The following is a 121,896-nucleotide window of genomic DNA, read 5'->3' as shown; positions in this document are numbered from 1 at the left end:
TTTGCTCAGGAATGGCAGCAGGCAGGTGAGTGCATCTGCACGCACAGTGAGGCAAACACTTTTGGAGGATGGCCTGGTGTCAATAAGGGCAGCAAAGAAGCCACTTCTCTCCAGGAAAAACATCAGGGACAGACTGATATTCTGCAAAAGGTACAGGGATTGGACTGCTGATGACTGGGGTAAAGTAATTTTCTCTGATGAATCCCCTTTCCGATTGTTTGGGGCATCCGGAAAAACTTGTCCGGGGAAGACGAGGTGAGCGCTACCATCAGTCCTGTGCCATGCCAACAGTAAAGCATCCTGAGACCATTCATGTGTGGGGTTGCTTCTCAGCCAAGGGAGTGGGCTCACTCACAATTTTGCCTAAGAACACAGCCATGAATAAAGAATGGTACATACACATCCTCCGAGAGCAACTTCTCCCAACCATCCAGGAACAGTTTGGCGAAGAACAATGCCTTTTCCAGTATGATGGAGCACCTTGCCATAAGGCAAAAGTGACAACTAAGTGGCTTGGGGAACAAAACATTGATATTTTGGGTCCATGGCCAGGAAACTCCCCAGACCTTAATCCCATTGAGAACTTGTGGTCCTCAAGAGGTGGGTAGACAAACAAAAACCCACAAATTCTGACAAACTCCAAGCATTGATTATGCAAGAAAGGGCTGCCATCAGTCAGGATGTGGCCCAGAAGTTAATTGACAGCATGCCAGGGCGGATTGCAGAGGTCTTGAAAAAGAAAGGTCAACACTGCAAATATTGACTCTTTGCATCAACTTCATGTAAAATTGTCAATAAAAGCCTTTGACACTTATGAAATGCTTGTAATTATACTTCAGTATTCCATAGTAACATCTGCCAAAAATATCTAAAGACACTGAAGCAGCAAACTTTGTGGAAATTAATATTTGTGTTATTCTCAAAACCTTTGGCCATGACTGTATAGCTTCAAACCGGTCAGTCCTTGCATCTGGAGCGCTGTCTATGTGGTGTAATATTTTCCCATCCCTCAGCTGTATGTTCAAATAAGTGGCAGAATGGACATTTTTTGTATTTATTTTTATTTGCAGACTGTAGTTTTAAAGGTTTGTATGATATCTTTATGTTGATATATTTACGTTTGATTTATGTACCTTTGTTTTGAGTCATTTTGAATTAAATCCATCATTTTCTAATACGTTTAAGAACCTTTGTTTAGCATTAATGAAGCATAACATGGCTGCATGGGCTTTATACTAATGCGACTCTATGCAGCCAATAACAATATACGTGACAGGTACAATGCCAGGAACCTTTTGTGGATTTGACAGCTCTAACCCAGTTCCACCCCCAACACCGTCAAAACAACAGCTATGTGGGAGTCGGCTAGTTCAATCTGAATTAATCTAGCCCAAAGTCTAGTTAAAGGCCATAATACAGTGCCTTCGGAAAGTATTCAGATCCCTTCACTTTTCCAGATTTTGTTACGTTAAAGCCTTATTCTAAAATTGAATAAATAGTTTATTCCCCTCATCAATCTATACACAATACTGCATAATGACAAAGCAAAAACTGTTTTTTTTTAATGTTTGCAAATTTATTTGCTCTGACACAAATGTATTTACTCTTGACACATTCTCTGTTTCTTCATATTATTTCCAATAAAAATTACACTGAGCCCTACAGTGAAGGCACAATTTACGAGGACTTCAGTGCATTCACACCGGAAGTCATGTGCCTGGTGTAAAATGGTTGGAGATGACAGGAAAAACAAGCTGTGAGGTTGTTTCTAGAATTTAACTAGAGCCATTAAGCAATTAACCCTTAGGCAGAAAGTTATCCAATGCTGGCAATGTCTTCAAGGTACTTTTCAAACCAATTACTGACAGAAAACAGACTGATTTCACATAATTTGGATCTAGTGCAAATAAAAATGAATGGTTTAAATTTCTTATTTCTGGTTCATAGGTTGGAAAGTTTACACCAAAATCTTTCACACGAATTAGCAGCAGTGGCAGTGGGTAAGTTAGTTTTGAGTGGGTGGAGACTTCAGTAGGAGCAATGGAATGGTCTAAAATAAGAAGAACCGGCTTGGTATACTGATGGTTTCTCGGAACTGATGGCTTCTACGGTAAGATGGAGTACATTTTATCTCAGCCTAACCCTTTTCCTAACCTTAACCCAATTATCCTAACATGCTACATGAATTATCCTAACCTGCTACTTTAATTCTCCTAACCTGCTACTTTAATTATTCTTATCTGCCATGTTAATTATCCTAACCTGCTACATTAATTCTCCATCAAGCCACAACCGTGAAAGCCATTAGTTCCAAAAAACTATCAGTGTCACCACACTTGGGCCATGCAAAACGAACTTGGCTATTGTTAATGGACATAAGCCACCTACCTAGCTTACATTTCTAACAGATAGATGAACCCAGAACATATATAATGCTACTAAAAGATAAAATACATAAAAAAAGATTATGTTAAAAAATAAAACATTGCTGTTTACATCTACTGATAATGACACAATGATGGAATGGAATGCAATGCTGATAGTTGATGTCTGACAATTGAAACGTAATTTTCCCAAAATGTTCCCTATTTGCATGACATTTCGTACAAAAAAACATTTAGCATATTCTCTGATTCTAAAGCCACGTTTATACCTGGCACTAACATGTGTCCAGTGTCCACATACAGTGGATGGATGAGACACACATTTTTGTGTCGACGGAACAGACCTTGATCAGATAGTGATTTGATAATCTTGATCAGATGACAACCACATGTTAATGCAAGGTGTAAACAGGACTTAAGAGGTCTTGCATGTCCATTGAGTCCAACTGCCAAAGACAAGTATTCATTAAGAGATGCCTAAAGGAAGCTATGTCAACAGCAGCTGTTTTCACCATTGTTTCGAGTTAAGAAATCACTATTTCAAAGAAAATAAAAAAGCATATTATGCTAATCAATATGGCAGAAAAACCTGGCTAAAAGTTAATTAAATATACCATGAGGATGACTTATTTATTCAAACATTAAATTTGTCATCCCTTTTCAACTGCAGTTGTTGTAGAAAGTGCCATCAGTGTTTGTGGTGAGATGGCGATATTGAAATGGGTGAGGGTAGAAATATATGCCTAAGATGGCTGATGTTCACATATTGAACATCAACACACACATGCTCTCATTCAAAGATGCTCTGACAAACACACACACATTCATAGATGCAGTGAAAAAACACATACATTCTTTTTCACATTCATAGATTCACAGACATGTACACTACATCGCACACGCACACATACTGTACATGCACACAGACACACACACCTGTACAAAGCGATGGAGTGTAGGCTATTCTGGAGTTTTACTGTTCCTGTTCCTTAGCCTGGGCCTGAGCAAGGGCTTTCTCTGCACTGGATGAGCCCTCGAAGCGTTGTGAGGCGATGACCGCTTGGTGGGACATGCTCTTTTTCACTATGTCCCCCTTCCTCCACAGAGTGATCTCCTAGAACAAGGCAATAAAACAGAATGAAACAGGGAGAGACTACGGCCTTGTCTCAGGATGGTAAGTTGGTGGTTGAAGATATCCCTCTAGTGGTGTGGGGGCTGTGCTTTGGCAAAGTGGGTGGGGTTATATCCTGCCTGTTTGGCCCTGTCCGGGGGAATCATCGGATGGGGCCACAGTGTCTCCTGACCCCTCCTGTCTCAGCCTCCAGTATTTATGCTGCAGTAGTTTGTGTCGGGGGGCTAGGGTCTGTTATATCTGGAGAATTTATCCTGTCTTATCCGGTGTCCTGTGTGAATTTTAGGATGCTCTCTCTAATTCTTTCTTTTTCTCTCTCTCTCTCTCTCTTGGAGGACCTGAGCCCTAGGAGGCAGAACAGGCAGAACAGTTGAAACTGGAGCAGCAGCACAGCCAGGTGGACTGGGGACAACTAGGAGTCATCATGCCAGGTAGTCCTGAGGCATGATGGCTCCTAGTTGTCCCCAGTCCACCTGGCCGTGCTGCTGCTCCAGTTTCAACTGTTCTGCCTGTGGCTATGGAACCCTGACCTGTTCACTGTGATTACTTTTATTTGACCATGCTGGTCATTTATGAACATTTGAACATCTTGGCCATGTTGTTATAATCTCCACCCGGTACAGCCAGAAGAGGACTGGCCACCCCTCATAGCCTGGTTCCTCTCTAGGTTCTAGGTCTCCCTAGAAAGGCCAAAACCTTTCTAGGGAGTTTTTCCTAGCCACCGTGCCACCTTCTACACCTGCATTGCTTGTTGTTTGGGGATTTGGGCTGGGTTTCTGTACAGCACTTTGATATATCAGCTGATGTAAGAAGGGCTATTTAAATACATTTGATTTGATGTACACCTCATGTTACAATTTGCTATTGTGTGATACAGGTATGATAGGATCTATATTTGATGTCCTTTACATCCAAATACAAATAAATGTTTTGTTACAGCCTACTGTTACACAGCACCCATACACAGAGTTGAAATGAACAATGTGCTGACCTTGACCCTTGACATGAACCACCAATTAGTCACCAATCAGATCAAATAGAACAACAGCAGCTACCTGCCTGCCATTCAATCTCTATTGTGTGTTTACTGTTTCTACTGTGTATCTGCATGTACCTGCTGTTTGAAGTAACGCCTCTCTTCCTCGTCTATGAGCACCAGGTTGAGGTAGTACCGCACAGAGTACTTCTTGTTGATGTCCCTCATTGTAGGAGTCATCTCATAGCCAGCCAGAAATAGTCGGATAGGGATGGACTCCCCTGAAAGACAAAGCCATACTATTAAAGTGATAGTTCACTGTAAAATATATGTTTTTTGTCAGACGTTTTCAATCCAAGTCCCATGCCCAACTTTTGTGTAAATCCAGCATGGAGGCTGGTAAAAGGAGAATCCGCAGGATGTGCTCATTGTAATGGATCTAAAGTTAACGGAAAACTATCAAACATACAGTTCCATTCCAGCCATTAGAATGAGCCCTTCCTCTGGTTTCTCCTTCCACCAGCCTCCACTGGTTGTCAGTGCCACTTACCTCTCACTGGTGCTCCGTCCATAATCTCATACTTGGCTAAGGTATCATTCTCATGGTACACATTTGGGCCCGTGCCTGTCGTTTCTCGCTTGATGATGTCAATCTCCATGTGTCTGATCTTGAGCCGTACCAAGAGGAAGTAAATCTTTCCCACGATTACATCTTTTAGGTGGTATCTGCATTAAAGGGACAGTTTTAATGGCATATTTAGGTTATGGTTTCCTTACCTTGAAAGCAGTCTATGGACAAGGAGAGACTGAAATCCACACTTTGGTTTTGATTAACTATCCACTTCCATCCAATGCTAATAAATAGTAATGACAGAAGTTGTCATAACAAGTAATTGACAATGTTTCACTCGCCTCAAACTGATCAGTGTTTAATTTGCGACATAAGCTACGTCAAATGTCCTATTACATTCAGATGTTTTTTCCTCAAAAATCATACGATACAGCACTATAGCACTATCAACAAGGCAGATCCTACAGGCCATAATTTTGTGCCACAAAAAGGGACTCAGTAAAATTGAAATTGGTTCAGAACAGGGAAGCATGGCTGGCCCTTGGATGTACACAGAGAGCTAACATAAATATATATTTTTTTATATATATATTTTATTTAACCTTTATTTAACTAGGCAAGTCAGTTAAGAACAAATTCTTATTTACAATGACAGCCTACCCGGCCAAACCAGGACGACGCTGGGCCAATTGTGTGCCGCCCTATGGGACTCCCAATCACGCCCAGATGTGATACAGCCTGGATTCGAACCAGGGACTGTAGTGACGCTTCTTGCACTGAGATGCAGTGCCTTAGACCACTTGCGAGCCCCCAAAAATATTTATGTTGAATGCACCGAGCTGTCTGTTTGAACTACTTGCGACAGCTCAAACACCCAAGACATGCCACAAGAGGTCTCTTCACAGTCCCCAAGTCCAGAACAGACTATGGGAGGCACACAATACTACATAGAGCCATGACTACATGGAACTCTACTCCACATCAAGTAACTGACATAAAAAACATAAAAATACACCTTATGGAACAGCCGGGACTGTGAAGCAACACAAACATAGGCACAGACACATGCATACACACACACGTTAACATACGCACTATTCACACACGTACACTGGGATTTGGTATTGTAGATATCTGTGTTGTAGACAACTGTGTTGTGAAATCTTTGAATGTATAGTAATGTCGGGGCGGCAGGGTAGCCTAGTGGTTAGAGCGTTGGATTAGTAACTGGAAGGTTGCAAGTTCAAACCCCCGAGCTGACAAGGTACAAATCTGTCATTCTGCCCCTGAACAGGCAGTTAACCTACTGTTCCTAGGCCGTCATTGAAAATAAGAATTTGTTCTTAACTGACTTGCCTAGTAAAATAAAGATAAAATAAAAAAGTGTTTGTAAAATTGTATAACTGCCTTCATTTTGCTGGACCCCAGGAAGAGTAGCTGCTGCCTTGGTAGCAGCTAATGGGGATCCATAATAAATACAAATATAAACATGCTATTAGCATAGGAGTTTAGGGAAGTTGAACCAGGGAGACATAAGTTTGACTTCACTAATGCTCTGCTATCTCATCATTCAAAAACATGATTTACTCCCCAAATATGATAAACCATGGTAACAGAGTCATACTTGGACTTGTTGTACTCAAACTCGATGTGTAGACAGTCTTCGATTCCCACCTCCATCTTGATCGACGAGTTGAGTTCTGGGTATGTGCTGAGCGTGTGCACGACAATGTCCATCTCTTTACTGATGTCGTTCAGTCTCCGGCTTACCGTGGCCCTCAGAAAGTAGCTGAAATATAAAAGAGAAGAGGCAGAAAATCAACTCATCTACTTAATGGGTATAAATGCATGATGCACAAAGAACAATTCAGAAAGTCTCCAATAGGAGTCACATTCTACCCATAAAAACCACAAATAGTTGGTGAGACACAGTAGAAATCAGGTGAAGTCTGTGCTTTGGAATAACTGTATTTGCATTTCACTCTACAGACAAATGATACTCTCACGTTAACATATTTGACATATGTACAGAAGTTAAGCTACTGTAGATATACACTGTACTGGAGACATCGGAAATGGCAATTCTCTATTTTCAGATTCTATTATTTCTGTTTCTATTTCCTTGTTTTGCCAAGGCAACAATTCTGTTTTGTTGACTGCAGAACTCTTTAAATGGCACCCTAGAGGTCCATTATTTTGGACAAAGGCATTTTTATCACAGACAATCAGCTTTACAATGCTTAAAATTATTACATTTAACTAAATGGCCTAGAATCACATACAATCCATTGACAATTCCCCATTACCAAAGACAACAACTAGAATGCACTATTATTAGGCGAATGAAATAACAGTGAAATCGCATTTAGTGATGGAACTCAAATTGTGTGTGAGGGTAATTGATTTTGACCAATAATGTTGTACAAATGGTTCATGCATGGATTGTTGCCAGATACTTGCTTACCGTAATTTGACATTCTGGCCTGTGTAGGACTCGTATGGTTTCTCCACGTGTGTAAACTCAAAGTCAAAGGTCTGGGACTGCGTTAGCTCTCCCGGTCTGGCCAAGTCTTTAACCAGAGACACAAACTCATGGTGGTTCCCCCTATCGTAGTACAGCTCTGACAAGAGAGAAATAGTTGTTAGAGTCACCAGTTTTCAATGGTGAAAAATAATCTAGAAGAGTTTACAGATTACTTTCTATCCCTTTAAAAGGCATTACATGTAGTGTAAATAGATTAAAGGTAATGCTACAAATGACAACTGGTTACTGCATCTTACAACTGTGTAATAATGTTTATTACAATGTAACTATACAGGACCTATGCTATAGGCCACATTTATGTTCAAGTGTAACTGACAGGTGAAATTAGTATCATGATTCTCACACATCTCTGAACTTCTGACAAGGCAGGTAACTAATCTACTGTAGGAGAGTTTCTGTGGCACAATAGTGCTTCTGTTTATCACTTATATCACAGCCAACCACAGGGCACTACGTTTTAACCCGTGCCCATGCAGCGTGCAGTGAATAGACTCATGAGCATGGCATGGCTTAATACGACTAAAACGTTGCACATCAATTGTAACATACTCAAAGCAAACTAAAGTCCAGCTGGTGATAACATATATTTCTCTCTCAACGGGCAACACACGTGGCACATACATGTATGTCATATGACTTGGGTCATCGAGCTACAGTTGCAACATTGATCAATCAATCAACACAGATAGTTAATTTAATCAGCTTGACAATTCATTAGGATGACAACATCACGAATAGAGACTTCTTAATTGAAGAAAATTCATGTTTTTCGCCATTGATAACTGTGTAGCTTATTAAGTTATTTTGGCAGTGACAACCCTGCTGTGTCACAGACTTACCAATCTGCCCAATAAACTCCATTTTGATGCCTTGATGCTCGAGTCTTTTCCCTGGATTCTTAAGTGTTACGTTGACGTTTCCAGATACTGTCTCACCATCATATAACAGAAAATATTTGTCCTTTTTCCCATCCTCAGTCTTATGTTCAACTTTCTTTCTTGTCTCAGCGTCTTTCAAAACTATATCGATTTCTGCACTTTGACCAAAACTAAAGAAACTCATCACTGGACCTTGTTTCGGAGCCTATTCCTTTTTCAACAAGCCTTTGTAGATTTTGCATGTACAACAAAACTCTTACGTTACTGTATTCCAAATGCTTCTTACGAGTGATTTCCTCCGGAATTTAGATTGTACTGTCTGTCCTATGATACGAAACTAATTGGAGCGATTGTTGAATGTTTCCAATTATAGCAGTATTGCAATGCCCACTGTTGCGTTTCCTTGTTAAATGCGCATGCGTGTAACTGCAGGCTCGGGATCAGTGTAATGTGCATTGAATGCAGATATTCTACAGATAGAAATGGCCAAATCATTTTGGATAGCTATAGGCAACTTCACACTGACACCATATCAGATCACAGAGAAATATTGCAATTTTGAAGTGTTCATTTTTCATTTAAATTATTGTAATTTTCCTGACCCCCTTGCTCAATGAATGTATTTCTTATCCAGTATAGCTAGAAGAAAGGAACCACCTACGTCAAGAAAATGAAAAATGAAACAATATAAACAAAATGAAACAATATATAAGCAACAAGGAGTGCATGTATACAGCCCTTAGCTGTGGTATATTGCCCATATACCACTAACCCCAGAGGTGCCATATTGCTATTATGAACTGGTTACCAACATAATTAGAGAATAAAAATATATTGTTTTGTTATATCCGTACCACGGCTGTCAGCCAATCAGTATTCAGGGCTCCCAACCACCCGATTTCTTTAAAAAAAAATTGTCAACCAAAGCTGTTGGCGTCAGATTCTGCGCAATTTCGACGCAACATTTCTGGCGTAAATATAACCGACGATTACGTAAATCAAGCGCGCCTGTAGAGGAGTTGGCGGGTTTATTCAAAGAAAGATGGAGCTAATACATGCGCTAGATTTTCTAAATTTGAAAGACGTCTCCGGAGGTAAGTCCTAATTTGAAATATGTGTATTTAAGTAGTACGGAAATAACAATTGGCCTGCTTATAATATTGATATTTTAACGAATTAGTCGTGCCAAGTTGCAAGAGAACCGATGCTATCTAGCTAGCGTGAACGCCTGACGTGGCGTGTTATGCCTGTTTTGATTTGCTAGTTTTTTTGCTAGCCAGCTAGCTACTGTTAGGTACTAATATGTTGTGTCACCAACTTCAGTGATGTGAACTTATCTAAAACTTTACCAATACTATTGTGGCAGGTTATCGACTTAGCTAAGCTAACGTCACATTTTATTGTTACAAAATGTAACTGGTCATGCAGTTCCATTTGTCACTTGTTAAATGTAAGTTGCCAACTTCACCTGAACATTCTAGAACGTAGGAACAAATGGTAAATTTCGCTGTACTTAACAAAGAAATAGTCAGGGTTTAGCTAATAATTCTCACATTTACCTACAACAATAATGACTTGACAAAGTATCATCATGACGTAGGCGTAAGAATCGATGTTTGGAATACAGTAACGTTACAGGCTGACTACACCGCTCGCGTGCGTTGCAAAATAAATGTGGAAATCTATGTTAGTCGATTATTGCGAGCGTCAGAGTTGCTGACTCAGATCGTGCTGCAACGTCTCTCTCACCTCCTCATTGGTTTATAGAAGCAGGTACTCCCGTGCCATCCCCTAATTGGTTATACCCACGTGGGTGACAAAGACAAACAAGGTCAGGTAATGCACCTAATTTTGAGAGTTGCCAATTGTAATATAATGTCGATAAGAAAAAGCCTGGAAGGAAGAGTGATGACTAGAAACGATTCGTTGAACGTTTTATGTGTGGATTAATTGGCAGCGTAGAGGACCTTGTGCATTTCCTGTAAAATAACAACTCAATATTTTTATCACAGGACAAATTAGTTAGCAACTGCAAGCTAGCTAAATATAAGTAGAGGTCGACAGATTTAATTGGAATGGCCGATTTTTTTTAATTGGGGGCGATTTCAAGTTTTCATAACAATTGGTAATCAGCATGTCTGGACACCAATTATGGCTGATTACATGGCAGTCTGACTACCTGTTACGTGAGTACAGGAAGGAGCCATGGAAAGTTGCTAGTTATGATTAAACTTATCTTATAAAACACAATCAAACTTATCTTATAAAACACAATCAGTCTTCACATAATCACTAGTCAACTACACATGGTTGATGATATTACTAGTTTATTTAGCTTGTCCTGCGTAGCATATAATTGATGCGGTGCCTGTTAATTTATCATTGAATCACAGCCTACTTCGCCAAACAGGTAATGATTTAACAAGCGCATTCGTGAAAAAAAACACTGCACCGATGTGTACCTAACCATAAACATCAATGCCATTCTTAAAATCAATACACAAGTATATATTTTTAAACCTGCATATTTAGTTAATATTGCCTGGTAATATTAATTTATTTTAACTAGGGAAGTTGTCACTTCTCTTGCATTCTGTGCAAGCAGAGTCGGGTATATGCAGCAGTTTGGGCTGCCTGGCTCGTTGCGAACTGAAGACAATTTTTTCCTAACAAAGACCAATTAATTTACCAGGATTTTACATAATTATGACATAACATTGAAGGTTGTGCAATGTAACTGTGATATTTAGACTTAGGGATGCCACCCGTTAGATAAAATACGGAACTGTTCCGTATTTCACTGAGAGAATAAACGTTTTGTTTTCAAAATGAGTGTCCTGATTTGACCATATTAATGATTTAAGGCTTGTCTTTGTGTGTTATTATATTATAATTAAGTCTATGATTTGATAGAGCAGTCTGACTGAGCGATGTTAGGCAGCATCAGGCTTGTAAGCATTCATTCAAACAGCACTTTCCTGCATTTGCCAGCAGCTCTTTGCTGTGCTTCAAGCCTTGCGCTGTTTATGACTTCAAGCCTATCAACTCCCGAAATTAGGCTTGCAATACTATAGTGCCTTTAAGAACATCAAATAGTCAAAGGTATGTGAAATACAAATGGTATAGAGAAATATTCCTATAATAACTAGAACTTCTTACCTGGGAATATTGAAGACTCATGTTGAATGGAATCACCAACTTTCACATGTTCTCATGTTCTGAGCAAGGAACGTAAACATTAGCTTTTTAACATGGCAAATATTGCACTTTTACTTTTTTCTCCAACACTTTGTTTTTGCATAATTTAAACCAAATTGAACATGTTTATTTATTTGATTCTAAATTGATTTTATTGATGTATTATATTAAGGTAAAATAAGTTAATTCAGTATTGTTGTAATGTTATTTTAGTGTTCCCTTTATTTTTTTTGCGCAGTGTGTATATATACAATAGATAGATAGTAAATAAAAATTGGCCGATTAATCGTTAGACTTTTTCTGGTCCTCCTATAATTGGTATTGGTGTTGAAAAATCATAATCGGTCGACCGACCTCTACTAGCAAGCTAACTAGCTAAATTGCCATAAATGTTTCATGCTTTTCGGCCCATCACCAAATTATTTGAAACAATTATGAGTTTGTTTTGATATTTTAACCTGTGTGTCGTAATCGCGTTTGGAGTGGGGGGGACAAAATTTAAGTTATGCACGATTGTGCATGTGCGCAGCTGGTTTGGGTTCTGTGTTTGGCTTTCTCAAATTTAATTGGTCACATACACGTGTTCGCAGATGTTGTGCTTGTGATTCTAGCTCCGACAGTGCAGTAATATCTAACATAACATAACAATATCTAACATAACATGTACCCAATACAGACATCTAAGTAGGAATTAAGACTATACATATTTGCGAGTGATTTCAGGATGGAATTGACTAAGGTACAGTAGAATAGTATAGAAAACAGTATATACATATGAGATGATCGAAGGCTAACATTTTCCTAATTTCTCATCCAAATCGATGTTTTATAGTTAATGTTACTAATGTGTTATACTTCTGAATGTAATACTAGTTGTTAGATGATTCCAAGTACCTATTTCACTTGGTAATAGTATAGGGAGATAATCCAATAAAAAAAATCCATCCCAGGTGTCTATCTCAGATTCTTGTTCTGGCAATTCTCACATATAAACTTAATTGGGAGGAACTATGTTTAAAATGCTTTTTGCATGTGTATTTAAAAAAAATGGAATTATGAGTGACTAATTGAGGCCCTTTTTAGACATGGTACATGCCTCCTGTAAGATCCTATCAGTGGTGTAAAAATACTAAAGTAGTTTTTTGGTATCTTTACTATTTATATTTTTGACTACTTTTACTTCTACATTCCTAAAGAAAATGTTGTTTTTACTCCATACATTTTCCATGACACCCAAAGGTACTCGTTACATTTTGAATGCTTAGCAGGAGAGGGAAATGGTGTAAATCACACACTTATCAAGAGAACATCCCTAGTCAACCCTACTGCCTTTGATCTGGCGTACTCTCTAAACACCATGCTTCATTTGTAAATGTTGTCTGAGTGTTGGAGCGTGCCCCTTGAAATATACACTGCTCAAAAAAATAAAGGGAACACTAAAATAACACATCCTAGATCTGAATGAATTAAATATTCTTATTAAATACTTTTTTCTTTACATAGTTGAATGTGCTGACCACAAAATCACACAAATGATCAATGGAAATCAAATTTATCAACCCATTGAGGTCTGGATTTGGAGTCACACTCAAAATTAAAGTGGAAAACCACACTACAGGGTGATCCAACTTTGATGTAATGTCCTTAAAACAAGTCAAAATGAGGCTCAGTAGTGTGTGTGTGGCCTCCACGTGCCTGTATGACCTCCCTACAACGCCTGGGCATGCTCCTGATGAGGTGGCGGATGGTCTCCTGAGGGATCTCCTCCCAGACCTGGACTAAAGCATCTGCCAACTCCTGGACAGTCTGTGGCGTTGGTGGATGTCCCATATGTGCTCAATTGGATTCAGGTCTGGGGAACGGGCGGGCCAGTCTATGGCATCAATGCCTTCCTCTTGCAGGAACTGCTGACACACTCCAGCCACATGAGGTCTTGCATTAGGAGGAACCACCAGCATATGGTCTCACAAAGGGTCTGAGGATCTCATCTCGGTACCTAATGGCAGTCAGGCTACCTCTGGCACGCAAATGGAGGGCTGTGCGGCCCCCCCAAAGAAATGCCACCCCACACCATGACTGACCCACCGCCAAACCGGTCAGGCTGGAGGATGTTGCAGGCAGCAGAACGTTCTCCATGGCGTCTCCAGACTCTGTCACATGTGCTCAGTGTGAACCTGCTTTCATCTGTGAAGAGCACAGGGCGCCAGTGACGAATTTGCCAATCTTTGTGTTCTCTGGCAAATGCCAAACATCCTGCACGGTGTTGGGCTGTAAGCACAACCCCCCACCTGTGGATGTCGGGCCCTCATTCCACCCTCATGGAGTCTGTTTCTGACCGTTTGAGCAGACACATGCACATTTGTGGCCTGCAGGAGGTCATTTTGCAGGGCTCTGGCAGTGCTCCTCCTTGCAGAAAGGCTGAGGTAACGGTCCTGCTGCTGGGTTGTTGCCCTCTTACGGCCTCCTCCACGTCTCCTGATGTACTGGCCTGTCTCCTGGTAGCGCCTCCATGCTCTGGACACTACGCTGACAGACACCGCAAACCTTCTTGCCACAGCTCGCATTGATGTGCCATCCTGGATGAGCTGCACTACCTGAGCCACTTGTGTGGGTTGTAGACTCCGTCTCATGCTACCACTAGAGTGAAAGCACCGCCAGCATTCAAAAGTGACCAAAACATCAGCCAGGAAGCATAGGAACTGAGAAGTGGTCTGTGGTCACCACCTGCAGAACCACTCCTTTATTGGGGGTGTCTTGCAAATTGCCTATAATTTCCACCTGTTGTCTATTCCATTTGCACAACAGCATGTTAAATTTGTCAGTGTTGCTTCCTAAGTGGACAGTTGATTTCACAGAAGTGTGATTGACTTGGAGTTACATTGTGTTGTTTAAGTGTTCCCTTTATTTTTTTGAGCAGTGTATATAACATTTTTTTTAGGGTTTGGGTAATATAATGCATTTGAAATTATTTACACTTTTTATACTTAAAATATTTGGTTTTAAATATACTTATGACTTGCTCAAGTAGTATTTTACTGTCTGACTTTTACATTTTCTATTAAGGTATCTTTACTGTTACTCAAGTATGACAATTTAGGTACTTTTTCCACCACTGCATCCTATGATCTGCGGACTGTACATGATAGACATCTTGGTGTCATCATTATACTCCTTAGAGGTCGACCGATTATGATTTTTCGATACCAATTATTGGAGGACCAAAAAAGCCAATAACGATTAATTGGCCAATTTATTTATTTTTAATTTTTAGAAATGTATTTGTAATAATGACAATTACAACAATACTGAAGTTCCTATGTGAGTATTCCTACAATACTGAATACCATTGTTCTGGCAATTCTCACATAGAAACTTCAATCTGAGATGCCAAAAATATTTTCTGCTCCAGCTGGCAAGGAATTGACCTATGATAGCTAGCTGATTTATTATCATGTCAAGTCAGTCTTTCATTCATTGTTCAGAGTTTGGGATCAAGTAAGGAGTTGAAACTAATATTCATTGGTGTTTTTTGTGCAGGTTGGGTTGATGCTGTGTGGGATTTGGAATTCACTGAAACTGAACCACTGGATGCTGCCATTGTCATAAAAAATGGATCCAAGGAATTCAAAACGTTGTACAGTCACCTGCTACCCTATATGACTGACACTGAGGTGTCCCCTTTAGGAACTGATGGCGCATCACAAGTAAGAACTGTTTTAGTAAAGAGTTTAGTTTGAAAATTGATGGTCTTTTCTGTTTGGCTGTCCTTAACCTCAAGTACTTGTAGCATACCCTTTTTAAAGCTGGAATTGTAATGTTGAAACTGCCAGGTCCGTTTAGGATATTACAATAACAAAGAAGTTAATGCAACCAACACTGACACATCATTGCACATGTGAAAGAACATCAGAATATGTACCACATTTGCGCCACTGCTACATGCATATAGGGGAAACACTGAATAATTTACAGATGGGTTTGACTAGAAAGTTGGGAACCTTTCTGTTACAGAGAAGCAATCCATAGAATGTACTCTGATTTTATCATTCCCTTGATTCGTGATTGTATTTTTAGAGTGTCTGGACAGTGTTCGGTGACAATGGGGTCTCTGTCAAGTCACTTGTGGCGGTGCTGTCGTACTTTGTCTTGGGAGGGAAGTCCAAAACAGCCAGCGTTCAGCAAAGGATAAGCGCTCTACAGGCATCCTCCCTCTACTTACTGCTACTGGGAATCCCAGGTATTTTCTGTACTGTACTAAGTAAAATTCTGAAGCATGTTTGATTAGGACTTCTAATGTGGACGGGTGAAAATAATTTCCTTTGGGCTGGAGGTTACCCTGTGAATGTGTGTTTACTCTGGTCTGTCTCTTGGTCTTGCCTTTCTGTCTGTCTTCCACAGGTAGTGTGGTCAACAAAATGTTCCACCAAATCCTCTTCGACACTTGCTTGAACACCGTGAGTAACTGTTGGCCCCAGAGCTTGGTCAAGAAGCGCAAGAAAGACACTTTGAAGAGCTCTCAGGCTGACGGCAAACGGTCCAAACCACACAGGAAAGACAATGACGAGGTTTGTCACAGATATACTGGAAATACTACATTGCCTTTATGTCCAGGCATGTTCCTGTTTTCATACTTGGGGCTGTCTTACTTTACACACTATTGTATAATGACACTGATCAAATCTCAATGATCTTTTAATTTTGCCACGGTTACTCACCTTGTTCATTCTAATAGTGTCTTTGTCTTGTCTCTCACTCAACAGATGGACGTAGATGAGGATGAGGAACAGGACGAGGAGGTCCATTTGTCTCCACAGGACCTCCTAAAAATCAGAGAGGGAGTCGTCCTCCTGGTGAAAAGCCTCCTCCGGCTCCTCCTCAAATTTCCGTTGAAGGATGAGCCACAGAGTGCAGACAACTGTGTACAGGTGATTCTGGATAGTGCCAGTATCTATAGGCTAGGTGGTTTTGACTTCGTCCATTAAAATGTTGAGCAGTTACACCATTAAAAGCTGGATCTTCTTTGTCAACTTTAGATGTTTGCCAAGCTGACTAACTTTGAGCCTGTTATTGGAGAATTGAACTTTGGTGCTGGACAGTAAGTACACAGACATGCATACACTTCATTATCCTTTGAACTTAAATATTTTCAACAATTATTTATTTTGTAAAAATTGAATTGATCTGTGCCCAGGGATATCGATGACATGAGGACAATGCCTGAGTTGGCCTATTACGGATTGTGGTTGCTCTGCTCTTCAAATCATGGGGATGAGAAAGTGGTATTGAGGAAAATACATATACAACACATCTTCCTTGGTCAAAACATTACTAGAGACTTACTACCGTAATGAGTTTAAGCTCTGGTTCTTTGTTGTTGAATTGACTTGTCTCTCCAGTCTCTGCGCCGGGTTTTCCACAGAGTCCTGTATGTGATCCTCATGATGAGCAAAGGGGAAAGTGGCAAGCCCTCCCTCATGATGGCCACCCAAGCTGTCCTCGCTGCCCGGGATCAGGCCATTGGCTTTGTCAGGTAAGGAATGGCAGTTCACAACGTGATCAATAAACATGCTTCCTCTCCTTCACTCCATGTCCATCTGCAATGATCAGGAAACAGGAGGATATGTCCAAAAAAACAATTTGTCACATGCTTTTTAATTTTTTTATTTATTTATCTGTTATTTTACCAGGTAAGTTGACTGAGACTAGTGTTTGGATTTTGATACCAAGTTTAGTATCACAAAATTCGGAACCATCACAATACCAAAATGATATCTGGGGGCATATTAGCCGTAGTCACAGAATGGCACTTGATCCAGACAGATCTTTTGAGTACAATATCATTACATTTGATATTTTATTATGTATGCATTATAAAATCATACAATCAATTAGACTTTGGGGATGAAAAAAAATGAGAAATGTACTACATAACATAATGGTAATCATCAGGACAGGCTAGAGCTAGCAATGAGTAAGTGGAGCAGATTGTGAGGAGGCTCAGTTTTCTCGCGCTATAATTATTGGGACATCTGCTGCACTGAGACTATCCTCTCAAGCAGTAGACGATGACGTAAGACACATTTGACAGAAGTACAGAACGTTTTTTTTAAATGTAGTACAGACTCATTTTCCCATTTGGCCTTGCGAATGTTAACCTGTTTAAAGGCCTTATTCACATCGGTTAATAAGGCTGATGGAACAGATTGTTCGGAACAGCTGGTGCTATCATGCATGGTTCAGTTTTTTTTAAATTTATTTTTTACAACTTTTTTATAAAATAGAACATTCAATTTATTTTGTCTTTCAAAGCATTTCATGGCTATCGATGTGAGTGCTACCATGGAGTAGTCATTTATATATACACGTGTGTCTGTGTATATACATACTAGAGGTCGACCGATTAATCGGAATGACCCATTTTAATTAGGGCCGATTTTCAAGTGTTCATAACAATTGGAAATCTAATTTTGGACACCGATTTTGGACAATTTAAAAATATATATATATACTTTAATTTTTTTACACACCTCTATATTTAATCTTTATTTAACTAGGCAAGTCACATTCTTATTTTCAATGAAAGCCTAGGAACGGTGGGTTAACTGCCTCGTTCAGGGGCAGAACAACAGATTTTCACCGTGTCAGCTCGGGGGATGCAATTTTGCAACCTTACAGTTAACTAGTCCAACGCTCTAACCACCTGATTACATTGCACTGCACGAGGAGCCTGCCTGTTACACAAATGCAGTAAAATGCCACGATAAGTTGCTAGCTAGCATTAAACTTATCTTATTTAAAAAAAACAATCAATCATAAGCACTAGTTAACTACACATGGTTGATATTACTAGTTTAACTAGCGTGTTCAATGTTGCTTAGTCGTTGCTCCAATGTGTACCTAACCATGAACACCAATGCCTTTCTTAAAATCAATACACAGAAGTATACAGTGGGGCAAAAAAAGTATTTAGTCAGCCACCAATTGTGCAAGTTCCCCCACTTAAAAAGATGAGAAGCCTGTAATTTTCATCATACGTACACTTCAACTATGACAGACAAAATGAGGAGAAAAATCCAGAAAATCACATTGTAGGATTTTTAATGAATTTATTTGCAAATTATGGTGGAAAATAAGTATTTGGTCAATAACAAAAGTTTATCTCAATACTTTGTTATATACCCTTTGTTGGCAATGACAGAGGTCAAACATTTTCTGTAAGTCTTCACAAGGTTTCCACACACTGTTGCTGGTGTTTTGGCCCATTCCTCCATGCAAATCAAATCAAATTTATTTATATAGCCCTTTGTACATCAGCTGATATTTCAAAGTGCTGTACAGAAACCCAGCCTAAATCCCCAAACGGCAAGCAATGCAAGGTGTAGAAGCACGGTGGCTAGGAAAAACTCCCTAGAAAGGCCAAAACCTAGGAAGAAACCTAGAGAGGAACCAGGCTATGTGGGGTGGCCAGTCCTCTTCTGGCTGTGCCAGGTGGAGATTATAACAGAACATGGCCAAGATGTTCAAATGTTCATAAATGACCAGCATGGTCGTATAATAATAATAATAATGCAGAAGTTGAAACTGGAGCAGCAGCACGGTCAGGTGGACTGGGGACAGCAAGGAGTCATGTCAGGTCGTCCTGGGGCATGGTCCCAGGGCTCAGGTCCTCCGAGAGAGAAAGAAAGAGAAGGAGAGAATTAGAGAAAGCACACTTAGATTCACACAGGACACCGAATAGGACAGGAGAAGTACTCCAGATATAACAAACTGACCCTAGTCCCCCGACACAAACTACTGCAGCATAAATACTGGAGGCTGAGACAGGAGGGGTCAGGAGACACTGTGGCCCCATCCGAGGACACCCCCGGACAGGGCCAAACAGGACGGATATAACCCCACCCACTTTGCCAAAGCACAGCCCCCACACCACTAGAGGGATAACTTCAACCACCAACTACCATCCTGAGACCAGGCTGAGTATAGCCCACAAAGATCTCTGCCATGGCACAACCCAAGGGGGGGGCGCCAACCCAGACAGGATGACCACATCAGTGAATCAACCCACTCAGGTGACGCACCCCTTCCAGGGACGGCATGAGAGCCCCAGTAAGCCAGTGACTCAGCCCCTGTAATAGGGTTAGAGGCAGAGAATCCCAGTGGAAAGAGGGGAACCGGCCAGGCAGAGACAGCAAGGGCGGTTCGTTGCTCCAGAGCCTTTCCGTTCACCTTCCCACTCCTGGGCCAGACTACACTCAATCATATGACCCACTGAAGAGATGAGTCTTCAGGAAATACTTAAAGGTTGAGACCGAGTTTGCGTCTCTGACATGGGTAGGCAGACCGTTCCATAAAAATGGACCTCTATAGGAGAAAGCCTGTTTGCTTAGAAATTCTAGGGACAATTAGGAGGCCTGTATCTTGTGACCGTAGCGTACGTGTAGGTATGTACGGCAGGACCAAATCAGAGAGATGGGTAGAAGCACGCCCATGTAATGCTTTGTAGGTTAGCAGTAAAACCTTGAAATCAGCCCTTGCTTTGACAGGAAGCCAGTGTAGAGAGGCTAGCACTGGAGTAATATGATCAAATTTTTTGGTTCTAGTCAGGATTCTAGCAGCTGTATTTGGCACCAACTGAAGTTTATTTGGTGCTTTATCCGGGTAGCCGGAAATTGGAGCATTGCAGTAGTCTAACCTAGAAGTGACAAAAGCATGGATTAATTTTTCTGCATTTTTGGACAGAAAGTTTCTGATTTTTGCAATGTTACGTAGATGGAAGAAAGCTGTCCTTGAAATGGTCTTGATATGTTCTTCAAAAGAGAGATCAGGGTCCAGAGTAACGCCGAGGTCCTTCACAGTTTTATTTGAGATGACTGTACAACCATTAAGATTAATTGTCAGATTCAACAGAAGATCTCTTTGTTTCAGATAGAGCAGTGATGTTTTGGGGCTGTTGCTGGGCAGCAGGAGGTGTACCTGTTAATGTTCATCCTTGGGAGCAGGTACCACGTTCATCTGTACAAACAATGGTATGCAAGTATAAACACCATGGGACCACGCAGCCGTCATACCGCTTAGGAAGTAGATGTGTTCTGTCTCCTAGAGACGAACGTACTTTGGTGCGAAAAGTTCAAATCAATCCCAGAACAACAACAAAGGACCGTGTGAAGATTCTGGAGGAAACCGGTACAAAAAGTATCTACCGTAATTGCAGGACTAAACGCACCTGAATATAAACCGCACCCACTGAATTATTTAAAAAATATGTATTTTGTACATAAATACGCCGCACATGTCTATAAGCCGCAGGTGCCTACCGGTCCATAGAAACAAATGAACTTGGTCACTATCTTCCTCCTCCTGTGCACTGAAACCACTGAAGTCATCTCCTTCGGTGTCGGAGATGAATAGCCTCAGAATTGCTTCATCCGATGTTGGATCGTTTTCATTGTCGCTCTCGTCACTTTCATCCGGAGGCAAATACCCCGCTGAGCTCATGCTGCCCCTTCAACACGCAGCAGTCCAGCCTTTCGAAACCCGTTGATGATAGTGGATTTTTTGACAATGCTCCACGCTGTCAGGACCCACTGGCAGACTTGACCATAAGTTGCTCATCGCATGCAGCCCGTTTTAGTCAAGGATTTCTCCCCACTTGTCATCCAAGACTCCCACTGAACAAGGAGCGCCACCTTAAATGCACGATTTACACTGATGTCGAGTGGCTGTAAATACTTTGGGCCATCTGCTTTTCTTCCCTCTGAAAGCCTTTGTCTTTTTGCACTGAGTCAGTTCCTCACGCTGCTGTTTCCAACGTCTTATCATCGACTCATTAAGGCCAAGCTCCCGTGCAGCAGCTCTCTTTCCTTTTCCAACAGCCAGATTGATCGCCTTCAACTTGAAAGCTGCATCATATGCATTTCTCTGTGTCTTTGCCATGATGAGGGTGACAATTACTACCGTAATCAGAATGATGGGAAATTTGAGTGCGCTCGATTTTACGTCACATGTGACTGTGCTCAGTTTTTTGGCGGCATGAATCTTGTGAAAGCGGGAAAAATCCATAAATTAGCCGCGTCATTGTATAAACTGCGAGGTTCAAAGCGTGGGAATAAAGTAGCGGCTTATAGTCCAGCAATTACGGTATATCCACAGTATTACAAGTCTTATATTGATATATCCTGAAAGGCCGCTCAGCAAGGAAGAAACCACTGCTCCAAACTGCCATAAAAAAGCCAGACTACGGTTTGCAACTGCAATTGGGGACAAAGATCTTACTTTTTGGAGAAATGTCTGGCGTGATGAAACAAAAAAAATAGAACTGTTTGGCAATAATGACCATTATGTTTGGAGGAAGAAGGGGGAGGCTTGCAAGCCGAAGAACACCATCCCAAACGTGAAGCACGGGGGTGGCAGTATCATGTTGTGGGGGTGCTTTGCAGCAGGAGGGACTGGTGCATTTCACAAAATAGATGGCATCATGAGGGAAGAAAATGATGTGGATATATTGAAGCAACATCTCAAGACATCAGTCAGGAAGTTCATGCTTGGTCGCAAATGGGTCTTCCAAATGGACAATGACCCCAAGCATACTTCCCAAGTTGTGGAGAAATGGCTTAACGACAACAAAGTCAAGGTATTGAGTGGCCATCACAAATCCCTGACCTCAATCCTATGGAAAATTTGTGGGCAGAACTGAAAAAGCATGTGCGAGCACAGAGGCTTACAAACCTGACTCGGTTACACCAGCTCTGTCAGGAGGAATGGGCCAAAATTCACCCAACTTGTTGTGGAAGGCTACCCAAAACATTTGACCCAAGTTAAACAATTTAAAGGCAATGCTACGAAATACTAATTGAGTGCATGTCAACTTTTGACCCACTAGGAATGTAATGAAAGAAATAAACGCTGAAATAAATAATTCTCTATACACTATTATTCTGATATTTCACATTCTTAAAATAATGTGGTGATCCTAACTGACTTAAGACAGGGAATTATTACTAGGATTAAATGTCAGAAATTGTGAAACAGTTTTTAAATTAATTTGGATAAGGTGTATGTAAACTTCCGACTTCAACTGTGTATGTTATATATAGAATTTCATCTGATGCAGTAAGGCAGGGCTTCTTAAACTTTTTCACTCGTAGCCCCCCTTCCAGCATAAAACCTATTTCCTGTAATTCTACACTTCATTATTTACATTTTTTATGCAAGTCTATTAATAACAAATTCTTATTTACAATGATGGCCTACTGGGGAACAGTGGGTTAACTACCTTGTTCAGGGGCAGAATGAGAGATTTTTACCTTGTTGCTTGATCGAATCCCCGAGCTGACCTTTCGGTTACTGGCCCAACGCTCTGACCGCTAGCAGTTTTAAAATCTAGCAGTTTTAAAGTTCAAATTCTTGGAATTATATACATTTTGTATTCATGTGATATTTGAGTCACTCAAACATTACAACAATATATGGGATAAAAAAACTTCAGCTGACATGGGCTAGTTGATCTAGAAATGGCCCTCTAAGGTATGCAATGACTGACATGCCAAGGAAAACTTATGATGCACTTGTGCATTCTACTTTTACAACTTTTTCAAGAATTAGTTGAAAGCCGGAAAGAGCCCCTCCCAAAAGATGTATAGAATATTTTACTTTTACTTTTTTGAGGGGGGACGATCCCGTAACCCGCTGTTTGGGAACACCTGCGGTAGGGGATAGTTTGTTTTACCCTTTACCTGTTTGTATGTCGAATCTTCTTTAAAAAGCCCCCTCAGTGTTTTAAAAAAACTAACTGTATGGACTTGTAAGAACCCTTGAATTATTTTGTTTGCAGTTTGAAATTAATGTCACCCTGTGTGTCTCATCATAGTCACGTTGTTGATGAACTGAAAGAGCCTGCACTGCCCTTTCTACGGATCCTCCTGCAGCACATATCCTTCCGGGTAAAACTACATTTACTTTAAAATGCAATCCATAATTTTTTTTGTAAATTCTGAACTAATCCAACTCTGTCTAAAAGAGAATTTACTCCTAGAAAAGATGTTGGGTGCTTCCTGAGTGGAGCAGTAGTCTAAGGCACTGCATTGCAGTTTTGCGTCGTCACTACAGCCTGGGGTTTAATCCCAGACTGTCACAACCAGCCGTGACCAGGAGTCCCGTAGGGCGTCGCACAATTGGCCCAGCGTCATCCGGGTTGGGGAGAGTTTGTCCGGGGGGGCTTTACTTTGCTCATCGCTCTCTAGCGACTCCTTGTGGTGGGTTGGGCGCCTGCAGGTTGACTTCAGTTGTCAGTTGAACAGTGTTTCCTCCGACACATTGGTGCAGCTGGCTTCCGGGTTAAGCAAGCAGGTGTTAAGAAGCGCGGATTGGCGGTTCATGTTTCACAGGATGCATGACTCTACCTTCGCCTCTCCCTAGCCCATCGGGGAGTTGCAGCAATGAGACCAGATCGGAATCCTAAAAAGGGAGAGAAATGTTAGAACAGAAAATAAAAATAAAGACGTTGGATCACATTAGATAATAGCTTTGTCCTGGCATGATTTTTTTCAGATGGTGGACAAGACAGACTACCGTACGCATGGAGCCCAGGCCGTTGCCAAGCTGCTGGCCAAAATGCCCTGTGGAGACTACGCGTCATTCATAAAGTGGCTGTTTGATTACTCCAGACAATCAAAGGTAAGCGCTGTCACATTTGAATTAGTTGGGATTTGAGCTGTTGGCTTTGAACTGAATCTGAACTGAACTTTCTGCCCCTAGGTGGCATACCGGATGTTTGCGCTGGACGTGACCATGGCTCTGCTGGAACAGCCAGAGAGGGAAGCAAATGAAAATTTGGATGCAGAACTAGTCTCCTTCCTGTCTCACAGGTTCCTGGTCCACAACATGGTGTTTGGCCGTCGCTCAGACGCTTCGCCTACAGTCAGAGGCCACGCCCTTACCTGCCTGGCCCAGTGCCTGGAGCTGCCCTCCATGAATGCCACACGCAGCATCAAAGAGCTCTTCTCCACCAGTGCGTCTCACACACACACATTTACATATGCATGTACACATGCGCAAAGCACCAAATACTAGTTGCATACTAAACTAATTTGTCATTTCTATCAATTTTAGCATCTGCGCAGACTGTCTTGGATGGTCACAGTTCTGAGGGTAAGCTCTACAGCAGCTTTAAATCCAGTAATATATTTGGATATTTTTGTTTGTTTACTCAATGTGCCCTGCTCCTTTTTTAGGCACTTTAAATTCACAGACAACCCCAAAAACTTTCAAGACTTTACCTTTCAAGACTATTGAGATCACAAACAGTGACCATGCAAGTTTTGAGTGTAAGTATATATTTTTTTTTGCAGGCTTTTTAGGTCTTTATTTAAAACTTTGTTTGGGACTTGATTTCAGTATTTGATGGTAATGTGATGCTTGTGTTTTTTTTAGCAAAGGACACGATGGCTTTACTGAAGCGCCGTGTGAGTGACCCAAAGACCAACGTGAGGAAGTGTGCACTGCAGGTACGTACTTCTGTCTTTGTTTAATGTGTGTACTGTACAGTGTGTCAGTAGTTGACATGACTTAAAGAGTTGTAGGCTTCTCTTGCATGGTTGTATGCCATTAACCATCTTGAGTCAATTAGCATAATGTAAAAATCAGCCAGTTTGGCCTGCCCACTTTTTCAGACCCTTTTATGGAAAGGTGAGACTCACGAACACACTCTAGGACGCTCACAAGACTCGTCTGTAGGGACTCTGGTACCAGGTTTTTAAAATATTTTTGGGCTGAAAGGAAGTATACAGTACTGTGCAAAACTTTTAGGCAGGTGTGAAAAAATGCTGTAAAGTAAGAGATTATATTTATCAATTAACAAAATGCAAAGTGAGTGAGCTGAAAAAAAATCTACATCAAATCAATATTTGATGTGACCACCCTTTGCCTTCAAAAGAGCATCAATTCTTATAGGTACACTTGCACATGTTTCTTGAAGGAACTCTGCTTGTTAGCTGAGTTTGGCTGTTCCTCACCCAGTTTTATTCCTCCTACACAGCTGTTTCAGTTAATGATTGTGTTTCAACCTACATATTGAATTTGAATTTATACCTGTTTGGTGTAATTGTTTAATCATACACCTGACTATATGCCTACAAAATCCCTGACTTTGCAAGTGTACCTACAATATTTGATACTGTTTTGAAGGCAAAGGGTGGTCAAACCAAATATGGATTTGAATGAGATTTTTCTTCTGTTCACTCACTTTGCATTTAGTTAATTGATAAATATAATCATTCTTACTTTACAGCATATTTTCACACCTGCCTAAAACTTTTGCACAGTACTGTAAATGGAAGTAGTTTAGTACCTAAAATGAAAAGTGGTTAAATATGTCAAAAATAAATGCATTTCCTGACCTTTCTTATCTCAGATATAGGACAGGCACCTCAAAACAAACTTCCTTCTAGATTTTTGGGGAGACAGTTTTTCCATGTATGACCTTGTTATTCAATGTGTTTCTATGGGCAACTGGCAGTAAGACCAAATGCAATGTTTAATCAAATAATAAATGCCTAAAGGGGTCCTAGCATTCAAAATGAAGTATCTAATTGATTCTTTGTATGACCATCCTTAAATAATTCCATATGTTAGCTTATTAGGAACCCCGCCCCCCAAAAATGGTTCAAACACAGATTGTGCAATGCACATTTCTGGCTTGTTACTCATTCTACCTGCTGGGGCAATATAAGGTGTGTGAATATGACCAACCCACTCTTTAAAATCTCACTAACCCTCATTGTGTCCAGGCGATGATGGGCCTGCTGAAGCACAACGTGATCATGCTCAGTGAGGGGAATTTGACTGTGCTGTCGGAACGCACCCGTGACCCTGCCCTGTCTGTCAAGAAGAAGGCCCTGCAGTGTCTCATTGATCTCCTCGCTGTGAGTAGCTAGCTCGGTCTGTCTGGGTGGCACTGCTCACTGTCTCTCCTTCTACTACCCTCTAGTCCAGGGTACTGTTGGGGGTACTTGAGGACTGGAGTTGGGAAACACTGCCTTAGTCTAGTTGAGCTTCTGCCATATTGTTCATGAGCAGATCAACACTTCCATCCTATTCACCTATGGAGTTTCCATGGTCCAGGAAACCGGCTCATAAGGTCTAGGAGCCTTGTAGATCTCTGGCCTGTATAGTCAACTTCAGTCATTCACAAGCACACTCTTTTCTTTCCTCCATATGTTTCCTATATCTCTGGGGCTAACCCTCTATTCAGGCCCACCCAGAGAACAGCCTGGTACAGAAGGCGTGGCTGCGGGGCGTGGTGCCGGCAGTGGTGGACGCAGAGAGCTCGGTCCAGGAGAAAGCCCTGGAGTGCCTACAGCAGACCATCCTCAGCCAGGTGAAGAGCCACGGCTCCTACAGCTACAGGGATGCCCAGCAGACACTGACCTGGGACCTGCTGGGCCTGCTGTGTGACCACTGCCAAGACCTTGAGTAGGTGCACATTCATGCTGCTTTCAGAGACTTCATGTTAATTAAGGGGGGTGCTATTCAGCCAAAAGTGGTCCGCTAAATGTCCAGAAATAATTTAATTGGACAGAAGTGAGGAACACCTCCCAACAGACAATATTCTACTAAATATGTATGAATCGTATTCAAACAAAAATTTGACCTAAACAATTAACTTCCATAGTGTAAGTGGGGACCAAACATTTTTTTTTTACCTTTACGTTCCTCCTCTACAGCCGGTACTTCAGCAGGGCCTTCACGGTGTGGTCCAAGCAGAACAAATTCACTGCAGCCTTCATCAACAACCTCATCTCTCACACGGAGGCAGAGCACGCGGCCGGGGCGTGGCTGCTGCTCTCCAAGGTGGCCAGCTCCTGCCCCCGACTCGACTACGGAAAGATCTTGGACGCCTGGGACGACCTGGTCAGGTCAGTGTACATTAGACTATTGATAAATATCTTACAGTTATTTACAAAAAAGAAATACTGTATCCGGCTCGCTCTCTGGCCTTGTCTTAATACTAAGGCAATGCATCCTTTCTTCCTCCGTTCCTTTAAGTGTTTCCTGACCTTAGACAACGTGATTGGTGAAAGCAGAGGTTTCACATGGCTTTCACCAGTCCAGTCACTATACAGACTGGTCATTACGTCAAGAAAGGGACGCTGCGTATTTTCAAACAGCCAATCTCCTGTGCTTGTCAAATATTTTACTGAATGTTTTATTTTCTAGGTCAAAGAACGTCACAGTGACAACATCCTGCCATATCCTGTGCGTGATCGGGGACATTGGCGAGCATCTGAACGAAGACACCAAGAGCAGGATTGTCGGTGGGTGTCCAAGTTGCTTTGAATTGGATGACACAGGATGAGTTGTCAAGATGGCTCCTTCCAAGGCATAAAATTAACACCTACCAAATGTTTCTAGAGTTAGCTATAGCAAAGAATGTGTATATCACCAGCCACGTGGTTTCGTATCTGCTAATTGTACAAAGAAATATGCATCCTATATCTTGCCTCAAGCAGCAGAGGAGAGGAGCCGTGCATACTGAGTGAAGTGCGGAATGATTTAGTATGAGGTGCTGCGCACAAGCATAAAAGTGTCTAATTTACTCAAGTTTACAAATTGAGACTTTGTCCTTGTGTTTCTTGGCTATTTACATTGTTTTGTTCACAAGCTCGGTTGTTTTTCAATGTTAGTTTGAGTTTGCTGCTTCAGTGAAGAGGTGCCCTAGTCAGAACCCAAATCTCTCATATGACTGGAGTGGCCATGTTACTATGGTAACAACCTGTTCTTAAAGGGGCAGCTGAATATTGTCTCTGTTATTTTGGTTAAACTGGAATGAAATTTAGCAATATACCACATTAATTCTTACTATTACATTTTGGCTGGTAAAGAAATCAGAGTGGCTGGTAGATTTATTTTATATAAAATAAAATAAATGTAGGCCCTGGTTCCCTCCCCTCTATTGTAGGAGTTTTTCTTGATTGGCAGAAATTCTGTGCCCTTGACTATAACTAGGGTCCAGATTTATTCCTGGTTGCATCATGTGGTCTGGAAATAGCCCTGACCCTAGCTATCCTTCTTGTTTGTGAATCTAACTTATTTTATATTTTTTAATGGCAGAGGACATTATTACCTGGCTGAAGAGCTTTGAAATGCCTCTGGAGGTGATCAGTGCCAGTGTGGAGACTCTGTGTCGACTGGGCAAGGCAGAGGCAGTCAGTGACACACAGGTAGTTTTTGTGTGCGAGCCTCAAATATTAGAATAAATCCCAATAACTCACTCACTTAATGTGGACTGTGTTCGCTAACCAGAAGTTAAATTATGCTTTGCAGACATTCCTTAACCAACACTGTGGAGAACTAGTCTCGGTCTGTGAGGCGTATCTTTCCGGCGTCATCCTGAATGAAAACGGAGCACAGAATTTGAATGAGGATTTGGTGGTGAGAGAAATTAACATATTAACAGAATCACTCATTGACAGGTCCTTTGAATACTATTGCAAAGCAAGTGTAAACTGGATCTTTTGTGTATTAATTGGGCTTCATTGAGGTCATCTTGCCCATCAATCTACCTACTCAATTTTTTCCCCCCGGCCAGGTAAAGCACCTGTACACACTAGGTGTGGCGTCGCTGCATTGTCCCTCCAAAGTGGGCAAGCGCATTGTGCTCCTGGTCCAGTCTGTCCTCACCTCCAGTGTGGAACAACAGTCAGGTATTTTAATACATTATTCAGAGAATATTAGAATGTTATGGAGCTCTTAAGTGCTACAGGGGGAAAACCTTTTTGTAAAATCAGCTGTTCAGTATCTTTGGTCACGTTAAATTTATCAGTCTTATGCATTGTTCTTCTGGTCCATTCACAGCTATGTCGAATGTTTTTTTTCCTACTATACATGTTTTGTGTGTTTCGTGTTCTAACAGAGGGGTCAGAGGAACTGGCCTGCTCCCAGCCTCTGTCTCAGTTTAAGGCTTCCTCCATGCCCAGCAGCGTCCGGGCTCATGCTGTCATCACTCTAGGTATGACCTCACCTCAGACCACCTTCCTGGAAATGAATGTATTTTTGGCTGAGACACTGTCCAGAAACAACCCCTAGCCCCTACACCATTGTGCTATAGCTATATGGTAGTGGAGTTGGGCCCTGAGTGCACACACACAATGTTTTTAGAATTGTATAACTGCCTTAATTTTGCTGGACCCCAGGAAGAGTAGCATACCATAAGCACTCTGCTCCAAAAATTAATGGATCGCGAACTCTCCACCCCTCCCGTCTCCCTCCAGGTAAGCTGTGCCTGCAGCACGAGGAGCTGACCCGCAAATACCTGCCGGCGTTCGCCCGCGAACTGGAACTGTGCAGTGAGTTGGCGGTGCGCAGCAACGTGGTTGTGGTCATGTGTGACCTGTGCGTGCGCTACACCAACATGGTTGACCGCTACGTTCCCAACGTGTCGGCCTGTCTCCGCGATAAGGAGCCGCTCATCCGCAAGCAGACCCTCACCATGCTCACTAACCTGCTGCAGGTAGGATTCAAACGATAGACAGCGCCCTCTGCTGTACCGGTTATGGTTAGAGGACAATAAACTGACAGAAAATTAAGTGTTACTATGGCTTGATTGATTTAAAATGTAAATCAATCTTCATAAACGACTATGCCCTCTTAAGTGTTATTCTCAGTCGCTGTAATCCTGGAATTATATATACTTGTTATTCCTGAATTCAGCTTGCTAAAGCCACAATGTAAATGTTTTTTCCAATAAACCTGTCACTGTCAGGAAGAGGGTAAAGAATTGTTGCTGTTTGTAGGAAGAGTTTGTCAAATGGAAGGGCTCGCTGTTCTTCCGTTTCATTGCAGTGCTGGTGGATTCTGACCCTACCATTGCTAGGTAAGTGGTCATCATTATGTACGCTGTCACCAGTTCCAATGCACTCAGTACAAAAGGCAAAAAATGAACATAACTGAGGGAACTAGTAAATTAATCACAGTTATTTCCATTCCAGTCTGTGTGAGTACTACCTGGTTCACCTCCTGCTCAAGAAGAACCCAGTGATGTTCTCACAGCACTTCATTGAGTGCATCTTCCACTTCAACTCCTATGAGAAACACAAGACCTACAACAAATTCCCTCAAGCGGCCAGGTACAATTATGCTCCTATTTTTGGCTAAAAGTAGTTTTATATTAGCTATCAATTGCTTTCTGAAACGTCCTCTCAATTAACTGTTTATTTTCAGCGAACTTAACGTGTAAATATTTTTAGGAACATAACAGGCTTCAACAACTGAGACAAACTGAACAAGTTCCACAGAAGTGACTAACAGAAATGGAATAATGTGTCCCTCAACAAAGTTGGTCAAAATCAAAAGTAACAGTCAGTATCTGGTGTGGCCATCAGCTGCTTTAAGTACTGCAGTGCATTTCCTCTTCGTGGACTGCACCAGATTTGCCAGTTATTGCTGTGAGATGTTACCCAACTCTTCCACCAAGGCACCTGCAAGTTCCCAGACATTTTGGGGGAATGGCCCTAGCCCTCACCCTCTGATCCAACAGGTCCCAGACGTGTTAATGGGATTGAGATCCGTGCTCTTCGCTGGCCATGGCAGAACACTGACATTCCTGTCTTGCAGGAAATCACATATAGAATGAGCAGTATGGCTGGTGGCATTGTCACGCTGGAGGGTCATGTAAGGATGACCCGGCAGGAAGGATACCACATGAGGGAGGAGGATGTCTTCCCTGTAAAGCACAGCGTTGAGATTGCCTGCAATGACATCAAGCTCAGTCCGATGATTCTGTGACATACCGCCCCAGACCATGATGGACCCTCCACCTCCACACTGTTCCAGAGAACAGGCCTCGGTGTAACGCTCATTCCTTCGGCGATAAATGCCGAATCCGACCATCTCCCCTGGTGAGACAAAACCACGACTCATCAGTGAAGAGCACTTTTTGCCAGTCCTGTCTGGTCTAGCGGAGGTGGGTTTGTGCCCATAGGCGACGTTGTTGCCAGTGATGTCTGCTGAGGACCTGCCTTACAACAGGCCTACAAGCCCTTAGTCCAGCCTCTGTCCACAATAGGCTGAGAATCTGAGCACTGATGGAGGGATTGTGTGTTCCTGGTGTAACTTGGGCAGTTGTTGCCATCCTTTTCCTGTCCCGCAGGTGTGATGTTAGGATGTACCGATCCTGTGCCAGTGTTACACGTGGTCTGCCACGGCGAGGACGACGATCAGCTGTCAGTCCTGTCTCTCTGTAGCGCTGTCTTAGGCATCTTTGTACGGACATTGCAATAAAGGCCTCTTTAGTGTCCTTGCCTACTGTCTGTAAGCTGTTAGTGTCTTAACGACCGTTCCACAGGTGCATGTTCATTTAATTGTTTATGGTTCACTGAACAGGCATGGGAAACTGTTTAAACCCTTTACAATGAAGATCCTTTTTTTGCTGAGTTTACAAGGATGATGAGGACTATTCTAATTTGGTGATTCTGAACTTGCACTCTTGAGATATTGCTGGTCTCACCATCGGAGTGGCTGATGGTCACAAAAAATATATTTTCACAGTAAAAAAAATCATTTCTAATCAGTGGATGAGTAGTATGGCATTTTTTCTTTGCTGTTGTAGTGTAATTGTGAACTAGCTAGACTTTTGAACTGGCAATTCTATTTGAGCAATTGTGCAAAATGGAAATGTGTTACAATGGACTTACGGGTGTCATTCTATTCGATAGCAATTATGTAGTTTGCCAGTCCCTATTCAATGACAGGTTGGGAAACATGTCTGTTTGTCCCCCAGTGAGAAGGCTAAGTTCTCCCTTAAAGGAGCCCAGAACAAAGAGAGGAGGTTCACGATCTATAGGTTCCTGCTGGTGCACTTCACAGACGCCCAGCGCTTTAACATCACCATCAAGATCAGCCAGAACATCCTCGGTAAGCGCTCCAAGAAAACGGCTACATTTTAAATTATATGTACTCTTCAAATATGTATTGGTGAGCGCTTATCGAATGTATGCACCTTTGTCTCTCTCACTCATATGCTTTCTTTGCCTCTCCCGCTCTTTCGCTGTGTCTCTGCCTCCACCCCATTCCCTTCAGCGTGCTTCGTGGACGGGGAGCTGCCTCTGGATGGTGACGGGGCGGCAGTGCTGGCTGAGACATTTGGTATCCTCAGCCTCAAGGAGATCAAGCTGTCAGCACTGAGCGGAGCGGAGGGGGCTGGTGGTGACGAGCCGCATGAGGACGAGCAGATGGCCATGGCTAAGGCCGTCATGCAGGTGGCTCAGAAGAAGGTGGTCTCACAGGTATGTTGAGCTTTGAATAATGGCGGCGGTAGTTGTAATAATTAATTATGACAATTTTAGTATAATGAAAAGTGGGGCCAGGACTCAGATTTGGTTGCAATTTAAGCTTTCTTTAATTATTTTATATGCAACACGTCTTAATAGGACACACAATTTTGTATTCTAAAACAAGTAGTAGTAATGATTAATATTACTATTTAGCAGTCATTTATATCCAAAGTGACTTACATGTTTATTGTATTTGTCCAGCACTACTTAAACCAAAGAATGTTGTGTTCCAAGCCACTAGAGGGGGCCAACGGCTAACTAACAAACCTCTGTTCATCCATCCACCCACAGGTCCAGAAGAAAGTGTTCATCGAGAGCATGATTCCTATCATCATTAATCTGAAGAGCATGCTGGAACAGAAGCGCTCGCCAGTCCTGAAGGACCTCATGGGCTACCTCCAGGTAAGGCAGAGCGGGAACATGGCCATCATCATGACATCGTCATGCATTGTCAAGTATAATGTATGATAGCGAAATTAGAAAAAATAAAATATATTGAAAATACATTAAAAGAAAGAACTTAGGACTGAGCATGGTTTGCAGTTAAAAATGTATCCCATAACAATGTTTCTATCCACCAGGATAGTGAATACAGTGGAGTAGGGCTCTTCTGATTCCAACGCTACATTGGAGTCATTCAATGTTCCTTTTGATTAGCTGAGGTGATTTGGTCAAGTTTGAAACACTCTTATTTGGAAACATTTTCTTTGTTTTTCGAAACAGTTTTGGAAACCTTGAACACTCAACTTAACTGAGCCAATGTTTTGTGTTCTCGATGGAGTTTCCATTAGCTCAGGAAGTGTCATAGTTCAGGTAAATGTGCAACTAGGGATGTTAATCGGTAAGCTACTGAAAAGACACATGACTGGTCATGCTTATTCGTCTATAGGTTAATTAGCATAATTTAGTGGAATTAAATCAGTGAGTGTATTTTGGGTAGTCGTCATGCATCTTATTTATCACGCATACAGAGCCTAGTTTGAGGAGCGGAATAGCTTATTGCCGCTGGTCACAGGGCAAGAGCAGCTCCTCAAAAAGCTGGTACTGGAGCGACATGTTCTTTTTATAAGCACAGTCATTACGCAACAAATAACGTAGAATTGCATTTAGAATTGTTAACGGTTTTGATGTCCATGATTTTAAAGAGCTATAATTTTCTTCTTTCAACTCAAAGTTAAAGCACGCCTCCCATTGGAGTGCATAGGCGATAGTGAATGGTAGGCATGCTATCAGTGCGTCACCCGTCACTTTGCAATGTGGATTTGAGGCAGTATCATTGTTTGAAACCTGAACATTTTACTTCACTTCAAACAATCAGGATAGGAAAAACATGCCCAACTACTATTGCCTCTGAATGCGACGCTTACCCCAAAAGTTTGCAGCAAACATTGAAAGGTGCTGACACAGGAGTCTGCCTGTGCTAGCAGTTAGCAAGCATGCAAACACAGGCCACCGAGGAGAGTACCATCTGTAGCTCTTCAACTTCAGAGAGGGACTCTGGTGCAGAACCTAACAATTTGCTCCCGCCTACCATAAAGCCATTGTGAAGCAGAGGCTGGTCACAGGGCTGAGGTAAACTAGAGAAGACGGACATTTGCTTTCATAACAAGTTTCTTTCATTGTCCAGAAGCTAAAGGCACAGTCGTAGTTATATTAGCAACCCATCCTAGTTGTTTCTAACGGATTTTCGTCACATATGGAACCGCTCGCATTAAGTGCGCTGTTTAGACCAGTGTTTTTCCACTAATTGCAGTTGCGTGTTCAATAATAGCTTTTCGACTTTAAGATGATAGGCTTTCTATTGTTGCATCTTGATGAAAAACATCCCACCCGTGTATGCATGCCATGCATAGTATTTCCTATTGGTCACGTCATTTTACTGTTTGGAAGCAGTTTTGTTGACTGGTTAATGAGGGTCTGTTAGTCCTCAGCCAAATTTACTAAAATGTGCATCCTTATGTGCAACGCAAAACACCTCGTGGAAATCTGTGTTAACCTCTAGCGACGAGCAATCCCATATCCGGGAGCGTAATCACAGCCTCAAAAGCACATTACCATAACGCAATGTTTCCTATTCATGAAAATCGCAAATGAAATGAATATATTCAAACACAATCTTAGCCTTTTGTTAACAACACTGTCATCTCAGATTTTCAAAATATGCGTTACAGCCAACACTAGACAAGCATTTGCATAAGTTTAGCATGGCATAATGCTATGCTAGGCTGTGCTGGCAGCAGGCAACATTTTCACAAAAATAAAAGCAACCAAATTAAATAATTTACCTTTGAAGAACTTCAGATGCTTTCACTCAGGAGACTCCCAGTTAGATGGCAAATGTTCCTTTTTTCCAAAAATAATATTTCTGTAGGCGAAAAACGTCATGTTTGTTCATCCTGCTTGGCTGAGAAATCGACAGAAAAATACTTCAACTATAATGCATTAGCATAACGCAACTTTTTCTATTCATGAAAATCGCAATTGAAATGAAATAAATATTGAAACACAAGCTTAGCCTTTTGTTAACAACACTGGCATCTCAGATTTTCAAAATATGCTTTTCAACAAAAGCTACACAAGCATTTGTGTAAGAGTATTGATAGCCTAGCATAGCATTAAGCCTAGCATTCAGCGGGCAACATTTTCACAAAAACAAAAGCATTCAAATAAAAATAATTTACCTTTGAAGAACTAAGGATATTTTCAATGAGGAGACTCGGTTAGATAGCAAATGTTCATTTTTTTTCCCAAAATATTATTTGTGTAGGAGAAATCGCTCTGGCTAAGAAAAAAAAACGAAAATTCATTCACTACAATGCTAAACTTTTTTCAAAATTAACTCTATAATATCGACAGAAACATGGCAAACGTTGTTTAGAATCATCCTCCAGGTGTTTTTCACATATCTATTCGATGATAAATCCTTCGTGGTAGTTTGGTTACTCCTCAGTAGCAAACGGAAAAGTACTTGCAGCTGGAGATTACGCAATAATTGCAACGGAGGACACCAAGCGACCACCTGGTAAATGTAGTCTTAGGGTCAATCTTCCAATGATATGCCTACAAATACGTCACAATGCTGCAGACACCTTGGGGAAAACGTGGAAAGGGTAAGCTGACTCCTAGCTCCTCCACAGCCATATAAGAAGTCATTGCCATGAGATGGTTTCAAAAAATGCGGCCCTTCCTGATTGTATTTTTATCTGGGGTTTTTCTGTAACATCAGTTCTGTGGCACTCACAGACAATATCTTTGCAGTTTTGGAAACGTCAGTGTTTTCTTTCCAAAGCTGTCAATTATATGCATAGTCGAGCATCTTTTCGTGACAAAATATCTTGTTTAAAACGGGAACGTTTTTCATCCTAAAATTAAAAGAGCGCCCCCTATATCGAAGAAGTTAAAGAAGCCCACAGTAAGTGGATCTTCTGTATTTGTTCAAATAAAAATAAAAATGGGGTGTGGATATGAAGTTTCCAAAAGCATATTGCACACTGATTATCAAGGGTTAGACAGGGTGTCGGGGCTGTTGGCACATTGGCTGCGCTGGAGTCAATGGTTCGAATGAAACCAAATGGCTGTATGGCCCTTGGGTTGTCAAGCTAGTCTGATCCTAGATCTGTTCCTAAGGCCAACTCCTAAGGGGATATAACTCTTCTCCCTGCTGTCTAGCTGACCATGCAGGACTACCGCAGTGAGGTGAAGGAGTTCTTTGCAGCGGACGAGCAGCTGGCGGTAGAAATGGAGTACAACCTGAAGATGTATGAGAAGGAGATGGAAGCCCAGATGGCCCACTGCTCCCTGGGAGGCGATGCTGCCTCTGGGGGCACACCGGTGAGCACTAGGCCTAGTAATGGAGGGAAGTCTTGTCTTTTTTAGATAGGTGTACTTTCTTACAGCCATTACTCTTTGCTGCGAACAGCCTGAATAGCAATCCATCAGGAGCCCTGCTGGCAATGAAGTAATTGCCCCTTGATGCCTAACTTCCACTTAAGTGGAAATCTCTCTTGCATTGATGTCAGTAGGTGAAAATTCTATTTAAGTGGAAATTAATTTTAAAAGTTACTATATCTGGCTGTAAAGTAGAGAATATGAAGAAATGTCTGACTCAATGTCAATTGTCTAAATGTCTACAGGCTACATCCCATACATACTCTCATAATTGTCCCCCTCCCTGTCTCTCAGATCCTGGGCTCCCCTGCTTCTGCCCACAGGCTCCTCCAAACGGGCTTTGCCACACCCCAGCCCTTCGGCCCCAGCCACCTGCTCACCCAAAGACTTGTCCAGTCAGACAGGTACATCTTTTAGCTGCATATAAGCACAATGTTTTCATACCTACCTACTAGGATTTCTGTTAGGAAAATTGTTATTTATCGAGGATCGAACCCCAGGCTGTAGTGATGACGCAACACTGCGATGCAGTGCCTTAGACCGCTGCCCCACTCGGGAGGCGCATTTGATTATGTTTTTGATGGAATGTTGGGAGTGCTGCAGAGATGCGTCTCTCCAACAGCACCCTTGAGAGGCGCGCTGAGAATAGACGAGCTAAATATTTTGCCATATGGATGACATCTCTCTTTACTATAGGCATACTACAGGGTTTCCATTAGGAAAATGTGGAGCTGGACATTTATGTACCTGATCCATATGCATTGGGTGCGTAACCTGATTAGGGTGTCCACGCACGGTGCAAATCACATTTAGAATATGTTCATTGATATTACTAGAACATGCAAGTTGTGGATGCAACGATGTGCGGTCCTTTCCGAATTCTGTTGTGTGCTTTGAACATGTTATAACTGTCCACATTTACTTTTCCTCAGCCAACAAGACCAGTAACAAACAGCAAAATCACTAGCCTATGTCAATCTACTATAGTTTAAAAGTTTAAGTTTATGAGAAAGACATGGCCTATTCCAAACAGACTCTGGGACAGTTGTGAGACGACGGATCCCAAATTCATACAGCGAGTAGGCCTAGGCTACATGAGTCTGATCCAACAGCTCAAAACGTTTAGTTGATTAACTATTTCTTCACATTATAAGCGCAGCAGGCTACGCGTGAATGTTCATTTCATAATGCAAAAGGGCACTGCACATGCTAGTGGTTTCATGTGACCAATGAAATGATCTGTTAAAAATTTAGAAAGGGACGATCTAATGGTCTACCTTGAAGCAAGGTAAGACATGCGTCATGTGTACTAAAACGTTCAGGTTTCAAACCATTAAGTATATGTTTTCAAAATGCATACTGACTTCTGCTCATTGCAAAGTGGTGTGTGACGCGCTGATAAAGCCTGCCTTCCGTTGCCTTTTGATGCCGTGTTCAAAACAACTGGGAACTCAGTTGGGAACTGACTTCCAACTTCAGTGCTTCAAGACAACTGGCGGGGGAAAACAAGCAAAAAACATCCAACTCGGGCTTCTTTCTAAATCTGCAACCTGAAGATCACTGAAGTCATTATTTGACCTCGATTTTTCAGAGTTCATAGTTGTCTTGAAAGCACCACAAGATGCTGCTGCAACAGCAACTCTTGCACTGTCAGACAGATTTTACACTCAGTCTCCATCTGTGAAAGACTGCTGTTACTGCCTAACGCAAACCCTGGCATACTCTAACATTCATTTGACTTAAATGAAAAAGGCCTCCATCTTTGTAATCAACAGTAGCCCAAAGCGCCTCTCTCGTACACTCTCTCCTCACCAGTAGGGGCAGGCACGTAAGGCAGCACACAACAGTCGGGGTGTGCATGATTTATTTTGTTGGCCAAAAGCCAGCAATTACCGGCTAATGGAAACCCTGCTACCTACCTATACTGTGCATTTGGAAAGTATTCAGACCTTGACTTGTTCCATGTTTTGCAACAGTAGCCTTATTCTACATTGTATTAAATTCAAATTTTCCCTCATCAATCTACATAATACCCCATAATGACTAAACAAAAACAGGTTTTAAGAATGTTTTTGCAAATGTGTTAAATTATTTACATAAGTATTCAGACCCTTTTCTATGAGACTCAAAATTGAGCTCAGGTGCATCATGTTTCCATTGATCATCCTTGATGTTTCTACAACTTGATTGGAGTAAATTCAATAGATTGGACATGATTTGGAAAGGTGCACACCTGTCTATATAAGGTCCAACAGTTGACAGTGCATGTCAGCGCAAAACCAAGCCATGAGGTCGAAGGAATTGTCCGTAGAGCTCCAAGACAGGATTGTGGCGAAGCACAGATCTGGGGAATGGTAGCGAAAAGTGGTCTGGAACCACCAAGACGCTTTCCAGAGCTGGCCGCCCTGCCGAACTGAGCAATCAAGGGATAAGGGCCTTGGTCAAGAAGGTGACCAGGAACCTGTTGGTCTCTTTGACAGAGCTCCAGAGTTCCTTTGTGGAGATGGTCGTTTTTCTGGAAGATTCTCCCATCTCTGAAGCACTCTCCCAATCAGGCCTTTATGGTAGTGGCCAGACGAAAGCCAGTCTTCATGACAGCCCAGTTGGAGTTTGCCAAAAGGCACCCAAAGGAATCTCAGATCATGAGAAACAAGATTTTCTGGTCTGATGAAACCAAGATTGAACACTCTGGCCTGAATGCCAAGCATCACTTCTGGAGGAAACCTGGCACCATCCCCATGGTAAAGCATGGTGGCAGCATCATGCTGTGGGTATGTTTTTCAGTGTCTGGGACTGGGAGACTAGTCAGGATCAAGGAAAAGATGAGTGGAGCAAAGTACAGAGAGATCCTTGATGAAAACCTGTTCCAGAGCTCTCACGACCTCAGACTTGGGCAAAGGTTCACCTTCCAACAAGATAATGACACTAAGCACACAGTCAGGAATGGAGGAGTGGCTTTGGAACAAGTCTCTGAATGTCCTTCAGTGGCCCAGCCAGAGCCCGGACTTGAACCCAATCGAACGTCTCTAGAGAGACTTTGAAATAGCTGTGCAGCGACGCTCCCTATCCAACCTGACAGCGCGTGAGAGGATCTACGGATGCACCGTACCTACCTACCGCCTTAAGTCTACTTATACTTGGTGTGAAAATATTACACCCATTTTACGTCACCTTGAATCCTCTGTACTACAAGGTGGGGTGGATATGTCTAGACACATTCCAGTCCCAGATTGAGCAATCTCAAATGGTCCTATTAAATGCCTAAATCTTAGGTCCAATGCAGGTTTTTATTTTATTTATCTATCCTTTCTTTTTTTTCTGGGTAACAATTTATCTAAGTACATTACTGTGATTGTTTTCAATTAAAATGGTTGAAAAACAAATAGATTTTTAGCAAAGAGCAATTTCTTAAGCAAGAGTTTAGCTAGGAAGGGTCTAAGTGGGGAGGGGAAACATGAACTAGCTGTTATTGGCAGAGGTTTGGAACTCTTTTATTTGTTAATTAACTAATTTACTACCTGATGATGTCACTAGGCAGGCCAAAACTCCATCCCACCAAAACAGGCAGAAACTTCAGGCGGTTTCAAAATCATAATTTTCATAGTATTATGCCAGACTCCTAGTCTGGAAATGTATATAAAACACAGGAAATCATGTTTTTGACTGCACTGCGCCTTTTGATCTGGCACTAGAGGCATTACTCCCATTGTCACTTCAGCTACACCTACAACAACATTCTATTACAACCACCACTATGGGCACACCTGGCTGCTATGTGGAATGGGAGAGCGTAATTAAGATTTGTATCTCTGACTGGGTGTTGTGCTCCAACACCAGGCGTCAGCCAGCGAAGCAGAGGAGCGGGCCACACAGGAGCTGGGTCATGGTGACCGGCGACAGAAACTTCACACCTCTGGATGGATCAGGTATGGCCGCCTTTCATGACCACACCGCTGACTAGACAGATCTAGATGGAAATAGCCAACTCCGACTTGATGTGATTCCATTTTTGATTTCTTTCCTTTTTCTTGTTCCACTATTACAGTGAAGCCGAAAGGAGGCGTCTGTGATCGAGCTATAAGCACCCCGCAGGGTAAGTTGGACAAACCCGGATTTGAATCCTCCTCCTTCAGGAGTCAGACACCCTCCTGCATGCCAAGTGTATGGGCTGTGTGCATGTCCCAAGAGCAGCTAACATTGAATGAGGAGTATCATGTGGAACTGCATGGATCACACTGCTCTAGACATTCAATCTCTATATGCAGTGGTTACCATCCATTGTGCCCAATAATGCTGATGCTGCTAGAGTTCCCTCATTGGAGAGCTTTGTATTTGGGGTCTTAAGAAACCTTGTGGTTGGGGAAGGAGCCTTCTGAATATCACTGTGGGTAGTGTTTTCTGGTACTGTCAACAATTTACTGACTCAATGAAAGCTTCATGTAGAGCAAAAAGAGCTGCTTTTGGGCCACAAGTCGATGGCTGGCAGCCCCATGATTAACCCCAACAAAATAAAAGTTGTCCCGAGGTGGTCATTTCGCACTCACTGACGTCATTCATCAATTGGCACTAACTGGCAAAGCTGGATGTTCTACCATCTTCTTAAATATCAGCACTTACAGTTGACTGGGGCAGCTCTAGCAGGGCAGAAATATGACAAACTGACTTGTTGGAAAGGTGGCATCCAATGACTGTGCCACGTTGAAAGTCATTGAGCTCTTCAGTAAGGCCATTCCACTGCCAATGTTTGTCTATGTAGATTGCATGACTGTGTTCTATTTTATACACCTGATAGCAACGGCTGTGGCTGAAATAGCCAAATCCACATACTTTTGTATATGTAGTGTATGTAGACACTGGTTTGGTGCTGAAGATGTGGTTGAAAAGTGGTTGAATTGCCCTTTAACCAAACTACTAACCTTATGCTTTACATTAAATATAAAAAATCTAATTGCCCAACATAATATACCTATTACATGTTACTCAGGTAATATACATGAAGTTACATTCGGGGATGGAGTTAGCGCCATCTTCAGTGACCGGAGAACAGGTATGCAACATTTTGACCTTTTAGACAGATGCCATTTCACCACAAGATGACACTGATGATGTGTTTGGTCTGACTAGTTCTTTCTTCTTCATAGGGTCAAATACTGGAGAAGGACGTGTCCTTCAATTGATCTCACCTGATCAGCAGTAAGTACTTATTGTTTTGATCAAAGTAAGCTTTAAACCATACAATGGTCGGAATGTTTTACCTAATTAATTTCTTGTGTTTTCAGAACTCCAGTGCCAAGGCAGTGGAACGTGCAGTCCCCACTCAATCAAAAAAGAACGAGACAAATACATCAGTAGCTATTTCTTCATCTTCTCTTCTGTCTATACTGAACACACTTGATGTCCCATGTAAAATTGTATTGATATTTTCTTTATTTTTGTAAATGAAAATCCAGCACCCATGTCAGAAATATTAGAAGTGAGTTTTATTAATCATTAACAAGAATTCTCAGAGGATTTGTACCAGGCCCGAGATGGGCGTTACATTAGTTTGAGAACATGATTTTTCTGAACCAATCAAATAAACGTGTGAACGCTTGAACCTTCACATGATTTCAACGCCAACCTCAAGTATTGGAGAAATTAGAGGCAGATTATCAATACTGGATAGCTGGAACCTCATCAACCTTGGATTGGAGGAAAGGCGTGATTGGCAGTCAGTATTTGGCTTAGCTAGCCTCAACCATAGAACATGTATTGTAATTTCTTTTACTGTGTATTTAAAACTACATATTGCCGGTTTTGAAGAGGGCTGTTTAATTATAAAAATATCTTATTTTCAATGCCTTGGAAGTTGCCAGTGTTTTCTGGCCTTTATGGTAAATGTAGGCGGCATGCTTTAGTGTTTCTCCATCTATTTAATCCGCTAACAAACTTTGTATATTTTCTTATTTGTCTTTACTCTACCAAAAATAATTCCTACTATTTAGGCACGATTGCATAATAAATCTCTATTTCTACTCCAATGGAGAAAAAAAAGTGTAATCCTTTAAAACATTGCTAAAAGAAAATAATCTATTTACAGAACAAAGCAGATATGTAAAAATGATTTGGGTGGGAAAATGTTCCAATCTTGTTAATGTCATTCCTCTCAAACGCCGTTCGTAGAGTATTAAACATGCAATTCAGGTTTTTGTGCATTTTGTAGTATTGTGATTGAGAAATACCCTTTTAAAATAAAATGTGTTCGATGGCATAAAGCTGATCTACTGTTGTAATGGCAGAAGGCACTTAAGAGGAATGAGCTTTATCAAAGTACAAATGAACCTTAAGTACCTGTTTTGTAAAAAATGTTTTGCATCTGCATTAATTGGTTTCACCTAGCAATTACTCTATCTTGTAATGTTTTGTAACTCTTGGATATAAATTCATTTGGGAAAATGTCAAATACAACATCTTAGGTCATTTACTTGAATTTGAAATTCAATGTTTTTTTGCCTGGTGTAGAGAAGATTGTTCAGTGTAAAATGTCCTATGTGCAAACATTAGGCAGATCGTCTCTACCATGACAATGTATTTTTCAAACCATGGGAAGAGTTTCATATTGCCTCCTTGGACACACACACACACACACACAAACAGTTATCTATATACAATTTTTAGCCAACATAAACCCTGTATTACAAATACTCAATGTATTCCTGACATACAGCAACAACAAAAAAACTGGACAATATATTCAATATATACAAGATAAACTAAAGCATAGAAGGACACTTAAAATCAAGGATATGCAGCACTGATTGTATACAGTATTTCCCAGCTTTTGGCTGGTACTCATTGAAGCCTTTTACTGTCCAAGACACTATCTACAAACTTTTAATATTAACATTGAAATCCCAACAGTAAATCAAATATGTAAGACTATTCTAGAACCAAACCTTTATGGTAAAACAAGTCATTTTGTGATTTGGTGGGGGAGGAGGGTAGGAAAGGTGAAATTTTACAGCTGAATTCTGAGTGGTTGAAATGTATTTTTCCCACAACCAAATAAAAAAAGTATGCTAGTATTTTACAAATATTTAAAAAAGTAAACCTTTATAGGCATTTCAAAATATATTCCATCAAAAATAGTCTGACAAATTTTGCTGATAGAAAAAAAAAAGTTATATAAATGACAAAGGTTTGAAGCACATGTTTAAGGTAGAAATATGTCATGATAGATTTTCTTCAGAACTTAGCTAGATGTTTTTCCCCTCCTGGCAGAACATCTTACATAAATGCTTTTCCCCAGCAGATAGTGTTAACCTTATTGAAACATGCTATAACTTTAACGTAAAAATCTCCATAATTTAGCAAAAATAAGTTGTTTGGTGATAAAAAGGTCAACAAGTGGGTTTCAATACTTATCGGTGTCTGTAACGATGGTTAATAGTTCTATATAGATTTGTGAAAACTTGTCACCTTTGGCAAACTTGAATTGTTTCAGACGTGCAGAGAGCTCAAGGCACATACTGTGGCAGCTCACTGGTCATCTCACACACTTAGTGAGTTCAGTCCAAAGTATCACACCTTTCCCTTCCATGCCCTTCGTCTTCAGATGACAAATGAAGATTTGTGTCGGAAGTCGCCCTAGAATAAAAAGGGAAGAGCAAGTAAGAAAAAGTTGGACTGCCTTGTTTAAAATATTTTATTTTTTTCTTTTCGCACCTCGTCCTCTGTCCTGACGTAGTCCACTCCGTCTCCTTTCGCTGGGGCTTTGTAACTGTCAGACACAATGGAGACATGATCAGAAGACTTATGTTTTTGCAAAAACAAAACATTTCTAGTAAGAATTGTTCCATGCATGTTATAAAACCATATGCTGTGAGTTGACCAGGTCAAGTTGTGAAGTCAAGGCTGTTCATAAGGTCTAAACCGGCAAATGTTAAACCTCAATGAGCCATGACCCATTGCCGCACCGCTCAAGAGGAAATCTCACTCACTTGTTTCCTGTCTGTTTCTGGCTGACGAAGTAGCCTCGCTTGTACGCACAGCAGATGCCCACTGTTATACACAATAGCACCACCACCACCACCAGCACTCCCAGGATGATCCCGGCAATATTGATGTTATCTGGGGAGAAACAACAGGAAGAATGAAGAATTTATGTTGAGGTATCTTCAACTGGCTCTTTATGAAGGAAATACTGGACTACTGGAATAACATGCTTCAACATGTAGGTTTGGGCGATATACTGTATACTGGGGTATTTAGAAATACCGACAGTGATTTTCAATACTGTTTTTAACCCATTGCTTATAACTAAGTTAAGTATAACTATATGAAATCTAAGATGTGTCAAATAAATTGTATCCAGCTCAGGTCTCCAGCTATGCATTTGGTTTGCTAGTGGCTAGATGTCAAGATCAAGCTTCTTGGTTACAGCAGAGACATTCAATCCCCTCCTGGATCAAGATCTCTGTTGACTAAATTGTTTTGTGCTTGTTTTTATTTATGTCAACCCCTGTGTGTGCAAATTCATTAATACCGTATGCCCCAGTATGGTACAGAAACGGTATGAAAATCTATATACCGCCCAACCCTAGTGTGTTGTGTAACTTGTATACAACTGTGTCAGCTGTCAAACAGACTTACAGACTTCCATCGTCTGCGGTCCACATTCTGAGTGACCCGCGTCGTTCTTTGCTCGGCAGAAGTATTCTCCTGAGTCGTCCTTTCTGACAGCACTGAATTTCTGAAGAGGAAAACCCAACAACAGTATAACCGGTGTCCTTTTGTTCTGGTGTATGTACAGATGCTATAAATATATTGGCACCCGTGGCACATTACAATGGAGTGCAGTGTTCAGAATGTTCAGTTTTTTTCTTTTAAAAACTGGTTGACTGGCTATGTTCAACCTGTAGGCACCTGCAAACTCACCACAGTTGAGAAATTACACAGTAAATGCAAATCATTGCCTCCAACCAAATTAATTAGAATTTAGAAAAATGTTGTCCATGCTATTTTTGGACTTTGTAGTGAAACATTTTAGTTTAAATTATTAGTTGTTTTGGTCCTATGCAGTTGTAAATCAAACAAATGCACATGTAAAAACATACAGTTTTTCAAATGTCAACTTATTTTCGAAGAAATAGTAAATCCTGCAAGTGTGCCAATATAATTTACTGCATGTGGTAAAGTGCCAGTTTATAACGAGGTCCAATTGGGATTAAGTGGAACTGTCACCAAAATGAGTTGTGATGAGCTTTGATGTTCAACAGATATTCCTTCAGTTTTCGTATGCTGTCTCCCATCACATTTGAACCCAGGCTAATGATGTCTTGTCCTCTAATTCTAGTCCTGTTGATAGTTAGTTGGCTTTTGGTTTGTTGGATACGAAATGCAGATTTGGCTGCGTAAACTGGTGGTCTTCAAGTAAAAGGGGCCGGTGTAGCATGTAATAGGGTGTGACTCCCTGGAAGTATGTCAGTGACAGCCAGGCCAACCTTTAGAGGCTAGTGTGAAGGTTGAGTGGAGAGCCTGGGGGCGAGCCATTGACTGTGTCTGGCTGAGCAGGGGAGAGGGAGTTCAGGAATGTGCCAACGAGGACTGCAAATTCCCCTCATGCCTCAATCCCCTGTGCACCATCAACTGTTTCCCCAAAATATCCACACCTAACCCAACAGCCTCGCCCTGCCCTAGAGTCCCCTTCCCTCCCAGTCCTCACACAAAAACACACACTTACCAGGGTTCCAGTTTCGGCGTTGAGCATGTAGGAGGAGTTGAAGAACTTGGGGCTGGTCTTGGGGTCATCGGGGATCTCTTCCTTGTTGCGGAACCACTGGTATTGAGACTTGGGGAAACCTTCATCCTCCACACAGCGGAGCTCCGCCGCCTTCCCCACAGGCACCGATTTGGGGACAGCACATTTCGGCACCACTGGCTTCACTGTGGACACAAACACATATTCAGCAATGGCAACATTCAGCATCTGAACGTGTCAAATTAGCACAACCCATGATACACATTCGGTTATAGTTACTAGGCCAATGAATGACCTCTGAGAATGGGTACGCGTCTTTTGCCCCGTGCCAAACCCTGTCAACTAAACACACGGCACTTTCCATCTTTAGCGATGCTATTTAGCGGGGATGCAGTTTCAGAGGTTTCCCTATATAGCCCAGAACACGCCTTTGCGGCAGGGACAGGCCAGTCACAACGCATCCTCATACGTGTGCCAAAGAGTTGGCCTGACCTACAAAAAAGTTTCAGCTTACAGCATTGAAAGTAGTAACCTCTGAGGCTGTTTGTCGGGACAATGAGTGTTCATTGTGTTTTGTATGTTATGAAGCATAACTTCCAAAAGCAACAAGGTTTAAGACTTAAGAGCAAATATTTTGGCAGTGAAATTATGAGATGCATTAAAGAACTGCATCGCAAATGACTTGGCAAACATGCAATTTCAGCTAGGTAGTGGCAAATCTTCCTTCCCCAAACATGCAATTTCAGTCATAGCCACAGGGTGATGTATCTTTGTGTTGGTGTAAAGTCTTAAATTTGTTCTGGCTTCAATATTATACCAGTTTACTTTGGTAATACAACTAATACTGTGATTATGGTGCAAAAAGCTAGTGGTGTGTTGAGTAGATGTGAGTTGAAGCGGCTGATATACCTACCTCTTATGACAAGGTTGATCAAAATCTCATCAAAGGTTTTCTGGTCAATTGGGGCGGTGACTTCGCAACGATAACTGGCTGAATCTGATCTTGTAGCATTGGTTATCACTAATGTTGCAGGCTCTCTGATCCTTGCTCTGCCCTCCAAATCTCCTGCAGGAGAAAAAAAACACTAAGTTCCCGCTGATTTAATACAGACATAATTGATGAGTATAGAACAGAATGTAATTCCCTTATTAGTCAGAGCTGCTGTTTGTAAAGCAGGAATTATTTGTTTCTGTAAGATGATCAGATATTTTTTTTGTCACTTTGATATTGATATTAGTGAAGATGACATTGACAAAGCACTCAGTTGAGTCTGTTACCTGAGATCTTCTTCTCAAAGTAGACATAACTGGGCTCCCCATCCTTAATTTTCTTCCATTCGATTCTGGGGTCGTTTGTGGAGATGGACTCTATCAAACAGGACAATTCGATAGCTACCAGACGAGAAGAGAGGAAATTAGATGCAAGGCTTTCAAAATGAAGAACCAAAGGATTGATGTTGTTTGGTGGTTCTGGTTCTTTAGTGTCAAGTCAAAGTCAAGCACATCGTTGTATTCATTAAGACATCTCGATTGGCTCTTACATTCAAACTCGTTGGCCCATGGCGCATCATTCGTTGTTTTCAGAATCACTGCCAACACGTTGAAGTAACCTGCAAAACAGGAAAGAGGAGGAAGAAACATAAGTCTCACAGTCACACGAACTTTGCCATCACACTGATGATCTCACAAACTACGTGCGAGCTGTGCCTGTTTGCCGGGCTATGGTTGGTGAGCTCGCTGTTACGCCCCCATTAAGGTTGTTTCTAACCAGTTAGCTCATCCAAAATTCCAGAAACTAAATGAACATCAATCCCCTTGCTCCCAGTCTACCACCCCACCCAGACGCATTCTTCATTCTTCCCTGTGTACCATGGCCTGGATCTGTTACCTTCCATTTTTAGTCTGGCGGGGCGAACCGACGTGGACTTAAGGGGGGGCACAGTTTCTACGCACTGTGAGTAATTGTGCAGGGAGGCGCATGCCCTTCTCGGCGCGAGCTCTCCCATGCCAGTGGCAGCCTAGCAGCCTGCCCGGCCCATCTCTCTCCCTCTCTGGGCCTGACGCGAGTGCCCATGTGGCAGTAATGGGCCATGGGAGTGGGTACTGCTGAATCATCCCGACAGGCCATTCCTCCACACATGCATACCAACCCAGTCACACAACCATGAATAGTCTCCCTGAGACTCAGATGATGCTTAGGCTCAAGTAGCTGCTGGTCAGGGTCACAGAGGCTTGGTCAGTTAGCTCGAGTGAACTGCATGTCAGTGTGAATGAATGTCCTACTAGGGATAGTTAACCCAAATTACAAATGGACATATTGGTTTCCTTAACCTGTAGGGCCGGGACGATACCAGTATTGCTATATTTTTTCCATGGAAAAAAATGCAAACATGAAGCAGACCGTACTCTTTGGTCTGTTAAAAACCTCCTATATGAATAATATTGTGTGCTATAGCTTGGAAAATAAATACATGTGACTCTGGATGACAACATAATGCTTGTTTTCAACATTGAACTTTTTTTTGAAAAACAGCCCTAATCTGCTTCGTGTTTTATTTCCTTGCCACGATACTAACGAGTATCGCGATACTGGTATTGTCCCGGCCCTAGTAAGCAGTCTATGGACAAGGTATGCCAGCAATCCATGCTTTGGTTTAGTTTCCCTGGCACTGTTTCCAAATTCCATTCAGGACATGGTACCGATATTAGTATTTTTCACGCATCGTATTCAAAAAAATTGTGGAGCTTACTATCAATTTTAGATGCTTTCGGATGATTTGGACATGATGCACCAAATATGCTAATATCGGTACCATGACTTGAATGGGAAAAACAGTGCTAGAGAAACTAAACCTAATAATGGATTTCTGTCATACCCTGTCCATAGACTGCTTACAGGGTAAGGAAACCAATGTGTAATCTGTGTGAACTATCCCTTTTTATTTCCTGCATTGTGTGCCACTCCCCACTGCCAACCCCTAACTTTACTGTTCCACTCTATTAGATTGTTTCTCCTGGTGACGCACTTTGACTGAGGCCAGTGGCTACTTCACCTGACTGAAACCAATAACCAACTCCAACTCTGTGGGCGTTTTCATTAAGTGGTTACCTCCAGGAACCTTACTGATCCAGTAACCCGGCTTGGCGCCCCATTGCGTCCCAGCTCCCCATCCCTGTCTAAAGAAAGAGGCCTAAGTGCCCCTGTCCATTAAAAAGACAGGAGCACATTTAGAGCCTTTTACCGGCTGAGTTCACCGGGCCTCTGCTGACACAATGAATTAGCAAGACACCACACAGTTCTTTCACACAATAAGGCGAGTCTGCGACCTGAACAGACAAGTCTGTCTGAAAGCATAAGGTTACAGATCCTTTGGTAGACCTTTCCCCAGGAAACTCTCCTCACACCCAGGCATTAGTAGGTGTATTTCCTGTCCCCCTCACCCTGGTCCTGATAAGTCAATATCAGTCTCATCCCAGTTCCCTGCTAACTATCCAAAGCACGCATGGGTGTGGGAGCTGTTTGGGGTCGCCCTCTAAAGCAGACTGGGTAAGCTGCTTACCCTAAGGTCTCTGAGATCATTACTAGACCACAGCTTGTTTACCTTATGTCGTCAGTTTAAACAACAGGCTATACATTGTCCCATGGGCTGAAAAAGGTGAATATTCACCCGCTTAACTTAATTATAAGATGAAACATTTAATGAAATGTAAAGTTCAGGAGTGGGAGTGATGGAAAGGAAGGACTATAAGTAACTCTTTAGTGTAGGCCTTCAAAGCTTTAATGTTCCCCCATTGCTAATGTTAATTGCTATGAATCTTTAATAGCAATATTTTGGGTTTTGTCTCTCGAGATGTGATCCATTTCATACAGTTCTAGTTAAACAAAGACAACACAAGTTAGGTTCCTGAGAGTAAAAAGTTCTACATTTATATATGTATATACAGTGGCAAGAAAAACTATGTGAACCCTTTGGAATTACCTGGATTTCTGCATAAATTGGTCATCAAATTTGATCTGATCTTCATCTAAGTCACAACAATAGACACACATAGTGTGCTTAAACTTAATAACATACAAATTATTTTATTTTTCTTGTCTATATTGAATACATCATTTAAACATTCACACTAGGTTGGAAAAAGCATGTGAACCCCTAGGCTAATGACATCTCCAAAAGCTAATTGGAGTCAGAAGTCAGCTAACCTGGAGTCCAATCAATGAGACGAGGCTGGAGATGTTGGTTAGAGCTGCCTTGCCCTATAAAAAACACAAATTTGAATTTGCTATTCACAAGAAGCATTTCCTGATGTGAACCATGCCTCGATCAAAAGATATCTCCGAAGATTAAGAATTGTTGACTTGCATAAAGCTGGAAAGGGTTACAAAAGTATCTCTAAATGCCTTGATGTTCATCAGTCCACTGTAAGACAAATTGTCTATAAATGTAGAAAGTTCAGCACTGTTGCTACTCTCCCTAGGAGTGGCCGTCCAACAAAGATGACTGCAAGAGCACGGTTCAGAATGCTCAATGAGGTTAATAAGAATCCTAGTGTCAGCTAAAGAATTATAGAAATCTCTGGAACATGCTAACATCTCTGTTGACGAGTCTACGATACGTAAAACACTAAACAGGAATGGTGTTCATGAGAGGACACCATGGAAGAAGCCACTGCTGTCCAAAAGAAAACTGCTGCATGTCTGAAGTTCGCAAAAGTGCACCTGGATGTTCCACAGCGCTACTGGCAAAATATTCTGTGGGAAGATGAAACTACAGTTTAGTTGTTTGGAAGGAACACACAACATTGTGTGGAGAAAAAAGGCACAGCACACCAACATCAAAACCTCATCTCAACTGTAAAGTATGGTGGAGGGAGCATCATGGTTTGGGGCTGCTTTGCTGCCTCAGGGCCTGAACAGCTTGCTATCATCTACGGAAAAATTAATTCCCAAGTTTATCAATAATTTTTGCGGGAGAATGTTAGGCTACCTGACCGCCAATTTAAGCTCAACAGAAGTTGGGTGACGCAACAGGAGAACGACCCAAAACACAGAAGAAACACAGATTGGCTTCAACAGAAGAAAATACGCCTTCTGGAGTGGCCCAGTCAGAGTCCTGACCTCAACCAGATTGAGATGCTGTGGCATGACCTCAAGAGAGAACATCCCAAGAATATTGCTGAGCTGAAACAGTTTTGTAAAGAGGAATGGTCCAAAATTCCTCCTGACATTTGTGCAGGTCTGAGCCACAACTACAGAAAACGCTTGGTTGAGGTTATTGCTGCCAAATGAGGGTCAACCAGTTATTAAATCCAAGGGTTCACATACTTTCTCCACCCTGCATTGTGAACTTAAAATTGTTTGTGTGTTATTAGTTTAAGCAGACTGTGTTTGTCTGTTGTTGTGACCTAGATGAAGATCAAATCACATTTTTGACCAATTTATGCAGAAATCCAAGTATTTCCAAATGGTTCACATACTTTTTCTTGACACTATACAAACTCAGGAAAAAAAATAAATGTCCCTTTTTCAGGACCCTGTCTTTCCAGAATAATTAGTAAAAATCCAAATAACTTCACAGATCTTCATTGTAAAGGGTTTAAACACTGTTTCCCATTCTTGTTCAATGAACATGCACCTGTGGAATGGTCATTAAGACACTAACAGCTTACAGACGGTAGGCAATTAAGGTCACAGTTATGAAAACTTAGGACACTAAAGAGGCATTTCTACTGACTCTGAAAATCACCAAAAGAAAGATGCCCAGGGTCCCTGCTCATCTGCGTGAACATACCTTACGCATGCTGCAAGGAGGCATGAGGACTGCAGATGTGGCCAGGGCAATAAATTGCAATGTCCATACTGTGAGATGCCTAAGACAGTGTTACAGGGAGACAGGATGGACAGTTGATCGTCCTTGCAGTGGCAGACCACGTGTAACAACACCTGCACATGATCGGTACATCCGACCATCACACCTGCGGGACAGGTACAGGATGGCAACAACAACTGCCCGAGTTACACCAGGAATGCACAATCCCTCAATCAGTGCTCAGACTGTCCACAATAGGCTGAGAGGCTGGACTGAGGGCTTGTAGGCCTGTTGTAAGGCAGGTCCTCACCAGACATCACCAGTAACAACATCGCCTATGGGCACAAACCCACCACCGTCGCTGGACCAAACAGGACTGGCAAAAAGTGCTCTTCACTGACGAGTCGTGGTTTTGTCTCACCAGGGGTGATGGTCGGATTTGCGTTTATCATCGAAGGAATGAGTGTTACACCGAGGCCTGTTCTCTGGAGCGAGATCAATTTGCAGGTGGATGGTCGGTCATGGCCTGGGGCGGTGTGTCACAGTATCATCAGAATGAGCTTGTTGTCATTGCAGGCAATCTCAACGCTGTGCGTTACAGGGAAGACATCCTCCTACCTCATGTGGTACCCTTCCTGTCAGCTCATCCTGACATGACCCTCCAGCATGACTATGCCACCAGCCATACTGCTCGTTCTGTGCGTGATTTCCTGCAAGACAGGAATGTCAGTGTTCTGCCATGGCCAGCGACGAGCCCGGATCTCAATTCCATTGAGCACGTATGGGACCTGTTGGATCAGAGGGTGAGGGCTAGGGCCATTCCCCCCAGAAATGTCCAGGAACTTGCAGGTGCCTTGGTGGAAGAGTGGGGTAACATCTCACAGCAAGAACCGGCAAATCTGGTGCCGTCCATGAGGAGGAAATGCACTGCAGTACATAATGCAGCTGTTGGCCGCACCAGATACTGACTGTTACTTTTGATTTTGACTCCCCCTTTGTTCAGGGACACATTATTTCATTTCTGTTAGTCACATGTCTGTGGAACTTGTTCAGTTTATGTCTCAGTTGTTGAATCTTGTTATGTTCATACAAATATTTACACGTTAAGTTTGCTGAAAATAAACGCAGTTGACAGTGAGAGGACGTTTCTATAGTTTATATATATATATATAAAGCATTAAAAGTGACATGGCATAAATGCAGTATGAAACAGTATTCTCTAACAATACTTCACTGATTAAATTCACTGATTAAAAGACAGAAATATACAAATTGTAGGCACCAGCATTGCACAATTAGCTGTCAAATTAGCTACTGTATTTGTAAACTGAAACATCAAATAGTTTTGTCAAAGCCTGCATGTCATTCACATATTCCACAATATTGAGGGAAAAGTTGAAAGTGTTTTGGCGGAAATAACAGAATAGCTCCACATAGAAAAAACGCATTTGCTTGTTTGGTAACTCGCTAATTCCTCTGACAAGCCTTTGCAGCCATGGTTATGTGGCAAAATGTATTTTTGAAATGTCAACTCCTTGATTGGAATAGTCACAGAGGGAGAGATTCTCAACTGAGAAAATCAATTCTATAGTAGAATTGGTGCAGAATAAAGATGAATATCAATCACCACTTTCCTATATATTTCTAGCTATATGCAATCTTATTTGCACAGCTGCAGACATTTCTTCCCCCCTCAGAGTTCAATTATGCATGTATGTAGGAGTGTATGTTAATGAGAGAATTATATAGGCCAAGTATCTCATGGTACAGCATGATAAAATAAAACAAACCTGTTGATTGTGTGCTCATTCAAACAAAGCCACAAAAGCTTACCTAAATATATCACTTTGCACAATAGTATTTTGTCTTTGATTTCACCAAACAGCTTTCTTTTTGTTTTGACCAGCTAATGGACTAGCTTAGGCAAGCCCCTGTTCCATCTTCCTTGATAACTCAAGACAGTATTAGGTGCAGGTTTGGTGCTTAAGTGAGCTTGATACTCCGATAAAAGTTTGTGAGGTTTGCCTTAGAAGCAGCTGTCCAGGAAAAAGGGTGAAAAAACCCTAGTCAAAATGAATAACTTTAAAGTCCCTACATCCAGACCACAATATTAAAGTCCAAACTCTCTTGGTGAGTGCAGAAGGCAGCTTTTTAAACAACACACTAAATAATACTGTGAAAATATACTGTCCCTGACAAGTCCCGATGGTTGGTAATTTACACACAGTCTTGTATGCAAGCAGGATGGCTGAATTCTTAATCATTTCCCAGGGTTGGCAGGTGAGGCTAGATGAACAAAACAAGAAATGGAGCAGATCCAGCAGGCCGGGACCTTGGTTGAACATACATCCTCTTAACAATTACATCCTCCTGAGCATCTGCACGGCAACAGATGGAGCTTTCCTGATGGGGGCATTAGCAGAGAGGCGGCAGTGGCCAGGAAAGTGTTCGAGGACTAAGCGGCAATAAGGAAGTGATGACTGTGCACTGTGGGACAGGTGTCTCCTGTCTCTCTTCCCTTCCCTGTCTGCCTCATTATGACCTATGACCCCTCCTGTCTGTTCTCTCTCTCTCTCTGCCCTCCCTGAGAAAGATTCTAAGGTCTTGACCGCTTCCCAGTGCCATGATGCATCCCCTAACACCTGCGTCTGAGAGGCTGCTGTAGTGTTTCCCACTGTCTTCATATACAGTAGATGGCCAGGTATTTGCGGTGTGTGTGTGCCTGTGTGTGTAGTTTAAGCCCTCAAACCATGCAGGTGCTCCTTGACCTACATTACCCTTTCCTTCTCTCTTTCTCGTCTTCCTGGCAGGGCACAGCTGTGTGCGATCTGGCAATCTGCATGGAAGTATTTTAATCTCCCTCGCCCTTCTCAAGAGGGACGGCTGGTTCTTCTTGGTAATCTTAGTGTAATGCCCTGATAAAACCCCAGGCTTTGCGATGCTGAATAAAACAATAGATGAGGGACTGGAGACAAAAGCTATCCCTTGGCTTCGTTTAGAATTATACACAGATGACATGGAACGATGGTAATTGAAGGACGAGAGAATGGATGCCTGCATGTGAATTGGCTCCTAGCTTTCTGTGGTGTTACTATTGGAAAAATCAACAAGATTTCCCCTTCTGCTAGTAAAATAAAGTTATAGAGGAGTGTGATGTCATACATGGAGGGGTTCATTAAGCTTCCCAGTGAAATCCCCAAAGTAACAATTCTGCCTAGCACCTCCGCGAGATACACCCACGTCCCTTTAAAAACCCAGACATCAAAGTACCTTGTTTTGCAAATGATCTGCTAGTTGCTGTTTTTCGAAGCTTTGTTCATGTGAGGCTACACCCCTTTGGAACACACACGTGATTAGCGATCACATGGGACTTGGAAAATGGGCAGAATCTGCTTTGACACGTCTCGTCAGTGAACATTGAGCACATCCCGTTCATTCAGCAGCGCATGAAGCAGATAATATTCATTGTTATTTTTTAACTGCTGCATTGATTTAATACCCTCAAGAGAAGGGCTGTTTGTCCGCTGAGCAAGTGGTGCCCACGGAACAATGCATTATCCTCCTCAGTCAGCGACGGCAATTGGATGGGATGTGTTTTTGTGCTCTGTAACTTCCACTCCGTATGTGGATTATGTTAAACTAGGCTCTATCCCAGTGCTAAGACATATATAGTCCAGTATAACACTCCGCAAGACTTAAGAACTCTTCTTCCTCCACTGCCCTAAAAGGCTCTGCAATGCTGCATGTCGGCCATGGTGTGTAGTGGGTCACACATTCTCCAATTCAACCACCCGGGTAACTGCCCTCCTGTACCTCCACAGTATCTTGGCCTGGAGAGTGTTTTACTTGTAGCTGAGGGAGTCTATGTGAACACTTGGAATTCCTTCAAAGAGAGTAAATATTTATCTTTGCAAGCAAAACTAGGTTACAGTTATTGTCACCACATACTTGAACACACAGTTTTCTTTGGTCGGTGCTACAAGAAATTAACTGGCAGGCCCCTCATGAAATGTGCATGCTAAACCAGATTGTGGTTTGAGTTACGTTTATCCCAGAAAATCCAAATGCTTTCACAAGACTGTCAGACAGGATAGTTTTCAAAAAAAATTTTTTTTTACATTTTACCCCTGGGCGATGCCAATTGTCAATTAGCTTAGTTGCTAATCTCTATCTGGATGCAAAGCCAGACTAATGAATTAATAAATTGACATTTACATTCCATACAGCACAAGCTCCTTGCTAAGAAAATATTTTGCACCGATTCCAAACAAATCATGCTCCATTTTCCACAGTTTCTGTACCTAAACATCCAAATTCCTAGACTTTCTTCCCTTACCCCACCAGTAAACAGAAGCTCTGGTGGTGACCCACCTGTTTGTGTGAGCTGGGGAGAAAGTGGCTGAACTGACCTCAAGTCCTCTGTGAAAATAACAACCTCTAACAACAACAATAGGAGGGACTGGTTTTAGGGCTAAGCTCGCAGACCAAGTGACCGCAGGTTGTGTGGTCACAGCTGTGGTCATCCGGCAGTGGCGGTCACTCTCGCCAGCTGACTTGTCTGGTCAACTTTCTTGTCCCCCCTCACCCCTATTTTTACCCTTCCACCCACAGTTTAACATTATGGGATGGGGGGATACATAGTGGCGAGGGCACACTGAAGCCTCTTTACATAAGCACTGAAGATTACCACTGTGGGCCCACTATTACCATACCAGAAGTCTTACGTTGAATTTTCATCTCTTTTCTTTGGCCTATCGAAAAGTGCCACTTCTGTTCTTATTGAATGACACTAATAACCTCTGGTTTCAATAAAACACTGAATCCATCTGTTCATCCACCAAGCTGGAGCTCTGACCAGATATTCTGAAATGAAAGGTTTGTCTGCTGTCACAGATATGAAACCCAAGGAGCAGTAACAGCATCTGAGTAGGCGGCAATCAAATAAGTAACCCTAGGCAACTAAAACAATTTGACTATTGCAGTGATATGCTGTGATATCACAATATGCTGTGATAGTGCCCTAAGATTCTCATATCTTTGTGCCTTATTATCCCGAATCACAGTTTGATGCTAGACTTGCCTTGCCGTTGCTGTTTTTCTCTCTCTTATCATAATTGCATAATAGCTGAACAGGCTACAGATGGCACCGGCAGAAAGTCATTTTGTATCCAGAAGGCTGGTGTTGCTAGTGGATACCAGAGCTTGGAATTCCGTCACATTGGCTCCATCTATATGATGATTGAAACAGTCTGGATGATTGTCAACTGTTGTGAAAGGATGACACATCTGCTGAAAATGCGTACAGGCAATCAAATTCAAGTTTTGAAATGTACAGGAGGAGCTTTGTAGTCTTCCCCCATTCCAGTGTGACTAAATATAGTGCAGTTCAAGCAAAGATAACACAAGCCTCAAAGAAAATGCCTCAGATACTCCTTCAGCTGCCGAGCAAATGTCACCAGGCTTGATCTTAGAGAGGAGGGCTGAGTGTAGTGACAGTGCAAGAGAGCAGCAAACTTCAATTGTATGTCAAATATCATGCGAAATCAAACGATATCAAATCAAATGTATTTGTCACATACACATGGTTAGCAGATGTTAATGCGAGTGTAGTGAAATGCTTGTGTAAGAGACCTACTGCTGAGAAACTGCACTGTGTATGTGTCTAATGGTACCTGATTAGAAGTTGTGGCTGTGTATCTGGAGAGAGCTCATTTGCATTCCATCTTTTCCACGTCGACTCTGACACAGTTCAGTGTTACCGGGAAGGGCTCTTTGTGTATTCATTTATTCTTCATTTGTGTGGCTGCAATAGGCCCCACTCTGTGATGCCTGCTATTCCAGGGCAGCCCCCTGTCCCTTTATGGCAGGGATGGAGCCCTCTTGATCTACACAGGTCAAAGACTAGGCCTGACTAGAACCACTGAGAGAGTGAAGGGGGTAGTGGGGGTGAAGGTGTCACTGAATGCCTTGGAAGCTGTCACTTTGTTTCAGCATTAACGTCTGCATCTGGTCCACTCTCACTTTGTCCTCCAGCGGAGTATTTACTAACTCACAAGACTGGTCCACGGAATGGTGGATGGAACTTTCGCTCTGCCAGCTTTGGACGGGATCTAATCTTGCTTAACTTTAGAATAAGATGTGTCAAGTGCTCTAAAATGTGCTATTCAATTGAGTGCAAACATTTTCTGAATGGTCTTTGAGGAGAATATTGCCACCCACATTCGAGTCATGCGCCCTTTCCTGTTTCAGTATGACAATGCCCCCTTTGCACAAAGCAATGTCCATACAGAAATGGTTTGTCGAGATTGGTGTGGAAGAACTTGACTGGCCTGTACAGACCCCCTAACCTCAATACCATTGAACATCTTTGGGATGAATTGGAACGCCTAATCGTGCAACATCAGTGCCCAACTTCACTAATGCTTGTGGCTGAATGGAAGCAATTCCCGGCAGCAATGTTCCAACATCTAGTGGAAAGCCTTCCCAGAAGAGTGGAGGCTGTTATAGCATCAAAGGTGGGACCAACTCCATATTAATACCCATGATTTTGGAATTAAATGTTCGACGAGCAGGTGTCCACATACTTTTGGTAGTGTATCTTCACTCAACAGACCCTCTGTATACATAGACTTGACAGTTAGACATCTCTCCTCACAATTTCAAGCATTTATTGTTACTTTTCTCCATAAACTATTCTGCTGAGCTAAACTCAAAAACACAGGCCTACATTTGCAGTATGTAGGCTATTGCCTGTCTTGTATTAAATGGCAAGCATACTGTTTATATAACTGCCTCTTAGGTAATCTCTCCGTATTCGGTCTAAGTAAGCACCTACCTAATCATTGCCAAGGGCAACGTGAAATTCAGGGAATCCTGATAACATCAAATTAAAATCAAATCAAACTTTATTTGTCACATACGCTGAATACAACATTTGTAGACCTTACCGTGAAATGATTACTTACAAGCCCTTAACCAACAGTGCAGTTCAAGAAAGAGTTAAGAAAATATTTACCAAATAAACTCAAGTAAAAAAATAGAAAAAGTAACACAATAAAATAACAGTAACGAGGCTATATACTTGGGGTACCGGTACCAAATCAATATGCGGGGGTACAGGTTAGTCGAGGTAATTTGTACATCAATAAAACTATGAGAGGGTGATCTGATGACAGGTAAAATAACCTAAGCTTGGAGCTGCTAATACAAATATTTATATCCAGGCACAATATTTACACAGGAAGCATTATACGGGGGTATGAAAGTGAGAGTGGAGATGAGTGGTGCGCCAGTTCAACATGCTGCTGTGCATAAAGTGAAGCTGCCCTGCTATGGGTTGTGTTTAGCCAGTTTTTGAGTCAATTCTGTAATATGAGCCAGTGTCAGTGCATGTTAGTGATGATGTAGTAGATAATCGGAGGCAGCAGGTCTGTGAGTTATTTCTCAGTAAGTAAGAATAGGTTAGCTTTTGAGAAGCCTTGCGGCTATTTATAGTGGCTGTCAACGCCAGGCTGGGCCCCCACAGTTTTCTAATTGGTTGCAGGTAAGTGTAGCAGCACTGCATCTCCTACCATTTCACAGGCAGCTGGGGAAGCCTTGGCCATCATCCCTTAATAACATCAATTGGTGGCTCATTTTTCAACCCCAGACTGGCCCCAGTGAGATGCTGTAAACGCCTCCTGTCAAGGCAAATCGAGGCATAAAGCAGAGGGGATGGTGCCCCTGACATGGCACTCCAGTGCAAACATGCCACACATTTCGGACGACAAAATAAATTGGGGAGCTCTCCGAGACCGTGGTGGGGGCTTAAGCGATCCAGGGGCCTAATTCAGCCAAACACAGCGTTTTTGGGGCAGGGGACAGAGTCAATCCTATGCTCGTAGCGAAGCTCCTACCACGAAAATCTACCAGGAAAAATGGGTGCCAGAATTAGCTGCTCTCTGCACAGATGGCATTGGCTCTTCTCGCTGCAAATACCTCGCATTCTAGTCCAGGCAGACTGACCTCTTCCTTAATCCTAATTAGGAATGTAATTTCCACCCCAGCCTTACCAAGTGCAATTAAAATAAATGTCTTTGTGTCGAGAAAGGGAAAATATCCTTTTGTGGGTTGTAATTGGTTTCTGTGTGAAATATTATGGTCAAGAGATGGGCAAGAAATTCTGATTGTGATGACATTTTGAAATATAAACTCAAGCAATGGGGTTTAAACATGGGCATTGCTTGTGCACTCCATAACTCTTGCCAGTGTGTTCATAATAGTACACAGATACAGTTGAAGTCAGAAGTTTACATACACTTAGGTTGGAGTCATTGAAACTTGTTTTTCAACCACTCCACAAATTTCTTGTTGACAAACTATAGTTTTGGCAAGTTGGTTAGGACATCTACTTTGTGCATGACACAAGTCATTTTTCCAACAATTGTTTACAGACAGATCATTTCACTTATAATTCAATGTATCACAATTCCAGTGGGTCAGAAGTTTACATACACTAAGATGACTGTGCCTTGAACAGCTTGGAAAATTCCAGAAAATAATTTCATGGCTTTAAAAGATTCTGATAGGCTAATTGACATAATTTGAGTCAATTGGAGGTGTACCTGTGGATGTATTTCAAGGCCTACCTTCAAACTCAGTGCCTCTTTGCTTGACATCATGGGAAAATCAAAAGTAATCATTAAAGACCTCAGAAAAAAATGGTAGACCTTCACAAGTCTGGTTCATCCTTGGGAGCAATTTCCAAACACCTGAAGGTACCACGTTCATCTGTACAAACAATAGTACGCAAGTGTAAACACCATGGGACCACGCTGCCGTCACACCGCTCTGGGAGGAGACACATTCTGTCTCCTAGAGATGAACGTACTTTGGTGCGAAAAGTGCAAATCAATCCCAGAACAGCAGCAAAGGACCTTGTGAAGATGCTGGAGGGAACAGGTACAAAATTATCTATATCCACAGTAAAACAAGTCCTATAGCACCCGTAGCACTCACTTCCGTCATCATGAAGTGCTTTGAGAGACTAGTCAAGGACCATATCACCTCCACCCTACCTGACACCCTAGACCCACTCCAATTTGCTTACCGCCCAAATAGGTCCACAGACGATGCAATCTCAACCACACTGCACACTGCCCTAACCCACCTGGACAAGAGGAATACCTATGTGAGAATGCTGTTCATCGACTACAGCTCGGCATTCAACACCATAGTACCCTCCAAGCTCGTCATCAAGCTCGAGACCCTGGGTCTCGACCCCGCCCTGTGCAACTGGGTACTGGACTTCCTGACGGGCCGCCCCCAGGTGGTGAGGGTAGGCAACAACATCTCCTCCCCGCTGATCCTCAACACGGGGGCCCCACAAGGGTGCGTTCTGAGCCCTCTCCTGTACTCCCTGTTCACCCACGACTGCGTGGCCACGCACGCCTCCAACTCAATCATCAAGTTTGCGGACGACACAACAGTGGTAGGCTTGATTACCAACAACGACGAGACGGCCTACAGGGAGGAGGTGAGGGCCCTTGGAGTGTGGTGTCAGGAAAATAACCTCACACTCAACGTCAACAAAACTAAGGAGATGATTGTGGACTTCAGGAAACAGCAGAGGGAACACCCCTATCCACATCGATGGAACAGTAGTGGAGAGGGTAGCTAGTTTTAAGTTCCTCGGCATACACATCACAGACAAACTGAATTGGTCCACTCACACTGACAGCGTCGTGAAGAAGGCGCAGCAGCGCCTATTCAACCTCAGGAGGCTGAAGAAATTCGGCTTGTCACCAAAAGCACTCACAAACTTCTACAGATGCACAATCGAGAGCATCCTGGCGGGCTGTATCACCGCCTGGTATGGCAACTGCTCCGCCCTCAACCGTAAGGCTCTCCAGAGGGTAGTGAGGACTGCACAATGCATCACCGGGGGCAAACTACCTGCCCTCCAGGACACCTACACCACCCGTTGTTACAGGAAGGCCATAAAGATCATCAAGGACATCAACCACCCGAACCACTGCCTGTTCACCCCGCTATCATCCAGAAGGCGAGGTCAGTACAGGTGCATCAAAGCTGGGACCGAGAGACTGAAAAACAGCTTCTATCTCAAGGCCATCAGACTGATAAATAGCCACCACTAACATTGAGTGGCTGCTGCCAACACACTGTCATTGACACTGACCCAACTCCAGCCATTTTAATAATGGGAATTGATGGGAAATGATGTAAATATATCACTAGCCACTTTAAACAATGCTACCTTATATAATGTTACTTACCCTACATTATTCATCTCATATGCATATGTATATACTGTACTCTACAACATCGACTGCATCCTTATGTAACACATGTATCACTAGCCACTTTAACTATGCCACTTTGTTTACTTTGTCTACACACTCATCTCATATGTATATACTGTACTCGATACCATCTACTGTATGCTGCTCTGTACCATCACTCATTCATATATCCTTATGTACATGTTCCTTATCCCCTTACACTGTGTATAAGACAGTAGTTTTGGAATTGTTAGTTAGATTACTTGTTGGTTATCACTGCATTGTCGGAACTAGAAGCACAAGCATTTCGCTACACTCGCATTAACATCTGCTAACCATGTGTATGTGACAAATAAAATTTGATTTGATTTGATTTATATCGACATTGTGGGTGTGCTTTGCTGCAGGAGAGACTGGTGCACATCACAAAATAGATGGCATCATGAGGGAAGAAAATTATGTGGATATATTGAAGCAACATCTCAAGACATCAGTCAGGAAGTTAAAGCTTGGTCGCAAATGGGTCTTCCAAATGGACAATGACCCCAAGCATACTTCCAAAGTTGTGTCAAAATGGCTTAAGGAAAACAAATTTAAGGTATTGGAGTGGTCATTACAAAACCCTGACCTCATTCCTATAGAAACTCTGTGGGCAGAACTGAAAAAGCATGTGCAAGCAAGGTCGTCTACAAACCTGACTGTAATGCCTTATCTTGGCCCGATACACTAGGCTTGGCCACGTTGGCCAAAAACACTAGACTAGACTCAGCCACATTGGCCCAATACACTAGGCTAGAAGTCATAGAATGACGCCGGAGTGGATGGCTGCCATTTTATGGGCTCCTATGTATTGTTTGTAACTTATTTTGAACATAATTTTGCTCCTACCATCTCTTATGACCGATAAGAGCTTCTGGATATCAGAACAGCAATTACTCACCTCGAACTGGACAAAGATTTCTTCTTTAATGAGTCCGACGTGAAGGATATACTGCTTCCCCGAGATCAGGCCCAAATCCCCGTCATTCGCATTAAGAAAAAGATCAGGTTTCCTTGTGAGAATTTGTCGGCGAGTTGGTAACCCGCTTCTACCAACCGTTGTATTGGCCAACGTGCAATCACTGGAAAATAAACTGGATGATCTCTGCTCAAGACTATCCTGCCAATGGGACATTAATAACTGTAATAGCGTATGTTTCACCGAGTCGTGGCTGAATGACGACAACGATAATATACAGTTTTCTGGGTTTTCCCATGCATCGGCAGGACAGAACAGCTACGTCTGGTAAGACTAGGGGTGGTGGTGTGTGTCTATTTGTCAATAACAGCTTGTGCGCGATGTCTAATATTAAAGAGGTCTCGCGATATTGCTTGCCTGAGGTAGAGTACCTCATGATAAACTGTAGACCACACTATCTACCAAGTGTGGTAGATATAGCCGTCTATTTATCACCACAAACCGATGCTGACACTAAAACCGCACTCAATGAGCTGTATAAGGCCATAAGCAAACAAGTAAATGCTCATCCAGAAATGGCACTCCTAGTGGCCGGAGCCTTTAATGCAAGCAAACTTAAATCTGTTTTACCTTATTTCTACCAGCATGTCATATGTGCAACCAGAGGAAAACATAACTCTAGACCACATTTATCCACACACAGAGACACATACAAAGCTCTCCCTCACCCTCCATTTAGCAAATCTGACCATACTTCTATCCTCTAAATTCCTGCTTACAAGTAAAAACTAAAGCAGGAAGTACTAGTGACTCGCTCAATACAGAAGTGGTCAGATGATTTGGATGCTACCCTACAGAACTGTTTTGTTTCATCCAATGACATTGAGGAGTATACCACCTCAGTCACTGGCTTCATCAATAAGTGCATTGATGACGTCGTTCCCACAGTGACCGTACGTATATATCACAACCAGTAGCCATAGATTACATGCAACATCCGCACCGAGCTAAAGGCTAGAGCTGACACTTTCAAGGAGCGGGACACTAATCCAGACGGTTATAACAAATCCCGCAATGCCCTCAGACAAAACATCAAACAGGCAAGGACTAAAATTTAATCCTAATACACCAGCTCTGACGCTCGTCGTGTGTGGCAGGGCTTGCAAACTATTACAAAGGGACTACAAAGGGAAACCCAAACGTGAGCTGCCCAGTGACACAACCCTACCAGACGAGCTAAATGCCTTTTATGCTTGCTTTGAGGCAAGCAACACTGAAGCATGCATGACTGTGTGATCACGCTCGCCATAGCCGATGTGACCAAGACCTTTAAACAGGTCAAAATTCACAAGGCCGCAGGGCCAGGCGGATTACCAGTACGTGTACTCAGTGCTTCTCGGACAAACTGGCAATTGTCTTCACTGACATTTTCAACCTCTCCCTGACCGAGTCTGTAATAACTGCATGTTTCAAGCAGGAAATCGAAGGTAACCTTCCTAAATCACAACCACCACGTAGCACTCACTACGTGAAGTGCTTTGAAAGGCTGGTCATGGCTCACATCAACACCATCATCCCGGAAACCCAAGACCCAATCCAATTCGCATACCGCTCCAACAAATCCACAGATGATGCAATCTCATTCGCACTCCACACTACCCTTTCACACCTGGACAAAAGGAACACTTATGTGAGAATGCTGTTCATTGACCACAGCTCAGCGTTCAACACCATAGTGCCAACAAAGCTCATCACTGAGCTAAGGACACTGGGACTAAACACCTCTGTCGGCACCTGGATCATGGACTTCCTGACGGGCCGCCCCCAGGTGGTAAGGATAGGCAACAACACATCTGCCACGCTGATCCTCAACACGGGGGCCCTTCAGGGGTGGTTGTTTAGTCCCCTCCTGTACTCCCTGTTCACCCACGACTGAGTGGCCAAGCACAACTCCAACACCATCGTTAAGTTTGCTGATGACACAACAGTGGTAGACCTGATCACCGACAACGATGAGACAGCCTGTAGGGAGGAGGTCAGTATGGTGACAGGACAACAACCTCTTCCTCAATGTGAGCAAGACAAAGGAGATGAACATGGACTACAGTCCAAAGGAGGGCAGAACATGGCCCCGTTCACATCAACGGAGCGGTAGTGGAGTGGGTAGAGAGTTTCAAGTTCCTTGGTGTCCACAGCACCAACCATTATGGTTCAAATACACCAAGACCGTCGTGAAGAGGGCACGACTATACCTTTTCCTCCTCAGGAGACTGAAAAGATTTGGCATTGGTCCCTAGATCCTCAAAAAGTTCTAAGGCTGCACCATCGAGAGCATCCAACCGGTTGCATCACCGCCTGGTATGGCAACTGCTCGGCATCCGACCTTAACATGCTGACCAGGCCAAAGCCGTATGTACGTGTGCACCATCGTGCACATGTTGATTTTGTACACCTACACTAGAACAATCAGAAAACGCAGGTTGAAATATCAAAATGAACTCTGAACAAACAATATTAATTTGGTGACAGGTCGAAAGCATTAAACATTTATGGCAATTTAGCTAGCTAGCTAGCTTGCTGTTGCTAGCTAAAAAACATTGGGTTGTTATTTTACCTGAAATGCAAAAGGTAAACTCCAACAATTCATCCACAGGTAAAAGGGTAAACCGAGTTTGTTTCTAGTAATCTCTCCTCCTTCAGGCTTCTTCTTCTTAAGACTTTATATGGCAGTTGGCAACCAACATTAATTTGCATTACCACTATCAACTGGACTGGATTGTGTTCCTCAGTTTATCTTTCAAACACCCACATGGGTATATGCTCCTAAAAACCAATGAGGAGATGGCACGTGGGTATATGCTACTAAAAATCAATGAGGAGATGGGAGAGGTGGGAACCAAGTTCTAGGTGCTCTTTGACGCGCGCGAGCAGTGTGGGCGCAATGATTGAATAACATGTATGTGTACATTTATTTTGGTCAGCATGTAAGGCGCTACAGAGGGTACTGCATACGGCACAGTACATCACTGGGGTCAGGTTTCCTGCCATCCAGGACCTATATAGATGTCAGCAGAAGGCCCAAAACATTGTCAAGGACTCCAGTCACCCAAGTCATAGACTGTTTTCTCTGCTATCACACAGCAAGTGGTACCGGAGCGTCAAGTCTAGGTCCAAAAGGCTCCTTAACACCTTCTATCCCCAAGCCATAAGACTGCTGAACAATTAATCAAATGGCCACACTATTTACATTGAAACCCCCCCCCCCCCCTTTGTTTTTACACTGCTGCTATTTGCTGTTTATTATCTATGCATAGTCACTTTACCCCTACCTACATGTACAAATTACCTTGACTAACCTGTACCCCGTCCATTGACTCGGTACCAGTAACCCCTGTGTATAACCTCTGTACTTTTTATCGTATTCTTTACTTTAGTTTATTTAGTAAATATTTTCTTAATTCTTTTTCTTGAACTGCATTGTTGGTTAAAGGATTGTAAGTACCGGTAAGCATTTCACCTGTTGTACTCTGCGCATGTGACAAATACAACTCTATTTGAAATTTGATTCGATTAGACTCAGCCACGTTGAACCGATACACTAGGCTCAGCCAAGTTGGCCTGGCCTACATTGATAAGCAGCCATTGTTGTTAGTGCCAGCCAATGTGTGTAGCAGATACCGGTGAGCTAAGGCTTGCCTGACAGCTGAATAATAATGTCACACTGATAGCAGAGACGTGTTGACTTAGTGAGGCCAAAAGCCTTAATCCGCCTCACTTCCTGGTCCAAAGGATGCTCGCTGTGCGCTGAAAAGAGCTGAGTTGAAAGGGAGTCCCCTGTGACACTGCCCCTGGAGACGAGGCCATTGGCCAGACTTCATTGGCTCACTTGAGCTTTCCCTCACTAGTGTTTCACAAAACTGAGCCTTTTCACAACCTATATATCTAAATCTTAACAAAGTGATTTGGCTTTATCTTTTCACGTCTGTGTTTCCCAATGGGAGTCATCTACTACATAGCCTTAGATCCTGTTGGAACTGATTGGAACATGCCAATTTTCTATTGGATGTGTGATGTGATAATGGCTGAAACACATTGTAGCACAGCCAGAGATGGTCACTTACTCTTTAGCAACACAATTGTGGTGTTCACAGGGCAGAGTGTGTGAGAAGGCAGCCGGGAGCTCATAAAGTCTCCATCATGGGCCTCCCAGTAGCATTCAGACCACTCATTGAGATCCTATCGGCCATAGAACAGCAGGCCAAGCACAAATCCCAGTGCTCCCATTGTTTTCCTCTCCAGCAGTGGCCCCCCATAGCCGATCTCATTAATTGCCTTTTGTTTGCACTCCTGAACAAAGGCATCTTGTGCAGTGGGGCAGCAACTCCGAATGCCTGGACAGTTAGCCCAGTTGAATGCATAAATAGCCTATACATCCCCATATTCATCTCTCTATTCTGGACACTTAAGCTCTGTGAAGCTGGTTATTTTTACATAAAATACTCTGGTTTCATACTGTGGTTTCATGACGTCCTGGTTGTTAACAGGCATATGATTTGTTGCATTTTTTTATCACCCATGATTCTGTTGCAAGGTATTCCTTTAATAATGTAATTCTTACTGGCATTAACAGAAACTGTAGGCAGAATTAACTAGCATCTTTGCTGACTCAAAGATGAAGGTTCACACCTCTAGACATATATATATATTGGTAGGTAAAATTAACCTCAGTTATGTCTTTCTTTCCATAAAAGTCATTATTTTGCATATACTGGCCATGCAGGAAGTGCACTATGGCAACCCAATGAAAAATGTGTCCTCTCCACTTTTTTTCACTGTGATTCGGTAGCAATGATAAATGTCAACGGGGTAGGGCCTTTAAATCAAGGCCGCCATTACTCCATGAATAGACTCTTGAAAATGATAGGCAGTTACGCAAGACTGGATTCAGAAAACAAATAACATGGGGTGAGGTTTGAACATGTAGACTAACTAAACATGGTGTGCGGCATTCATACAGACTATTCAAACTAGACTTGTTTTATTTTGTACTTATTTACTGACAAAATAGTAGTATCTACATTTTATTCCGGTGTAGAGCTGTCCAAAATCATTACTATCGAATGAGGGAGTCTGGGTTCAGACCATATCCTGCTCCACCTAAAAGATCCATACTTGAACAAAATATTTATTTTGACCAGATTTGAAGTAAATATGGCTCTATATTTTGTTAAATGCTGTGGGCAGCAGTTCTGGCCTGTTTAATTGTTAGTTAGTAAGCAGTTAGTGCGGGGAAGTGTAGAATGTGAGGTCACCCAAAGGTTTTGACATAGTGGGGACAACCAACCGGTAGTGCTGATCGATTAGTGCTTTTTGAGGTTGGTTCAGTTTCTGTTAATAATCAGAATAAAACAATTGATAAAAGTCCCATGATAGTAGTGACTGCCCATTACTTCACTTATTTAACCAACAGTTATTCACATTATTTTAATAAAATATTTCAGTTGTTGTGTATATTACATTAGTTTTATTTGATTCCTTTATTTTCATTCCAAGTCATCATCTCATCTCTATAGAGCTGCTGCCTATGCTTTGACAATTATTTTAGTAGAGCTTCTAAGTAAATAAGACATACTTTTATGACTGCTGAATACCAACTATCAATCACTTAGATCATGTATTTTCAGGTAGAGAGATACCACCTGAAGCAACTGCTCTCTATCCCTCTCAATAACGCATTCTTCAGTCTTCTCTCTTTTAAGGAGCATGCTAAAAGAAACACAGACTGGACAAGTAGGCACGCAATGGATTGTAGGCATGTATGGTCATTGTAGCTAATTACCACGTTTTCTGCGCTAAACTATGTAGAATATTGGCCTGTTGGAAACTACAATTGCTACTACATAGCACAGTTCGGGATTGAACTGATTTATCTCTAGAGAAAACGTGCAATGTGCGCACTGAGCTCACAGCACAGAAAAAGCTGAACTAAATAGAATTCAAATAATCGGTCAATTAGTTGTTTAAAAATTAAAAAGAACCGACATTTCTGTTAATCACTCAGCACTAACAACTGGTCACAGGTGATGCAGAGGTTTGATAAGCGTGGACAGGGAAAAGGGTCCGTTTCCAAACGGAACCACATTTGAGGTCAACTAACTAACAGTCATAACTTTCCCTGTTCATTTATTTACTGTCCATTTTGATAATCCTTGCTTGTTGGTGTGAATACCCTTGTCCAAATTATATTTTAAAAAGTGCCGTGCTCAGAGGCAATTATATTGTTCTGTTAAGATATAGTCTATGTAGTAAATGTCAATTAAAGTGTTTACTACAGTATGGTTTGTATTTTAATGTTTGGCATCACAAAATGACTGTGTTCTGACTTTTCTGATGGAAGACGCATTCTTACCACCCACTATCCCAACTCTAAAGACTGCTAAATTCCACAACCTAGGATATATAACGGAATAAATCAGGACTAATTCATAACCATTTCCAGACTAGATACTAACACAATTGCTCTACTATACCGAAAAGGATTGCTCTCCTATATCAAAAATTGTGTACTTTGAAGGATTGCGACATCAAAGTGTGCAGTTCCCTGGTGAGCGATCCCAGCGACTGACCCAGTGAGCAGGCCTTTAGAACAACATGTGTACAAAAGCATATTCCAGACTCAAATAGTTAGCATAGGCAGTCTGAGGAGCAGGGCAAAGAATGTTGCTGAGCAACAGGTGGGAGAAAAGGGGATAACCATCTGAGCCTCATGCTACCACTGACAACCCCAAAGGACCCCTGCTTCCATCACCTGCTCGGGAGGAATCCCCCACGGGTTTCCATGGGAAATGCCGGACAAACGCGCCGCATAGCAAAACTGCTGAGCGGCTCCATGCAGCCCATTCCGTGGCCGGATTTAACGCTAGCAATGTAGTCACACTCATGCCATCACAGGAAGTAAGACATACTGTTCAATGTTACAATGCAACCTGGTGGTTGGACACAATGGTGAGTCACAGAAGTGAGTTCATGGCAAAAAATAGAGGACAGCTGTTGACCTTTGTCACCTGCCTGTTTTTCCTTAAGTCAAACCTAAGTGCTCTGTGGTGTTCTGTTTGATAAAGCAAAAGTGCTCCACCTTCGATTGCCCTCCATTTTTTTGCCTCAAACTTAAAATTGGAAAAAGGGGGGACACATCAAGATTTAAGGGTTGCATACAAACATGAAATTGGCAGGGACTTTTTTCAATATACCGTTTGCCTTTCTCTGAAGCTCTGAAAGACAATGGTTTACATGGCAGATTACACACTGTTTACATGTCAAGACGGAGTCACAAAAAAGAAACATGTTCGCATCTGGATCTTGATCCAGAGAGAGAATTCCAGATCCGGGTGTAATCCTTATTCTTTTTTCACTAGACAGAAGTGTAGTGCACCGCTGAGATGTGTTCATAACCAAATCTCCAAACCAAAGAGAATGATCACCAGTCTCTGTCTTATGGTCTCTTGCTATGTTTGTTCTCATCTTCTGTATATCATGCAATGGAGAATTCATTGGAAGATGCACTTTAATGATACAGGTTAACAGTATTATTACAGTCCTAGCTGAGTAATTCTAGCATAACTCAGCTAACCAAGATTTTTTTTTAAATGGCCCTTTAAATGGGAAATAATTATGGCCAAACTCATTAGTCACACTAAGGAGAATATCCCGTCAATTACTGGGGAGTGTCACTGGTCTGCATATTGCTCCCAGTATGGAATGTCCAGACTCCGATGGAATCTTTGCAGCTGCACATAGCAATTATAGTGACCCCACCCCTGATAAGTGATGTCTCCAACCGATTGGCCAACTGCTGTCTGATGTCTAAACAAGCATCCAGCTAAACTCTGGGGGGAAACCGTCAAATTGAGTGGACATCGGTAGGTTTAACGTACATACAGTACTCTACGCTACCTTCATTGCTCACATCTGGGGCCACTTGTAGATCTGTTCATTTGATCACGAGACAGTCCGAGTCCCTTCATTCCCAGGTCTGTCTCGGAACATTGGGCTAACCTATGCCCTGAAACCACAGGATGCTGCCCAAAGTCAAATGCAGGATGATCCTGAGTGTTGATGATCTGAAATAAAACTGCATGGTTGGCCAGTTCCGCATGAATGACCCTCAGAGCGGGGAATTAATTACACTGAGAATCGGCGGAGGCTATTTAGAGGGACTCATCAGCCCAGAGATATAGATTCCCTCTGAAAGTGTGGTGAAAATGCACAAACCCATAAGATCATTGTTCTGGCTCAAACCGGATACAATCGGAATGGATGGGTCTGAGGATGCTGGGGGTAAACTTTTGTGTTTTTCCTCTCCTCATCCAAAGGGCACACTCCAAGACCCTGTGTGAGCACCGTAAAATAACTTGTCCTGCCTACTAAAAGGCTTTTGTTCTTATGTTTTCTACCATTCTTATTTATTTTCTCAATAAATTATTTGTTGGCTTTATTCTGTAACTCCGCTGTTTTATGCGTTCAATATTTCAAGAGCCGCACATCTGTGCTCTCATTGTTCTTTCAGAAAGACTATAAGACATGTCTTCATCGTACCAGCAGTGCATACTGGAAATGAAGAACACAGGTCAAGCGTAGCAAATCTTCTTATGGTGCCGCCTGACCAGATTGTTCCACCAGGGTCGTTGTACTTTCATCTAAAATGTGCGGGGCTGTCTGGATATACCTCTCAAAACAATTTCTTTTCATGGTTTGTATTCAACATTCTACATGGGTATGCAAGCAGCCTATGTTTTAAGATCTGGGTTTTTACAGTGAGGGCCTTAAAATGTAAATGGGGGAGGGGGATATGAAAGGATGAGGCTGTACAGCTTTCTGTTAATTGTGACTGTGTGAAACGTATATGCATAGAGGGTCTTATCAATCAATGATAGAGCACTGTTTTTAGAAAGGAATGTTAGTCCAGGGGAGACGCCACAAATTCTGCATCTAGGCCTAGTGCTTCAAATTCATCCTTCGAGCTTCTGCCATGACAAAATGGATGAATAACAAAGAAAACATGTCATTTTCTATCACAATCTATTATAATCCTGACTTCAAACGTATTATTGTTGCTTCTATTGGGATTAAATAGGTTTTAAAATGACAAGTTTAATCTGTTTTTTTCTCATTCCCATGTTGCCACGATACATTTGCTTTGTTCACAAGTCGTAATTTCTATATCTCTATACCATCTAGAGTGGTCTTGAATTCATTCCAGCGTTACAATGAACCTCTTCTATATGGCTATGGTGAATGTACTAGTATCTTTGTTGTGATGTCTTTCCACATTGTGAGAATCTCTTTTAAGCCTCACACAATCATCCTCAATAATAATGTCTGATTATTCTGCCTGTGTAAAACCTCTCCAAGGTATTGTTGGCTCCTTTTAAGGTTATCTTGTAAGACCTGATAATGACCATTGTGTAAACATGTTCAACTCGGGAAGTCGGACTATCTAGGAGGAAATGGCAGATGAGATAGTGTGGTCATTTTGGGATGTCTCTGCTGCATTTCACATTAGAATAGGACTAGAATGTTGAGAAACTGACAATTTAGTTTAATTGCAACCTTCCTGCCTTAGAAATTAGATAGATGTGACAAATTTGATGAGTTCTTCCACATCTTTGTTTCTGTCCTATTCGCTTTTTCTTTCCAGTGGCTGACACGGCAGTGTTTATGAAAATCTATACAAAGTTCTGTGACCTTCCACGCGTTGGCCTTTTCTTTTTCTTTTTTACCTGCTAACGTCACCAGTTCAGGCAAGCACCCTTATCAGCCCCGATAGGCTCTGCTACTAAAATGGACTCTTAAGCACACGGATGCCTAAACTCCCTCTACAGCTCTGAGGCTGTGGCCTTGTCTAGCGTCCGGTTACAGTGGTGACAAATGCCCGCCAAACCTCTGAGTCACAATAAAAATGACTCAAATTGTTTTCCTTTTTCTACAGCTTGCTGTAACATGGTTGACAAGCAAGTACTACAGGCAGTACACCCTCTTACGAAGCTCAGTCTAGGGCCACCATGTTACAAACTCGCCACCAATGTCTGGCATGCCGACAAATATCTCAGGCACTTACCCAGGGTATGCACTCACACACGTGTGGCAACTGTACTGTGTACATGCTGTATCTGGGCTTCTACCGTGTTCTCAGGCACGACTCATGGCAAACCAAAAACCTAGGGTTGCCCACGTCCCTGTGATACATTCTGACAGGATTAGGAAATGCCATTAATGTCGCTCGATATCAAACATTTTAGCGCTCACTGAGTATTTTATACATGCTTGGTCCGACACTTTCTCAGGTTTAACTGATGATGAAGTTTTAATGGAAGTGCTCCAGACTAGGTCAGCTGAAAGCTATCATGAAGATATGTTCTTATGTCTAGCTATACTTAGTCTTGTCTCTGCTTATAATTACTTGGTATGAACTAGTCAAATTATGTGATAACAATTGATATTTTTTGGTCCTTCAAATATAGCAACATTACTGCTGCTTCTTGTTTCAATGAATCCCAAATAAACTAAACAAATAGTTAAGTTAAGTAATTATTGAGTGATTACCATTTCACCATGTCATTTCTAAGTAAGTGCCAGGGAAATAACATACTGGCTTTTCAAAAGTAAACAGGATATCTATTCTACTAAGACCTTCCTTTGTTTGACACAAATCAATAATAATTTATTGTAGCTCTGTCTGTTCTCTATCGCCTAGTCACCATAATTCTGACGTTCAGTGAACTTGCTAACTCCTACATACCTTGTTTGAAGAGAGAGGCTTTATTGTGAAATACATTCAATTTGAAACTGTAGTTGTAGGTTGTAGGACTACCTATCAGCTACCCAAATAAGAAGCTCTGGACAAAATTACTGAAACTGTATTACCAAACATGTCCTACTTTGATGGATTATTTGGGATGGCATGGCAGTCTTGAATGGACTACATTTCCTGAGCTTGAGATGGTCATAAGAATGATTTAGCATGATTTGATGCCGAGTTTCTGCCTGATGATGAATCATTTGTGGCATTTGTGTCACTGGGCTGATAAAGCATCTGGGCCGATTACCTCGGGTAGAAACGTGAGAGACACTGCAGTGCGAAGTCACAGAGAACTCCCAAACACCCCTACTCCACCCCCCTTACTCACCGCAATGCTACTCAACAAAAACTCCCTTTGTCTGACTGCCAACATTTTTGTCAGGCCTTAGCACAAGACTCGCACATCCCTTCACAGAGGCCAACTACATTTCCTGAGCTTGAGATAGTTATAAGAATGATTTAGCTTGATTTGATGCTGAGATTCTGCCTGATGATGGATCATTTCTGGCATATGGACACTGGGCTGATAAAGCATCTGGGACGATTACCTTGGGTAGAAACGTGAGAAACACTACAGTGAGAAGTCACGATGAACTCCAGATTTTCATACCTTCATAATATTCTTGTGCCATACAGTATTACTGGCAGTGCACACAAGGGCCACTATTTCTTTCTGAATGGAAAAAAATGTTGGCAGCAGGGATCTTGATCCAGGAGCGGATTGATTCTCTGCTGTAACCAAGAAGCTTGATCGAGCAAGCTAGCCACTTAACTAGCAAGCTAGCAAACCAAATGCATAACTGTAGCCCTGAGCTGGTGATAATTTATTTGGCACATAGATAGTCAGATAGTTAATTTTAGGGTGCACCAAACCCCTACTCCACCCCCCTTTCTCACTGCTCACTGCTGACTTCTAAACTAGAAATAAATCAAATCAAAATCAAATTAAATTTTATTGGTCACACACATGGTGAGTAGATTAATGTGAGTGTCGCAAAATGCTTGTGCTTTTAGTTCCGACAGTGCAGTAATATCTAACAAGTAATCTAACAATTTCCCAACAACTACCTAATACACACAAATCTAAAGGAGTGAATGAGAATAAGTACATATAAATATATGGATGAGCGATGGCCGAGCGGCATAGGCAAGGTGCAATAGATGGTATAAAATACAGTATTTACATATGGTATGAGTAATGTAAGATATGTAAACATTATTAAAGTGGCATTATTTAAAGTGGCATTGTTTAAAGTGACTAGTTATCCAAAATTGGGAGATAATATGGCCGACATTGATTGTAAGGGATTCTAGGTTGGGTGAACAGAAGGACTTAAGTTCCTGTATGTTGTTATGATTACACCATGAGTCATTAATCATGAAGCATACACCCCCGCCCTTCCTCTACCCAGAGAGGAGTTTATCTCTATCGGCGCGATGCATGGAGAAGCCCGGTGGCTGAACCGATTCCGACAACATATCCCGAGAGAGCCATGTTTCTGTGAAACAGAGGATGTTACAATCTCTGATGTCTCTCTGGAAGGCAACCCTTGCTCAAAGTTCATCTACCTTGTTGTCAAGAGACTGGACATTGGCGAGTAGTATACTCGGGAGCGGTGGGCAAGGTGCATGTCTACGAAGCCTGACCAGGAGGCCGCTCCATCTGCCCCTTCTGCTGCGCCGTTGTTTTGGGTCAGCTTCTGGGATTAGGTCCATTGTCCTGGGTGGTGGTCCAAACAGTGGATCGTCTTCGGGAAAGTCGTATTCCTGATCGTAATGTTGGTAAGTTGACGTCACTCTTATTTCTAATAGTTCTTCCCGGCTGTATGTAATAAGACTTAAGATTTCCTGGGGTAACAATGTAAGAAATAATCCATAAAAAAAACTAAATACAGCATAGTTTCCTAAGGACTAGTAGCGAGGCGACCATCTCTGTCGGCGCCATCTTGCAAATATTGTTAATCATCTGGTATCCTATGAAAATGAGGAATGCCACAGTCTGGTTCCTACACCAAAAGATAATTGTTATCTGTAGGAGGAATGTATATGGTGGAGTCAATTAAGCTTGGAATGTACTGAGTAAAGGAAAGGTGATCACATAGTTGCAGTCACTGATAAGGGTGGAGAGCTGTGTATTAGTGAGGAATGGGGGCCGAGGTCAGGTCACATTAAGGAACAGTTAATTACCTGCATCACTTAACTTCTTGCCTAGCAATAAAGACGTAATGTTTAGAGGGAAGGAGGAGACTTCATCCAAATTGGGGTATATATACTTGTGCTGGTGGAAACATGTCTTTGTCTCATCAGCTGTCTGACCCTTTGGGTGAATAAACTTGGTTTGAGCTTTACAAATCGTCCGTGAGTTTTTACACTGTTCATTTAGAACCTAACACCGCAATGCTACTCAATGGGTTCTGAGTGACGCAGCGGCCTAAGGCACTGCATCTCAGTGCTACAGGCGTCACTATAGACCCTGGTTCGATTCGAGGCTGTATCACAACCGGCCGTGATTGGGAGTCCCATAGGGCGGAGCACAATTGGCCCAACGTTGTTCGTGTTAGGGTTTTGCCGGGGTAGGCCGTCATTGTAAATAAGAATTTGTTCTTAACTGACTTGCCTAGTTTAAATAAAGGTTCAATAAAAATATATAAATAAATAAAAACTTCCTTTGGATGACCACCAACATTTTTGTCAGGTCTTACCGCAAGAATCGCACAACACTACCCGGAGGCCGTACAACCACATACACGGCTCTTGCATACCGGTCTCTTTCGCAAGGCCCTACATCAAGAGATTAGTTATGGTCAACAAAATGATTGGGATGTCTTTTTTTATCACAAGGCTGGTGTCATCTGCCCTTCATACTGTAGAAGACACTTCAGAACTCAGCTGGCTGCTACGAGGGATTGGAGTCATTGTCAGTTCTGCAGATCACAGGAAGGAGAGTATTTTGACTGTCAGTTGGGCTGTTGGTGATAGACGTGTTTTCGGAACTAAAAGTGTTTTTGCTGAAAACGCCAAATTGCCTTTTCAGAAGGGCAGAAAAGCAGTGTTGATGGTGCTGGAACTAGCCAGTTGTTGTCAATGTGTATTTGATTTTTTTTTTAATTGGAGAGAAGATTTAAGATGAACAAATGCATTTTCAGATAATGCCAATAGCTTCTATTTTACTATGCTTTAGATATGAATATGTTTAATCTCGAATCATATATTTAGAGTTGCTTGAATACAAGCCCAATGCTTTGGAATGAACAGCGTTCAAACACCTGAGGCTGTCATATGATTCTGCCATCTGGCTATTTATAGAGAGAGTAATTGCCTTTGTGACAGTATGGTAAACAGAGGAAGAATCCAAAGCGATTATCTGGCTATGACTCCTAGCATGTAGCCCAGACTTCCCTTGCCTTTTCAGACAGGCAGTGCTTCAGCAGCATTCACTCTATTATCTGTGCCCTGCCATTAATGAATCTGTAATTATTTCCCTATATTGACAGCATCCCAATGTGTGATTGATGGCGGTTCCTCCTGACCTATTGATGTGCTGGCTCTGTCTGAATCTATTAAATGAACACAGGGAGGAAAACCACTCCGGCGTTCTTCCCCTAGGGATCACGTGACTACAGATAAAGATCGGCAAACAGGAAATCACCAAAACACTGCCCTAAACTCAGACAGCCAATTGATGAGCATTTCAAAGATGATCCCGGAGACGACACAGAAAAAACATCTTATGATAATGTCTTGGCATTACAAACAGCGGATTTCAACTGCTACTGACAAGGTGAAATATCACTTCCAGACTTATTATGCCATATCTCACAACAGAAAAAAGTGAGATCTGTGAGAAATATAAATCATTATTGTCCTCGATCAAAATTCCCCAAAATTCCACCAAGGCCTACAGATGGGCAACAACAACAACAAATCTGAGACGACCCAAAGCTGATGTTATATTTTCATGGGGGGTTTTGGCCAACTACCTTCAGCCTAGCAGCCAGGCTCTAGACCTATTTTTATTTTTTTATCAATGCCTCTTCCACACGATAGTCTTATTACCATTTGAAGAATGCACGTGCTTTCCATTCCTGGAACATAAGCATGTCCATTTTCAACTTTCCCCTCAGCATCTGCTACTGCTTACCAAAAGGAGAAAAAATATATAAAAGCAGGGTAGTGCCTACTTCAATAACCTTTCAAGTTCTTGCTGCGAAGTTCAAGTGGATTTCTATCTCATGAAAGACCATTCAAATCCAGCTTTTATGTTATGCCTTATTTTCTAAGTCAACTGCCCTTTCATTCTCTTTAAGACCAACTTAAAACAGGTGAGTGGGAGGGGTGAAGTAATTCACAGTACATTAGAAGTTTTTTTCCTCCGTATGCTTTTTATTCACAATGCTGCATTTGCTGCTAACAAACAGTGTCTGGGGTTTGGGAGGGACACCATAGATATTTCTAGTCACTCGTGCCTTCTCCCCAAACCCATCCACCCACTCCTGCTCAGCTGTTTCGGGCCATTCCATTGTTGGAATCATGTGCTTCGCTGCCTTTATCCCATGCATGGTCCTTTGTGGCGCGGTTATCCAAGGTACAGTGCATTTGGAAAGTATTCAGACCCATTTTTCCATATGTTGTTACACTACAGTCTTATTATGTTGCGTTACAGCCTTGAAATTTATTAAATGTGTTTTTTTTCCTCATCAATTTACACACAATACCACATAATGACAAAGGAAAAACTGATTTTTAGATTTTTTTGCAAATGTATTACAAATACAAAACAGAAATAGCTTATTTATATAAGTATTCAGACCCTTTGCTATGAGACTCGAAATTGAGCTCAGGTGCATCCTGTTTCCATTGATCAACCTTCGAGATGTTTCTACAACTTGATTGGAGTCGACCTGTGGCAAATTCAATTGATTGGACATGATTTGGAAAGGCACACACCTGTCTATATAAGGTCCCACAGTTGACAGTGCATGTCAGAGCAAAAAACAAGCCATGAGGTCAAAGGAATTGTCTGTACAGTTCAGAGACAATATTGTGTCAACACACAGATCTGGGGGAAGGGTACCAAAACATTTCTGCAGCATTGAAGGTCCCCAAGAACACAGTGGCCTCCATCATTCTTAAATGGGAGAGGTTTGGAACCACCAAGACTCTTCCTAGAGCTGGCTGCCTGGCCAAACTGAGCAATTGTGGGAGAAGGGCCTTAGTCAGGGAGGTGACCAAAAACCTGATGGTCACTCTAACAGAGCTCTACAGTTCTTCTGTGGAGATGGTAGAACCTTTCAGAAAGACAACCATCTCTGAAGCGCTCCACCAATTAAGCCGTTATGGTAGAGTGACCAGGCGGAAGGCACTCCTCGGTAAAAGGCACATGACAGCCCGGTTGGAGTTTGCCAGAAGGCACCTAAAGACTCTCAAACCATGAGAAACAAGATTCTCTGGTCTAATGAAACCAAGATTGAACTCTTTGTCCTGAATGCCAATCGTCACGTCTGGAGTAAACCTGGAACCATCCCTACGGTGAAGCATGATGGTGGTAGCATCATGCTGTGGGGATGTTTTTCAGTGGCAAAGACTAGGAAACTATTCAGGATCAAGGGAAAGATGAATGGAGCAAAGTACAAAGAGATCCTTGATGAAAACCTGCTCCAAACTGGGGTGAAGGACAACGACCCAATAGGACAACGACCCTAAGCACACAGCCAAGACAGCGCATGAGGGGCTTCGGGACAAGTCTCTCAATTTCCTTGAGTGGCCCAGCCAGAGCCCGGACTTGAACCCGATCTCTGGAGAGACCTGAAAATAGCTGTGCAGCAACGCTCCCCATCCAACCTGACAGAGCTTGAGAGGATCTGCAGAGAAGAATGAGAGAAACTCCCCAAATACAGGTGTGCCAAGCTTGTAGCATTATACCCAAGAAGACTCAAGGCTGTAATCTCTGCCAAAGGTGCTTCAACAAAGTACTTAGTAAAGATATGAATACTTCTGTAAATGTGATATTTCCATTTGTCATTTTTTATAAATTTACTTTGTTATTATGGGGTATTGTGTGTGTAGATTGATTGAAACAATTTAATCAATTTTAGAATAAGGCTGTAACCTAACAAAATGTGGAAAAGGTCAAGGGGTCTGAATACTTTCAGAAGGTACTGTAGATAACTAGTATTGTGGGCTTGTTGTTGGTCAATGATTAGCTCTAACTTCAGTGTAACTTCTAAATGCTGAGATGAATCTGCATTAATCGTGCATAATACATTATTCAAAATGTCAATTCAAATTGTTGTCAAAACCTAACCTCAGGATAGATTAACTGCAAACGTATTTACAAGCAAACTAGAAATGTAGGCTAGAGCTGCAAGCCTAATTACAGGACATGGGCTACCGTGCTAGTTTAAACGGACAGTGGGTCTACCATTCTCACACAACTGCTTTGTCTGTTGGGAATAACTCTTAACTCTCTGTGCTTGCTGGGCAGCCACTCCTCTCTGCTTGCTATTCGTTTTTCTCTTTTTCCCTGCCATTTACTCTCTCTACACTAAAATGTCAAGTTGTATGTGACTCGCCCGGGGGTTCCAGCATGCCATTCAGGGAGTGCTCCAAACATTTGCTCACAAGCTGTGGATGGGAAGGGAAGCATCTGACAACAAGCACCTCCTGGGGGGAAGCGCTATCAGCACTTTCCCTGGGACTAACCAACTCCTGTCGTCCCCACCAGCAATGCCACACATTTTAGACAATGAAGAAAACACCTGTCATCTGGCTCTTGTTTAAATTAAGTCAGCAAAGACCGGTGTCTTATCCTCCATCGTGTGTGTGTGTGTGTGTGTGTGTGTGTGTGTGTGTGTGTGTGTGTGTGTGTGTGTGTGTGTGTGTGTGTGTGTGTGTGTGTGTGTGTGTGTGTGTGTGTGTGTGTGTGTGTGTGTGTGTGTGTGTGTGTGTGTGTGTGTGTGTGTGTGTGTGTGTGTGTGTGTGTGTGTGTGTGTGTGTGTGTGTGTGTGTGTGTGTGTGTGATCAAACATTTAGCCATGATGGAGAGACTTATCAGGGGAAAATACTCCAACATTAGCATAGCATATTCCCAGGTTTGCACAACACTCGGCAGCTAACACAGGCAGCTGTTTCATTGAAACTAGCTAATCCATTGTGATTTAATTATAACGTCAATACTAGCTACAGTGGTAGCTAGCTTGGAATAAGTATTTAGTGTTGTGTGCATTGCATCTGAGCTAGTTACCATCCCATAGCCTGCATTGCACATGAAGTGTGACTGGCTCATCCGTGGATGGATGGAGAAAATGCCCCCTTTTGGGGGGGGGGGTTCATGCTCTCTGGTTGTCTCAAAGTCGTTGTTGGCCGCTGACGAGCATTGTGATTCTACAAGTATAATCGATAGGTTTGTTGCTAACAGGTCGGTATGAAGCAGGTGCCGCTTTTGTTCTGGTAAGAGAAGGAACGGCCTCCCACTGTGAAAAGTACCTATAGGCTGTCTATCGGCAATGGGATACTCAATGTGTTTCGTGCTTAAGGAGGCAGCTTGCTTTTCTCTCCCATATTTCCTCAGATACCCAAAGAGGTATGAGTCTTAAGCAGACTTACTGTGAGCTGCCATAAGGCAAAAAAACTAGACCAGGTTCTCACATTTCAGTTGGTCATGTCTCCGTGAGTAGCCTCATCAATTTCCCACTCATTTGCTAAAGGGTAATTTATCCTTTTAATTTAAAGGGTAATTTATCAAGTCTGAAATGACATTTGCCACTTCCATTGTAATTGATCTTTCTTTCACTTTTTTTGCCACTGAATACATGTGCATTTCTTGAGGTCAAAGAAGCCAATAATTCTCAAACTTCAAAAGGAGGTGACTGGACCAGAAGGGTTAAGATTTGTGAAGGTGCTTCTTCTAAAACTATTAAGGAAATATCTTAATATTAATCAAATCAAATTTTATTGATTGCATACACATATTTTGCAGATGTTGTCATGGGTGTAGCTAAATTCTGATGTTCTTAGCTCCAACGGTGCAGTAATACCTAACAATGCAAAACAATACACGCAAGTCCAAATAAAAATGAAAGAATATTGGCTTGGTTTATATTGGCTTGGTACTGTTCCACTTTGAGCACTGTCAAGCTCCCACATATCTTGGCACTTCTAAGTCTTGACAGGATCTCAACCCAATTGAACACTTATTCTGGAGCGGCGCCTGAGACAGCGTTTCCGGCCACCATCGACAAATCACCAGAAGATGGAATTCCTTGTGGAAGAATGGCGTCGCATCCCTCCAATAGAGCTCCAGATACACTACATGACCAAATGTATGTGGACACCTGCTCGTTGAACATCTCATTCCAAATTCATGGGCATTAATATGGAGTTGGTCCCCCCTATGCGCTTCAGCACTAGGTGGTCCCGTTCTGTGAGCTTGTGTGGCCTACCACTTTGCGGCTGAGCCATTGTTGCTCCTAGACGTTTCCACTTCACAATAACAGCACTTATAGTTGACTGGGGCAGCACTAGCAGGGCAGAATTTTGACGAACTGACTTGTTGGAAAAGTGGCATCCTATGACGGTGCCAAGTTGAAAGTTACTGAACTCTTCAGTAAGGCCATTCTATTGCAATGTTTGTCTATGGAGATTGCATGGCTGTGTCCTCAGTTTTATACACATGTCAGCAACGGTGTGGCTGAAATAGCTGAATCCACTAATTTGAAGGGGTGTCCACATACTTTTGTATATATAGTGTACTTGTAGAATCTATGCCAAGGCTCACTGAAGCTGTTCTGGCGGCTCGTGGTGGCCCAACGTCTTATTAAAAAACCTGTACATCTCTCTCATACCTATTCAAAATACATTCAAACTATGACAAAAAACAAGCCAATGATGAATTAGCCTAAAACCAACAAAAGAATGTGCATAACAAAAGAGGTCAAATAGATTTGTACATTTAAGCAATAAAATCAAATTACATAGTAACAGGTGTTTAAATGTACAAAGCTGATTCAAGTTATTGTCCTCAAATTGTGAATTATGTTTTTCTTTCAGAACTGTAATTGAGTGGTAACAATCTTTCCAACAACAATCAAGGTTAACCAGCTCTAACTATAGTATATTGCCTTCAGACAATAACAACTGGCTAAACTGTAAAAGAATAGGCCGTGTATATCAGTAGCCTTAACTTATTGATTCAAATTCTCATTACAATTTTAATATGAGGTAAGCTATAGCACCTGCTATGGGCTATTAGGAAACATTTGGGAACAATTCAAAATGTTTTTATTTAATTATTCTTATTCAGAGTTCTATTTCGTTTAATTTAGCATGTCATTGGCATCAGCAATTGTGGAAGTTGATATAAATGTATCTCTGAAATGTCAACATAATGATTAAACATTCTGTCTGAGAAGGATCTGAGTATGCATGAGTTAAACACGAGGGAGCGCTTCATGGGAACAAATTGCATCATACTCTTCCAGCAACATAGCTTAATGATTTGTCTCTGCATCTGGCCAAATTGTAAACAGTTCTAATAGTTATTTCATGTTTTAATTAGGGTCAAACCAAAACAATAACTGTTTACATGCCGAGACAAATCGCTTAATCTGAAATGGCTAATAAAAAGTTACAAAATCTACATTTTAGAACCGCTCTTCAAAGAGTTCTCAACGCTGACAAAGCGAGCTGCCTGCTGCCTGCTGCTTTCAGATAGGCTCCTCCCGCGGACTGTGTCTTTATTCCACAATGGAAAAAACCGTTATCTCGCATCACTGAATACTGCGAGTCTGAACTTTTATCAACCACAATTCAAACACGTTAAAAACGTTTAAGCAAACGTATATTTATATCAAATACTTATTTCTTAGACAATAACACATTTATAGATGTATTTACAGTCGAACACTTTTGAAAGTAAGGAGACAGACGAAAGGGGGACTCGACTCATCCCCTTTTAAAAAACAAGCCTCTAAATTAACGGATACATTGTATCTCTTCTTGTTATTTCATAATGTAAAGTTTGTAGCCAGTTAAAACATGCTAACTGTATGTAGAGCAGTTTACGAAAGGTTTATATCTCTGAAGAGTTTGATAAACTAGACATACTTCCAAATGCCAAACTGCACTGTCCGGCTTCGGATAGATCAAACATTCCAACGAGCCAACACAACAGGGCTTGAGGCTCTAGTGTTACCAAACCATTTCTTAATTCTGATTTTCGATTGCCTACTTTATAATTGAATATATCTCCATTTAAATCAGAACATCATCTATTAATAACAAAATAGCTGTCTGGCTATAGCTAGCTTACTGAGAGAGTTGGGTCAGAAATGATCACTTATATCCTTACGCAGGTCACGTCTCGCAAATAACAAAGTAGCTCATTTCAAATGACACAAGCGAGTGTCACGTCCAGAATGTCTCGTCCAGAATGTCTCAGCAACGGCAATAGGCTAGGGAAATAAAGCGCAGTCCTCATGTATTTACTTACAGTGAGTTGAGAGGAGGACCAGAATGCAAGCCAGACGTGTTAACGCCATCTTGGAGTCGATGCAATGTTCAGTTTGGCCGTACATGCGCAAAGTCAAGAGCTTTTCAATGGATGGAGAGGACTGGCCAGGGAGAGAGGCAGGGGGAATGAATCTATTGTATCGGGTTTCCATGGCTACCGATAGCATCACTCACACAGTCAAGAATGTATGGTTGACAAGATGTGGGAGGACCAGACGTTTTACAACCGTGGACCAGGCAGCTCGAATCTCTGATCGGGGACTACTGTATTAGGCTACCCATTTTACCCATTCTATTCAGACAACATTCTGACATCATTCTGTGCTGTGCAATTATGATAACATTTACAAATCTATTTTTTAAAATTGATTTTCAGAGTAGGCTTTGTATGTCAGATATCCAGACAAATTCCATTCTTAAAAATAGAACACTCAATTGGCATCCTTCCTAAAACAAATGGCCTTTGGAATGTTTTGTTGACTATTCAAATTGTGTAGAGTAAACAAGGGATTAATTAGCATTGATTGGAGGCTCTTTTTACTGGCCTAATCCTGTCCGTTGTAACTGCATTTAAAGATAAACCCACAGCTGTGTCATCAGGCAGATCAGGCTTGAAAGAATGAGCTATTTATCTCAGTCATCTCAATTGATTATGCACGCAATCGTTATTGCTTTTATATAGCTACGCCAACCATTGGAATCGTGTCTGCTAGAAAGTCCACACTAACGTGTGTGGCCCAAATATTTTGCTTGCAATTTTATGAAAATGACATATTATTAAACGTGCGTTGCATTGATAACTGGAGGGGGGGAAAAATACTATTCATTGCATTACGCTTTTCGCGTTGTCATGGTGTCTTCTCCCTAATGAATTTACAGTTCTTATGGTTTTTCAATATCAGACAACTATGTAAGTACTAAGTATTAATGCTTAAAAGGGGACAATGGTCGTTTTACTAGTAGTTTAAATGTGTTCTATGTTATCAAGGTCCACAGACAGTGAATAGAGCTCAAATGTAAAACGCATTCCCAATATGCACCTGATGCACCAGGCTTTATAGTTTGACATACAGTGGAGGAAAGTAACCCAGCCCCTTCCCCCTTACATGCACAAACAATATGTAACAGCCTCTTTTGTTTCCACTGTTTTTCTCTTGTCCTTTGAATGATAGAGGCACTTTAGAGACATCCTGAATTCTCAGATTTACTTTCAGCACTTAAGATAACAGAATTTCTCCTTGGCCATCAAATCAAATGTATTTATATAGCCCTTCGTACATCAGCTGCTATTTCAAAGTGCTATACAGAAACCCAGCCTAAATCCCCAAACAGCAAGCAATGCAGGTGTAGAAGCACGGTGGCTAGGAAAAACTCCCTAGAAAGGCCAAAACCTAGGAAGAAACCTAGAGAGGAACCAGGGGGGTGAAGGGTGACCAGTCCTCTTCTGGCTGTGCCGGGTGGAGATTATAAAAGAACATGGCCAAGATGTTCAAATGTTCATAAATGACCAGCATGGTCAAATAACAATAATCACAGTAGTTGTCGAGGGTGCAGAAAGTCAGCACCTCAGGAGTAAATGTCAGTTGGCTTTTCATAGCCGATCATTAACAGTATCTCTACCACTCCTGCTGTCTCTAGAGAGTTGAAAACAGCAGGTCTGGGACAGGTAGCACATCCGGTGAACAGGTCAGGATTCCATAGAGAACAGTTGAAACTGGAGCAGCAGCACGGCCAGGTGGATTGGGGACAGCAAGGAGTCATCATGCCAGGTAGTCCTGAGGCATGGTCCTAGGGCTCAGGTCCTCCGAGAGAAAGAGAGAATTAGAGAGAGCATACTTAAATTCACACAGGACACCGGATAAGACAGGAGAAGTACTCCAGATATAACAAACTGACCCTAGCCCCCCGACACATAAACTACTGCAGCATAAATACTGGAGGCTGAGACAAGAGGGGTCAGGAGACACTGTGGCCCCATCCGATGATACCCCCGGACAGGGCCAAACAGGAGGAATATAACAAATCAAATCAAATTTTATTTGTCACATACACATGGTTAGCAGATGTTAATGCAAGTGTAGCGAAATGCTTGTGCTTCTAGTTCCGACAATGCAGTAATAACCAACAAGTAATCTAACTAACAATTCCTAAACTACTGTCTTATACACAGTGTAAGGGGATAAAGAATATGTACATAAGGATATATGAATGAGTGATGGTACAGAGCAGCATAGGCAAGATACAGTAGATGGTATCGAGTACAGTATATACATATAAGATGAGTATGTAAACAAAGTGGCATAGTTAAAGTGGCTAGTGATACATGTATTACATAAGGATGCAGTCGATGATATAGTGTACAGTATATACGTATGCATATGAGATGAATAATGTAGGGTAAGTAACATTATATAAGGTAGCATTGTTTAAAGTGGCTAGTGATATATTTACATCATTCCCATCAATTCCCATTATTAAAGTGGCTGGAGTTGAGTCAGTGTCAGTGTGTTGGCAGCGGCCACTCAATGTTAGTGGTGGCTGTTTAACAGTCTGATGGCCTTGAGATAGAAGCTGTTTTTCAGTCTCTCGGTCCCAGCTTTGATGCACCTGTACTGACCTCGCCTTCTGGATGATAGCGGGGTGAACAGGCAGTGGCTCGGGTGGTTGATGTCCTTGATGATCTTTATGGCCTTCCTGTAACATCGGGTGGTGTAGGTGTCCTGGAGGGCAGGTAGTTTGCCCCCGGTGATGCGTTGTGCAGACCTCACTACCCTCTGGAGAGCCTTACGGTTGAGGCCGGAGCAGTTGCCGTACCAGGCGGTGATACAGCCCGCCAGGATGCTCTCGATTGTGCATCTGTAGAAGTTTGTGAGTGCTTTTGGTGACAAGCCAAATTTCGTTGAAGGCGCTGCTGCGCCTTTTTCACGATGCTGTCTGTGTGAGTGGACCAATTCAGTTTGTCTGTGATGTGTATGCCGAGGAACTTAAAACTTGCTACCCTCTCCACTACTGTTCTATCGATGTGGATAGGGGGGTGTTCCCTCTGCTGTTTCCTGAAGTCCACAATCATCTCCTTAGTTTTGTTGACGTTGAGTGTGAGGTTATTTTCCTGACACCACACTCCGAGGGCCCTCACCTCCTCCCTGTAGGCCGTCTCGTCGTTGTTGGTAATCAAACCTACCACTGTTGTGTCGTCCTCAAACTTTCATGATTGAGTTGGAGGCGTGCGTGGCCACGCAGTCGTGGATGAACAGGGAGTACAGGAGAGGGCTCAGAACGCACCCTTGTGGGGCCCCAGTGTTGAGGATCATAGGGGAGGAGATGTTGTTACCTACCCTCACCACCTGGGGGCGGCCCGTCAGGAAGTCCAGTACCCAGTTGCACAGGGCGGGGTCGAGACCCAGGGTCTCGAGCTTGATGACGAGCTTGGAGGGTACTATGGTGTTGAATGCCAAGCTGTAGTCGATGAACAGCATTCTCACATAGGTGTTCCTCTTGTCCAGATGGGTTAGGGCAGTGTGCAGTGTGGTTGAGATTGCATCGTCTGTGGACCTATTTGGGCGGTAAGCAAATTGGAGTGGGTCTAGGGTGTCAGGTAGGGTGGAGGTGATATGGTCCTTGACTAGTCTCTCAAAGCACTTCATGATGACGGAAGTGAGTGCTACGGGGCGGTAGTCGTTTAGCTCAGTTACCTTAGCTTTCTTGGGAACAGGAACAATGGTGGCCCTCTTGAAGCATGTGGGAACAGCAGACTGGTATAGGGATTGATTGAATATGTCCGTAAACACACCGGCCAGCTGGTCTGCGCATGCTCTGAGGGCGCGGCTGGGGATCCCGTCTGGGCCTGCAGCCTTGCGAGGGTTAACACTTTTAAATGTCTTACTCACCTCGGCTGCAGTGAAGGAGAGACCACATGTTTTTGTTGCAGGCCGTGTCAGTGGCACTGTATTGTCCTCAAAGCGGGCAAAAAAGTAATTTAGTCTGCCTGGGAGCAAGACATCCTGGTCCGTGACTGGGCCACACCCACTTTGCCAAAGCACAGCCCCCACACCACTAGAGGGATATCTTCAACCACCAACTTTAAGTCCAAGATTTTGGCTCTGAGCCCACATTGTATTCACGGTCATCCTTTTTATTCCCAGCTTGCTCTTTCAGGGTATGTTTTAGCAGAACGGACGTATAGAAACGGAGTGAGGAAGAGCGAAATGTTGACTTTCATGTTTGAATAATTTGTTCCTCAAGATTTTGCCTTGAAACCCATCTTGCCTTGAAGCCCATCTGTCGCATCCTTCCCTAAACATACAGATGTATTGTATTTTTTATATACCCGAGGATGTTGCTCTGCGTCACTTATGTGGCCGTCAGCTAGGTCGGGGGAAAGTGGAACGGCAATTTAGAAAGTTTCAAAATGAATGTCCTCCCATGAAGGTGTACACAATTGCTATTTTGTTTGATTATATCTTCTCCATTGATGTTGCGATGTGTATTGCGTCAGGTTAGATGCTACTGTTCGACGTTGTAACAACCATCATGAGGGATGGTTACATGTATCTACTGTATGTATCTTCCTTTCCAACTCCATCTAAGTAATAATAATAAAAAATGATATGGCCATTAGCAGATGCTTATCTGGAGCGATTTACAATTGTGCTCAATGGTAGAGGATTGTTAGGATCTGAATCCTACAGCCCTCCAGTTGCCAGATCGATTCTCCCCCATTTTTACTGCCGCCACAACCAAACCCACAACCCTGGTGTTGTAATCACCATGTTCCAACTAACTGAGCCATCTGAACCACCATTTTGGTTCGGTCCTCTGGCTTACGTAGCTCAGTAAATATAATTCTGACATCATGTCTATGCTCTCTTCCCCTTTTGTAGAGAAATGTAAAGATGCAATTTGAAGGATTAATATGCACATTTATCTGATTTAAATCGTAATCACATTTTCCAGAGTGTGCGCTGCTGTTTTCATATGTCACAAGACTCTTAGTTTACATTTAAGTGATAGTGCCTGAGAAGCAGGTGTTTGGAGGATATATTGGCAAGGGTGTTGTTAGGCCCCAGGGCTGGCAAACCATGCCAATATATCCTCCTAACACCGGCTTCGAGGGCATTATAACTTTTATACAACGGGTTACCAAGATATTCAAATAATGATTGACATGTTTTCATTAAAAACATAATTTCTTATTAATTTGTTCATACTATTTAATTGTTCCACAAGATATAGTCCGGACACAAGTGTAGGGTTGCTTGAGACACGACCCAGTCGTTCAGTCTTTTTTTTCTTATTTATGGACACAACCCAGTCGTTCTGTCTTTTTTTTCTTATTTATGGACACAACCCAGTCGTTCTGTCTTTTTGTTCTGTATGTATGGACACAACCCAATCATTCATTCTAAATGTTCTATTACCATACTGGCTGGCAACGTTCTTATCCCTTGCTTGCTAGCTAGCCAGCTACGGCTAACTTACACAGTCACGTCAAACAGTGCAGCCAGAATAACAACAGTAGCTACATTTCCATTTGTTTAAGCTGTTTTCTAGTTAAGTGATAATGCCAAAGAAGCCAGTGTTTGGAGGTGATATTCGTTGAGGGCCTGCAAACCTTGCCAGTATATCATTTACCTCCAAACACCGGCTTCGAGAGCATTATCACTGTTATATAACGGGTTACCAACATATTCCAATAATGATTGACATATTTTCATTAAAACCGTTATATTGATTCATTTATTCATATTATTTCATCCTTCCACAAGATATAGTCCCGACACAAATCTAGGGTTGCTAGAGACGCGACCCAGTCGTTCAGTCTTTTTGTTCTGTCGTTCGTTCAAAATGTTCCATTGCCATACTGGCTAGCAGCGTTCTTATTACTTGCTTGCTAGCTAGCCAACTACCGCTAACTTACAGTTACGGCAAAAAGTGCGCCCAGAATAACAGCAAAGTAGCTACATTTGCATTTGTTTAAGCTGTTTTCTAGTGACATTTATTTAGATACATCCATAACAATGAGCTAATGAGGCGCGATCGCCTAGCATAGAACATTTGCTCTCTCATCAGGACACTGTTGTTCAGAGGAGCTAGCCCAAAACACAGCTACAGTAACACAATCATTTCAAAATGAAGCTGGAAAGACTGCAAATCTTAGTTGGACCTTTTTTCAATTTACTTGTTTTTGTATATATCCATACAAATGATGCCAGCTGAATTCATGATTTCGACTGGCTGAGTCTGTCTCGTCCTGACATGTTCATTACTATGGGACAACTGGAGATCAAATTTGAATATTGAAACAACGTTGCAAATGTAGGAGAGACAGACAGCAAGGTTTATACAAATCTCCACTTTTGAAAATGAAATGTTAGTCTAAAATAGATGTGAGATAATGTCTAGGTGCTTTTTAGAGTGGAGATCAAGTTTATAAATTGCCTGGCTGGATTGATGAGACACTGGATTAAGCAGTCAAATGGAACAGTAAATAGGCATTTTAATGTCATAGATTTAGCCAGTGGCAACTTGTTGAATAGACACCAGCTGGAATGTGGTTTTGACCAATCAGCATTCAGGATTAAACCCACCTGTTGTATAAGTAAGCAATAAGACTGGAGGGGTTGTGGTAAATGGCCAATATGCCATGGATACGCAAAGTGGAGTGCCTGGACACAGTCCTTAGCCGTGGTATATTGGCCATATATCACAAACCCACGAGGTGCGTTATTGCTATTATAAACTGGTTACCAATGTAATTAGAGCAGTACTGTAGCTCAGTTGGTAGAGCATGGCGCTTGTAACGCCAGGGTAGTGGGTTCGATTCCCGGGACCACCCATACGTAGAATGTATGCACACATGACTGTAAGTAGCTTTGGATAAAAGCGTCTGCTAAATGGCATATATTATATTATTATTACATGTTTTGTCATACCCATGGTATATGGTCTGATATACCATGGCTGTCAGCCAATCAGCATTCAGGTCTCGAACCACCCAGGTTATAATGACATTTATTTGGATACATCCATAACAATGAGCTAATGATCCGTGATTTCCCTTGCGATTGAAAATGTGCTCTCTTGTCAGGACACTGTTGTTCAGAGGAGCTAGCCAACAACAACACAGCTAACACAATCACTTCAAACTGAAGCTGGAAAGACTGCAAACTAGTTGCATTTTGTTTCGCTTGACCTTTTTTCAATTTACATTTCTTTGTATACAGTATATCCAGATAAATGATTCATGATTTCGACTGGCTGAGAAACGCATTTTAACGTCATAGATTTAGCTGGTGGTAACTTGTGGAATAGACACAGCTGGAATGCGGTTTTAACCAATCAGCATTCATGATTAGACCCACCCATTGTATAATTCCCCTAGACTCTGAGCGGCATTGGCTCGATTGCTGCTACGGTGACATTCTCATGTTGTAAAACGCTGCGGACAGAAGACAAACTATCTCCCGTGGTCTGTTTTACACGGCCGCTCTGGGTTCACTGAGTCTGTCAGTGATATTTATTTGGGTCCGGTGCCGCAACCTTGAGATGTTTTCATCCGTTAGCACTATAAACTGTGAATCTCACTGTCCTCTTTATTGCAAGGAAAATCAAATCAAATTTGATTTGTCACATGCTTCGTAAACAACAGGTGTAGACTAACAGTGAAATATGCCACCAGATGGTACGTAAGCAAAGCCTTCTGGTTCTCTGTCACCTTGGGCAAGCAATTTATATTGCACTGTAGACTAAATCTCTTTTTAAGAAGGCCTTCCTGATATTTCACTGCTGTGCAGTATTTGATTTGGATTCATGCTTTTGACTCAAGGACTTGTAGGAGAGTATATATCAGGTTTAAGTGGATCGATAGGTAGGTAGGTAGGTACCCATCCAGGTATGTACAGTACATACTGTAAGTAGATGGATAACGTGTCTTGTATCATGGTTTCTAAAATCCCTCAAGGCACATAGCAAATAAACAAATAATGATATACTGCACATAGTCAATACAACAGTGCCAGTGTAGAGGTGGTTTTGTGAATAACCTTGCCCGAGACCTGAAGAATTGCATTAGCTCCCAGAGATGACACCTCATCTTAGTAGTTTCGTAAGGTCATTTTTGAATAACAAATCCTCAGAGACAGTAGAAGACGAAAGTAGAGAGGAAATGTCTTAATCAAATAAAAAAGGGCCATATCTGTTCCCTAGGTCTTGTCCTTTCAAAACAAGGTTCAGCAGCAAAGCCATTACATTACAATGTGTGAATGTTACAGGCTTTAGTCATTTGGAGCCCCTATCAGAGTCAAGGACGCCCAAAAGAGAAATCTGAAAACCCACAGCCCTCACAGCACTCAGACTGATCCTCAGTCTCCACAAGGGGCCGGGGAAGCAGGCAGGCATGCAATCAGGGCCCAATGTGAGAGTTGATTGGTGAAGGGTGAAGACAAGGGTATCAAGTCAGTCAATGTATTTATATCCTTGATCTTTCATGTCTTATATTTAGAATGTGATGGACAGGACAACTGAAAGCTTTTGTCACCCAAATTCTCTGCAAAGGCATCTTGCATAGAAATAAAACTACTTGTGAAAAAACACTCGTTTCCAGTAAAGGATGATTTGGCTGACATGGTCTGTAATATTTTCCTCCTTTCGTGCTCATTTATAATTCCCACTTGGACCTGGCTTAAGCGGGTAAAAGGATTGAGGGAAAAAATAGGAAGCAAATGAGAATTCAGATCAAATAAATAGGGCATTTTATCCCAAGGGGACACGATGTGTCTCAAGTAATCACTTCTTGTGCTCGACAAATCTGTCATGGGCATATCAAGGATGCTTCTACCATACTGTTATCATTACAGTTTAACTTGGAATGACCCTCAACTCCCAGACACATATTGCTTAATGTAGCACTGTAGACATTCTCCTTCCTATCACTAAATACCCACAGCAAACCCATATAGCATGAACTTTAGAGGAAACAAAGCACGAGTCAATGCTAAAATTAGATGAACAAAAAACATCTTAAGTACTAGGAATTCCCAAATGCCTTTTTTTATACTTAGTTTTATTTCCAATCAAATCAAATTTCGTTATGCTGCTGGGACTTGAAAAACAAGAACTCTAAAAGTTGTAGCTGTGCAAATTGTGTAATAAAAACAAACATTTATTTATTCATTCATTCAATTTAACCTATAGTTAACCAGGCGATTACTTTAAAAAATAGGGCAAACGCTTAATAGAATACCTTGCATAGCTACAGGAGAATACACATTCCACTGCTTTAAAACATCCCAGCATGATTTGATCGTACAGTAACAGAAAAGCTGTTATAGAATCCATCGCTTAGTTGTTTCCTTGTCTGTTTGTGCATATGGTGAAAAGAAAACAGACCAAATATGAAACTATTTGCACTTTTGTGCTCATGAGGTGAATAGCGGGCAAGCGTTTTTCAGTTCTTTGCACACAAACAAACAACAGACCTCTCTCTTCTGGGATGTGTGCCAGATGGCTCTCTGGGTAGGTGGTCAGTGAGGTGGGCCTGGGGGATAACGGATGGGTCAACCCCCACACCCTAAGAGCTGACATGAGATCAGCCAAGCAGACATCCACAAACCCTTACTTATGAGAACCTCAGTGCAGCAAAAGCAGGGCATCTTTATATCAATAGGTACAATAATTTATAACTTGTGAAACACAAAGCATAAGGATAAAGATGTCATCTGAACAGGGGGATGTGAGTGGTGGGTTTTTTTAAAAGGCAGGTAAGAAGAGAAGGGAAGGTGTCTGCAATACGGTTCCCCTTACAGGATATGTAGAGTTTAGTGTACTTAGTCATAAAGAATGTAGCTCAAACACAATTATACAATTATTCATGTGTACCTACAATGTGGTTACACTGAACCTGTCTACAGGCTTTGTAACTACCATGTACTGACAATATTATATTGGCCATTAACCTTGATGTACTTGGAGCTCTCCATTACTCCTAGATTTAGTGAAAAACCTGAGGCATGTGACAAATTTGCTAGTGGTGATGAAAAATAGGTCTTCCTCCATTTATAAGTAAACGGAAAGGACCTTACATAAATGTTGTGTTCATGAACATAACATATTCCAATGTCTTGAAAAAAGGCAGAGTATCTTAAAAGCTGATATTAATTCGGGAGATAATCTGTTCGTGAAATCTGTTTTTTTATCAGTCAGATTTTTTATAACGTTTCTCAACAATGTCAAGTTAATTCAGTAGGCTATAAATCCAACGTTACCAAAACATAATGCTAACATGCTAATATGCTATCATTGGCTAAACTATAATATGAAATACCCTAATGACTCCTTACTGGTACATACTAGCAGTGCCATGTTGGTAATTTTATCTGAATGTCTTTTTAAAGGAATTCTGCTGTTGTAATGGTAGTCATGACAGTGGTCCCTAATTGGTTGATGAAAATATTAATTGAATAATGGCAACAGATGCATGGTTAAAACACAAGTGATTAATTTCTCTCTGCTGATGTGAGTGCTTTGCACATATTCAGCCATTGGATTCTGTCTCGAACTATGTTTTTATTGCTCAGCTGAGGCTGTGTCACGTTCGCTGTAATGAGGAGACCAAGGCGCAGCGTGATATGCATACATTCTTCTTTTAATGAAGAACACTGAACAAACTAACAAAATGACTAAATGACAAGACGAACATACTACACATAAACAAGAACCCACGAAATCAAAAGGGAAAATGGCAACCTAAATAGGATCCCCAATCAGAGACAATGATAAACAGCTGCCTCTGATTGGGAACCAATTCAGGCCACCATAGACCTACAATTACCTAGACTTACAAAAAACTCTAGATCTACAAAAACCCTAGACATGACAAAACAAGCATACCCACCCTCGTCACACCCTGACCTAACCAAAATCATTTTGAAAACATAGATAACTAAGATCAGGGCGTGACACTCTGTTTTTCGGTACCTTGCATCCTGTAACCCACCAGGGGTTTGTTTGCACAGTTCGGGAGGTCACTCATTTTGGCATGCCCTCTCTCATGCCGTCTTTCCTGCTATTCAGAAGGGACACCTATCCAAGAAGGCTAACAACATTCACTTCCTCACCATAACTTTCCAATCCAAGTGCCAATGCCGTTTATCAAACTCCAGGTAGTGCTATGGTCAGATGACATGGAAATAGAGCTCTTTGGACACACATACCAGTCGTGGGTTTGGCGTTGGAAAACAGAAGCATATGCAGAAAAGTATCCCATACTTATGGTAAAATATGGTGGTGGATCTTTGATTTTATGGGGCTATTTTGCTTCCACTTGTCCTGGGGACCTTGTTCAGGTCTACTGCATCATTAGCTTTACCAAGTACCAGGACATTTTAGCCAAAAACCTGATACTCGGGAATCTGTCCTGAGTGTAGCCAGACGGAGCTGACTCGATACTGCAGGGCACGGATTAGTTTTTACAATTTTAAATAACAAACACCTTAGCTAGATATACCTTACCCAAACACCTTAGGTAGATATAAAATTGTGCGACTAAGACCTCTGCAAAAATGTCAAAATAAATTCACAATGTCTTGATTATCTTGACTATTGACTATTTTGAGGACGTAATAATGACTGTTGTTGTTGCTACTATGCCTTAAGAGGGAAAACAACAGTAACTGCCAGGGTACGATAAAGCGGACATGACACACCCACATCTATACGCACCCCATAGACTCAAATCCCCCCCAAAATCTTAATGAGCAACAAAAAAACACATGCAGAATTGGTCATTTCAGCCACTCTTTAAGAATTTTTTAAATAAAACCACAAGAAAATGTTTGGAACATTCTGCTCTCTGCGCCTCAACAAAACGCTGTCTATCCTCTTCATAAGTTCCTCTCCATGCAAACAAAAAACGAGACATGACTTTCTAACAGACTAAATGAACAGCTTTGTATACATAAAAAAAACCTGGTATGCTATCTCCATCGTGGTGGCGCAGTGGACTAATTCCATCGTTAGAGACAGGTTTGAATCTCACTGACGTTGTGTCACAATGAATAAGTCAAAGTAACTGTTAGCACGATTAATGCCAAATCAAATTCATTTCAATGTTTATCTGTGCTTGGAGTTTTGAAAAAAAAAAAACTAAAATAGGCAAGCAGTGTTATTAAAATTATTCTTAAAACATTCACTGAAATGTCTCAAAATGTTATTTAATTATCTTCAAATAACCTATAATTTCCATTCTCAGAGCGTTAATGACATTTTAACAGAAATCTTTCAGGGAACTCAGGGCGGTGAGGTCTGACGCCGGGTAGGCACTTTCTATTGAGCCCCCCCCCAGTCCTCGTCTCTATTGACCCCCCCCCCCCCCCAGTCCTCGTCTCTCAGTCCCACGCACACACACAAACACTCGGTATGACACGATCACACAGATGACCATCAAACAACCACAACCAGCCATCAGCAGTAGGTAGGCGGCGCAACAATTAGACAAAAATTCACAAGCCCTACTAGCTTGTGCCCTATGCAACTAACAGGCTACATTAAGTACCACAAACAGCGACCCAAATGCCAGTGAGCAGTAAATGAACACTTGTACTTACTTGTAAACGAAGTCCACCCATCAGTGACTGAACTATAAAACTCCTCCCTGTTGGCCATCAGTTTTAATAGTCTCTCGATGCGATAGAGATGATGCCAAGGGATGAGAGTGGACCTTGATCAGTCCGGGTTTGACTGTATGTCTTCATTCGTCTGTATTTATTTTACCTCTCAACGGATGCTGTTTTGGCTGGTATTGTGATGACTTAGTCGCCTCGGGAACAGCCTGTGTCAAGTCATGCTGGAACAAAAAGCTGAGGAGCTGTCCAGGTGATTTGTCTCTTACCATTTGTGACTGTACAATCCGATAAGATCAGCTTTAACTCCAACGAAATCAAACAAGTTTCACTTTCTGCCAGGCCCAGTTCATTGCATTTCTGCTCAAATCGCTCAAAGAAACTATCAAAGTCTTGTCCCTGCAGTTCCAGGGGTTTCATTTGTTGCTGATACGGGTACGGCAGAAACCAATATCCATCACTTTGTTCTGCAGAACACGGAAGAGCGCGTCAGTTTAATTGAAAATTACATCATAGGCCATGAGCAAAAAGTACACACGGTGCTGGTCTCTAAATGGGTTTCCACATAATTGATGGGGCTGGGATTTGCCAGGGACCTCACAATATGATATCACCATACTTACAGTGCATTCAGAAAGTATTCAGTATTTTTCCACATTGTTATGCTACAACCTTATTCTAAAATGTTTTAAATTGTTTTTTCCCCCTCATCAATCGACACACAATATCTCATAATGACAAAGCAAAAGGAGTAGGAGTATTTGTATTTATTATGGATCCCCATTAGATGCTGCCAAAGCAGCAGCTACTCTTCCTGGGGTCCAGCAAAATTAAGACAGTTTATACAATTTTAAAAACATTACAATACATTCACAGATTTCACAACACACTGTGTGCCCTCAGGCCCCTACTCCACCACTACCACATTTCTACAGTACTAAATTCATGTGTATGTATAGTGCGTATGTTATTGTGTGTGTGTGTGCCAATGTTTGTGTTGCTTCACACTCCCGCTGTTCCATAATCCGTTTTTTAAATCTAATTTTACTGCTTGCGTCAGTTACTTGATGTGGAATAGAGTTCAGTAGTTTCGACAGACAGCTTGGTGCATTCAACATGTCAATACCTCTCATGAATAAAAGTAGTGATGAAGTCAATCTCTCCTCCACTTTCAGTCAGGAGAGATTGGCTTTCATATTATTAATATTAGCTCTCTGTGTACATCCAAGGGCCAGCCGTGCTGCCCTGTTCTGAGCCAATTGCAATTTTCCTAAGTCCTTTTTTGTGGCACCTGACCGCAAGACGAAACAATAATCAAGGAGTGACAAAACTAGGGCCTGTAGGACTTGCCTTGTTGATAGTGCTGTTAAGAAGGCATAGCATCGCTTTATTATAGACAGGGAAAAGTCTGTCTTAGCTACATCAATATATTTTGACCATGACAGTTTACAATCTACTATTACTCCAAGCAGTTTAGTCATCTCAATTTGCTCAATTTCCACATGATTTATTACAAGATTTAGTTGAGGTTTAGGGTTTAGTGAGTGTTTTGTTCCAAATACAATGCTTATAGTTTAGGGCTAACTTATTCCTTGCCACCCACTCTGAAACTACATGCAGCTATTTGTTGAGTGTTGCAGTCATTTCAGTCACTGTAGCAGCTGACGTGTATAGTGTTGAGTCATCCGCAGACATAGACACTCTAGCTTTACTCAAAGTCAGTGGCATGTTGTTAGTAAAAAAAATTAAAAGCAAGGGGTCTGAACAGCTACCCTGGGGCATTCCTGATTCTAACTGGATTATATTTCAGAGGCTTCCATTAAAGAACACAATCTGTGTTCTGTTAGACAAGTAACTCTTTATCCACATGATAGCAGGGGGTGTAAAGCCATAACATATACGTTTTTTCCAGCAGCAGACTATGATCGATAGTCAAAAGCGGCACTGAAGTCTAACAAGACAGCACCCACAATAATTGTATCATCAATTTCTCTCAGCCAATCATCAGTCATTTGTGTAAGTGCTGTGCTTATTGAGTGTCCGTCCCTATAACCATGCTGAAAATCTGTTTCCAGAAGTTTACTAAGGGTTGGTAACAGGCTGATTGGTCAGCTATTTGAGCCAGTAAAGGGGGCTTTACTATTCTTGGTTAACGGAAAGACTTTAGCTTCCCTCCAGGCCTGAAGGCACACACTTTCAAGTAGGCTTAAATTGAAGATGTAGCAAATACGAGTGGCAATATCATCTGCTATTATCCTCAGTAATTTTACATCCAGATTGTCAGACCCCGGTGGCTTGTTATTGTTGATAGACAACAATAATTATTTTTACATAATTCAAAAGTACAATTCTGGTCTTTCATAATTTGGTCCGATATACTTGGATGTGTAGTGTCAGTGTTTGTTGTTGGCATGTCATTCCTAAGTTTGCTTATCTTGCCAATGAAAAAGTAATTAAAGTAGTTTGCAATATCAGTAGACTTTGTGATGAATGAGCCATCATATTCAATAAATGAAGGAGCCGAGTTGGCTTTTTTCCCCAAAACTTTTTACTATCATTCGTTACATTATTTATATTTGTTTCATAGTGTAGTTTCTTTATATTTAGTTTAGTCACACGATTTCTTAATTTTCAGTACTTTTGGGCTGCCAGACTTAATCAGTTGGGCTGCCAGAATTAATTGCTATACCTTTTGCCTCATCCCTTTCAACCATACAATTTTTAAATTCCTCATCATTCCAAGGGAATTTTACCGTTTTAAAAGTAAATCTCTTAATGGATGTGTGATTGTTAGTAACTGGAATAATTAGTTTCATAAATGGAGTGGCTTCTGTCTGTCCACTCTACAATTTTATTTATTTTTTATTTTACCAGGCAAGTCAGTTAAGAACACATTCTTATTTTCAATGACGGCCTGGGAACAGTGGGTTAACTGCCTGTTCAGGGGCAGAACGACAGATTGTGTACCTTGTCAGCTCAGGGGGTTTGAACTCGCAACCTTCCAGTTACTAGTCCAATGCTCTAACCACTAGGCTACGCTACAATAAAGGCCTGATTGGTGGATTGCTGCAGAGATGCTGTTCTTCTGGAAGTTTGTCCCATCTACACAGAGGTACTCTGGACCTCTGTCAGGGTGACCATCAGGTTCTTGGTCACCTCCCTGACCTAGGCCCTACTCCCCCGATTGCTCAGTTTGTCCGGGTGGCCAGCTCTAGGAAGTCTCTTGGTGGCTCCAAACGTCTATTTAAGCATAATGGAGACCATTGTCTACTCGGGGACCTTCAATGCTGCAGAACTTTTTGGGTAACCTTCCCTAGATCTGTGCCTCAACACAATCCTGTCTCTGAGCTCTATGGACAATTCATTTGACCTCATGGCTTGATTTTTGCTCTGACATGCACTGTCAACTGTGGGACCTTATATAGACAAGTGTGTGCCTTTCCAAATCACGTCCAATCAATTGAATTTACCACAAGTAGACTCCAATCAAGTTTAGAAATAGCTCAAGGATGATCAATGGAAACAGGATGCACCTGAGCTCAATTTCGAGTCTCATAGCAAATGGTCTGCATACTTATGTCAATAAGGTATTTCTGATTTTTATTTTGTGTAAATGTGTAAAAAAATCTAAAAAAACTGTTTTTGATTTGTCATTATGAGGTATTGTGTGTAGATTGATGATGAAGATGAATGAAAAAGGAAACCGCACACTGCTCTTGATAGCATCATTGATCTTTAATAAGCTTACATATCGGCTCTGGCGAAGGCCGTGAGGCCGATACGTAAGCTTGTTAAAGATCAGTGATACTGTCAAGAGCAGTGTGCGGTTTCCTTTCACAGAACAGTCATAGTAAAAAAAAAGTTTGGTTTTACTGGTCTGGAAACTTGAGGACTTTGTGACCAATCTGAGCCCAAAAACACATTCCCACAACTTCTAAGAAACCAAATGTGCTAGCTAGGCGGCAGGTAGCCTAGCGGATTGAGTGTTGGGCCAGTAACCGAAAGGTCGCTGGTTTGACTATCCGAGCCGACAAGGTGAGAAATCTGTTGATGTATTTATATTTATTTAGGAAACCCAAGACAGCAGCTACTTTTCCTGGGGTCCAACCAAATTAAGGCAAAAACACCACTATTAAACCACTACATATCTAAAATACAACATTTCTAATCCCACCAGTGATCATTGCTAAACAACAATTTTCAGGTCTTGCCATACATTTTCAAAACAAATTTAAGTTAAAACTGTAACTCAGCCACTCAGGAACATTCACTGCCTTCTTGGTAAGCAACTCTAGTGTAGATTTGGCTTTGTACATTAGGTTGTTGTTCTGATAAAAGGTATTCCCAGTGTCTGGTGGAAAGCAGACAGAACTAGGTTTTCCTCTAGGATTTCAACTGTACTTAGCTCCATTCCGTTTAATTTGTATACTGAAAAACTCCCTAGTCCTTAACGATGATAAGCATACCCCTACACATCAGCTGGGCTAGACAATCTGGACCCTCTCTTTCTAAAATTATCCGCCGCAATTGTTGCAACCCCTATTAATAGCCTGTTCAACTCTCTTTCGTATCGACTGAGTTCCCTAAAGATTGGAAAGCCACGCTCAATGTCCTAAACAATATCATAACCGCCATCAATAAAAGACAATACTGTGAAGCTGTAGTCATCGACTTGCCCAAGGCTTTCGACTCTGTCAATCACTGCATTCTTATCGGCAGACTCAACAGGCTTGGTGTCTCAAATGACTTCCTCGCCTGGTCCACCAACTACAGTGGGGAGTATTTGATACACTGCCGATTTTGCAGGTTTTCCTACTTACAAAATGTAGAGGTCTGTATTTTTTTTAATCATAGGTACACTTCAACTGTGAGAGACTGATTCTAAAACAAAGATCCAGAAAATCACATTGTATGATTTTTAAGTAATTAATTTGCATTTTATTGCATGACATAAGTATTTGATAGTATTTGATACATCAGAAAAGCAGAACTTAATATTTGGTACAGAAACCTTTATTTGCAATTACAGAGATCATACATTTCCTTAGTTCTTGACCAGGTTTGCAAACACTGCAGCAGGGATTTTGGCCCACTCCTCCATACAGACCTCCAGATCCTTCAGGTTTCGGGGCTGTCGCTGGGCAATACGGACTTTCAGCTCCCTCCAAAGATTTTCTATTGGGTTCAGTTCTGGAGACTGGCTAGGCCACTCCAGGACCTTGAGATGCTTCTGACGGAGCCACTCCTTACTTGCCCTGGCTGTGTGTTTCGGGTCGTTGTCATGCTGGAAGACCCAGCCACGAGCCATCTTCAATGCTCTTACTGAGGGAAGGAGGTTGTTGGCCAAGATCTCACGATACATGGCCCCATCCATCCTCCCCTCAATACGGTGCAGTCGTCCTGTACCCTTTGCAGAAAAGAATCCCCAAAGAATGGTGTTTACACCTCCATGCTTCACAGTTGTGATGGTTTTCTTGGGGTTGTACTCATCCTTCTTCTTCCTCCAAACACGGTGAGTGGAGTTTAGACCAAAAAGCTCCACGAGGTTAGATCTTGCATGGAGCCCTAGACCGAGTGTGATTGACCGTCATCTTGTAAATTTTGTAAACGACATCGCCGAAATCAAGGATCGGTAGGTTTTACGAGGGTATGTTTGGCAGTATGAGTGAAGGATGCTTTGTTGCGAAATAGGAAGCCGATTCTCAATTTAATTTTGGATTGGAGATGTTTAATTGTGAGTCTGAAAGGAGAGTTTACAGTCTAACCAGACACCTAGGTATTTGTAGTTGTCCACATATTCTAAGTCAGAACCGTCCAGAGTAGTGATGCTAGTCAGGCAGGCAGGTGCTGGCAGCGATCGGTTGAAGAGCATCACTTTATTACGGATAGACCTCTCCTCATCTTAGCTACCGTTGCATAAATATGTTTTGACCATGACCCTTTACAATCCAAGGTTACACCAAGCAGTTTAGTCTCTTCAAGTTTGTTGGATGGCCTTTGGGTGGTGGACCATTCTTTATACACACTGTAAACTGTTGAGTGTGAAAAATCCAGGAGCGTTGCAGTTCTTGACACACTCAAACCAGTGCACATGGCACTTAGTACCCTACCCCATTCAAAGGCACTTAAATCTTTTGTCTTGCCCATTCACCCTCTGAATGGCACACATACAGATTCCATGTCTCAGTTGTCTCAAGGCTTAAAAATACTTCTTTAACCTGTCTCATCCCCAGTCATCTACAGTTGAAGTCGGAAGTTTACATACACTTAGGTTGGAGTCATTAAAACACATTTTTCAACCACTCCACAAATTTCTTGTTAACAAACTATAGTTTTGCCAAGTCAGTTAGGACATCCACTTTGTGTATGACATGTAATTTTTCCAACAATTGTTTACAGACAGATTATTTCACTTATAATTCACTGTATCACAATTCCAGTCGGTCAGAAGTTTACATACGCTAAATTGACTGTGCCTTTAAACAGCTTGGAAGATTCCAGAAAATTATGTTATTGGCTTTAGAAGCTTCTGATAGACTAATTGACATCATTTCAGTCAATTGGAGGTGTACCTGTGGATGTATTTCAAGTTCTACCTTCAAACTCAGTGCCTCTTTGCTTGACATTATGGTAAAATCTAAAGAAATTAGCCAAGACCTCAGAAAAATAATTGTAGACCTCCAGAAGTCTGGTTCATCCTTGGGAGCAATTTCCAAGCTCCTGAAGGTAACACGTTCATCTATACAAACAATAGTACACAAGTCTAAACACCATGGGACTATGCAGCTGTCATATCCCTCAGGAAAGAGACATGTTCTGTCTCCTAGATATGAACGCACTTTGGTGTGAAAAGTGCAAATCAACCCCAGAACAACAGCAAAGGGCCTTGTGGAGGAAACAGGTACAAAAGTATCTCTATCCACAGTCCTATATCGACGTAACCTGAACGGACGCTGGCTTTTTATGGCAGTTTTTGAGCAGTGGCTTCTTCCAAGAAGCTTCCAAGAAGCCACTGCTCAAAAACCGCCATAAAAAAAGCCAGACTACGGTTTGCAACTGCACATGGGGACAAAGCTTGTACTTGGGGACAAAGAAATGTCCTCTGGTCTGATGAAACAAAAATAGAACATAATGACCATCCTCATGTTTGGAGGAAAAGGGGGAGGATTGCAAGCCGAAGAACAACATCCCAACCGTGAAGCACGTGGGTGGCAGCATCATGTTGTGGGTGTGCTTTGCTGCAGGAGGGACTGGTACACTTCACAAAATAGATGGCATCATGAGGGGAAAAAATATGTGGATATATTGAAGCAACATCTCAAGACATCAGTCAGCACGTTAAAGCTTGGTCGGAAATGGGTCTTCCAAATGGACAATGACCCCAAGCATACTTCCAAAGTTGTGTCAAAATGGCTGACCTCAATCCTATAGAAAATTTGTGGGCAGAAGTGAAAAGGCGTGTGTGAGCAAAGACGCCTACAAACCTGACTCAGTTACACCAGCTCTCTACTATTATTCTGACATTTCACTTACTTAAAATAAAGTGGTGATCCTAACTAACCTAAGACATAGAATTTGACTTGGATTAAATGTCAGGCACTGTGAAAAACTGAGTTTAAATGTATTTGGCTAAGGTGTATGTAAACTTCCGACTTCAACTGTACAGTGATTGAAGTGGATTTAACAAGTGACATCAAAAAGAGATCATATCTTTTGCCTCGATTAGGGTGTTCCTAATGTTTTTTACACTAAATGTATTTTATTGAGTCATCAGCATACATGTATACAGGCTTTACTCAGTGCGAGTGGCAGGTCAGTAGTAAAGATTGAAAAAAGTAAGGGGCCCAGGCAGCTGCCCTGGAGAATGCCCGACTGTACCCTCTGTGTTCTTTTAGACAGATAACTCTCGATCCACACTATAGCAGGGGGTGTAAAGTTATAACACATTCATTTTTCCAGTAGCAGATTATGAACGATAATGTCAAAAGCTGCACTGAAGTCTAACAAATCATGTCGAACAATCTTCTCATCAATTTCTTTCAGCTAATCATCAGTCATTTTCGTAAGTGCTGTACATGTTGAGTGCCCTTGCCTATAAGCGCTGAAAGTCAGTTGATCATTTGTGAAATGGTTTTGTATCTGGTCCAAAAAATGTTATCGAAAAGGTTACTAAGAGTTGGTAGCAGGCTGATTGGTCGGCTGTTTGAGCCAGTAAAGGGTGCCTTGCTATTCTTGGATAGCGGAATTACTTTTGCTTCCCTTTAGGCCTGTGTGCACACACTTTCCTGTAGGCTTAGATTGAATAAATGGCAAATAGGATTGGAAATATAGTCCACTATCATCCTTAGTAATTGTCCATCCAAGTTGTCAGACCCAGGTGGCTTGTCATTGTTGATAGACAACAATACTTTTTTCAATTCTTCCACACTCAAAATTACAATGCTTGTCTTTCACAATTGGGCCAGTTATGCATGGATGTGTAGGTTCAAAATGTGTTGTTGGCATGTTAAGCTTTACTTTGATAATATTGCCAATTAATAAATAATTCAAATAATTGGCAATATCAGTTCAGATGGTTTTGTGATGAATGAACAATCCGATTCAATGACTGATGGAGCTGAGCTCATGTTTTTGGCCAAAATGTAAAGGTCCTCCAAAGCGTTTTACTATCATTCTTTATATAATTTCTATGTTTTTCATGTTTTTTTCTTATTGTTGTTTAGTAAATTCACATGATTTCTCAGTTTACAGTATGTTTGCCGATCAGCTGTGCAGTCAGACTTATTTGCCATTCCTTTTGCCTCGTCCCTCTCAACCATAAAATGTTTAAATTCCTATTAAATACACAGGGATTTAACAGTATTTACTGTCATATTCCTAATGGGTGCACGCTTATTAGTAACTGGACTAAGCAATTTCATAAATGTGTCAAGTGCAGCGTCTGGTTGCTCCTCATTACACACCACAGACCAGCAAATATTCTTGACCTCTTCAACATATGAATCACTACAAAACCTATTGTATGATCTCTTATACACTGTATTAGGCCCAGCCGTTGTAACTTTGGTTTTCCTAGACATGGCTACTCTATTATGGTCACTACATCCGATGGATGTGGATACTGCTTTAGAGCAGATTTCTGCAGCATTAGTAAAGATGTGATCAATACATGTGAATGATTTCAATCATGTGCCGTTTGTAAATACCCTGGTAGGTTGATTGATAATCTGAACCAGGTTGCAGGCACTGGTTACAGTTTCAACCTTTTTCTTGAGTGGACAGCTTGATGAAAGCCAATCAATATTTAGGTCATCCAGAGAATATACCTTGAGCTTTACAGGAGCGCCATACAACTATGGAAAACAACACATTTTATTGCACCTCTTCGGTGTATGTGACAATAATAAAAATTGCTGGGTGAGTACGGGCAACTATTTTTGCACAATCAAATATATAAACGCAACATGTATTGTGTTGGTCCCATGTTTCATGAGCTGAAATAAAATATTCCAGAAATGTTCCATACGCATAAAAAGGTTCTTTCTCTCAAATGTTGTGCACAAATTTGTTTACATCCCTGTTAGTGAGCATTTCTCCTTTGCCAAGACAATCCATCCACCTGACAGGTGTGGCATATCAGGAAGCTGATTAAACAGCATGACCATTACACAGATACACCATGTGCTGGGGACAATATAAGGCCACTCTAAAATGTGCAGTTTTGTCACACAATACAATGCCATAGATGTCTCACCAGAGCTGTTGCCAGAGAATTAAATGTTAATTTCTCTATCATAAGCCACCACCAACGTACTTTTAGATATTTCGGAAGTACGTCCAACCGGCCTCACAAACGCAGACCACGTATATGATGTCGTGTGGGCAAGCGGTTTAAAGATGTCAACGTTGTGCCCCATGGTGGTAGTGGAGTTATGGTATGGACAGGCATAAGCTACGAACAACAAACGCAATTGCATTTTATCAATGGCAATTTGAAGGCACAGAGACACAGTGACGAGATCCTGAGTCCCATTGTCATGACATTCATCTGCCGCCATCACCTCATGTTTCAGCATGATATTGCATGGCCCCATGTTGCAAGGAATTGTACATGTATCATGGAAGCTGAAAATGTCCCAGTTCTTCCATGGCCTGCATATTCACCAGACATGTCACCAATTGAGCCTGTTTGGGATGCTCTGGATTGACGTGTACAACAGCGTGTTCCTCTTCCCGCTAATATCCAGCAACTTTGCACAGCCATTGAAGAGGAGTGGGACAATATTCCACAGGCCACAATCAACAGCCTGATCAACTCTATGTGAAGGAGATGTGTTGTGCTGCATATCTGGTGGTCACACCAGATACTGACTGGTTTTCTGATCCACACCTCTACCTTTAAAAAAAGTTATTTGACCAACAGATATATATCTGTATTCCTAGTTATGTGAAATCCATAGATTAGGGCCTAATGAATGTATTTCAATTGACTGATTTCCTTATACAGCGGCATGTGAAAATATTCACCCCCTGTAACGTCGTTCATCTGTTGAATGAAGAGAGTCAGACCGAAATGCAGCGTGTAGGTTACTCATGACTTTAATGAAAATAATCGCGGTACATGAAATAACTGTATATGAAAACAACAAACGAAACGTGAAACCTATTACAGCCTATCTGGTGACTACAACACTAAGACAGGAACAAACACCCACAAAATACAACGCGAAAGTCAGGCTGTCTAAATACGGTTCTCAATCAGAGACAACGACAAGCACCTGACTCTGATTGAGAATCGCCCCAGGCAGCCAAGCCTAACTAGACACACCCCTAATCAGCCGCAATCCCAAATAAACAAACCCCTAATACGAATACAACATATAAACCCATGTCACACCCTGGCCTACCCAAACATATAACAAAAACACAAAATATAATGACCAAGGCGTGACAGAACCCCCCTAAGGTGCGGACTCCGGGACGCACCTCAAGAGCATAGGGAGGGTCCGGGTGGGCATCTGTCCATGGTGGCGGTTCTGGCTCGGGACGTGGACCCCACTCCATTAATGTCCTATTTCCTCTCCTTCGTGTCCTGGGATAATCCACTTTCTCCGCTGACCATGGCCTAATAGTCCTCACCCTGATCCCCACATAACTAAGGGGCAGCTCGGGACAGAGGGGCAGCCCGGGACAGTGGGGCAGCTCGGGACAGAGGGGCAGCTCGGGACAGAGGGGCAACTTGGGACAGAGGGGCAGCTCAGGACAGAGGGGCAGCTCAGGACAGAGGGGCATCTCGGGACAGAGGGGCAGCTCGGGACAGAGGGGCAGCCCGGGACAGAGGGGCAGCCCGGGACCGAAACAGCCCGGTACTGAGAGGAAGCTCAGTACTGAGAGGAAGCTCAGTACTGAGAGGAAGCTCAGTACTGAGAGGAAGCTCAGTACTGAGAGGAAGCTCAGTACTGAGAGGAAGCTCAGTACTGAGAGGAAGCTCAGTACTGAGAGGAAGCTCAGGCAGGTAGTAGGCTCCGGTAAATCCTGGCTGGCTGGTGGAACTGGATGATTCAGGTTGTCTGGCCGATCTAGAAGATCTTGGCAGACTGGCACTTCTGGCGGATCCTGGTAGACTGGCGACGCTGGGCCGACTGGCGGCACTGGGCAGACTGGGAGCACTGGTGGCGCTGGGCAGACTGGGAGCACTGGGCAGACTGGGAGCACTGGCGGCGCTGGGCAGACTGGGAGCACTGGCGGAGCTGGGAGCACTGGCGGCGCTGGGCAGACAGGAGACTCCGGCAGCGCAGGAGAGGAGAAAGGCTCTGGCTGCGCTAAACAGGCGGGAGACTCTGGCAGCGCAGAAGAGGAGAAAAGCTCTGGCTGCGCTAAACAGGTGGGAGACTCCGGCAGCGCAGGAGAGGAGAAAAGCTCTGGCTGCGCTAAAAAGGCGGGAGACTCCAACAGCGCAGGAGAGGAGAAAAGCGCTGGCTGCGCTGAACAGGCGAGGCGCACAGGAGGCCTGGTGCGTGGTGCTGGAACTGGTGGTACTGGCGCGAGGACACGCACAGGAAGCCTGGTGCGGGGAGCTGCTACCGGAGGACTGGTGTGTAGAGGTGGCTCTGGATAGACCGGACCGTGCAGGCGCACTGGAGCTCTTGAGCACCGAGCCTGCCCAAGCTTACCTGGCTCGATGCCCACTCTAGCCCGGCCAATAGGAAGGGCTGGTATGTGCCGCAGCTGGCTCTGCACCCGCACTGGAAACACCGTGCGCTCCATAGCATAACACGGTGCCTGCCCGGTCTCTCTAGCCCAACGGTGAGCACAGGGAGTATGCACAGGTCTCCTACCTGGCATAACTATTCTCCCTTCTAGCCCCCCCCAATACATTTTTTGGGGTGACTTTCCGGTTTCCAACCGCGTCGCTGTGCTGTTTCCTCATACCTGCGCCTTTCCGCTTTAGCTGCTTCTATTTCCTCCTTGGGATGGCGATATTCTCCCGGCTGCGCCCAGGGTCCTTTTCCGTCTAATTCCTCCTCCCATGTCCAAATCTCCAAATGGTGCAGTCTCTCCCACTGCAACTGCTCTTCACGATTAACAGGAAGAGTAGGCTCAGGTCTGACTCCTGACTCAGCCACTCTCTCTCTGCGCTTTCCCCCGTTACTTTTTGTTTTCGCTCTGCGCCTCCGTGCTTTCCTTTTCGACTCCATACGTCTATAGCCCTCTTCGCATTGCTGTAGGGAATCCCAGGCGGGCTCCTGCACTCGCTCTGGGTCGGCCGCCCACCTGTCGATTTCTTCCCACGTAGTATACTCCATGCTTCTGCTGTCCATAACGTCCTCCTTCAGATCCTGCCAGTTCACACGCTGCTCGGTCTGTGAGTGGTGGGTGTTTCTGTAACGTCGTTCGTCTGTTGAATGAAGAGAGTCAGACCGCAATGCAGCGTGTAGGTTACTCATGACTTTAATGAAAATAATCGCGGTACATGAAATAACGGTATATGAAAACAACAAACGAAACGTGAAACCTATTACAGCCTATCTGGTGACTACAACACTAAGACAGGAACAAACACCCACAAAATACAACGCGAAAGTCAGGCTGTCTAAATACGGTTCTCAATCAGAGACAACGACAAGCACCTGACTCTGATTGAGAATCGCCCCAGGCAGCCAAGCCTAATTAGACACACCCCTAATCAGCCGCAATCCCAAATAAACAAACCCCAATACGAATACAACATATAAACCCATGTCACACCCTGGCCTACCCAAACATATAACAAAAACACAAAATATAATGACCAAGGCGTGACATCCCCCTTGGCATTTTTCATATTTTGTTGCCTTACAACCTTGGAATTAAAATATATTTTTAGGGGTTGGTATCATTTGATTTACACAGCATGCCTACCACTTTGAAGATGCAAAATATTTTTTGTTGTGATACAAACAAGAAATAAGACCAAAAAAAACAGAAAACTTGAGTTTGCATAACTATTCACCCCCTCAAATTCTATACTTTGTAGAGCCACCTTTTGCAGCAACTACAGCAGAAAGTCTCTTGGGGTATATCTCTATAAGTTTGGCACTGGGTTTTTTGCCCATTCTTCAAGGCAAAATTGCTCCAGCTCCTTCAAGTTGGATGGGTTCCGCTGGTGTACAGCAACCTTTAAGTCATACCACAGATTCTCAATTGGATTGAGGTCTGGGCTTTGACTAGGCCATTCCAAGACATTTAAATGTTTCCCCTTAAACCACTCGAGTGTTGCTTTAGCAGTATGCTTAGGGTCATTGTCCTGCTGGAAGGTGAACATCCGTCCCAGTCTCAAATGTCTTGAAGACTGAAACAGGTTTCCCTCAAGAATTTATCCTGTATTTAGTGCTATCCATCACTCCTTCAATCCTGACCAGTTTTCCAGTCCCTGACGATAAAAAAACATCCCCACATCATGATGCTGCCACCACCATGCTTCACTGTGGGAATGGTTTTCTCGGGATCATGTGACAGATCATGTGACACTTAATTAAAGTCCACCTGTGTGCAATCTAACTAATTGTGCTACTTCTGAAGGTAATTGGTTGCACCAGATCTTATTTAGGGCCTTCATATTCACTCACCACTTTTCCGTTTTAATTGTTTTTAAATTTTTAGAAAAAATGAGTTTTTTTATTTCACTTCACCAATTTGGACTATTTTGTGTATTTCCATTGCATGAAATCCAAATGAAAATCGATTTAAATTACATGTTGTAATGCAACAAAATAGGAAAAATGCCAAGGGGGGTGAATACATTTGCAAGGCATTGTATGAACTGTAACCTTTGAAATTGTGCATGTTGCGTTTATATTTTTGTTCAGTATAGATTCAAAAATAAGCCCCTAGAGTGTTTCATAAAGTAAGCTAGTATGTATAAATTCTGCCAGTGCACTGTGACCAAGCATATCAATTAAACAGTGCTGACCTTCTTAGATATAGCTAGCTGGTGGTCTGAACTCTCTCCCTCCATCTACTGGCCTTGGCTGCTTTTCAACCACACAGCCCAGGGGATGCACCCCTGACTCCCCCCCATGTGTGAGGTGAATCTGAGGCAAAGTGGGCGCTGGAGCCCTGAGCTTCACCACCAGGAGTGCAGTGCAGGCAGAAACCCTGGCCAGCTGCATCTCAATTCCAATTAGGTAATGGGAGCTGACAGCATGCCTCCACACCCAGGCCGAGACCCAGCCAGAGGAAGAAAGAAGCAGCTGCAGCTGGCTCTCACCCCCGTACCTCAAAACCCCTCAGGGAGAATAGGGGAGGTAAGATGTGGATCAAAAATAAAATACAGAGAGGGCTATCGAGAAAAGGAAGCACAGAGAGAAAGAAGTTAATATCAGAGTGTGGTGGCTATTGTGACAGATATGGAGGCAAATTGAGAAAGGGGAGGATGGAGGATGGAGAAATTTAAAGAGTGAATGAGAAAGGGAGAAATTGATGAGAAGGGAGGGGACCTTATGAGCGTAATATTTTGACTTCATTCATCTAATATTCAAGAGCGAAGTGTCTCAATGTAGTCTTAGCCGAATCTAGTTGAAGGCCAGCAAGGAGGAAATCAATTCCTTAATTCATTTGGGTAGCAGGGTCATAGGAATGTTAAACCCTTGTGGTTTACGTACCTAAATTAAGCAGGATTAAAGGGAGCTGATTCAATCGGATGCTCTGTGCTTTGTGACATGGAGGAGACACCAAGGCTCTTAGGTAGTAATATCCAAGGACATAAGAGGAGCTTTCTCCAGGGAATTAAAGGCCTAAACCTCTTACACCTTTCATCTTAAAGCTCTTATGGTGAAGCAGGGATTGATAGGGATTTTATTTTCAATAAAAGAAGGAAAGGCAAATGTCTCAGGAGTCTGTCCTCATGTGTTCTTCTTGAAGGAGACGGAGCAGTAGAAAAATGATTCTTTGGCACATGGAAAATGTATAACTCTTTATATTTGGCAGTTGTTTAATCCCAGTTTACCTTTATTTTCCCCCAATTTCACAGTATCATTTGAAACAAACATTCAGACACTGTCATGCAGGATTATATTTTTTCTGTCGAAGGGGGACTTCCTGCAAATTCCTTTATCTGTAAGCCCCAAGTGCCTATCTTCCAACCATCTGACTTTACTCGCTTTCAGGCATTAGTTACAAGTAGATTATCAAGTAGCCAGAGCTGCTGCCATGCCTGGGATTTCTGGCAGGTGATGTAAGAGCGAGGCTCTGACCAGGGTGATCCGCTCAACCCCTCACACAGGCGAGTGATCGTTCGGATGAGCACAGCCCACCTGTCCCTCCCGGCCTGCCAGGACTGAGCGACTGTCTCTCCCACCGCCCACAGCTGTTGTCCCCCTCTCCACCACCCCAGCATGCCAGGCGTGCACTTGGCCAGACTGGCCGAGGAGGGAAGGCTGCCATTGGTCAGGAGGGAGTGTCCTGTATCAGAACGATGGTGTGTAGTCAGTGTACCCTTTCCACTCCCCTGGTGGCGTAGAGACAGATTTCGGGCAGCCCTCCTCCCTCCCTCGCCTCCTCTCATATCCAGGGCATGTGACATGCTGACATCTGCACGGAGAGGCGAGTCGGCTTGAACGAGAGAGATAGGCACTGGCCCCCTGCCATGCTTGCAGATGCTCCAGTACAGTATGTTAGGCTACAGTACCACTTGGGTCTGCTCCATTGCATTATCCCTTTCCCCATCCCCCTCTCTGCTTACCCATGGCGAGAGACCTGCTGAGCTAATGCTAATTATCATGGATATATTTTAGATCGCCTCGATCTCATGTGGATTAGGATTGTGAGTGGCTCACTTAATCATCCCATCCACTGTAAATGACACATTGTCCAAGACTATCGTTTCATAGACATTTCAGGACATAAATTGTCTGGTTTCTCATGCTGATGAGAATATAGAATGGGTATGTTGTTTTCAATCATTGTCTTGTAGGAGGTGTACTGTAGCATAGATAGCAGAGGCCTTGGATGACAAATATAGCTAATAAAGTGAAAGGTTTTATTCTCTTCTTTTTTAAGACTAGCTGAGACCATAGTTAAGAAGCGTTTGCCATGCTTTGCCCTGGCACATTATCATAAAGCTTTTCCATGAAATAGCACTCTTATCCAATGAAAACGTAAAAGCATTTGAAAATAATATATTTAAACAGCATTTCACATGACATTTCACTAATTCATTTGTTGTGTTTTGCTGTAAATTGAATGTGTACCATGACCCACCACAATTTATGAAAATGGATTCACCTCTTTGTAAATAAACCCCAAACGTGCAAAACCACTGAGATCGTCTGCTTGTTAGCTAGGTATGCTCCTCTGGTTCTTGGAAAGCAATTTTTTGTCATAAATTCAGCCTGTCTGTTTATAAATGTATGCGTAACATTTGGGAGGAAACGTGTACGCTATAGGGCTAGTAAGAGCATGTAAGAGACTGAGGAATGGTGTGCTTTCTGGTCGACACAACTTTAGTATCCATAACCTAGTTGTTTGTTGCAAAGTAATCATATTTTAAATCATTGTGGATTAGGTAAGACAGTCTATGGCACTGATGTAAGTTCATTGTCCTGAATAGTTTGACTATACTTTGAAGATAAATTAACCCTCTATTTGTTGTGCAGGTATATGACATTGTGGCCGATATTGCAGTTTGTCATTATATTTACTCTGCTGACAAAGTATATAGTTACTATTCATTCTGAAAAAGTGGGATTGAGATAAAAATGTACTGTGTATTTCAATACATGTGAAACTGTATTTTTCTAGGGCTGAGCCCACCACCTCCTATTCGGTTGTGTAGTATCCAGTTTTACAAAGCCTCCAATTTTATGGAGACAACTCTTTATCCTGGCACAATTCAAAGTAGTATGAAAACATCACAGACCAATAAAAACAGATAGGGTGTAAACTACTCCCACATGTCTTCCACCCGCATTCCAATTGTAAGTACAAAGGATATCGGAATAAAGTTAGATAATACATGTTGTGTGAGAACTCAAATTATAATTTGAAGAATACAAATTCATACCATTTAGCTAATGCCATTCCAGTTAAAGTATTTGAGTTCATTAAAATACTGTGACTATTGTCCGTATCTATTTTTCAGGTAAATGAAGTAGTCGTCATTCTATTTGATAAAACATTGACATATTTTATTTGACTCACAACACTGTGAAAGAAAAGGGATGAGATGAGGAATGGAATGAGAAAGATTGAGCAAATGTGGATCGAGGAGTGTGAGATTTGTGAGGAATGCTGACAGTCCAGGCTAGACGCATAACAGCTCTGGAGCCATTGTGGACTACTAGAGGATTTTCCACACAATTTTTAGCTCCATGACACAAGTGTCTGTGCTAAGCAAGCAACCCCACATTCCTTTCTCACTGTCTCTGTCTCTCCCCACTTGGCACAGACATCAATTCAACATCTAGTTTTAATTTACATTTGATTGAGTTGTCAACTAATGCAAATTCAACATGAAAACATTGGATTTAGGTTCAAAGTTGAGTAAAAATGGACAAAAATTCCCCTGAGGACAACTGCAACATATTAGGTCAAAACATTCCCTTCCCTATATATTTTCGTCACTTGTTGATGTCCATTTGTTGGGAGTGTGGCGCGTGCAAAATCACAGGCATTTCAGGAATGATGGAGAAAATAATCTGGAGTGTCATGCTAATGCAGAGTATCTAAACTCAGCAAAAAATGAAACTTCCCTTTTTCAAGACCCTGTCTTTCAAAGATAATTCGTAAAAATCCAAATAACTTCACAGATCTTCATTTTAATGGGTTTAAACACTGTTTCCCATGCTTGTTCAATGAACCATAAACAATTGATGAACATGCACCTGTGGAACGGTCGTTAAGACACTAACAGCTTACAGACGGTTGGCAATTAAGGTCACAGTTATAAAAACTTAGGACACTAAAGAGACATTTCTACTGACTCTGAAAAACACCAAAAGAAAGATGCCAGGGTCCCAGCTCATCTGCATGAATGTACCTTAGGCAAGCTGCAAGGAGGCATGAGGACTGCAGATGTGGCCAGGGAAATAAATTGCAATGTCTGTATTGTGAGACGCCTAAGACAGCACTACAGGGAGGCAGGATGGACAGCTGATCGTCCTCGTAGTGGCAGACCACGTGTAACACCTGCACATTATTGGTACATCCGACATTACACCTGCGGGACAGGTACAGGATGGCAACAACAACTGCCCGAGTTACACCAGGAATGCACAATCCCTCCATCAGTGCTCAGACTGTCTGCAATAAGCTGATAGAGGCTTGACTGAGGGCTTGTAGGCCTGATGTAAGGCAGGTCCTCACGAGACATCACCGGCAACAACATTGCCTATGGGCACAAACCCACCATCGCTGGACCAGACAGGACTGGCAAAAAGTACTCTTCACTGGCGAGTCGCGGTTTTGTCTCACCAGGGGTGATGGTCGGAATGAGCGTTACACCGAGGCCTGTACTCTGGAGTGGGATCGATTTGGAGGTGGAGGGTCTGTCATGGTCTGGGGCGGTGTGTCACAGCATCATCGGACTGAGCTTGTTGTCATTTCAGGCAATCTCAACACTGTGTGTTACAGGGAAGATATCCTCCTCTCTCATGTGGTACCCTTCCTGTAGGCTCATCCTGACATGACCCTCCAGCATGACAATGCCACCAGCCATACTGCTCGTTCTGTGCCTGATTTCCTGCAAGTCAGGAATGTCAGTATTCTGCCATGGCCAGCGAAGAGCCCAGATCTCAATCCCATTGAGCACGTCTGGGACCTGTTGGATCGGAGGCTGATCGATAGGGCCATTCCCCCCAGAAATTTCCAGGAACTTAGAGGTGCCTTGGTGTAAGAGTGGGGTAACATCTCACAGCAAGAACCGGCAAATCTGGTGCAGTCCATGAGGAGGAGATGCACTGCAGTACTTAATGCAGCTGTTGGCCGCACCAGATACTGACTGTTACTTTTGATTTTGACTCCCCCTTTGTTCAGGGACACATTATTTCATTTCTGTAAGTCACATGTCTGTGGAACTTGTTCAGTTTGTCTCAGTTGTTGAATCTTGTTATGTTCATACAAATATTTACACATGTTAAGTGTGTTGAAAATAAACACAGTTGACAGTGAGAGGACGTTTATTGTTTTGCTGAGTTTATTTCATAAAAATCATTGTCATCACCATCCACCACTATTCCTCAAAGATGTGCCACACATGTGCGATAGATTTTTCTATGAGCAATTTCCATTTAATTTCAAATACTATCCGAGCTTTTATGTATCAGTTTTGTTTTGATGTTATTTGTCATACTCACAATAAGGTTTAATTTCCTCTAAAGTAGAGTTTTCCTCTCTTGGGTGGTCCATCTAATTTCTCCTATCCAATCAAGGCTGTAGTAGCACCAATACCAATGCAATGCCTCCCTCCCTTCCCTTAGAGACCCAACCAACCTTTCCTCTCGGGTAAATGCTTTAATGACAGCCTGGCCCGGGGAACTCTTAGTTTAGTTGCCCTGTTAGGTCACCCTGTACAGCTCACGGTGTACCTGTTTGTGCAAAACACCTGCCCACAGTTACTTAAAGTCAGCCCTCTGTGAAACAGGCAAAGCACCCATTAAATTGGCATGGCAGCAGAAGAATTATAGAGCAAAACGCCAGGCTACAGTTTGCTGGCAGGCAAGCTTTTTAGACACAGTAACAGCCCCTAGATGTATTGAGCTGCCTGTCTGCACTCTTCTTTCTTCTTGGCTCTTTAGTGTTTCGCTTCAAAGCTCTACCGCATTAAGTGGAAACTATTTGATCTATTTGAAGTCTTTCTCCACTTCTCTTCCTGAGACACACTTCTGTATTGGGATGTAATGTATAGGTGGAGTAGCATAGTATTGCCGCACCTTTTCTTGTATGCCTTTTATTCAGTGGCTCAACTTGTTTACCATTGGCTTAGAGCCTGTGGGGCATCACATTCACATTTAAAAACAGTATGTCTTCATCAATCAAAACAGAAACATGCATTTGAAACGGATCTCTCAAGAAATTAATCAGATCTTTCTCTACATGACCAACTGACATGATGTTTGGCCCAGTTGTAAACGGACCGAACATTTTACTTACCTGGCCAATCCAGATGGATGATGGGGTCCCCCTCTAGAGTCTGGTTCCTCTCAAGTTTACTTCCCATCTAGGGTGTGTTTCCTTGCCACTATGTCTCTGTGTTTGTTTGTTTTTTTATTTCAGCCAGCATTACAGTTTTGCACTTGTATGTCCTTGCTGATAGTTGTCCTTTCTGTAGGGAAATGCTGCCCTCTTCAGGCTAGACTGCAACCATCGTCCTTTTTGTAGATCAGGACTGTTCAATTACACCCCTGGAGCAACAAAACATTTCTGGTTTCTTCTCTTTCTGACTGATTCAGACATGGGAGTAGGTTAGAGTTGGGTAAGTTGAGCCATATTTTCATTCTGCATCACTCTGTCAAGGGAAATATAGTAGAGCCGTGAGAGAGGGCCCTTTTTTAGTTAAAGAAAACATTTTAAGGATCTGTTTACACAGGCTTAACACCTAACAAACACTGTACTTTAAAAAACTTTCAACATAGGCCTGGCCCTGTTGTTACCTCACATCTCAGTGATAATTCCTTGCTTTACACCTTGGAAGAAAACACTTTTTGACTACATTAGCCCACACAGTTACAGGGATGCACTTTCATGCTAGATTTAGGACCTCATAATGAAGCTTAGAGACCCCAACTGGTGTATATAACAAATCTTTAAATGATCTATACTGAACAAAAATATAAACGCAACATGTAAAGTGAAGTTCCCATGTTTCATGAGCTGAAATAAAAAAATCCCAGAAATGTTCCATACACACAAAACCCTTATATTATTTCTCTCAAATGTTGTGCACAAATTTCTTTACATCCCTATTAGTGAGAATTTTTCCTTTTCCAATATAATCCATCCACCTGACACTTGTGGCATATCAAGAAGTTAATTAAAAAGCATGATCATTAAATCAAATCTTTTTGTCATATGCACGCAAATACAACAGGTGTAGAAGCCCTTAACCAACCATGCAGTTAAGAAAAATAATTGTTAAGTAAAAAGTAGATAAGTAAAACATTAAAATAACAAATAATTGATGAGCATCAGTAAAATAACATTAGCGAGGCTATATACAGGGGGTACTGGTACAGAGTCAACGTGCGGGGGCACAGGTTAGTCTGGGTAGTTGAGGTAATATGTACATGTAGGTAGAGTTAAAGTGACACAGGTGCACCTTGAGCTGGGGACAATAAAGGCCACTTTAAAATGTGCAGTTTTGTCACACAACACAAGGCTACAGATGTCTCAAGTTGAGGGAGTGTACAGTTGGCATGCTGACCGAAGGAATGTCCACCAGAGCTGTTTCCAGAGAATGTTAATTTCTCTACCATAAAACTGCTTCCAACGTCATTTTAGACAAATCGGCAGTGCGTCCAACTGGCCTCACAACTGCAGAACACGTGTAACCACGCCAGCCCAGGACCTGGTGAAACTATACTTAAGCATTGCCTTTAGTAGGCTAACAAGGACATCCTTTCTCTTAACATATAGTGCCTTGCGAAAGTATTCGGCCCCCTTGAACTTTGCGACCTTTTTCCACATTTCAGGCTTCAAACATAAAGATATAAAACTGTATTTTTTTGTGAAGAATCAACAACAATTGGGACACAATCATGAAGTGGAACGACATTTATTGGATATTTCAAACTTTTTTAACAAATCAAAAACAGAAAAATTGGGCGTGCAAAATTATTCAGCCCCCTTAAGTTAATACTTTGTAGCGTCACCTTTTGCTGCGATTACAGCTGTAAGTCGCTTGGGGTATGTCTCTATCAGTTTTGCACATCGAGAGACTGAATTTTTTTCCCATTCTTCCTTGCAAAACAGCTCGAGCTCAGTGAGGTTGGATGGAGAGCATTTGTGAACAGCAGTTTTCAGTTCTTTCCACAGATTCTCGATTGGATTCAGGTCTGGACTTTGACTTGGCCATTCTAACACCTGGATATGTTTATTTTTAAACCATTCCATTGTAGATTTTGCTTTATGTTTTGGATCATTGTCTTGTTGGAAGACAAATCTCCGTCCCAGTCTCAGGTCTTTTGCAGACTCCATCAGGTTTTCTTCCAGAATGGTCCTGTATTTGGCTCCATCCATCTTCCCATCAATTTTAACCATCTTCCCTGTCCCTGCTGAAGAAAAGCAGGCCCAAACCATGATGCTGCCACCACCATGTTTGACAGTGGGGATGATGTGTTCAGGGTGATGAGCTGTGTTGCTTTTAAGCCAAACATAACGTTTTGCATTGTTGCCAATACACTCATTCAAACAGGCGTCTCTCTCTCACACACACACACACACACACACACACACACACACACACACACACACACACACACACACACACACACACACACACACACACACACACACACACACACACACACACACACACACACACACACACACACACACACACACACACACACACACACGGTATCCCCAAAGCAATACCATCCTAACGGCCATGGTGCGTTGTCAAGACTGCGAAGAGACATGGAGTTCCATGCATCAGTCCCTGTCATAGTGTCCTTCGAATTTGCTACAATATTATCCTCAATACCCTGCGTATGCCAACACCGTGGATAGTATATTTTAGAGAGTAACAGCTAGGCAGGCCATCAGCCTATATGTCAAACGAAAGGTTAACTTACACATTTGTGAGTAATAGCATGGTGTTTTATGTAGGCTACACATCCAATGAAGTTGCCTCCTAGGCCTAGGTTTTATTTTTTATTTATAATTATTTATTACAAAAAAACACAAGGAAGGGGCAACATTAAAGTATTAGAACATGAAGGACAAACAATACAGCATCACGACACTATGAAACATGTATCAGTCTTTCCACAACAGAGCCATCCTTGTGTGAGGGTGCATGAGTATGATAGTGATATAAAACATATGTCAGGTTCCTTTTTCATGATCACAATCTTGTGAAACCCGAACCCTCCAAGATCCCCCCACAGTTCCCCAATAGCTGTCCCTCAACCATTCGAGATCCTTTATATTGGGCAAACAGACCAGTTCCCTGCTGCCACCCGCCTCCTCCATTTTTGGGGCAATGCTGTAATCAATTTTTTGAGCAGACCTTCCTGTACAATAAGGCCATGAAGGACATAACTCTAGCATTACAATTTACAATATAATTTAAGAACAAAATACCCTTTTCAAAAATCTTTCCCATAAATACAGGTATTTTATCAACCAGCACATTTGAGTTCAGCCATAATATTTGTTCTATCTTTTCAGGGGGATGAAATTGAAATTGTAGCCAGCTCTGCAATGCTTGTTTGAAAAAGACGTAATTTGAAAAGTATAATTTTCAATGAATCAAAAATTAGATATGGCAATTTGCAAAGGCAAAAAGGAAATTTTTAAACCATGGATGAGCTTCTCTTATTAATCTACTTGAGAACCATTTAGGGTTCAAATAAAACTTTTGAATGAGTGAAGCTTTTAGAGAGAGGTTTAGTGCTTTTATATTTAATCTCAACCCACCCAATTCAAATTCATTATATAGATAGGCTCGTTTTATTTTGTCTGGTTAAGCGTCTCAAATAAAGTGAAATATGTTTTGCTCGTATGATTTAAAAAAGGAATCATCAGGA

General features: G+C 42.1%; 3 protein-coding genes across 3 annotated transcripts; 1 reads left to right on the top strand and 2 right to left on the bottom strand.

Moving 5' to 3' along the window:
* Positions 1-1,069: 1,069 nt before the first annotated feature.
* Positions 1,070-9,086, bottom strand: LOC123994681 (vacuolar protein sorting-associated protein 26B-like). The gene is made up of 6 exons (XM_046297584.1): positions 8,448-9,086; positions 7,528-7,684; positions 6,688-6,852; positions 5,043-5,218; positions 4,631-4,773; positions 1,070-3,498 (listed from the first exon to the last, which is right to left on the bottom strand). Exons 1-6 carry the CDS (start codon positions 8,668-8,670, stop codon positions 3,358-3,360), a joined length of 1,005 nt encoding a protein of 334 aa, XP_046153540.1. The 5' UTR covers positions 8,671-9,086; the 3' UTR covers positions 1,070-3,357.
* Positions 9,087-9,462: 376 nt separating this feature from the next.
* ncapd3 (non-SMC condensin II complex, subunit D3) lies at positions 9,463-43,340 on the top strand. Its single transcript, XM_046325598.1, has 35 exons — positions 9,463-9,580; positions 15,222-15,388; positions 15,759-15,921; positions 16,083-16,249; positions 16,445-16,609; positions 16,718-16,779; positions 16,876-16,963; positions 17,081-17,214; positions 23,551-23,623; positions 24,231-24,356; positions 24,438-24,690; positions 24,792-24,830; positions 24,914-25,006; positions 25,113-25,186; positions 26,468-26,602; positions 26,932-27,152; positions 27,404-27,595; positions 27,897-27,994; positions 28,791-28,900; positions 29,004-29,111; positions 29,269-29,383; positions 29,593-29,688; positions 29,951-30,189; positions 30,473-30,552; positions 30,668-30,805; positions 32,458-32,591; positions 32,757-32,962; positions 33,302-33,412; positions 36,680-36,841; positions 37,193-37,302; positions 40,736-40,824; positions 40,944-40,991; positions 41,883-41,945; positions 42,040-42,091; positions 42,178-43,340. Exons 1-35 carry the CDS (start codon positions 9,529-9,531, stop codon positions 42,248-42,250), a joined length of 4,236 nt encoding a protein of 1,411 aa, XP_046181554.1. The 5' UTR covers positions 9,463-9,528; the 3' UTR covers positions 42,251-43,340.
* Positions 42,360-85,219, bottom strand: LOC124012145 (junctional adhesion molecule 3B-like). Its single transcript, XM_046325610.1, has 9 exons — positions 85,033-85,219; positions 48,179-48,247; positions 47,916-48,029; positions 47,551-47,703; positions 46,620-46,822; positions 45,530-45,629; positions 44,878-45,007; positions 44,603-44,657; positions 42,360-44,524 (listed from the first exon to the last, which is right to left on the bottom strand). The coding sequence occupies exons 1-9, from the start codon at positions 85,217-85,219 to the stop codon at positions 44,489-44,491; spliced, it is 1,047 nt and encodes a 348-aa protein (XP_046181566.1). The 3' UTR covers positions 42,360-44,488.
* Between the last annotated feature and the right edge of the window lie 36,677 nt (positions 85,220-121,896).

This window comes from Oncorhynchus gorbuscha, linkage group LG02, assembly GCF_021184085.1.
Source record: "Oncorhynchus gorbuscha isolate QuinsamMale2020 ecotype Even-year linkage group LG02, OgorEven_v1.0, whole genome shotgun sequence".
NCBI classification, from domain to species: Eukaryota; Metazoa; Chordata; class Actinopteri; order Salmoniformes; family Salmonidae; genus Oncorhynchus; species Oncorhynchus gorbuscha.
Note: the sequence above shows the minus strand (reverse complement) of the source record. Positions and strands in the feature narration are given on the sequence as shown.

What these genes read in the sequence shown, in the direction of transcription:
- LOC124012145 (XM_046325610.1), bottom strand. Translation starts at nt 85,219, where the DNA reads ATGCTATCGGTAGCCATGGAAACCCGATACAATAGATTCATTCCCCCT. An exon ending in GATCAACCTTGTCATAAGAG is followed by an intron (nt 46,823 to 47,550) that starts GTAGGTATATCA and finishes TTGTGTCCACAG; the next exon opens with TGAAGCCAGTGGTGCCGAAA. An exon ending in ACGCCGAAACTGGAACCCTG is followed by an intron (nt 45,630 to 46,619) that starts GTAAGTGTGTGT and finishes TTTCCTCTTCAG; the next exon opens with AAATTCAGTGCTGTCAGAAA.
- ncapd3 (XM_046325598.1), top strand. Translation starts at nt 9,529, where the DNA reads ATGGAGCTAATACATGCGCTAGATTTTCTAAATTTGAAAGACGTCTCC. An exon ending in GTCTCATTGATCTCCTCGCT is followed by an intron (nt 26,603 to 26,931) that starts GTGAGTAGCTAG and finishes CCCTCTATTCAG; the next exon opens with GCCCACCCAGAGAACAGCCT. An exon ending in ATTTGAATGAGGATTTGGTG is followed by an intron (nt 29,112 to 29,268) that starts GTGAGAGAAATT and finishes CCCCCCGGCCAG; the next exon opens with GTAAAGCACCTGTACACACT.
- LOC123994681 (XM_046297584.1), bottom strand. Translation starts at nt 8,670, where the DNA reads ATGAGTTTCTTTAGTTTTGGTCAAAGTGCAGAAATCGATATAGTTTTG. An exon ending in GGAGTTTATTGGGCAGATTG is followed by an intron (nt 7,685 to 8,447) that starts GTAAGTCTGTGA and finishes CTCTCTTGTCAG; the next exon opens with AGCTGTACTACGATAGGGGG. An exon ending in GGCGTTACTTCAAACAGCAG is followed by an intron (nt 3,499 to 4,630) that starts GTACATGCAGAT and finishes GCCTTGTTCTAG; the next exon opens with GAGATCACTCTGTGGAGGAA.